Here is a 144,179-nt window from a genome sequence, read left to right as displayed (position 1 = left end):
ACATGTCGAAAAAACAGCTTATCGCGGTTAATTTTCAATCGATTGGAAAATCTCTTTCGAGTCGAGAAATCTAACCTGTGAGGACTGAATCACTTTCAGTAATATCTAAATTACAAAAGACATGCGACTTCAACGTTGAAACTCGCCAGCGTTGGAGCCGGCACCTTCTAGTAGCGAGCGGCAGGAATTAAGTTTACCATCTAATACTTGCAGCGGTAATGTTTTTAATAATATGAACTTCTGGCCATTTCGAGTATGCATCGACTAATACAAGAAACATTTTTCCCACAAGAAAGACCTGCAAAATCTAAATGCACACGCTGTATTGATTCTAAAGGTGTTTGCCAAACATGTACAGGAACTTTCGAAGAATTATTCATGTGTACTTTACAATCCACACATTCTTTTGCTAACTCCTCAATATCCGAATCAATACTGGGCCACCAACAATAATTTCGGGCCAAACTTTTCATTTTGACAATCCCGAAATGTCCAGTATGTAGTTCTTTAAGTATTATTCCACGTAACGCTTTCGGAATGATAACTTTATGACCGCGCATAATTGTACCTTGTTGTAAACTTAATTCTGTCTGATTTAATTTTCTGTCTGATAAAATTTTGACCTATGAATCTGTTTCCCTGATTGCAATGCATGTAATATGTCTGATAATTCCTTATCCTTTTGTTTTGTCTCTCGTGCAATTTCTTGCACTGTTACTGTTCCGTACAGTTTTCTTTGCATTGCCTCTCAGCGCGATTTCGTTTATGTTATTCGCGGCGTCGTACATCACTGAGCCAGTGTTGCTATTTGGGCCGCTTTTTCTCGCGCATGCACGGCGCGCAACTATGAAACCAGTAGCGACGGTAGTCGGTAGCGACTGTCGTTTAGGTAAACAAATGTTGGGTGTTGGCGCGAAAAGATGATGGACAGCGAATAAGAGTAGGTAAGTAGATGTTTATCACAAAACATACAAGTATTTAATAACAATACACATATAAGCATAACAAATTTATATTAATTATTTAATGGAAATGGATTCGAAAGGAGCTATTAAAAAAACGCGAATTTTTCATAAATCTTGGTTAGATGATAATTTATTTAAAGGATGGCTGGCTCCTCATCCTACAGAAAATGATAAAGTAATTTGTATTTTGTGCAATATCACTATCAGATGCTGCAAAACAGATTTAACACGCCATTCACAAACGGTCAAACATATAAAAAAATATAATTCTCAAAGTCAAAGCCAAAACCATCATAGTAGTAGTAGTTCACATATTGATAACATTAAACGAGCTGAAATTAAATTAGCAGCATTTGTTGCCGAGCATAATATTACTTTTTATACCGCAGATCATGTAATTCCTTTGTTAAAAAACGTATTTATAGATTCTTCAATCGTTCAAGATCTTTCACTGGCTCGATCTAAGTGCACCAATATTGTGAAAGATATAATCGCAAAACGGAAAATAGAAAAAATTGTTAATATTTTGCAAAAACAAAAATTTTCTATTTTAATTGACGAATCTACGGACATTTCAGAAACAAAAATTTTATGCGTCCTTGTACAATATTTGTCACCGATAAATAAAACAGTCGAAAAAAAATTATTAGAATTATTATCATTAAATACTAAATTGTTCCGCAAACAATCTTTTTGAATCGTTTCAGAAACTTTTGTAAAAACATCAAATTCCTATTCAAAATATAGTTGGAATGGCAAGTGATAATGCACACGTTATGATTGGATGTAATAATTCTTTTTTTTCTCGTTTACAGTCCGAAGTTCCGGGAATAATTTTGCTGAATTGTATATGCCATTCTTCCGCGATTATAGCTAGTAAAGCCTGCGAGAAATTGCCACAATCCTGCGAGAATTTTTTTAAATTTATTTAAGGTCACATCAACTACATGGTTTATAGTGACCACGGTACATTTTCTGGATGGGAGTTATATTTCGGGTTTTAGCTTTAGGCAATTGATTAAGTCTATTATTTTGTTGATTTCAGTGGGGATGTTCAGGCATCTATGAAGGTCTGTTGTTATCTTGAGACGTTCCCTATGCTGTTGTAGGGCTAGTCAGTCGCGGAGTATGTGAGGGACGGTGAGTGGTGTTCTGCAATGGTTGCATAATTCCTGAGGTATTTTTTTGATGATATAACTGTGTGTTACTCTTGTGTGACCGATTCTCAAACGGGTGAGGATAACTTGATCAATTCTGTGAGGTAGGAGGGGAGTTTTTTCATAGATATTGTTTCTTGCTGTATGGAGTTTCGTTGTAGGTAGATTTAGCCATTGTTGGTTCCAGGTGTTGGTGATGTTGTTTTTGAGGCTGCGTATCAAATCATTGTGGGAGATTAGATGGTCTTGTTGTTGTAGTGATAGAGCCTTTTTAGCTGCTTTATCTGCTTGTTCGTTTCCTTTGATGCCGATATGTGAGGGGATCCAGATGAATATTATAATTTCATTTTGATGTTCTAGAGACGCGGTGCGATTTAGAATTTCCTCGACGACTGGTTCGGCATTTGTAGGGTGAAGCATGCTGTTGAGAACACTTTTGGAGTCTGAGTAGATGGCTATTTTGGAAATTCTTTGATTTTGGATTATTTCAAGAGCTTGATAAATGGCATATGCTTCACAAAAGAAGATTGAGGATATATTGTTGAGTCGGAATGTTTTTTCTTCATTGGGCAAGACTACAGCGGCTCCTGCTCCTTCAGTAGTTTTGGATCCATCGGTATAAATTGGTAGATATTCTTGGTATTTGGCACTAATTTCATTAAAAAGAATTTGGTATGTTTCTGAATTGGTAGATTGTTTGTTGCATGTGGCGAGCAATAGGTCGATTTTTGGAGGTCTTGCGAGAATTTAGTTAGAGGAGTTGCTACTTATATTTCTGGCAGTGCAAAGAGATGCGCGATTTTACAAGAATTTCAAGAGTTTTTTGAAATAGAAAAAAATAAAATTAAAAAATTAGCAAATACAAGATGGCTTGTTTTGCACAAATGCGTGGTCAGATTTCTCGACAATTGGGAAGCTTTAAAAAATTATTTTATATTAGCTGTTCACGAAGATAAATTGAGATCTGCGGAAATTATTTTAACAGATTTAAATAATAATAACATAAAAGCATATTTATTATTTTTAAAATATTCGTTACTATATTTTAATATTTTTAACGCTACTTTCCAGTCACGCAAAATTTTGATTCATAAGTTATTTGAAGAGTCTCAACAAATAATTCGGCAAATTGCTCAAAATTGTATACATCCAGAGGTTTTGCAAAATATTATTTCTTTAGATATTGACGATGAGAATCAGATACAAGATCTTAATAATATATATGTGGGACCCGACTGTGAAGACTTTTTAGCAACACAATCTGTTGAATGCGTGCAAGAAGTTCGATTAAAATATTTAGACTTTTATAAAACAGCAGTCCGGGAAATGGTAAAACGTTTACCATACAAATCTATATTTTTTCAACAATTAACTTTTTTAAATCCGAAAATTGCTCTTTTTGACGAAGGCAGAATTGAAATTAGAGATTTAACAGATATTGCAGCGCGTATAAATAATACACACATTGATATTACAAAATTAGCGTTTGACTGGAGAATTCTGCCATCAATTTTCGATGAATCACAAAAAACAGAATTACTTTCTTTAGAAATTGATAAAATGTGGCAAAACATATTAGAATATAAAGATGATAATGAAGAGAAAGTTTTTCCAAATTTAAAATTATTAGTTGAAGCAGTCCTTTCTCTTCCCCATTCAAATGCCGAAGCCGAACGGATTTTTTCAATACTTACTGACGTAAAACATAAAAAACGAAATCGATTATTTGTTGATACTGTTTCCGCGATTAGCATTGTGCGATCTAATTTTCAGGCTGAAGGCATTAATTTTATTAATTTTGAAATTGATTCAAGACATTTAGAGTTGCATAACCCGCAAAATTTATATGCAAGACAATCTGATAGCAGTTAATCTGATAGTGTTTAAGGCGATCCTGGAGTTGCTAGTAAACTATTTTTTCACTAGCTCTCGTTACAGCAACCGTCCGCTAGCGACACCACCGACAGACTTGACAACTACCGACAGAATTGCTGGCGAAATGCGGCAACGTACAAACAAGCAAGCAACCGTGTACGTGAGCGCGCCGCGCTTCGGCCAACTTCGGGGCAGTAGACAAGCGCAATATAGCTATAGCGGGCTGACAGCAGACTTCGCCGTCGCTCGCAAAATCAGTCTAGGCTTCTTTAGCATATCTTGTCGCTCATGTCTCTCTCTCTCTCTCTCTCTCTCTCTCTCTTTCTCACTCTCTCTCTCATCGTATTTATTTTATTAATAATCGTTCAAATAAAATGTATAATAAATATGTTCTGTACAACAATATATATAATAAGTAAAGAGTGAAGAGAACAGAAAGATTAATGATAATTAATAAATAATAGAATAATAGAATAAAGAAAAAATAGAAATCCAATATTGGCTCTTGGTCAATATGTACGCCTTTTGCACAAAAAAGTTGCGTCATTAATTTAAAAGTATAAAACTATTAATTATAAGTATACTTATTATTGTTAATACAAGAAAAATATATTTATAAAGTAATTTACAAATTACTTTTAAATTAACTAAAATGTTATTTGTTTCGTAAAAAGTATTGTTAGTATATACTTTTACGTTGTTAATAGCAAATACATATGTATTAAAATTAAAGGAAGAAATTATTACTCAACGGAAACCGCGAGAAGGTGATCATGGTCTCTTCCATCAGGAGGAAATGCAAAACATTTCTTTTCCTAATATTGCAATAATAAAAATTGATGTAATATTAAAGAAAAGAATTTTTTGCATTTCCAAATAATGTGGATAGAATAGGATAGGTAGAGAGGATAGATAGAAAAAAGGATAAATAGAAAAGATAGATAGAAAGAAAAGATAGATAGAAAGAAAGGATGGAAGAAAAGATAAATAGAAAAAATAGATATAAAAAATAGAAAAAAGATAGAAAGCATAGGTAGATAGATAAATAGGGTCGAAAAGATGGCGGAGAGTGAGATAGTAGTGTGAAAGAGTGCTCAGTAAGAAAATGAGGAATGAGAGGAGATAAGGAGTCGGATGGAGAAGAAAAAGTGAGGAAGGGTAGAGAAAGAGTGGAGGAGATAGGGGACATGGAGGAGAAGAAAAGTGAGGAGGAGGAGAGGAGAAAGAGGGGAATGATGTTGGAGCAGTGAGCGGGGCTTCGTGAGGAAGAGGAGATCGGCTGGGAAAGTGACGTGGACGGAGAGAGATGAGAAAGTATAAAGAAAGAGTGGAGAAGAGAGGAGACCTGGAGGAGATGAGAGAGGAGAGGAAGAGAAGAGAGAGAAGAGGAAGAGAGGAGAGAGAGAAGAGGAGTGTGACGGAGAACAGAGGAAGAGAGGTGAGAGAGGGGAAATGACTGCACAAGAAAGGAGAATTACGAGGAAGGCATGAGATAATACAGAGAGAAGGAGGTAATATGAATAGTACTCGGAAGAGGGCGACAGGAGGAGTGGTCCGAAGATGGAAATCGAACGCGCGATCGAGCGATCGATCGAGGGTAGAAGAGCAGGAGGTAAGAAGGAAGAGTGCAGTAGGAAGGAGAATAGTAGGGGAAACATTCGGGAAAGGGCGACAGGTGGCAAGGATCGAGGACTAAATCGAATGCGTGATCGATGTTCGACACGTGCTAGAGGAAGTACCGGCAGAGAGGTTAGATAAGGTGAGAAGGAGATAAAGGCGAAAAGGTTAGAGGTGCAGTAAGAAGGGAGAACAGTGAGAAAAGAGAAGAGGAAGGTGAAAAAAAAATTGAAGGAGAAGGAAAGATCGGAAAGGAAATAAAGGAGATGAAGGAGATGATGGGTAGGATGATGGAAATGGTGAAAGGGATGAAGGAGAGAGAAGAAGAAAGGACGAGGCGGGAGAAAGAAAAGGAGGAGAGGTTAGAAGGAGCAGAGGGAAGCAGGAGGGAGGTGAGGAGAAAAGAAGAGGAGAGGAGAGAGGAAGCAGAAAGGAGAAAGAGATGAAAGGCAGGAGAGAGAGACGAGGAAGAAGAGTGAAGAGGTGAAAGGGGCAAAAGAAGAAGAAAGTGCGGGAAAGAGAGAAGAGAGTGGAGAGGAGAGCAGTGAGAAAGGAGAGGAGATGAAGAAGAGGGAAGAAGAGGAAGAAGCGGTGGAAGATGAGGAAGAGGAATGGTGGAGAGAGGTGAAAAGGAGTGAAGAAGAAAGAAGAAAGGAGAAGGAGATAGAGAGGAAGAGGGAAGTGAAAAGAAGAGAGAAAGAGGAGATAAGGAGGAGGTTAGAGGAAAGAGAGGGAAGAAGGAGAGAGGAGAGGGAATGGTTGGAGGAAAGAGAGAGAAGAAGGAAAGAAGAGAAGGAGCGGGAAGAGAGAGAGAGGAGAATAAGGGAGGAAATAGAAAGAAGAAAGGGGAGATTAAATAAGGTAGTATGCAGGGGGATAGAGGGTGAGAATAGAGGAGAGAGGAGGGGAACAGTAAAGGAGATGATGGAGGAATTATTAGGGAGAGAGGCGGAGATAGGTGAGGTAGAAGAAAGAAGAGGGGAAGGAGGAAAATGGGTTTTGATAGTGGAAATGAGGAGGAAGGGAGATAAGGAAGAGTTGTTGGAGGTTAGAAGGGAAGCATGAAGGAGATGGGGAATAGGGTTAGATGAGGACTTAACTATGGAAGAGAGGAAAATAAAGTGGAAGTTGTTAGAGAGAGCGAGAGAGGAGAGAGCAAGGGGAAGGAAGTGAGAGTAGAGAATAGGATGATAGAGATAGAAGGGGTAAAATGGATATGGGATGAGAGGGAGCAAGAGATGGTGAAGAAGAAGTGGGGAAGGAGTGAGAGAGGGGTGAGAAAGAAGGAAGTGAAAGAAGGGGAAGAGGGGGAGAGGACATGAGGAGAATGAAGAAAAGATATAATGTAGATTATGTTACAGGAAAGGAAAAGTGGAGGGTGAAAGAAGGGAGAGGAAGGAGAAATCGGGAGGAGGACAGAAAGGAGAAGAGAAGATGGAGACAAAGAAGGAAAGAAGGAGAAATGAAGATGAAGAGGAAGGTAATGAGATGAATGGAAAAGTTAAAGGGGAGGGAGATAGGTTAATAGAATTGTGAGGTCGCTAAATGGCCAGGATAGAGAAAGAAATGTTTTGTGAGGAGAAAAAGGGAGGGGTATGATGAGATGTGATTATGGAGGAAATGTAGCGGAACAGGTTCCGCGGTGTACTTGCAACCCTAAGGGGAGACAATAAAGACATACATACATAGGTAGATAGATAGATAGATATAAAAAATAGAAGAAATAGAAAAAGGCAATGCATAGAGAACATTATAATTATTATAAAGCCATTTTACACTCGATGTATAATTTAGGACATAATTCGGAAAGCTTAGAAAGCGTATTAAGAAGAGAACGTTTGAAATATATTAGAAGTACATCTATACATAAATAAATAAATAACTCATCTAATATACCGTACAAAAATATAAATAGCATTAATGAAATTATATCCTCCATTCGTCGTAAATTATAGATTGGGTAAAGTGACCTTTACACAGCAGGTACTAAATCATTTTTGACCGAGTTTCGAGTTTTTAAACTATAATATCGAATTCGTTATGTTGAAAACGATTACAGAGTTCTCATAACAATCTTAAAGAGAATATAATTACTGAAAAGTCTAAGAATTCCACAATTCTATTTTTAACATGAACGAAATATTAATTTAAAGATGACTCAGAACGGTCGAAAATAATTTAGTACTTCTCGTATTTAAAGGAAAAAAGCGCATATGCCTTTTATCTAATATAATACTTAAAATGATATGTATAATACATTCGCAATTACGCCTAAGCTATAATTACTGCGGCTGCTATGATTTATTATTAAAGTTATAGCAAGACATGTTAGATAAATAAGTTAATGGTAACAACAGCAATAAAACTTGATTTATTTATCACAGAGAGATCATTATTATGTACAAAATAACATATCTATTTTGCATATAATAATCTGTGAGAAATAAAATGTTTCTTAATATTATTTGTTGTTTTCAATCAATCAATTATATATTTCTCTTGCTATAATTTTTTAAACTGTTGAAAACACATTACAGATAGACATGCAAAAGTCTCAGCAAATTTATGTAATATTAATCAATATATCTCCCATGAAATGTCTCTTGTGAGAGTAATAAAGCTTTCGTACGTTTTAAATATCTGTGTGAATCGGTTTTCTCATATCAATATATTTTTGCAGTACGTACCTTAACAAATAAACAATTGTTTTACTTCTTAACAATTATCACTTTTAAGGCAATTAACTTTCTAATAATAAAGTACAGTTTGTTGCAAAACTGTATTGATATGAGATAACCGATTCACACAGATATTTAAAACGTACGAAAGCTTTATTACTCTCACAAGAGACATTTCATGGGAGATATATTGATTAATATTACATAAATTTGCTGAGACTTTTGCATGTCTATCTGTAATGTGTTTTCAACAGTTTAAAAAATTATAGCAAGAGAAATATATAATTGATTGATTGAAAACAACAAATAATATTAAGAAACATTTTATTTCTCACAGATTATTATATGCAAAATAGATATGTTATTTTGTACATAATAATGATCTCTCTGTGATAAATAAATCAAGTTTTATTGCTGTTGTTACCATTAACTTATTTATCTAACATGTCTTGCTATAACTTTAATAATAAATCATAGCAGCCGCAGTAATTATAGCTTAGGCGTAATTGCGAATGTATTATACATATCATTTTAAGTATTATATTAGATAAAAGGCATATGCGCTTTTTTCCTTTAAATACGAGAAGTACTAAATTATTTTCGACCGTTCTGAGTCATCTTTAAATTAATATTTCGTTCATGTTAAAAATAGAATTGTGGAATTCTTAGACTTTTCAGTAATTATATTCTCTTTAAGATTGTTATGAGAACTCTGTAATCGTTTTCAACATAACGAATTCGATATTATAGTTTAAAAACTCGAAACTCGGTCAAAAATGATTTAGTACCTGCTGTGTAAAGGTCACTTTACCCAATCTATAATTTACGACGAATGGAGGATATAATTTCATTAATGCTATTTATATTTTTGTACGGTATATTAGATGAGTTATTTATTTATTTATGTATAGATGTACTTCTAATATATTTCAAACGTTCTCTTCTTAATACGCTTTCTAAGCTTTCCGAATTATGTCCTAAATTATACATCGAGTGTAAAATGGCTTTATAATAATTATAATGTTATCTATGCATTGCCTTTTTCTATGCTCTATTCTTTATATCTACCTATCTATCTATGCTTTCTATCTTTTTTCTATTTTTTCTATCTCTTTTTTCTATCTTTTCTTCCATCCTTTCTTTCTATGTATCTTTTCTTTCTATATCTGGCTTTGTTGTATATGCCAGATCATAAATTGATCGCATCCGGCTTTGTTGTACATTTTTATGTTGGGAAAAGCGTCAGTTCCTTACTTTGTAAAATAGTAAGAAAATGACGTCTCATGCGTTCATGTCATTGGAATATTTTTCCTCGCATGGATCTTTTCCCAACGCTACAGCTGTAGCAAAGGCGGCATCATAAATACCACAACTCGTACTATGGTTCCCAGCAAACACAAAGTAACATGTATATACATGTTAGTTATAATTTCCCACTCATTAATATAAATACAGCATAACATACGTGTTATGTAACAATTACATCGTTGAGTCGGAAATTATAACTAACATGTATATTACTGTTACTTTGTGTTTGCTGGGTTGTGTTTGCACCTTTTCAAAAATTATATCGCTCACGTTTATTAGTGGGAAACGTTTGCGAATATAATCTTTATCCTTTGCTGCTAATTTGTTATATGTACAGCCGGGTATGCTGTCATACACATGCAGTTTGGAACCGTCAAAGAAAATGCACCGCCAATGATCGGTACAATTCCCTCTAATTATTTGAATGCTCATGTCGCTATTACTAGCGTCAATGAGCTGAGGAGATTCCAGGTACTGCACGCTTTGTGTCTCGAAAGGAGACGTCTCTCTGACGATGCGTAAAAATGCATTTAAAAAGATTCATCAGGCACTTTGCTGTGCAGAGGTAAAATATTCTGCTCCAGCAAAGAGAGAGGAACATTATTTGTCTCGTCGAGAGTTTTTTTTAATAATTCTTGCATCTTCTTGAGAATTGTATTGAGTAATAGTGAACGATATAAATTAAAATAAAGGTGATACTTGTAGTTGTGACGCATAGCGTGGCATATTAGGTGTAGCGTCTCGCGCAATCATGAGTTTCAGTTTGTCACCGGTTCGATTCCTGGTATATGTGTTTTTTTATTAAACAATGTACGTATTATGCTAATATACAAGAGATATTTGTCATATTATATGAATTTTTAAAATCATGTACTACATATACAGGGTGTCCCAGACCTACCGTATCACCGGTTAATGGTAGATTCCTGAGGTGATTCTGAGACGAATGTTTCTCTTGCAAAATGTCGAGGGTGGCGTAGTTTCGGCGCTACGAAGGGTTGTAGTTATCCTATCCTTGTGTAGAATTTTCCCGCGTTCAGTGACGGTGGGTCGAAGGGGTCCCGCGCATCGCGCACACTTCAATTTGAACAGCCGCGAAAAATTAAGATCAAATTGAAGTGTGCGCGATGCGCGGGACCCCTTTGACCCACCGTCACTGAACGCGGGAAAATTCTACATAAGGATAGGATAACTACAACCCTTCGTAGCGCCGAAACTACGCCACCCTCGACATTTTGCAAGAGGAACATTCGTCTCAGAATCACCTCAGGAATCTACCATTAACCGGTGATACGGTAGGTCTGGGACACCCTGTATACATGCAAATGTAAAGAATGACTGACGAATGCATACATCTATATTTTTAATTTTGATTTCCTCTTTATACATCTCGTATGTATCTCGTTACATTTATGTGAGAAAGTATTGCTTCATATATAAAGGAAAAGTTATGGTATGTAATACATATGATTAATAAAATTCATATAATATAATAAATACTTCTAGCATATTAGCATAATACAATATAATAAAAAAAAGATATAGATCAGATACATATTAAAAAATACATTTATACAAAAAAACATATAATAGTAATCGTGTATTACATACTACATACTTTCATTGAATATACAAAGCAACACTCTCTCACTTTCAAGGGGAGGTCGCGAGCTGGGGCACACGGAATTAAATAATTTTTTTATGTTGAATTAAATGTATGTCTGTACGTAAATATGTACGTACAGCATATGTACAGACATACGTTTTAACTCTTGGCCCTGATTTCACGCAAATTGTATGCATCAAAAGTTTTGCAGAAACGTATCTTTTTTACTACGCGCGAAAACTTTCTTTTAAAAGCGCCCTAATAATCCTTCATTCTATCCCGAGTCGGGGTCATTCATATGTTGTACGTACAAAGTGCATAAAGTATTGTATTGTAGAAAATATAAAGCATATGCTGGTGCGGGGGCCAGAGGCGCGTATCGCGGCACTGATGCCGGCACGGTCCCGTATTCCACGTCTATCATTGCAGTAGCCGTATCGTCCGTCGCGTTGTTGCCACAATTTGCTTTTTTCCTTCTGGATATGTGGCAACGCCGGTCCCAGCGCCCGAATACGCGCCCGTCGAGGGGACATATCGAGTAGCGCCATCTCTCGCAATATCGAGCAACTAATCTTGTAGTCTGCATAACTCTTGGCCATGATTTCTAACCCAGATGTATGTACCAAATTTTCAAAAACGCTTTTCTTTTCTCTTACGCTTCTAAATTCATTTCTAAAAGCCGTCTCATATTCGTTCATTCTGTCGTCGTTCAAAAGTGCCTCACTTTTGTGCGTACAAGCTGCCAAACTTTTATATTAAAGAAATCATTTTACGAGGTTAGGTCAAAGCCTGTAAGAAAACTGTAAGTTAAAAATTTTTCTTTATTTTTTATATAAAATCAAGCACTTTTGAATGTATTTCAGTATATACTTTTATCGTGGAGAAGGATTTTCCATTCTGTAAAACCAATGAAGAGTAAAGCGTTTACAAAAAAAGTCACTAGATTTCGGTATTACTAGCAACTCCAGGATCCCCTTAATATTTTTTTTTTTTCTGGTAAATCTACCGATTAGCGAACCCACCTCCTATCACCTTGTCTTTGACATATATTATAGAGGTCATCCTTCTGAGTGACCTTCAAAAAGTTTTAGCCGTCGGTCGTTGTTTACTAAAAAGTTATTAACAAAAGAAGTTTAATGATTTTGCAGGAATTTTCAGCTGTCTACGCGAACCAAAAACATAATATTGACATATATTACAAAGGTCACCTTCCTGAATAACCCGCACTAGGTTTTAGTCGTCGATCGTTGTTTATGAAAAAGTTATTAACAAAAGAAATTTTGCAAATATAGTAGTTATTTTGAATATTGAAAGATATAAAAGACGAATACGTATATGAACGAAGGAAGGAAAGTCATTTAAAGCAGTGAATCGTTAATATATAGAATAGTTTCTTTTAATATAAGTACAAAGTATTCTTCACTTTAACCAAAAGCATAAACAGTTAAATACAAAGTATTCTCTGCTTTAATTTAACCTAACCTAACCTAAACTGGTTAGGTTATATTTTCCGAAACTGGAGCCTCGGACAGCTCGTTTTCAGTCCGCTTCGCGGGAGGGTGGAGGGCAAGGGCTTCGCCCCCTCCCCCCGCCAGAATCCGTGCCGTGTATCAGGTGATCAAAATCTGTACGGTAAAATCTGTTACACTGATTCTGGCGGAGCACGGGGGGCGAAGCCCCTGCCCCCCGCCCTCCCGCAAAGCGGGCTGAAACCGAGCGTATGTGTCCGGGGCTCCAGTTTCGGAAAATATAACCTTTTGCTTGTCGTGGACGGCTGAAAATTCGTGCAAAATCATTAAACTTCTTTTGTTAATAACTTTTTAGTAAACAACGACCGACGGCTAAAATCTTTTAAAGGTCACTCAGGAGGGTGATCTCTATAATATATGTTAAGGACAAGGTGATAGGTGGGTTCGCTAATCGGTAGATTTACCTTTTTTCTTTATGTAAACTTTTCATATAATATTTTTAATTTTATTTCATTATTTTCACATTATATTTCATGTTAGTTGTATATTGTTATTTGACAAATTACATGTATTAACCATGTTTTTTTCCAGAACTTATGTACCTGCATAATGTGCAATTTTTATTTTGAAAAATTATTTTCTTATTTATAATTATAATTATTTATTCTGTTATAATTAAGAAAATTTATTTTTGTTAATATTCTTAAAGGCTTTATGTTTGGTTTTACATATTATTATAGAATTTAAATATTTAATAACTATTGTTTGTAAGTTTTGCGACGCCGAAAATGAGCGACGTACGCAACTGCGTGACTAGCCCACGTTCCGCCGTGAACGTGGGGCGTCACGGGTGATTAGAGGTCGAGTTGGATGGTCAGCGGGGACCAATCCACGGTAAAATGCGGGACTGAAGTATTGGGCGCCAGGTGCGCGAGCGCACCACTCAAAAGTACACAAAAACCAGATTCCGAACCGTAGCTTGATTATTTCGTGACCTCAGGGCGGAGATCGGATAATATGAGAGTCTGGAGAGGGGCGAGTCAGTAACGAGTCATATAAAATCAACAAGTAATATATTTGGTAAAGAACGTAACAAATATGTAGAGATCCACCTACGAGGATCAACGCAAGACAAGCACGATAATCGCAAAATCAACAAAATAATAATACGGGATGTGGCCACGCGGGAGGCCGTTTATATCGCGGTAATTATTACGTACACGATGCCGATTTTGGAGACCCGAACGCGTCTGCGTCGAGATCTCGCGGATCGGTCGCGACGTTAAATCCCGAACAATATCGACAGGATGAACAATACCCGGAAAGCACACCCGAACCACAACGATAGGTACGCGATAGTCTAGGCAAGAGCGTTACTCCGCGCTACGAGAGAAATAGACGAAAACGATAATCTTGCACGACACGCGAGCGTTACTCCACGCAACGATACAAGAGAGCTATTTCACGCCAGCGATACAAAACGATACTGGAGCGTCACTCCACGCAAACGATAATTACCGTAATCCAATTACCGTCAATGACGAGACGATCTCGCAATCAAATAAACGAAACGATACGATACGGAAAATACGCGATACGACGATACGCCATACAACATACGCGATACAATATGATACGATACGAATGACTGGAGCCGGCGAATCCCGAGAGGGAGGATATAATCACTCCGGTACTCAACACCTTGCAGTGGCTCGGTACATTCGGGAGTGTACGGGATTAGACTATTTTCGCGATACGCTTTCCGGAGCCGATGGGCCTCGATAACACGCCTCCGGCAGGTTATCTCGATTTTTTAATTACTACTGAGGCTCGAGGTGCCGTTTTAGCCGGGAACGGAATTTAATAAGTCGCCGAGTGAGGTTCTTACAGGTTGGCGCTCGTCCCACGTCGTCCTGATCTGCAGGTGCGATATTTGTCTAAGGGCCTCAGAGTCGCTCCTTACGATTTGCTAGCCGGACTCGCAGTGAGGATCGCGGAGCGCGCCGGGAGGGCCTCATTAGTCCGCGCATCGATTTGCGCAACCCATCGATTCGGCGGCGATAGATCCATGCTTCGGCCGCTACGTCGACTCATCCGCAGCCCCTCGGGTGACACTTCTTGTAATTCTTCTTGCGCTGCCTATTCCCGTCGCTACTACTAGTAGTTCCCTGCCAGAGTGGCCAGACTCCGACAGGGACGAGGCGGAAGGATCCTCCACCCGCTCTGGCCAGCGGGCCCGCTTCGGTATTCGGGAACAGCAGCTTACAAATGACGCTGGCGAGCAGATCCTCTGCTCGTTAAGCCGAGGGTGCGGGAAAGTGGAGCTGTGCTCCGGTCTTGCTGAGAGTTCGCTAGGACTCGGTTCCTCCCGGACTCCCGATACTCGCTTCCGGTCATCTCGCAGGACCCTACTCCGTGTGTCCGTCGCTTCTCCATTGCGGACATCCTCCTGGCTGCCTGTATCCTCACTCGGCTGTTACACGTAATCCCGCTCGTAATCTTCCTGTAAATTCAAAGTGTAACGCAAAGATCGCGGCGGATCGCTCCCCCTCGGGAGGATGAAGCGACTCCGATAAAGTCCCCCCTCGGTCGAGCAACACCCTTGTGACGGACGCCAAGATGTCACGTCACAGTTTGTATGTTGACAACATAGATTAAATATGTAAATATGTATTTTATGTTTATAATTATGTTTATATTAAGAAAAATGTGGATTTTGTATTTATAATTTTTAATTAATATCTGTCATGTATATTTTATTTTATGAATACTAGTAAGGTTTTATGGCAGTTTTCCTTACTCTCGCAACAAATGTTGGTATTCTTTGTGATTCTGCCAAATAAAGTATTTGAACGGTTAAAACGTAATTAAAAATTATTTAAACATCCTTTTCTTCTTTAATCTGTTTGTTATAATATTTATTATTATTAAAGTAAAATTATATGTACATGTTTCACTTTTTATTATTTCTTTACTTTTACTAATTAACTTTTTATTAATAATAAAATTTTAGATTATTATTAAAACAGCTTAAACAAAGGGTCTAAAAGTACTCCTTTTTTCTTATATTAGTACGTCTCTGAGACCGATTTCCAAGCGCATGCGCGAGAAAAAGCGGCCCGAATAGCAACACTGCACTGGGCTACCGCCGATGTTTTTCTGTTTTCGAGCCGCACAGCGCGGACACGGTGCGTATCACGACAGAAGTTCTGCCCTTAGGACAGACTTCGTTCCATCTCTTTTCTACCACGCCAGCCAAGCGAAATGAGCCACGACGCGCTTCTTGTTGCGTGTTGTAATATTAATATTACTATTAATATTATTAAAACACTGGTTCTTTAATCGACACACTGGCAGTATATTGTTGTTAATGTGACAACTTTTTGAGAGTGTGCTCTCACAGTGTTCGGTCTCTTTGTCTCTCATTCGTTTTCTGGTGTCTTTTTTAGCCAAAAAAGACACACAACACTTGAGAAGGACCAGATAGTGGTCGAAACGTTGTGTCACATTAACAACAATATACTGCCAGTGTGTCGATTAAAGAACCAGTGTTTTATTATTGATTGTCCTGGCTGACTTATACAACACTATTCTATTATTAATATTATTATTAATTTATTTTATAGTCTTTATGTTGCGGAATCGATTATCGATCCGCGAGATGCCGTTAAATATCGATCGCGATCGCGACGCGGCGACGTACGTCATGCCACGCCCCCGGTCGGGCTACCTCGCGATTACCGATCACTGTTCGTTACACCGGCCATGGCCCATGGGCTAGCATCGAAAGTGCGCGCTCGTATCTTTAGGCTAGTTTAGTGGATAGTTTCTCATGGTATACGGTTCACGGTTGTGCTCAGTGCGATACTCAGACTTTTTAGACTTTTCTCAGTGTTTGTGACTACTCATTCGCGACGCTTGACGTTTCAATAGTATCGGTAGAGCCCGTGTGCTTCTCAGGTGGCTACGTGCGGTGCACGTGTGCCGCGATCTCGGTACATCTCGAACCTTCGAGATCACTCTTAGACAAAGACTTCTCATACGACGTGACGTGCTGCGTGAACCGCTTCGGCGATCCGTGTGTTTATCTCGCGTCGATCTGTAAATACTGTACATACGGCGTTTTACGAATAAAGACAACTCATAAATTACACGCGCTGCGAGTCATTTCTTTTTGCCCGTTGTGACGTCCATCTCACAGCGAAACCTACCAGCCTAACTCGCGTGTTCTCAAACATTTAGTGGTCCTTCGACCCGGATCCAACGTGGCTAAAAAGTGACTCTCATTGACTCGTCAGTGCGGTAATTTGGTGACGCTCCACGTGCGTAGTGCATCTCATTTCGGTAGTGCCGGTTAGTGATATTCATCGCGATCGCGCAGACTAACGGCCATTTTCGTGAGTGAAATCGTGCCAGCTCATCATGGCGGATCCGGAAAAACATGTTGACGTGGACGACAAACCGTCATCCGGTCGTCAGTTTCCGCTCACGCTCATGGTGCCGTCTCAATCATCCACATCCAAGAGCGGCAGCTCGCACAGCTCAGGGAAAGAGGGAAAGAGCTCTCGTCACTCACCGCCTACTCGTCTGTCGGTCGAACTCACTCTCAAAGTGAAATCACAAATGAGCCTACTCAAGACAATCAAGACCATCGCAGAGAGCGTTATCGGCACACACCCTGATCGCACATTAGCTGAGCCGCTCGGCAAGACTCAGAGAAACAGCACTCACGGCTGCCTGATATCAAATTGCCGAAGTTCAACGCCGATTACTCCGCATGGCCATCATTCCGGGAGCTCTTCACGTGATCATGGAGTGTCCGCGTCTCAATAACATGGAACGGCTTCACTACCTCCGAAGCTGTGTACAAGGCCCGGCAGAGCAGCTCATCCGCAGTCTTCCGATGACAGGCGACTTACTACAAGCCTCATGGGATCTTTTCATTGCGAGGTATGAGAATAAGAGACTTATCATCCAGGCGCATCTCGATAATCTCTTCAACCTCTCGATGGCGACGCTAAAAAACGCAGTATCTCTCATCAAGCTCATCTCAACCGTTTCGGAATCAAACAAGGCGCTGCAATCACTAGAAATGACGCAAGACATGTGGGACTGTATTCTGGTGCATCATGTCTCTCGCTATCTCGACCGAGACACCCGAGAAGTATGGGAAACCTCTCTTGGCTCGTCTCAAACGTATCCGCGGTTCTCTCAGCTCGACGAGTTTCTCAACTCCAGGGCGCGTGCTTTGGAGAGAATCGAGGCGGCGTCATCTCAACCGGGCAGCTCAAAGGGATCAATCAGCTCACTTAAAAGCACAGCCAGCTCATCGAAGACGCCCACAAAGCGTGTCTCGGCTCATCAGGCGTCTGCACAGACGCACTCATCCAAGGTCGCATATCCATGCGATATGTGCTTGGAGCAGCACTTTATTGTTACTTGCACCAAATTCAGAGATCTCATGCCCGCTCAACGACGAGACGTTGCAGTCGACAAAAGGCTCTGCTACAACTGCCTCGGCCGATACAACATCCGCTCATGCAAGTCCTCGCTCAGCTGCAAGATGTGCTCAGTGAAGCATCACACGATGCTGCACGTGCCGCAGACGAGTGCGTCGCCGGCAGCACCTTTTACATCGGCGACCGCTCAACCAACGTCATCATCGGCTTCATCAGTGCACTGAAGCCTCGGTGCAATCGTCGGGGAGACAACTCACGTCCACTCATCATGCTTAACATTGTTAGCGACAGAACTTGCCCGTGTCCACTCATCCGTTGCCACTCATGAGACAAGGCTGCTCGTCGATCACGGTTCTGAGCTCACCTTTGTATCAGAACATCTCACCAAGCAACTCAATTTACAACGGCAACACTCGACCATCTCAATCATCGGGATTGGTGGCAAGAAGACAACTCAAACAAAAGGCATGGTCACACTCACGCTCCACTCAAACCACTCCAACTCAACGGCCACCATTCATGCAAACGTTCTCAAGACACTGACAACGATTCTACCATCATTCGCGGCATCTCAACAAACATGGCCACACATCGAAAAATTGAACTTGGCAGATCCAGAGTTTCTCATTCCACGGCCAATTGACATCATCATCGGTGCGAATTCATACGGGCTGATCATCAAGCACTCAGCGACAATGCCAATCGCTCAACTATCTATCTTTGGTTGGCTGATTCTTGGTCCGGTCCGCTCAAACTCTCACAGCTCATCATGCCAAGATTCAAGAAAGTGACCGCAATCTTCACGAGTTACTCATGAAGTTCTAGGTACAAGAAGAACCATCAGCCATCTCAACGACCCAGCTCACGCCTGAAAAACAAGAGTGTGAGGATCACTTCAGGCAACTCATTCTCGTAACTTAACGGGGCGATACATCGTGCGCATCCCACTCAAGATGCCCATCAGTGTCTTAGGTAACTCATACAACACGGCTCATAAAAGTCTTCAGCGAACTCTCAAGAAACTCAAGAAGGACGAAGAGTATCAGAGTTTGTACTTCAAGTTCATGAGTGAGTACGAGCAACTCAATCACATGGAGAAGGTCTCATCGCACCCATCAACAGGTGCCGTTCACTATTACCTGCCTCACCATGGGGTGCTCAAACCTGACAGCGTAACAACCAAGCTGCGGGTTGTATTTAATGGCTCAAGTTAGACTTCATCTGGATTCTCAATGAATGATATCATGCACACTGGTGCGAATCTGTTACTCAATGTTTCAGACGTTCTCATGTGGATTCGTGGTCATCAGTACATCTTCACCACTGATATCACGAAGATGTATCGTCAAATCAGAGTGCACCCAGAGGATTGGAATTTGCGACGCATTCTGTGGATTGACGAGAATCTCAATGAATCTCAGGTACTTTCTCACCACGGTCACATATGGAACGAAAGTTACTCCATTCATATCAGTACGAACTCTTCTACAACTGGTTGAAGATGAAGGGCATCGATTTCCACTCGCTGTGCCATCAATCACTCGGGGAAGATACGTCGACGAGATCTTTGGTGGCGCCGATTCAGTGGAGCAGCTCATCAAGATTGCTCATCAGCTAAAAGATCTCTGTCACGCGGGCGGATTTCCTCTTGCAAAGTGGCACTCTAATCGTCCAGGGCTGCTAAGCGTAATCTCATCGATCGACTCGGTCAGCTCTTCCATCTCACTTGACGATTGCGCAACCAAATTACTCGGATTACGGAGGTCACCTCTTCAGGATGTCTTCACCTTCTCAGTCATCTCAGCCTCTCATTACGATCGGCTCACAAAACGCCTCATCCTATCTGAAGTGGTTCAGATATTCGATCCACTTGGTTTTGTCTCGCCGGTTGTAATCAGAGCCAAGATGCTTCTCCAAGAACTGTGGCTCTGCAAACTCAACTGGTACGATTCACTGCCGTTTCAGGTCACCTCAAGATGGCTCAACATCAGAAAGGATCTCACAAGCCTGGCCAGGCTCTCAATTCCACGGTGGTACAACACAAACAGTGACTCAACGATCATGCTACCCGGCTTTTCTGATGCATCTCAACTTGCAATGGCTGCAGTCATCTACCTGGTAGTAGATACACCGTCCACGGGTGCCATGGCCTCACTCATTTGCTCAAAAACGAAGGTAGCACCACTCAAGAAACTCACAATCCCGAGGTTAGAGCTCACAGCAGCGCTGCTACTTGCAAAACAAATGAAACATGTCTAAGCCACACTCAAAATGGACACCAACGATACATACATGTGGACGGATTCTCAAGTAACTCTTACGTGGATCAAGACACTCATCCCGCTGGAAAGATTACGTACGCAACAGAGTTTCTCAAATACAAGAACTCACGGCAAGTGCTCATCGGAGGTTCGTTCCGGGAACCGAAAATCCAGCGGATTGTGTATCTCGAGGCGTAACGACAGCTCAACTAGAGGAATACCGACTATGGTGGATGGGACCACCTTGGATAACTCAACCTGATGACTCATGGCCGGCTCAACCAGACCAGCCTGACGAGTAATGCATGCTAGAGTCTCGCCCGGGCATCTCACTCTTCGCAGCGAACGCGAAGATTGACTATCATTGGGATCTCATCTACAGGTATTCCTCTCTCAACAAACTTCTCCGACTTACCGCTCTCTGTTTCCAGTTTGTCTCACGGCTACATGATCGCAACTCAGAGCCAGCAGCAGCCCTCACACCCGCGAGCATGGAATGGTCGAGACTCTTCTGGATAAAGGCCACTCAGTCAGCATTCTTCGCTCACGAACTCACGATTCTCAACTCTCAATCTCCGCTGCCAGCCTCTTATGCATTTAACCGTCTCACAGCCTTCATTGATCACCAAGGAGTGATTTGTGTCGGAGGACGCCTCAATAACTCATCACTCACCTTCGACGGCAAACATCCAGTGATATTATCTCGACACGCAAGGCTGTCCGAACTCATCATCGACGCTTCTCACAAGCAGACACTGCATAGAGGCACTCAGTTAACCTTGGCTCACCTCAGACAATCCTATTGGATCATCGGTGGAAGAGCTCCGGTAAAGTCTCACATTTTGCGGTGTGTGGTGTGTGCTCGGCAAAGGGAGATCCGTGCACATCAATTGATGGGCCAACTACCTCTTGCTCGAGTCACACCCTCATGCGCATTCATTCACACCGGCATTGACTATGCTGGTCCACTCACGTTCAAGACATGGAAGGGAAGAGGAGCGAAGACTCACAAAGGATGGATTTGTCTGTTTCACGACGTCCGCAGTTCATCTCGAGGTCGTCTCAGACTACTCAACGGACGGATTCATCTGAACTTACAAGAGGTTCACATCACGGAGGGGTATTCCACACACACTGTACTCTGACTGTGGCACAAACTTTCTTGGTGCTGAAGCTTCACTCCAGAAGTTGTTCACATAGAGCACTCAACAAAACCAGAATCTCTCATCATTATTCGCTCAAGATCATACTCATTGGAAGTTTAAGTCCGTGATGCAGGGAACAATTTAAAATCAAAATCATTCGAGCAACTAATTCTTTAAACAATCTACACCATCTTGAAGTTAAGTGTAACGCGTGACCGCTCGCGACCATATAGGCGGTTATTTTATTGCTTTGCCGTTAGCAACAACTTCAGATATTGACATATTTCGATAGCCCGTGATGCAAGGAACAATTTGAGACCAAAATCTTGCGAGCAACTAATTCTTTAAACAATTCGTCTTGACTTTAACTGTGGCGGATGGCCAGGCGCTATAGTTAAAGTCCGCGACCACTTAGGCGAGTATTTTTTCACTTTGGAGGTAGCAACAAATTCAGGTATTGATATATTTCGATAGCCTGTGATGCAAGGAACAATTTGAGACCAAAAGAGTGCGAGTAACTAATTCTGTAAACGTCGATTGAAGAAACTTGCAGCGTGGCTCGAGCGTCCGTGATAAATTACTGTTTTTCCACATGTTAGAGTTAGCAACAAATCCGGATATTGATACATTTCGATAGTACGTTGCCTTTAGATTATTTCGGTACCAAATACATGCGTGCAATTAACTACACTACGCACAAAAATTAAGGGAACACCTAAATTTTTCTTAAAAACGAAGCCCACTTTGAATTAACGTAACTTCCGTCCAAATGATCGCAGAAAAATGAAAAAAAAGCAAATTAAAGGTCAGAATGTCTACTTTTACGTCCTGTAGGTTAAAATGTCGAACGTATCCATTTTTTTATGTTATGTTACTCGGAAAAAAAATTACAAAATTTTCAAATTTCTTTTCCGTGTTTCCGCAATAATCTTGACGAGGAGAAATTTTTCTCGAAATCCCTCACATCGGAACTGGAAAGTACAACTCTTCCCCTTTAATTTGCTTTTTTAAACATCTGGATACGATTTTTTTTAACTGAGTTATTGAAGTTTAAAGAAAAAAACCCATTTTCAACTTTGACAGCTTATATCTCACGAACCAATCAACCTTCTGCAAGTAAAAAAAGCAAATTAAAGGGTAAAGATCCAACTTTAACATGAAATTATCAGATTTAATGAATAGTTACTTTTACGAGAATTTATTCCCGTTTTGCGAAGCCATAAAAATACCGAGAAACGACATGTTTAGACAAAGGAATGTGGAACACATGGATCACGTCGCCCAGGTGGCCCGACTTAAGATTTTAAAGTCGAAACCTTACTAAATAAAACCCTACTTGGACTTTTCAATTTTATCAATTTTTAATCGAGATATTGCATGCTAAACATTGTCTATGCTTCGGACATCACGTTTACCGCAATCGCAGTATTTTCACAAAGTGCAAAAAACATAAGAAATAAGATTTTTATTTAAAATATCGATATCTCAGCTTACAATATTATCTTTTTTTAATTTTAATTTTTTATTTCTTTTAATTTTAATTTTTTATTTCTTTTAATTTTAATTTTTTATTTCTTTTAATTTTAATTTTTTATTTCTTTTAATTTTAATTTTTTATTTCTTTTAATTTTAATTTTTTATTTCTTTAATTTTAATTTTTTATTTCCTTTAATTTTAATTTTTTATTTCTTTTAATTTTAATTTTTTATTTCTTTTAATTTTAATTTTTTTATTTCTTTTAATTTTTATCTTTTTTATCTTTTTAAAAATTTTTATCATTAATATTGCGTGTTCCCTCCACGACTTCGAATAACGGCGTTTAAGCGTTGACGCATATTGATGCAGCCTTGGATTTCCCGCTGCGGAATTGCTATCCATATCTCACGCAATGCAGCGCCAAGCTCTTCAAGATTTGCTGGCGGTACTGGGCGCTGTCTCAATGTACGACCAACAATGTCCCAAACGTGCTCTATTGGGTTAAGATCGGGGCTGTTAGGAGGGTGGTTCAGTAAGGTTGTCATTCTCCAGGAAAAACTGTCAGCTCATGTTAGCAGTATGAGGACGAGCGTTATCTTGCATGAAGACAAATTGCCTACCGAAACGGTGTCTTAAGGGCAGCACGTGCGGTCTCAATATCTCATCCACATAACGTTGGGCAGTCATTCCTGGAGGTGGTACAATGACCAAGTCGGATCGTTGGTTATACGAAATTGCAGCCCAAACCATTACTGAACCACCTGCATAGGCTCTTACTGATCGTACGCAGTTTGAGTTGAACCGTTCCCTTCTGCGACGCAGAACTTCCCTACCATCATTATGTACCAAATCGAGATCGTCAGAGCCATAATCGTGTCCATGTCTGAAGCGCCAAGTACGTATGTACGTACGTAATTCAAACGCGCATATCGGTGATTACGATTTAGAAACGGCACTCGAACAGGCCTTCGAGCACGCATACCGCATTGTGTAGCCGGTTCTAATCGTTTGTACTGCTATTCTTGTCCTGTCGTTACTTATAATCATCCTCAGCTGTCTCGCGTTATCATTCGTTGGGACGCGTTTCTGACGATTCGTCTGTCAACTCGGGCAGTGATAATCCGCCGGCGACTTGGCTCTCGTCTGCCAAGTTCATTGTCTTGGTAACGAGACCAGGCGCGGTTATTACTGATACGGATACCCCTAACTGATTAGCAACATGTCTGAGATGCCTTCTTGTAGAAGAGTAACGACTCTCATTACTCGGCTCTACAAGTAACGTCGAGGCATGATGTGACGAGTTCTAAAAAGTGATTGTCACCACAGTCTTTTACTTTAAACGTCTTTTATGTTGATACATCTGCTGGTGCAACTAGCGATTTTGCTTGTAAGTTAAACGTGCGTCACGCGACCGACCTCAGAATGTGGCATCTCTAGTATGTAGAACTGCCAGACGCGGCTCACGGCTCGCCGAGTTGGAGGAGGTAGAGTGGAGGTAACGCGCGAAGCTTCACTCTACACCAGAAGGGAACGGTTCAACTCAAACTGCGTACGATCAGTAAGAGCCTATGCAGGTGGTTCAGTAATGGTTTGGGCTGCAATTTCGTATAACCAACGATCCGACTTGGTCATTGTACCACCTCCAGGAATGACTGCCCAACGTTATGTGGATGAGATATTGAGACCGCACGTGCTGCCCTTAAGACACCGTTTCGGTAGGCAATTTGTCTTCATGCAAGATAACGCTCGTCCTCATACTGCTAACATGAGCTGACAGTTTTTCCTGGAGAATGACAACCTTACTGAACCACCCTCCTAACAGCCCCGATCTTAACCCAATAGAGCACGTTTGGGACATTGTTGGTCGTACATTGAGACAGCGCCCAGTACCGCCAGCAAATCTTGAAGAGCTTGGCGCTGCATTGCGTGAGATATGGATAGCAATTCCGCAGCGGGAAATCCAAGGCTGCATCAATATGCGTCAACGCTTAAACGCCGTTATTCGAAGTCGTGGAGGGAACACGCAATATTAATGATAAAAATTTTTAAAAAGATAAAAAAGATAAAAATTAAAAGAAATAAAAAAATTAAAATTAAAAGAAATAAAAAATTAAAATTAAAAGAAATAAAAAATTAAAATTAAAGGAAATAAAAAATTAAAATTAAAAGAAATAAAAAATTAAAATTAAAAGAAATAAAAAATTAAAATTAAAAGAAATAAAAAATTAAAATTAAAAGAAATAAAAAATTAAAATTAAAAGAAATAAAAAATTAAAATTAAAAGAAATAAAAAATTAAAATTAAAAAAAGATAATATTGTAAGCTGAGATATCGATATTTTAAATAAAAATCTTATTTCTTATGTTTTTTGCACTTTGTGAAAATACTGCGATTGCGGTAAACGTGATGTCCGAAGCATAGACAATGTTTAGCATGCAATATCTCGATTAAAAATTGATAAAATTGAAAAGTCCAAGTAGGGTTTTATTTAGTAAGGTTTCGACTTTAAAATCTTAAGTCGGGCCACCTGGGCGACGTGATCCATGTGTTCCACATTCCTTTGTCTAAACATGTCGTTTCTCGGTATTTTTATGGCTTCGCAAAACGGGAATAAATTCTCGTAAAAGTAACTATTCATTAAATCTGATAATTTCATGTTAAAGTTGGATCTTTACCCTTTAATTTGCTTTTTTTACTTGCAGAAGGTTGATTGGTTCGTGAGATATAAGCTGTCAAAGTTGAAAATGGGTTTTTTTCTTTAAACTTCAATAACTCAGTTAAAAAAAATCGTATCCAGATGTTTAAAAAAGCAAATTAAAGGGGAAGAGTTGTACTTTCCAGTTCCGATGTGAGGGATTTCGAGAAAAATTTCTCCTCGTCAAGATTATTGCGGAAACACGGAAAAGAAATTTGAAAATTTTGTAATTTTTTTTCCGAGTAACATAACATAAAAAAATGGATACGTTCGACATTTTAACCTACAGGACGTAAAAGTAGACATTCTGACCTTTAATTTGCTTTTTTTTCATTTTTCTGCGATCATTTGGACGGAAGTTACGTTAATTCAAAGTGGGCTTCGTTTTTAAGAAAAATTTAGGTGTTCCCTTAATTTTTGTGCGAAGTGTATTGTATTCTTCTGTGAATACTCTATAAAATAAGACATAGTTAGCAAATGGTATATTTTTCTCTTTACACTTGGCCACATAATCCTTGTGAATGTCTGCAATAGATTTGCTTCCATCAATGAAGAGTTTCGATGTATTCGCGCGTGTGTAGTGACTTTCTATCTTTGGGATAGAATCAATATGCTGTTTAATTCCTTCTCTTACACTCGGATCCACAGTCTTCTGTTTACCATGTCTTCCTCTTTGATCAGATTCCAGTAAAACATTCGCAACCTTATTTTTTTTGTCCAACACGGTACGAATCGGGCGGTCATTTATGTCTAAGGTATTCTTGAAAAACAATTTACATACTCGAACTTGCTGATTATTGTGATGGAAATAGAAGGCATTATTATTTTGTCGTTGGCTTCTGGTACCTCCAATACGAATGTAGCGATATTTCGGCTGAATAACCTGCATAGAATTCGCAATAAACAATCTCTGTTTTTCAATATCGCCTAAGTTCCAATATGCAAAAAATAGCTGCTTTCTTTCCTCTTCGGTAAATTTTGTGGAACACTGTAGTTTGCACTTTTCTCCACATGCAGATTTCATTTTCCTTTCATTTCGCATTTTTTTGTTTTCTGTGTGCGATTCGTAGGCCTTTCCACTATTCCTGTAGTTCTTCAATAAAGAGTGATGGCAAATTTCGCCCATTTTTGAGACCTCGAATTGCAAACTTTTTTTCATGGCAAATAGTACTATTAGATGAAATATTAATCCCAGTAAAATTTCAAGATGAGCATAGGCACGGTTCGGGAGATACAATGAGGTGAATGTGATGATTTCCGTCAGGGTGTCTTGCATAAGGAAGAATGCGTGGCTGAAGTTCACGTAATATTGAAGGTATTTTGTGTCGAATGGATCATCTACGATTCATTGTTCAGAGAATTAACGATCAACTATTCACCGTCATTTCATTTATGGGAGGAGGGGTGCTTTGTAAAGCATCCTGAAAATACGTTCCCTATCACTGACCAAGTCTTTGAAGCAATTCAATTACCGAGGTGTTACCGCAAATCGTTCTTATATCGTGGCCGTGATTAAGACAAGAGATACATCTCAAATCATCACCGCTGATCGGCTCGCATCAGCGTGTTTACATCTCGCCGAGAACATCGAACGTTCGAGATCTTTCGGTACCGCGTGAGCCGTGTTGTTTGGTCCGCGCTGCCGAGCACGGCTATCCTTGTCTGGTGTTATCGACTCGATTCCTTCTGTTTACGACTTCCGAATACCGTCGAATTATAACGATCGATGCTTGCTGATCGACTCGCAAAACCGCTCCTCAACAGTCGTGCGTCGCATTATGACGTTACTTGTTTCTTTGTTCTCCATATTCTTGTTTGTTGATTGCTGAAGTCAGTTTCTCGCTACTTTTCTTTTGTTTCATCCCAATCTTTCTTACATTCTCGTATCTCTTCAGGTATATTTTTTTCATACTTGACGATCGTTGATTCTTCAATAAAGCAATGCCTTTCACTAAATGTTTAGGCTGTAATGATCAAAAAAGATCGAAAAATGATAAGTTTTTTCCTATCGAAGACATATCGAATTCGTTGATGATGGTTAACAATTTACGGAAAAATAATCCGAAGAAATGGAAATTAGAAGAATTGAACCACATTCCATCACAGAGCAAAATATGCAGAAACTGTTACCAATTTAGTAATCGATCAAAAATCATCTCAAGATCCCAGGCGAATGATGATCCAAATACACCTGATCTCTCGATTTATCGTCAAGGTATTAATTCTCATTCACGATGCACTTTTGGTTGCAAAAACCCCCGGAAGTTGATCTCAATTCCCCGAATTATCCGTTGTAAGCTGCTCATGGATTATAAATTCTTGACCAAAAATGATGCTCGTATGTGTAGCAATCATGTCGATAATTCTACATTTTGGCCACTTGTAAAGAAAGTTAGAGAAGAAGTAAGTACTGAAGAACAAAAAACAGTCAGTGATCTTATGTTTATTTACTATCAAGAGCTGAAAGGGAAAAATGAAAAGATATTCGATGTGGATAATATCGATTCTATTGATGACACGACATTCAAAAATTGGTTTGCTCTTGATAAAGAACAATTTCAAACTGTATGCAGTTTTTCCGTAACATGTCAGCCTAAGCACGTTGCAGTTTTACTTTGTAAAATGCGAACTTCTCTTTCTGATGAACAACTTTCATTCTTATTTGGTGTTTGTCGGAGGACTATTGCAAATCATATGAATTCAGCAAGAGAAAATTTGCACAAGAACCTCGTTCCACAATTCATCAATCGGAATGATCGCTCAGTATTCCTTGCTCATATGACACCAATGTCAAAATTACTATTCGATATTCCAGACGATAAAGCCTGCATAGTATTCGATGCCACCTATCGCCTGGCCCAAAAATGTGCGAATTATGCAGGACAAAAACATCTGTGGAGTGAGCAGAAAAAAATGCCGCTGGTCAAACCTATGGTAGGTTGCTCCTCGGATGGTTTCGTTCTATACGTTTTTGGACCCTTTGACGCAACGCATAATGATGCAACCATATTGCAGGATTGTTTCCAGAGATACGCAAACGACATGAGTACTATTCATGAGGGTGATACAATATTAGTTGATAAAGGTTTTCGTGATGTACTGAATTTCCTAACTGAAGAGAAGAATTTGAAAGCTTATTGTCCAGGACTCGGTCAACTTAATACCGCAGAAGCAAATGCTTCAAGATGTGTAACCAAATGTCGCTGGGTGATAGAGCAAGTCTTCGGTCGCCTCAAGAAGAAATTCAAGATTTTTTCTTTGCCAGCACATAATACAACTCTCAAACACGATCTCGACTCTCTCTATATCGCTTTTGCTCTCTTGAATTTATTCCACAAACCAATTCGGAGTGATGTCATGCATGAAGGCATAGCACAGACTTTGAAATCTCGACTTAACGTCCCTAACCGTTTGCAAATCATCGTCCAAGAATTCAAGCTTCCTCAACTGAGAGTACCATTCCTTGCAGTCGAGTACACATCACTCGATAATGAAGAAAATAATCGACTCATTGGATTTCCTGAACTTTCGATGGATGATCTATACTACTTGAGTCTCGGACCTTATCAAATACGCAATGCGATTTCATACTATGCAGAACATCAGAAAGAAGGAATATTCTTGGTGCAGAAGTTCCATCCAAGGCCGAAGCACCCATCAGCAGCTTTGAACTATGAGAAGTATGGCATCTCAGTTGAAGAACCTACATTGATTAAGGCGCATATGAAATCTCGTTACCGTGGTGATAAGTATCACAACATTTTTGTTTTGATAGATAAAGCAAAAGTTGGACGGGATTCTATTCGTGAGTACTATTGTACTTGTGAAAGTGGTGCTCGGACTGCAGGTTGTTGCAGTCATGTAATGACAATTGTGTGGTTCCTTGGATGTGCTCAATACCATGGAATACAAATACCCAATCCTGAAATATGCAACGTATCTATCACGATTCACAAAACAACCCTGCATAGTGAGAGGCAAGGGGACTCACAGTAGAAAAGCATCCCGATCCGTGAGAGGGGGTGTCAAGTGTCACTTCAACTCGATCTGTCTCGGGGAACTTTTATGCTAGGCGAAAACTAAGGTCATGTTTGAACCCGCCGTACAAAATCCATAAGAAACTATATGTTTCACTTTGTTATATATATATTTTATTCCTTGGTATGGACACTTAAAGAGTTTCGTGTACTTTCATGGATTATGAGAAAGCATCACATTCACACCTTTATATCTCCGGAACCGTACCTATGCGCATCTTGAAATTTTACTAGGATTAATGTCCCATCATATAGTACTATTTGGCATAAAAAAAGTTTGAAATTCGAGGTCCAAAAAATGGGCGAAAAAACAGGCCTTTTTGCCGTCACTCTTTCTTTTCCATTTTTCTATATTCTTTTTCCGTTTGATACTTGTTTTGTGGGGACTTGTTAAAATGGAGATATTCTGCGGAACTAAGAGTAAACTGTTAGTATTCAGGGATTAATATAGTTAGGGAGTTAGGGAGGATAGTTAGGGAGTAAGTCCAAAGGTGGACAATTGCGGTAAATCGCGGTAATACCTGTAGTTGTTTCAGTATCATGAATTTGAACGTTTGAATTTTCTTTGTCACTGTCACTGTTATCTCGTGGTACGTATGTAATTATATCGTCACAATCTTCAGAGGATGACGAACGACTGCAAGTAGAACAAGTAGACGAACTAGAACTTGAATTCCTACTTGACTGACTACATCTTGCAATAATATTACGAGACTGGCTGGGATCTGCTGTATTCCCTGAAAAATGGAAAGAAGCATAATAATACTTTAAGTATTTTCAATCATCATTGTGCTATAAAATGGATACTATAAACTCTTCCTAGGATTTAAAATAGGGCCATTATTATGGCTACTTATAAAAAGTGTAATTTACATACAGCATTCTTCTAAAGCCTGATCAAAAGAAGTAGCGTTTGTAGAAGGTTCGTTATCGACAACAAGTTCATTGTCAAGAGGAAGTTCATCCGCAGATTTATCTTCAACACATTTGTTTTCAACAGGAACTTCATTCTTTTCTGATAGTAATTCTGTAGCCATTTTAACCATTATTTTCCCACGACAGGACATAATTATAGTACGCTAAAATAAAAGTAATATTGAAAATGAACTGTATTAATGACATGAGAAAACTTATATTGTCACATTTCAATATTTGGTTTTAGGTACAAGATAGGTTAGTAACAAAACTGACATAAGTGTAAATAACGAAAGCTAAATCATGAAAGTGGGAAAAATATGTTCAGCAAGACTGTCATAAGGACTCATAGTTTCAAATTGATGATTCAGAATAGACATAATGTTTTTTGTAATAACGACATAATAAGAAATACTACAGTTACAAGGAGGATTGTTTGCTGCAAGAACGTCATATTTGGAAATAATACTAATGTGAACCATGTAGATTATTTCATTAATACAGTCATAAGTTAAACTGATACATTTCTGATGACAAAAAAGAAGATAGCAAGTAGTCTTACCTTTACAGCAATAGCGTTATAACACCAAATAAGTCACTCTATTTGCAACTGTGATGATGTTGTCATTACAGCGACGAAATACCAACTGAGATAAGACAGTGTTGCAACTTACATTGTTCACTAAATGTTAAGGTATAATAGCGACATAACTGCTCTCTAGCGGTGAGGTTTTGGTACTAAAGCTTTGTTGTTTTAACTCTAAATAGTACATTGTACAACCCTTCTCCCTGTAGTAATAACTCAAAAAGGCCGATTTTTGAGATATGTCATTGTTGTAGCAAAGGAGCGATATAACAAAAAATACAATAGATATATATTTTATGTATTTATTTATTTTTTATCGGTATGGTGGATATTGTGGGTATGGTGGGTATGTATATGGGTACGGTGCAGGCGGTGCGTATCCATATGCTGTCGGCGGCAGCGGCGATGCGTATGCTGGATACGTTGTAGGTGGCGGCGGTGCGTAAAATGGATACGCTGTAGGCGGCGGCAGTGGGTACGATCCGTATGTTGGAGGCGGCGGTGGTGGTGGCGGACCATAGCCCATTCTCCTCCTCTCTTGTTGCAGCGCCCGACGTACTATATTTTTGACGTGCTGAATAACAGAAAAAAACATTTTTTTACTCTAAACAAATAATGTTAATCGACCAACTGGCTGTATGTAATTTTTATTTAAAAAAAACAACGTTTCGATCGTGATTGCGATCCTCTTCAAGGATCGTTAGTCAAATCAGAAATATGAAATTGTTGTACATTAGATTATTAAAACCATGGAGTTGTCACATTAAATGTAAAATGTATAAAAAGTAGTAAATTATAATTAAAATGTATGTTAACTATAAGACTTGTCAAAAGAATGAAAAGAAATGAAACGTGTAAGCAAAATAAGCACTTTTTCTTGCTTACATGTTTCTTTTCTTTTCATTCTTTTGACAAGTCTTACAGTTAACATACATTTTAATTATAACTGACTACTTTTTATGTTTTCATACATTTTATATTTAATGTGACAACTCCATGGTGTTTATAATCTGATATGCAACAATTTCATATTTTTGATTTGACTAGCGATCCTTGAAAAGGATCGCAATCACGATCGAAACGTTGTTTTTTTGAATAAAAATTACATACAGCAAGTTGGTCGATTAAGATAAACTGGCGAAAATTTCCTTTCTAATTATACATTTTATTAATACATCTAAAATAATGTAATATATATGTGCGTGCGTGCGTGCGAGTGTGTGCGTGTCGTGTGCGTGCGTGCGATGCGTAACGTAAGCGTGTGTGCGTGAAAAGGAAAGAAGTAAGGAATGAGTGAACGAAGGAATGAGCGAGCGAGCGAATATGTGAACGAGCAAAGAAGCAAAAGGGATAGCGAACAAGAGAGTCAGCGAAGAAGCAAGAGAGAGAGAGAGAGAGAGAGAGAGAGAGCGAATTAAGATACGTGTGCGCACGAAAGAACAAAAACTAACCTAACAAATTATAATTATAAAAAATTGTGCCGTATAGCTCTAAGTTGCATGCACTAACCACCAAAACAAAATTATTGAAAAAGTACTTACTTTATGCGATACGGGCGCCCCTCTTCCTCTTCCTCTTCCTCTTCCTCCATCCCGTGACGGTCGATCCGTTACGGTTGATGACGACGGCGATGGTGCTGTCGACATCAACACAGTTGCACGGGGCTGCCCCGTCGGCGGTGGTGGTGGCGACGGCGGTCGTGGCGACGGCGGTCGTGGCGACGGCGGTCGCAACGGTGGTGGCGATGGTGGTGGCGGTGGTGGTGGCGGTGGTGGTAGCGACGGTGGTGGTGATGGTACCATCGCCGTCGTCAACGTTGTTGACGGAGGCAACGTTTCCGACCGATCGGTTGCGCCTTCGCTTTTTGCTGTAATAAAAAAAATGTTAATTATGTACTTTACATTATTTATGTTAATTATATATGTGTGTGTATATATGAAACATATATTCTTACCTTTTCTATAAGTTCGTCGCGGCATGATCGTTCATCGTAGCACGTCTCAATTGCAAATGGCGCGAGCAGAACAGGGAGTCAGGAAGGTCGATCAATATCGGCGGAAAACAAATGAAGATCTTGTACATATGTCAAGATCTCGGATGGTGTGTGCAGTGCCGACGATAGTCCGCGTTTCGCGAACATTTTGCACCCCTTTTTCAAATATATATAATAAAAAAACTGAACTTTTAAACTAAAAAAGAAATGTTGAACTATCTTCAATACATATTTCATATAAGGTATCCTATAGTAATATCAGATTATAGATATATTTAAAATAAATAAATTTATGTATTACTAATTGTGTATTATGTATCCTTATAATATTACCATATACAACTTATAATTTATAAATGTATATATTATAAATATGTCTATAATCTGATATTACTGTGGGGTAAAAATTAATTTAATTATTATTTATTGATATATATATATGTATACATATGTGTGTGTATGTATATGTATAACTTTTTTATACCAATATAAATTATTATGCGGTACAATTATATAAAATTAATAATTCTTGGATTCTTTGAAGCCTTCGCAATTCATATCGAAGCCTTCAACGCAAATTAGTAGTCCTACTTGTAACTAACTGCGCAAGGATACGCGTAAATTGTACGTAATAAATGCATATTGCAGACAGCATGCTATCGTACATTATTGCGCTTTACAAACACTACACATACATAACTACTCACAACTACTAATCGAATGGCACTGAGCGACAGCAGAGTGAGAAGGATAGTGTCGCGCGGCGGAAACAGTTGAGAACTTCAATTGTTGAAGCACATCGAATAGTATCCATTGTAGCTAACGCGAAATCGTGTGTGCTACAATATTATTTATCTATTATATTACACACAGTATAATAATTAATAAATTATTACTGTTGTGATGGGTGTACATTGTGGAAAGAAGTTGCGTCCGTTTTTGACCAGGTTCTCCAGGAGAAAAGCATACGTACAAAGGTTAGTATCTTGTATATGAGATTTTCATAACAATGAAACAAATAGACAAACAGACAGACAGACAGGTAGACAGACATACAGACAGATACTTTATCACTTTATCATTCTCCGTGTATAACGAAAAAATTATTTTTACAGATTTAATAAACATTAATTATTTTGTTAAATATTTTAGGTTAACAAAGTAATAAAGTTCTAAATATTGTTTTTCGTAATGCAGAAAAATGCAACCGTTGAAAAATAAAAATGTTCTTTGTTTGTTCATCTTTATCTTGAATTAAAAATAAACTGTATGCAGTTATTCTATTTATAATTTATAGTAACAATTGTAATGTTATGCTAGAAGCGTCTACTCGACGATATAGATTAAAATAAATATCAGAAGCGTCTATTCCGGCGGTACTAATTCAAATAAATATCAAAAGCGTCTATCCCGACGGTACTGATTCCAATAAATATCGGAAGCATTTATTCCGACAGTACTAATTCAAATAAAAATCAGAAGCGTCTATCTTGACGGTACTGATTGCAATAAATATCAGAAGCGTCTATCTTGACGGTACTGATTGCAATAAATACAAGAAGCGTCTATCTTGACGGTACTGATTGCAATAAATATCAGAAGCGTCTATCCCGACGGTACTGATTACAATAAATATCGGAAGCATCTATTCCGACAGTACTAATTCAAATAAAAATCAGAAGCGTCTATCTTGACGGTACTGATTGCAATAAATATCAGAAGCGTCTATCCCGACGGTACTGATTACAATAAATATCGGAAGCATCTATTTCGACAGTACTAATTCAAATAAAAATCAGAAGCGTCTATCCCGAAGGTACTGATTGCAATAAACATCAGAAGCGTCTATCCCGACGGTACTGATTACAATAAAAATCAGAGACATCTGGTCTGACAGTACTACTTATTACAAATAGAATAATAGCATACAGTTAATTTTTAATTTAAGATGAAGTCCATAAAATAAGTGTTACATATACAGGGTGGTCCACTTAAATCGATCATCTTAGATATTTCACTTGTTTTTGATGATACGAAAAACTGTCTAAGGAAAAAGTTGCACCGTTCGAAGGGGCTATCATGATGACAGAACAACAATTTTTTCAAGGCTATTTTTTCCGGAGATTCAAAGGTCAAGATAATTTTTTTAAATGGAACTACATATTTTTATTTGCGCAATTTTATAGCCAACATCGAGAGGAGTTTAGCGACCTATGACAACATGACCTTTAAATGATCTTGAACGCGGGAAACAGAAAAATCAAACTTTATGCTCTTCAACACAAAAATATATTTAAGGACGTGTTCGAAATGATGTCCTCCGACTTCGATACATTTTCTAAGGCTCCATGGACGTTCTACTTATCGAAGCCACCTTAGATTTTCGACGGTCCAATAGTTCATATTTCTTCTATTTACTTGTCCATGGTTAGTGAACATTGATTCATCAGTAAACACTCTCATGTTCTGGAATTCAATGGAATGTAAGATTGAAAGAATTCCATACATGTATTGTGTGCGTGTGTGTATGTGTATGTAAATATTTATGATCGTGAAATGCTTTCGCAGTTCAGTTCATTTCCTGAGCTTCTCGATATCAGAGTTTAAATATGACTGATTATACGAAAGAGGAAAGAATAGAAATGCTTCTTATTTACGGTGAAAGCGGAAGAAGCTCTACAGAGGCGCAGAGAATGTACGGCCAAAGATACCCTGAAAAGCGTTTACCGTCTCGCGCTGCTTTTGACTGTCTTATTAAAACATTTCGTGAAACTGGAAGTGTTTGTTCACGTAAGAAAATGTGACCTCGTTTGCAAACTAATGAACCAGCAGAAGTTACTGTTTTGGCTGCAGTGGCAAATAATCCACATATCAGTTCTCGACAAATACAAAGAAATACTGGTATTTCCAAGACAAGTGTTTTACGCATTTTTAAACGCCACTCATTTCATCCATATCACATTGCATTGCATCAAGAACTTCATGGAAATGATTTTATTAATCGAATAGAATTTTGTCAATGGGCGCTACAACAGTTGGAGGTCAATGAATCCTTCTTCAACAGAATATTGTTTACCGATGAATCAACTTTCACTAACCATGGACAAGTAAATAGAAGAAATATGCACTATTGGTCCGTTGAAAATCCAAGGTGGCTTCGACAAGTAGAACGTCAACGTCCATGGTCTTAATATATGGTGTGGTGTTTTACACAATCGAATCATTGGCCCTTTCTTTATTGATGGTACATTAAATGGTCAAAAATATGCTGATTTTTTGTCCCAACAATTATCAAACTTATTGGAAGAGGTGCCGTTAGAAACTCGTTTACAAATGTGGTATCAGCATGATGGTTGTCCGGCTCATAACGACGTGTTGCACGTACAGTTTTACACGAAATGTTTCCGGAACGCTGGGTAGGAAGAGGAGGACATATCAGTTGGCCAGCACGTTCTCCTGATTTGAATCCTTTAGACTTTTTTGTGGGGAATGTTAAAGAACACTGTTTACAATGATGTACCAACTACACAAGAGAACATAAAGAGAGCGCATTTTGAATGCATGTACTAGTATAAATTCAGAAATGATAGAAAGGGTAAGAGTATCATTTGTGCATCGTATTACAAAATGTATTGAAGTCGAAGGACATCATTTCGAACACCTCCTTAAATAAATTTTTGTGTTGAAGAGCATAAAGTTTGATTTTTCTGTTTCCCGCGTTCAAGATCATTTAAAGGTCATATTGTCATAGGTCGCTGAACTCCTCTCGATGTTGGCTATAAAATTGCGCAAACAAAAATATGTAGTTCCATTTAAAAAATTATCTTGACCTTTGAATCTCCGAAAAAAATAGCCTTGAAAAAATTGTTGTTCTGTCATCATGATAGCCCCTTCGAACGGTGCAACTTTTTCCTTAGACATTTTTTCGTATCATCAAAAACAAGTGAAATATCTAAGATGATCGATTTAAGTGAACCGCCCTGTATATATATATATATATATATATATATATATATTGATTATTAATATTTTATGCTTTTTTCTTTATCGTTACGTATATTAATATATTTACTTTTTTTGTAGACGGAAGTTAAAAAGGGTGAGCAAAGAAATGAGTTGCAGGAACAATGAGAGTACGGACGAATCCATCAATGTCGGACAATCAATAAAATCATTGATTGCTCCCAATATGATGGAATCAGAATTCCGTATCCAAGAAACGTGCCAGGATAAAATAACAAAAGACGAAGGTACGTGCAAAAATTTTCAATGCGAAGATGACAATAGTATTGTCATCGAAAAAGGCTTGGATGTATATCGAATCCAAGAACACGAGCCCGCAGGCCGTCGCATTGTCAACGATAATTTAAGCATTGAAAGTGGCTGTCTGGATACAAATTGTATCCAGGAAAGCATGCCTGAAGGCCGTCGCATTGTCGACATTTCTTATATGTGGAATGAAATCCACAGAACGTTTGATAATCATGCGCGAGAAATCGAGTGCCAATTTAAAGATTGGAAACTGATACATTCTCTTCGGCATGGGTTAAAGACGCAGTTGTTCTTCAAATGCCAAATGTGCCATTACGAAAACGACATCTGGTCAGAACCCACGGAACCGCATGTTTTAGACATTGATACAGCTGCTGCAGCAGGCAGTATTACAACGGGAATTGGTTACGCCCAACTGGAAGAGTTGTGTGCAGCTGTAAACATTCCTTGTATGTCTGAAAAGACATACATAAATCGTCGAGATACTTCAGTCGACGATTTCCTGAATACTGCCATGCAAAGCATGAAAATGGCAGGCGAGGAGGAAAAACAACTCGCAATTGAAAGGAATGAAACTATAAATGGCATTCCATATATAACCGTCGTTGCAGATGGTAGTTGGGGGAAGAGATCGTACGGCTCTGCGTACGATTCACTTTCCGGCGTCGGTGCTATAATCGGTTACCGCACGAGAAAAGTTCTCTTCATTGGTATCCGTAACAAATATTGCGCGCCATGCGACATGGCGGAGCGACGAGGTCTCCATGTACGGAAGCATAAATGCTACAAAAATTTCGACCGCAACGCTAGCTCGACAAGCATGGAGAGCGACGCTATTGCGGAAGGCTTCAACAGTAGCCTTGAAATGCATGGACTGATTTACAAAACAGTTATTGCCGATGGCGATAGCAGCGTATATCAGTCCATCATGAATAATGCACCGTACCGCGAAATGCATGTGATGGTGCGAAAGATTGAATGCACCAATCATTTGCTTCGCAACTTATGCAAAAAGCTGAAAGCTGTAGCAGAAACGACTCAGCCAAGCATGCATAGGAAGCGTGAGTTTGTACAGCTGCGAAATGTTGTGAAAATCAACATTTTAAAAATACGCAAAGAAGTGTTGCGATTAGCCGCTGTACAAAGAAAACGATCGCAATCTGACCATGTGAAGGCTATGGATTTACAAAAAGCCATATTAAACATCCCTAGCCATATATTTGGTGAACATAAGCGATGCAAAGAGCATGGTATAGACAAAAGCAACTGCGATAACAGCAAGAATTATGTCCCACTTCTGCAGTTGTATGGTCTGTACCAAAAAGTTGATAGTGCTGTAAAGTGGCTGAGCGCTTATTCTGAGTTTGTTATTAAATTTAACAAACAATCCTTTAAAAGCGTTCAATTCCATCATCTGCAAACTAATTGGTGGAAAACGCATACATTTTGACCAACGAGGTTCATATAATGCCAGAATTGCAGGAAGTGTTGTGCAGTACAACACGCAACAAGTTCTTACACAAGTGCATGAAAACATGTGTAAGAATGTGCCTCTTGTTGCCAGTAATATAGAAAGACGACGCCAAATCAGAGTTGCGCAAAGCAAACAATACAGAGAGGTGGAAGGGAGGCAGAAAAAATTTAAGCGAGATGCAGGGCCAGATTCTTATTACGGCCCACAGTCGCAAAAACCAGATCTTGCACCTCATGTTTTCGAGCAATTACAGCAAAATCATGTTGAAAGGTTGCTCGAAAACGCAGCTAATCGTAACCAAATTGAATGTCAGACAAGAGGTCAAAGTGATTGTGAATTGTGGCACTCATTGAAACTCGAAATGTTGACGGCATCCAATTTTGGAATCGTATGTCGCATGAGACCAACAACGTCTTGCGCAGCGACAGTAAAAAGCATTTTGTTTCCTCCTTCCATCGAAACCGTTGCCATGAAATATGGACGCGACATGGAGGACGTCGCAAAGAAACAGATTGCTGCAAAGTTAAACAAGGACATTAGACCATGTGGATTGTTCATTGATGAAGAAAATCCATGCTTGGGCGCTTCTCCTGACGGTCTTATTGATGAAGACGGTCTCCTGGAGATTAAATGTCCTTTGTCAGCTGAGAATTTGACAGCTGATGAGGCTTCACAGAAATTGCCTCAATTCAAAACTGTGTTTGACCGAAAGAATCCTGATAAAATGAATCCGAAACACCGATACTTTTATCAGGTTCAAGGTCAATTAAATATCACACGGCGAGATTATTGCATCTTTGTTGTGTGGACGCCTAAAAGTTTCAAAATAGTGCGTGTTAGCAGAGATGAAGTTTTTTGGAAAAACCAAATGCTACCTTTCCTAACACGTTTCTATTATGAATGCATGCTGCCTGAGATATTGGACAGTCGCTTCAATAGGCACTTGCCAATAAGAGATCCGCGGTACATACATGAGGCTAAAGAAAGTAAAAATGCATGTAAAAGGACTAATAGTTCAGTAGGTCAGCGGAAAATTTTCCTGAAGGATGAAACTGCTGAACAGATCAGTCCACTAACAGAACCATCTACTGTTTCTCATTCTGAGAAACAAGATGATGATTGCATCATCATCAGTTATTCTAATGAAAAAAGAGAAATAACTGAAGAAGATGCAAAAAGAATGAAAAACACTCTCGACGATACAATTGTTCCTTTCTCTTTGCTGGAGCAGAATATTTTACCTCTGCACAGCAAAGTGAACGATGAATCTTTAGATGCATTTTTACGCATCGTCAGAGAGATGTCTCCTTTCGAAACACAAAGCGTGCAATACCTGGAATGTCCTCAGCTCATTGACGCTAGTACTAGCGTCATGAGCATTCAAATAATTGGAGGGAATTGTACCGATCATTGGCAAACATCATTATGCTTGTTGAATGTTATGTAGCAAGCTTTATTGCAACATGTATTATTTTCCAGACTATAATATTTAATTTTAATAAATACTAATTAGTGTCATTTTCAGATTTATTTAGTTTATATTTTTATATACTCCCATCACATTTATTCAAAATCGACGGAGATTCTGCGTTATTAAAAATAATTCAAAGTATTCTGACACATTCACAATAATTTCACATCATTTTAGTAATTATAAGTAATCTGGCTCTAGATTTTGATACAAATAGTAGCGATGTTTCGGTGAATTTGGTTTTTTGTTTTATAAAAATATCCTATAAAAGTTTCATATACGAGAAGCTACAAAATGTAATGATTGTATGAAAAAAATTTTATTGGAATGTTCATATGCACATTTGATATATATTGTAAAAAAGTAAGTTTGTTGTGATATATAATACATCATTATAGATAAATGCGCTCATATGCGCGACTCGGAACGCACCCTAAATGTTGAAAGACTTCCTACAGTCCAGTTGACGTTCCAAATGCTTCAGAATTTTGAAGCATTCACGTCTTCCCGACATGTCAGTAATGTCAATTCTGTCAGCCACTGATATTTTAGTTCTATCGAAGTGGCAGCACTTTCACGAAAAAGTTCACTAGCAGCTCCAGCATCCCCTTAATAACGCTACTTAGTATTTCGTTCACGAATCGCTGAAAACCAGTCGGAGTAATTTGTAATCCAAACAGCATTCGCTGATACTCGTATTGGCCGAACAGAGTAATAAAAGCCGTATATTTAATACTATCCTCCGCCATGTAAATATGATGGAATCCATCTTTAAGATCTAACAAAGTAAAATATTGCTTACCCTGTAAATCCTCGATCTGCTCTTCAATAACACAGGCCCACAAAAAAAGAAAAGTTGTCTGCGCCATGGACTAGACCATGGTATTCCCATGTATTTTCGCCTACTGAAACCGAATATGATCTCAGTTTTGCCCCTACACGTCAGGTTTTTTTCTATAGCCAAAAACACCTTGGAAAATCCATTAAATCGTAGATCCCACAACTTAACATCAAACTCCGTAGCTCACTCAACTCCAAACAGCCAAACTAAGAATCCCATAACCTTTTCATACTAATCTTGAAACTTTCGTTCCTTTCGAAAACAAATTCTTTTCTTTCAACCTTGAAGCTAGTAATTCGGCTCCGCTCATGGATCTTTGACTCCGCTCCTGGAAATCTACCATCGAATTTATATATATGTGGCTATCCCATAGTTACATTGTTCCTGGATCCTGCTGCCTCAGAGGATGCTGGAGATGGTGACAACTGCCTTAATCGAGGATGTGTAGAATGATCCATTTTCTGATGCTCTGAGGTAACGAAGCCAGCGAAGGCGCGCTGCCTTGCAGGAGGGCGTTAGGGTATGAGGATGAAGCCGTAGTGTGTCCGACGACGAGTTGACTTTGTCCTCGTCAAAGTCGGAAAGCCCTCATATTTAAACCTAGGCAGGTATGTAGGTTATCACCCCTAGGACGGCGGACTCACCTGCGATCGGAACAGGATCCCTAACGTGCGGGTTTTTCAATATATCCATGGCTCTTGAAAATCAAAATCCTGAATTCATTCAAAATACATTTAGATCCTCGGTGGCTCCTCATAGATGCGATAGTGAACCGAATTCATTCTGTTATGTTTGTGGAGAATGTAAATTGAAGAAAAATCGTAAAAAATTTTCACAGAAAAATTAAAATCAGCATATGAAGAATGTTTTGCCTCTGAAGTGCGTGATGGGAATCGTTACTGGTTACCTCAATTAGTATGCAGTGCTTGCAAAACTATGATGGATGGAAAAAAGATAAGAATAACAAAGGATTGAAAATCACTAAGCCTATGGTTTGGGGACAACCAGAAAATAAAGAAGATTGTTACTTCTGTATGACAAAAACAAAAGGATACAACAGTTTAAATTTGCATAAAATCACGTATGCAAATGTTTCTAGTGTTACAAAACCTATTATATCAACAGAGAATGTTGATGTAGAAGATAGGGAAGTTGATCTCTGTTCATCACTTGATGAAATGGAGATTGATGGAGCATCTGATGAAGAATACGAGAGTAATGGAGGAACAAGTGAAAGCGATAATGTCGGAAGTGAAAACGAATATGTTTCATCGAATAAGAAAAATACTGAACCTCAAACATTTAATCAAGAAGAATTGAATGATCTGATCAGGGAATTAGGGTTGCCTAAAGATGGAGCCGAATTATTAGCTTCAAGGTTGAAAGAAAAGAATCTGTTATCGAAAGAAACGAAAGTTTCAATTTATCGAACGAGGGATAAATCATTCAGGAAATACTTTACTCAAGACGAAGATCTGGTATACTGTCATGATGTTACAGGACTGATGAATGATTTGAAAAAGAATGTATACAAAGCTGAAAAATGGAGATTGTTTATAGGTTCCTCCAAGCGAAGCCTGAAGGCCGTGTTGTTACATAATTCTAATAAATATACGCCAATACCCATAGCACATTCAGTAACGCTCAAAGAAGAATACAAGAATATTGAGATACTTACATAAAATAAAATACTCGGAACACAACTAGCAAATTTGTGGTGATCTCAAAATTCTTTCTATGATTTTGGATCAGCAATCAGGTTTCACGAAGTTTCCATGCTTTTTATGCTTATGGGATAGCAGAGACCGCAAAAACCATTACGTCAAAATACATTGGCCTGCGAGGGAATCCATGGAATCCGGTTCAAAAAATGTCATCAACAAGTCTTTAGTAGAGCCATCCAAGATTCTCCTCCCTCCTCTTCACATTAAACTTGGTTTGATGAAACAATTTGTTAAAGCTTTAAATAAGGATGGTTCGTGTTATGCATACTTGGCAAATAAATTTTCAGCAATAACTGATACTAAATTGAAAGAGGGAATTTTCGATGGCCCACAAATCCGTACAATGTTGAGAGATGAAGCATTCGTTGCTACAATGAATGCCAAAGAAAAGGCTGCGTGGCTTAGCTTTAAGGAGGTGGTTAAACATTTTTTAGGTAATTACAAGAGTGAAAACTATGAAGAAATAGTTGCTGATATGCTTAGGAAATACCAATAATTGGATTTCCTGATGAATTACAAGCTACACTTCCTCTATTCACATCTTGATTACTTCCCAGAAAATTTTGGGGATTACAGCGAAAAGCAAGGAGAACGATTTCATCAAGATATCAAAGAAATGAAACGTCGTTACCAGGGTAGAAGGGATAAATATGATGGCTGACTTCTGTTGGATGTTGAAGAGAGAAAGTGTTGTGAAAGGGAGGAAGCGTAAACGGAATCCACTGCACAGATCATTTGAAGATAAGAGGGTACGAAAACACAGACGATCATGAGTTGTGCTGTCTAAAAGCTTTCCTAAATAGAATATATTTGGTATAACTCCATAACTCTGCATAACTCCCAGGGTCATGTGGTTATTGCGAGTCTGCTAGATTTCCAGGTTTATGGGGTTATGGAGTTATGGAGTTGTGGGTTATGGGGTTACGGGGTTATGGGTTATGGGGTTTGCTGTTCAAGGATAACGGGGTTATAGAAATATAAAGTTTGCTGATTCAAGGTTTGTAACTCATGATTTTCCAACGTGCTTTTGGCTGTAGAAAAAATTCCTGACGTGTAGGGGCAAAACTGAGGTCATATTCGGTTTCAGTAGGCGAAAATACATGGGAATACCATGGTCTAGTCCATGGCGCAGACAACTTTTCTTTTTATGTGGGCCTGTGTAATTGGTAACGGATAATTATCTCGACTAGTAACCTTATTTAGATTCCAATTAATCAACGCACATTCGTAAATTACCGTCTCGTTTCTTTACTGTTGTGCCCCGTAGTCACAGTGAATTCAACAAGTTTAATATTTGTATATAGAACACTTATATTTCTTGTATAATATACATCTAACAAAAGGATGCAGTAAAACTTGCACGTTATTTTATCAGTCGCGTGGTCTTACTTTTAACTTAACTCAACTGAACTTGTATATCTTAAGGCGCTTGCGCAAACTAAACACACTACATCCATCTATCAGCTCGCTGCAATTGTACTGCACGTATACTCCTCAACACTCCCACTCGTGAAGTACAGTTTTAAATAACCAAAACAATTTTTCGCTTATTACAATGCAGATAATAAAATAAAAAACTATACCAAATACACTTACTTCAATATCTTTCACTTATGAAACACGTTTAAATGAAATTAAATTAATCAAACTACAATTAAATCAATATATTTAGATTATGCCGCCAGAGTAAAATTAATAAAACTTCTTCTTCCAACGACCATAACTGACATATATGAAAATGACATATAATTTGTAATACACTTGATAAGGACCACGAATGGTGGTCGAAACGTTGTGTGCTTAATTTTTGAATAAAGATAGCCAGTTTTAGTTGTTCGAAGAAGAAGTTTTACAAACTACAATTATTCAAAAATTTCTGTTTAACCAAAGGCTTTGTCAATATGTCAGCTATTTGATCTGAACTAGCTACATGTATAATTTCAAGCTTCTTTTGATCTACTAAATCTCGAATATAATGAAATTTAATATCTACATGTTTTGTACGTTTATGAAAAATAGGGCTTTTAATTAAGCACTTAGCTGCTGCGTTGTCGAGATGTAGTCTTGTCGGTTCAGTTTGACCAACTCTTAAGTTGTCCAGTAGACCTCTGGCCCAGACTATTTCCTTTGCAGCTTCATGTGCAGCCATGTACTCGGTATGAGTCGTTGATGTGGCTACAATCCCTTGTTTGCGTGAAGCCCACACAACAGTCCATCGTTGAACATTATTACCAATCCACTGGTTGAACGTCGTGTGTCCACACACGACGCATAATCAGCATCAGAGTAAGTTATTAATTTATTTTTATCGTCTGCCGAAGTTTTAAAATTTAAACCAAGTGTTGCAGAACCTTTTAGATATTTTAAAACTCTCTTGGCTGCGTTCCAATGAATGTTGGAAGGGTATTCTAAAAACTGGCTTAATTTATTGACTATATATGAGATATCAGGCCTCGTAGCAATAGCCAGATACATGAGAGATCCAATTAGTTGTCTGTAAGGAACATTTTCCTTTTTACTTAATTGACCATCTTCATTGATGACTCTTGTTAGTACAACATTTGGATCAGCTGGTGTGCTTACTTCATTACAGTTATCCATTTTGAATTTCTTGATAACATTTTTAATATAGGCTGATTGATGAATAATTATTGTTCTTGCTGTACGATATAATTTCCAAACCGAGGTAACAATTGATCGGTGATGTGGTGATTTCAAATTCACGTTTCATTTCGTTTATTAACTCTTTTATTTTGATTATTGAACTTCCGGCTACCAGTCCATCATCAACATACAGGGTTACAATCAAATCACCACTGATTGTTGTATAAATGCATGGATCGTATGCAGTTAGTTGTAAACCAAAGTTTCGTAAAAAGTGATTTATTCTTTTATTCCATTGTTTAGGTGCCTGTTTCAGACCATATAAACTGCGAAGTAGTAAACAAACTCTATCAGTACCATCCTCGAAGCCACTTGGTTGCTCCATATATATGTCTCGTTTAAATTGCCATATAAAAAAATGGTTTTTACGTCAAATTGTATAATTTCAAAATCTTCTGCAGTTGCTATAGCCAGGACTATCCGTACTGATTCCATACCTGGCCAGGTGAGAAGACTTCATTGTAGTCTTCTCCAGCCTTCTGTGAACATCCCTTGACCACAAGTCGTGCTTTATATTTGTCAACTGATCCATCGGGTTTCATCTTAATTCGAAACACCCATTTATTTTTAATTGGTTTTCGATCAGTTGGACATTCAACTAAAATTCAAGTGTTGTTTTTGGCTAATGATGTTAACTCATCATTAATGGCAGCCTCCCACTGATCTGAGTCTGGAGCGTCTTTAGCCTCTCCAACAGTAGTCGGTATTGATTCAACCAACAAACATTGGGCGTCAGCTATCATAGTTTCAGTTTTATCATTTTTCCATAGCGAAGGCAATGGACAAGTTTTACTACGAGTACGCTTCGCTATGCTATCATTAGCGTTTTGTAGTGTTTCTTCATCATGATCAGATAGCTTTTTCACGTTTTCCTCTTGATTATTAATATTCTGTTGTGTTTCTTCATCGTTTTCGGTCAGCCTTTTTACGTTTTCCTCTTGATTCCTTTTAGATGATAATTTCGTATCCTTTTCATTTTCAGGTACAGCTACAATAACTTCTTTTGGTTGCGGTTCAACAATTTCAACGGCTGATGTGAACTTTGCGAGTTCCTGGTTCCCATACTCTGTAGGTCTATTGTCCTGGTCCAACTAAAGTTGTTACAAGTGATTTCCTGGAAAACGTAGGTCGGTTTGTGTCAATCAGTTTGTAAGCCTTACTTCCGAAAATGCGCATCATTGACACATCAGGTTTTCGACCCGTCCACACTTCATAAGGTGTTTGACCTCCAAGTCTAGTCAATGGTACTCGATTGCGAATAAATGCTGCAGTGCGTGAAGCTTCTGCCCACATATTTAGTGGCAAATTTGCACTGGCTAACATTGTTCTGGCCATTTCTCCAATCATTCTATTTACTCGTTCTGCTCGACCATTTTGCTGTGAATTTCTTGGTGTTGAAAATTCATGTACAATCAAATTCTTTTGTAGGATCTTCTTAAAAGATGCACTCTTAAATTCCTTTGCGTTGTCACTTCGAAATCGTTGTACCTTATATCCGGCTGCTGATGCTGTTGCCAATACATCTTGTACTGAGTCAATAATAGACGTACGATCCTTCATTGGATATGCGAATATAAAACCACTATCATCAATAAATACAGCCATTACCGTTGAGCCACCGAGACTAGTTGTAGACATCGGACCTACTATATCAAAATAAATTAGGTCAGCTGGAGCACTTGCTCGATTCTCCGATTCTTGGTATGGCTTCTTGTGTTGTTTTCCAAAAACACAAGCTTCACAAAATTTATCTTGATGTTGATCACTCGTTTTAAAATCGCTGCAGTTTAAACCAATGATTGCAGTACCTTTAGCAAGTTCCATAATTGACTTGTAATTAGCATGACCAAATCTTTCATGCCAAACTTGAAGTGGCACGGCCTTGGATTGTGCGATATTTGCTTCAGCAGTCTTTATAACACGAATATCCAGGTTGTACAAGGTGTATAAAAATGTTTGGTCGCCACTTCGCTAGATGATTCTCCAGCTCATGATCGGAAAAACTAACCTCCATATAAGATGCCGCAAACTTGTCCTTTATCGTCAAATTCAGGGTCAAATTTTTTTATTGGCTTATTCGATCCTCCTCATCGTCAGGATCAAAAGTATCAAAGAAACATATGGTCGCAAATGCATCCTTGACCTTCAAAATCAAGGTCAAAGTTTTTCCTTACTTCAAATGATTTCATACCATATAATAAACCATTACCGACAATTGAACTTTGACCGTAACCTTGAAGGAATCTGAAAAATAAAATTGTAATAGAGCCTTCCGTTTCTTAGCCGGTAGATGTCATTGTTGGAAATAATGGATTAGTGTCCCTATAATAAGAGTCTGGACACCGGCATGATTTTTGACTGAATATGGCGGCCATATACCAGAAACGCTTATTCGGGTAGCTTTATAAATAGCATGGATACTGCTCAGTTTCTTTGAGTTTGTCAATTTTTATATATTAAAATAGATTAATTATTTTTCAAGTATTACGGTGTCCAAATATTAATTTATTGCCAGCTACTGTATATAAATTGGCGGAACCGATCAGAAATCACTTAGGCGGTGTCCCGACTCTTATTATAGGGACACTATAATGGATCTTTCCGTTGCCCAACTCTCACCGCGAGGAGGTGAACGGATAGGCACATGGTAAATAACAACAGTTTCTGTAGCCATACCTTTGAGAGTCGTCTGTCTGTCTGTCTATCTGTCTGTCCTGGTCAATTTATTCTGTTTGTCTGCTCTTGTCCTTTTGTTTTTATCTTCATTTTTCTGTTTATCTTTTACTGTCTGTCTCTCTTCATTTGTCTTTGTCTGTCTATCTGAGTCATTTTTAGTCGCTCTTTATTTTTTTGTCTTTGTTCCCTACATCAGTCGAAAAGTGTTTAAACAAGATGAAGGACAAGTGTTGTTTAAACACTTTTTGACTGATGTAGGAAACAAAGACAAAAATCGGACACCCTATATATTTAAATCCAAAGTTGACACCATATATATTATAATAAGATAAAGTGAGATACCCTATATATTATAATTATAATTAAAATTGAATGAAAGAAATTTCGTCACGCGTCACGCGTCACGCGTCTCGCGTCTCGCGTCTCGCGTCTCGCGTCTCGCGTCTCGCGTCTCGCGTCTCGCGTCTCGCGTCTCGCGTCTCGCGTCTCGCGTCTCGCGTCTCGCGTCTCGCGTCTCGCGTCTCGCGTCTCGCGTCTCGCGTCTCGCGTCTCGCGTCTCGCGTCTCGCGTCTCGCGTCTCGCGTCTCGCGTCTCGCGTCTCGCGTCTCGCGTCTCGCGTCTCGCGTCTCGCGTCTCGCGTCTCGCGTCTCGCGTCTCGCGTCTCGCGTCTCGCGTCTCGCGTCTCGCGTCTCGCGTCTCGCGTCTCGCGTCTCGCGTCTCGCGTCTCGCGTCTCGCGTCTCGCGTCTCGCGTCTCGCGTCTCGCGTCTCGCGTCTCGCGTCTCGCGTCTCGCGTCTCGCGTCTCGCGTCTCGCGTTCTCGCGTCTCGCGTCTCGCGTCTCGCGTTCTCGCGTCTCGCGTCTCGCGTTCTCGCGTCTCGCGTCTCGCGTTCTCGCGGTCTCGCGTCTCGCGTCTCGCGTCTCGCGTCTCGCGTTCTCGCGTTCTCGCGTCTCACGTGTCGCGTTCTTGCGTCTCGCTCAACTTTTCAAATTGGCATCCATCGAGTTATAAGACGTATTCACGGTAAAAAAGAAAGAGCGACTAAAAATGACACAGATAGACAGACAAAGACATATGAAGAAAGACAGACAGTAAAAGATAAACAGAAAAATGAAGATAAAAACAGAAGAACAAGAGCAGACAAACAGAATAAATTGGCCAGGACAGACAGATAGACAGACAGACGACTCTCAAAGTATAGCTACAGAAACTGAAATTTGTTTCTATTTACCATATGTCTATCCGTTCACCTCCTCGCGGTGAGAGTTGGGCAACGGAAAGATCCATTATTTCCAACACTGACATCTATCGGCTAAGAAACGGAAGGCTCTATTACAATTTTATTTTTCAGATTCCTTCAAGGTTACGGTCACAGTTCAATTGTCGGTAATGGTTTATTATATGGTATGAAATCATTCATTTGAAGTAAGGAAAAACTTTAACCTTGATTTTGAAGGTCAAGGATGCATTTGTGGCTATATGTTTCTTTGACACTTTTGATCCTGACGATGAGGAGGATCGAATAAGCCAATAAAAAATTTGACCTTGAATTTGACGATGAAGGACAATTTTGCGGCATCTTATATGGAGGTTAGTTTTTCCGATCATGAGCTGGAGAATCATCTGGTGAAGTCGCGACCAAACATTTTTATACACCCGTACAATCCATGGTTAAATGTTCTGCCGAGTATCGCTAGCTGGCTATTCGAATAGATTTAAAAAATGTCTCCTTTACCGCTATACTCTGCACCTTTTTCAGTTGCTGTTGCAAGACTGAATAAATTTCGACTGATACCAGGTACATATAATACGTCAACCATCTTGTGTTTTATGATTTTGTTTCCAACACGTGCTTCAAACAAAATATCGCCTTTTCCTTTTGCAAACAAAATTTTGTTATTGCCAAGAGTCACTGGTCTCTCTTTGTCTCTAAGCACTTCTAGTTTCGTGAACCATTCTTTTCTGGACGTCATATGATCTGAAGCAACAGAGTCAGCTAACCAAACATCTTCATTGTTGATCGTTGGCCATTCACTATTTGCCATGAACACTGATGTTGAGTAATCGACTGTTGCTGAATTTGCGTTACTACTCTCCTTGTCAGCCTTGAATTTACAACAATCGCGCTTCATATGACCCGCCTTCTTGCAATAATGACAGGTGCTCTTAAATTTCTGTTTGTCAGTTTTTCCCTCAGCAAACTTCTTCTTATTGTAACTTTGAGCTTTCTTATTAGATTTTGAATATAATGCAATGAATATAATAATTGTATCTTCATCGTCATCACTTAACTTTGCATTTTTGTCGAGTTCTTCTTCCTTTAATAATCGTGGTAATAAATTAACCATAATTTGCTGTTCTAAGGGCAATAAGTCCCAAGCAGAAATAACGTGTCGATACTTAGCTGGTAAACTGGTGAGTACTTTCGTGATGATGGCAATTTCATCTTGTTTTTGTCCCAGATCCGTTAATTGTATAGCCATTTCTTCAATTTTTGCCACGTGCTCAGCCACTGACATTTTTTAGTCCATTTTATACTCAAAGAAACGTTGCAACATTAAATGGATTGACACTGGATTCTTCTTTTCGTATAATGACTCGAGCCGCTTCCACATTTCATTAGCTGTCGATAAAGCCATTACATGACGTACTTGTGAGGCTTCCAAAGATTGACTAATTATGAATCTGGCCTTTTTGTCACGTTTATCCCAAATTCTAGCGTTTTCCACGTCATTTGGTCTCGATATTTTCCCTTCTATTACTTCCAGTAACCCGTTGTAATCGAGAAACTCTCATCTGAAATTTCCAAACGTTAAAATCCTTTCCATTAAACTTGTCTACAGTTAGCTTATCCATGTTGATTGCGTTTGTATCCGATCGAAGACCCTTCCTAAAAATGCCGTCTGATCACACGCCCAGCAACACGCTCGATAAGAATTTCCTTAACCTCAAGGATTGCGAATCTTTATTCAGTACTCTGGGCCCATAACCTGTTGTGCCCCGTAGTCACAGTGGATTCAACAAGTTTAATATTTGTATATAGAACACTTATATTTTTTGTGTAATATACATTTAACAAAAGAATGCAGTAAAACTTGCATGTTATTTTATCAGTCGCGTTGTCTTACTTTTAACTTAACTCAACTGAACTTGTATATCTTAAGGCGCTTGTGCAAACTAAACACACTATAGCCATCTATCAGCTCGCTGCAATTGTACTGCACGTATACTCCTCAACATTTACCAAAACAATCCTAGAAGCATATTCAGAGTTCAACGAACGAAATTATAATATTGCGACCTAGCAAACCTTCAATAATCTCTCGCACTTTATTTTTTTCTTCATAAGATAATCTACTCAGCGCAAAATAAAATGGTTACTGTTTCTTAATTTCCGATTTCAATTCTGCTTTAATCTTTGGCAATTCTGGGTCTTCCAAGTATGCCATTCGAATTTTTTCTTTGATCCTTTCCTTTACGTCAAGTAGCAATTCCGGGTTTATATCTAACTTATTTATGTCACTACTACTACTAAATAAAGTCGGCTCAATATTCACAATTTCTTTCATAACCAATTGTTTCTCATTCGATAACTTAATTAAACCTAATCCTAACGCTCGCAAACTGTTCCTTCCTAACAACGCGCTATGCTTCATGATTTCGTCCGCGACAACTCTCAGAATTACATTCTCAGTCATAAACAAGTCGTACTCTTACAATTCCCGTAACTCCCATGGTGTAAGTATACAAGTGAAACATTGCGCATAATGGCGGCAAGAATACACTAAGAGTCAATGAAAAATTTGCCCCAAAAGTGGCACGGAATTCAAACATAATATTGATGAGAATGTATAATATTAGGTTGGTAGGAAAATAATGTCGGTTTTATATATTATTTGACTTTGCTACTTGTTTTTGAAATAAATATTTCTTTTAATATATTCATTTCATGTACCATTTTAAAGCGCAGATTTCGCTCTATATTACTCTGCTATTGGTTTTATTTTTATTATTATTTTGTATCCATTATTATTTATAGAATTTATGATGGAAAAGAAACAATTGCGAGCGATATTCTTGTACGAGTTCAAACTAGGCCATAAAGCAGCAGAGGCGACTCGTAACATCAACAGCGCATTCGGCCAGGGAACCGCAAACGAACGTACGATGCAACGTTGGTTTCAAAAATTTCGGAATAGAGATGAGAGCCTTGAAGATGAAGAAGGTCGTGGACGTCCATCGACAATTGACAACGACGAATTAAAGGTGTTGGTCGAGGCAGATCCGCGCATAACGATTCGAGAGCTTGCTGTAAAATTAGATGTAAGTCATCCAACAGTTCTGGACCACCTCAGACAACTTGGAAAATAAAAAAAGCTCGACAAATGGGTGCCGCATGAATTGAATGAAAATTTAAAAAATCGTCGTTATGAAGTGTGCTCTGCACTTCTTTTACGCAACAACAACGATCCATTCCTCGATCACATTGTGACATGCGATGAAAAATGGATTCTATACGACAATCGGCGGCGCTTAGCACAGTGGTTGAACCATGGCGAAGCTCCACAACACTTCCCAAAGCCGAAGCTGCACCAAAGGAAGACCATGGTGACGGTTTGGTGGTCGTCAGCCGGTCTGATACACTACAACTTCCTGAATCCAGGCGAAACCATCACGGCAGAGAAGTATTGTCAAGAAATCGACGAAATGCACCGCAAACTGCAACGCCTGCGCCCGGCATTGGTCAATAGAAAAGGTCCTATTCTTCTTCACGATAATGCCCGGCCACACGTCGCACAAACGACGCTGCAGAAACTGAATAAATTAGGCTATGAAACTCTGGCTCACCCACCATACTCGCCAGACCTCTCGCCAACCGACTACCACTTTTTTAAGCACCTCGACCACTTCCTGCAAGAGAAAGTCTTCAACAACCACGGTGCTGTTGAAAGTGCCTTCCGAGAGTTTATCGATTCCAAGACGTTGGAATTCTACGTTACCGGAATAAATAAACTTGTTTCTCGTTGGAAAAAAAGGGGTTGATTGTAATGGTTATAATTTCGATTAATACACTTTACTCTGAGCTGAGATATATGCGTTTAAAGTTACAAGTTAAAAACCGACATTATTTTCTTACCAACCTAATAATAATACAACTAAATTTAAAACTTTAAAATGTGTAATATTATAACAAAATCTTAAACCTAATTGATAAAAAGTTGTAATATAAGTATCAAATAATAATGCAAATAAATAACTGTTTGCCAATAATAATGAAATACAAATGAAAAAATTGTTTTTTTTGCGATCAAACTGGCAATATTTATTGTGTAACCGTCATAACGTTTCGTTCGAGAATTCGATCCTCTTCAGCTGAAAAAGACAATATTGGCTACAAATTCTAACCAAAGATTAAGAGAGATTAGGTTACATATTCAGATTTGACTTAAATAAATATGTTAAACATATGTAACATATGAAACTTACGTGGAAGTTTGATGCAATGTTAAACATATTTATCTAACTTAAATCTGAATATGTAACCTAACCTCTTTTAATCTTTGATTAGAATTTTTAACCAATATTGTATTTTTTACCTGAAGAAAAGTGGATTCTCGATCGAAACGTTGTGCCAATTACACTATAAAATTTGCTAGTTTGGTTGAAAAAACAATTTGTTTATTTGTATAAAAAATAATAATGAATAATTACGTACGTTACGTAACAGATACGTGTTTTGTGATGCACAAATAACTAATTGTCAGCATGGGGGACAAATATACTATACTATCTTTCATGATACAAAGATGTTTTTCACATGTAATCTAAACATCATAGTTAATTATAATTACTACCTAATTGTACGCTAATAAGAGAAAAAGAGTAAGGAGGGATGGTAATTATGCATTTTAGGGGAGTCAGCTCTGATGACCTTGACCTTAACATATATTGTCAACAGTACCCTCCTGAGTGACCTTCAAAAGGTTTTAGCCGTCGCTTGTTGTTCATTAAAAAGTTATTAACAAAAATTAAACCTAACATTAACTCGATTAAAGCAGAAAATAATTTGTATACACCTGTTTTGTGTTTTGGTTAAAATAAAGAATACTTTGTATTTATAAATAAACTATTCTATATATTAATAATTCACTGCTTTAAATAAATTTTGTTCGTTCATATTCAAAATAACTACTATATTTTCGAAACTTATGTCTCCTTATGTGTATAATTACCGGTTATATTTTCTGAAATTGGAGCCCCGGACATATACGCTCGGTTTTCAGCCTGCTTCGCGGGAGGGCGGGGAGGGAGGGGCTTCGCCCCTCCCCCCGCCGGGATCCGTGCCGTGTACCAAGTGATCAAAATCTGTGTGTTTGTTACACTGGCTCCGGCGGGGGGGGGGCGAAGCCCCTGCGTCCCGTCCTCCCGCGAAGCGGGCTGAAAACGATGCCAATACCATCCCACACGGCCCCCATGTCATTCGTTCCTAGTCCCCCTGCAGTTCGTTTCTATTTTTTTCGGCGAGAGTGTAGGTGGACGGGCTTTGCCCTGCATTACCCGCCCCACGCAAAGATTATCGAGTCATTGGTACAATTCTACAGTCGAAAACGCATGCGAATTCTATTCTATATATTAACGATTCACTGCTTTAAATGACACCTAACCCAACCCATCCCCTGTTTTTTATTTTGCAAAGTACATGCGTGGATACAGTGTGTTCCGCTCCGCTTCGGGGGGCGCCACTTCCAAAAAATCTAATCTAACCCAACCTATTCCCTGTTTTTATATTGTGCTACGTTTCGTGTAGTTGTCCGTGAGTACCGGAGTCGTTAACTTCTATGCACTATGTTATTCCACGAGTTTCTTCATTTAACATATGATTATAAAGAATTAATTGCATTTCTGGCACAGAAGAAAGTTATTCGTAATCAAATAACGTGTCCTCGGTGCAACAAACTTGTGCATTTAAATGTTGAGCAGTCGCAGTCGCTTATGATGCACTGCAGTAATATGTACTATAAAAAAGTTCGTGGCAGAAAACGAATTAGAAAAACGTGCAACTTTAAGATTAGTGCTTTAACTAATACATGGTTTGTACGAGCTGCACTGGATTTGCCAAGAATTTGTCGTTTAATTTGCTACTTCCTGCTATTAAATTCTCCACGACAATTAATTTTACAACAAGAATTATCTATTACGTCTCACACAGCAGTTGACTGGATAAATTTTTGTCGAGAAGTAGTTTTTATTTTCTACATTTATTGCTATTACACAGCTATTTATTGCATACATTATTTATATTGTATACATTGTCTTTGTTACTGTGTATTTTCATATAGCTTCTTGCACAATGGTTGTCGCATAATGAAGAGCAAATTGGTGGTTTAAATGTGATTGTTGAAATTGACGAAGCAAAATTTGGAAGACGCAAGTATCATCGTGAACGTCTTATTACGGGTCAATGGTTATTTGGAGGAATTGAACGGCATACTGGCAGATTCTTTGTTGTTCCTGTTGAACAACGTTCATCTCAAATTCTTACGCCGATTATACTTCGTCATATTGCACCGGGTACTATTATTCATAGCGACTGCTGGAAAGCATATAATGAATTAAAAGAACATTACACGCATCAAGTTGTGAATCATAGTGAACATTTCGTTGATCCTCATACAGGAGTTCATACACAAAATATAGAACGTGTATGGCGTGATATTCGACATGCAATACCCAAATTTGGAACTCGTAATTATCATTATGTACATTATTTGGCCGAGTTTGTATTCAAACGTAAATTTCAGTACTCTGAACGTATATGTACATTTTTTGAAATAATGGCACAGTTATATCCCCTCAATGAAAATAGTACACCTGCGAATGAGGAATCATAAATTAAAATATAAATTAAAATAAAATTTTCGCTTCATTACACATTATGTTGTATAAAACAGCTTTGTTCACTGTTTAATAAATTATATGTTTGTATAAATTAAATCATTTGTTTAATGAATAAAGCCTCGGACACATACGCTCGTTAATGTTAAGCGACAGTTGAGTGCTCGTTTTCATCCCGCTTCGCGGGAGCGATATCCACATAAAATAAATAACAAAACTTTGGAGTGAAAACTATTAAACTTCTTTTGTTAATAACTTTTTAATGAACAACGAGCGACGGCTAAAACCTTTTGAAGGTCACTCAGGAGGGTCACCTGTATAATATATGTCAAGGTCAAGGTCATCGGAGCTGACTCCCCTAAAATGCATAATTACCAATTATTATTTATTTCGTTTTTATTATATAATTTATATAAGTGTTTATGTTTTCTAATAGTATTGTTGTGTTTAATATCTCTGTTCATTGCTTTTAAACGTATATGTTCTGGTATGCACCAAACAGGCGATAACTTCTCGGGGAAACTTATTATATATTTTTTTATAAACTATATCCGTCAATTTATCAAATATATATGTTCCTTTATTTAACAAATTGCCATGAAATATGTTGAATTCTTTTTCCATTATCTTAGCAGCTTCTTAATATTAGTGTTATACAATTAACATAAATTAAATTTAGTTCTTTTGGTTAATGTACTATTACTAGAGATAGTTTATTTTTTAGTGACTTTTAGTTTTCTTTAGTTTTGATTCGATGATTTTAGTGCGTTTGCCTTTCTATGTTAATTGTTTGGTTTTAAGTTCTTCTTCTTTCGTTATTCGAAGTTTTGTTCAGTTTTGATATGCATACGGATCCGACGTTGTAAGCAGTCGATCAAATATAAAGTTTATCTTTATAAAGCAACGCCTTTATTTAATACCAGTAGAACCCATCTGCTAAGACTTAGAAATTTTCAGAAGGGTACATATAATTCCCTTTCGATACAAAATAAAGCCAAGAACTTTTTTCCAATGATTGTGAATTTGAAAGAGTTTTCGTTGAGCATCCTAAATTATAACGATTTCGAAATCGGTGTGCAACATAACCAGCAATATAAAATAGTGCATTTTCTTCAACACATTCTTCAGCATTCATTCGCTCCAAATCATGCAGTAAATTAATTTCTTCTTCATTAGGTTTATACGTACTTAGATTTAAAACTACAAATGTAAAAGATTTGTGCAAATTACCAAATGATTGTTATGTTGCATTTACAAGATTAATCAATGAATATCCACTTATTAATTTTTCTGGAATGCTAAATTTGCAACATGTATTGCTTGATTTAAATCTACTAATAATAAGTGCCTGTTTAAATGTACAATTGCAAAAAGTAGTAAATAAATGTAAAAAAATAATTAATAGTTTCTAAATAATGCAATACGGTATCGAGATGAAACTTGCAATTATATACATAAATTACGGAAAATGTGTCATATATTTTATACCTTCCTCATTTTCTACTTCCATGCTATTCTCTTCTCTGCTTTCTCTTCTTTCATTGATGTTAATGGGTGTGAATGTTGAATCAGATATGTCATCTTCTATCATATTTTCATTCTCAGTCATAAAATCAGAAGAATGTGTGTCTTCGATATCGAGCAGCATTGAAGAATTGGAATCCCCTTCGGTATTTGCTCGTGACGAAATAACATGTCCCGAGTGCTCTCCTAATATGTACCATTTTAAACGATTTCCCAGATAACACGCATGTCGAAATGACATCTTAAAGACGTCTTAAAACTGACGTCTTTGAGACTATATCAGAAAGATGTCCTTAAGACGTCGTGAAAGAGACGCCTTAAATTCATTATCAGAAAGATATCTTTAAGATATCTTTAAAAAAAATGTTTATGACTTTGTTAGAAAGACGTCCTTAAGACGTTTTAAGATAGACGTCTTTAAGACTTTGTCAGAAAGTCGTCCTTAAAACGTTTTAAGATAGACGTTTTTCAGACTTTGTCAGAAAGTCGTCCTTAAGACGTTTTAAGATAGACGCCTTTCAGACTTTGTCAGAAAGTCGTCCTTAAGACGTTTTAAGATAGACGTCTTTCAGACTTTGTCAGAAAGTCGTTCTTAAGACATTTTAAGATAGACGTCTTTCAGACTTTGTCAGAAAGACATCCTTAAGATGTCTTAGAAACGACTTTAAGGCTTTATTAGAAAGACGTCTTTATAACGTCTTAGAAAGTCTTAGAAGTTGCAGCAGTTTTTTTAACATTTCTGATACTGAGTGATTATCATTTTTGATATGTAAAATAAATTTTCGTTTCTTAAGATAAATAAAGAAATGTCTTTTATTTCAATAGCAAAAAAACACGTGTTTTTTTACATTTACAATGAATCGAGAGCACTCTCATCGATTCGGCTTCTTCCAATTTGTTCGTTAATATACTAATATTTAATATATTAATATATTAACGACACTACAGTGTCGGCGGCAGATCCACAGATCTATATTGCATTTGACGTCCGCGTTGGCGTTATCGACAGTGATGGTAGATTCGGGCCGCTGCCAGCACGGAATAGGAGTGGAGAGGGTATGTCACGTGAAGCTGCGTGACGCACACATCTATCGTCTCGTGTCCGTGAACGCTCGGGATCTCGGGCAACTTCGGGGCTCGGGCAGTAGAAAGAGACAGACTGATCTTCGTCTTCTGTCTCTTTCTCTCATTCAGGCTCGCTCGCGACGACGCGACCAACGCTTGTGGCTTGCGGCTCGCTGCTCGCTGATCAGCTGATATGCCGTACAATATTGAGACACACACACACCACACACACACACACACACACGCACGCACGCACGCGCGCACACACACACACACACACACACACACACACAGAGTTGAATTATATAAAGAAATAATAAAATAATAAATTATACTATATATTATTACAATACTTACACATACCCACCCATTTGACTTGTTGTTCAGTATATAACACGTAATGTAAAAGTATAAGGAAATTTTTTAAAGTATCCTCCGGAATACTTATAAATTATTAATATGTATGTCATATATGTCCGTTAGAAAGCTTACCTTTTTCGAAAAAGAGGTGCGGAAACGATGTCGAGCACATTTCTGAACAATGCATAATATAATTATATCTATAGATCGTGTAATATGAAATGTCGGATTTTTTTATCAATCGCAACTTGGTCACACTGATTGTGAAAGAATATCTGTCTAACAGCTACGTAAATCTTCCATTCTAACTTCATTTGTATATGTTTCTTGGCAGTTTGCTGTAGAAATAACAGTAATCCGAATATTTAGAAAACAATAGCGGTAAATTACCAAAAAGTACCTATGTGAAGTTGGCCCCCCAACATTAAAATTAAAAAAAATGAGTACTGAGTGCCCCCCGAAGAGTTCTAGAGTACTCAGTCGATTTTAGAAAGAGTTCTGCCATTTAAAGTGACGAAAACATCATTTGAACACCCTGGGGGGCTAACTTCATGTTTGGTAAATTCAAACTGCTATAACTTCTTTATTTTAAACTTTAGCGCATCGATTGTTAAGGATAATTTAGAGTACTCGTCGGGGGGCTACCAGTACTCTCAATAGAATATCGAATTTGTAAAAACAATTTTACTCAGAACAATCTGGAAATTTTTCAAAACATTTTCTCGGAAATTTGGTGTTTTCTCAACAGTACTGGTAGCCCCCCGACAAGTACTATAGATTATCCTTAAGGATCGATGCTCGGAAATCGAAAATTAAAAAGATACAGCATCTTGAAGTTGGAAATATTTCGAACGTGTAACTTCAAGACATTGTATCTTTTTAATTTTCAATTTCCGAGCATCGATCCTTAAGGATAATCTATAGTACTCATTGGGGGGCTACCAGTACTCTCAATAGACTATCGAATTTGTAAAAACAATTGTTCACCCAGAGGAACATAGAAATATTTCCAACGTGTAACTTCAAGGCGCTGTATCTTTTTAATTTTCGATTTCCGAGCATCGATCCTTAAGGATAATCTATAGTACTCGTCGGGGGGCTACCAGTACTGTTGAGAAAACACCAAATTTCCGAGAAAATGTTTTGAAAAATTTCCAGATTGTTCTGAGTAAAATTGTTTTTACAAATTCGATATTCTATTGAGAGTACTGGTAGCCCCCCGACGAGTACTCTAAATTATCCTTAACAATCGATGCGCTAAAGTTTAAAATAAAGAAGTTATAGCAGTTTGAATTTACCAAACGTGAAGTTAGCCCCCCAAGGTGTTCAAATGGTGTTTTCGTCACTTTAAATGGCAGAACTCTTTCTAAAATCGACTGAGTACTCTAGAACTCTTCGGGAGGCACTCAGTACTGTACTCATTTTTAAAAAATTTTAATGTTGGGGGGTCAACTTCACATAGGTTATAAACCTAAAGCTAGAATGGAAGAATTACACACCTGTTTCACAGATAATCTCTCTCAGTGTGACAAAGTTGCGATTGATAAAAAATCCGACATTTCATATTATAGACGTAATGCATATAAAACAATTTCCTACACAAATTATGCCGTGGTGTCTCGTCCGGATGGATAAAGAACTATGTAGTCATGCTGTGCTGACTACATATCCAACAGAGTTTTAAAAACCATAAATAAAATGGAAAAACGGGGCCCTTCAGTCCCGTCGCGCTGCGCACGGCCCGCGGCGCTGCGCGCGCATGTAACCTCATTGTGTTTTCTGTTCTTGCAGAGTCCACAGAGTTCGTTGTATTGTATGTTTTTTCTTTCGTTTTTCTTCGTTCATCGTCTTAGTATTGACCATGTCACGACATCAGAGGGAACGCTCGCTGATTTCATCGAGGAATCGCATGCATACACATCAGGAGAGATTCCGTGAGCGTCAGCGGATTGTGTCCGCGATCCTAACCTCTCTCGAGGTTCGCCCGATATTTCTCACATTCAGATTGCATTACCTATTATTAATTAATGTTTGTTCTTTTCTCATACGGTGTCCATTGTCGCAATATTATATCGAATGTCGATATTTATCTGCCGGTTTTGGGTGAGCATTTACGTCTTTTTTACTGACTATCTACCGCTTCCTGTTACCGGTATATATACACATGTATGATTAGTGTAGCAGTGATTAGTGCAGCATATGGCGCGTAAGGTTCGCACGAGGATCGTCAAGCAGACTTATAGTCTCCGCGTCGTTGATACGCGAGCGCTTTCTAACCTCGCAGAACTTCGAGGGATTCGCCACGTGGGATCTTCGCGGGATTTTCCTGTTCTACGCCTTGTGGCCGCTTGGTGCAAGCCGTGAGCGAAATTTTTCGCTTACGCAGTGTCGTAACTCCCCGACATCCAGCGAGGTGTCGGAGGATATTCAAAGACCGGCGAGTCTTGTCCCGCATGCGGACTTTACGACACTCTCGGACGGGCCTGGCGAGGTATCCGTACCGTTGACTCCCTGAACGGAACGTAGACGAGCAGCCGGCCCTTGCTGGCCGGGGCGACGACCTAGGTATGTCTCCTTGCCATAAGGAGATCATAACCGACTGCTCACTTCTACTGTGTTCCGCTTCTCTCTCCCTTTTTTCCTTCCCTTTTCAGTGACTGCCTCCCCGTTAGCGTTGGAGGACCTCACACTGTTACCGTTTTTGACCCTGTGGCCAGGGCGACGATCGGGCATGGCGGACCTGCGGAGTTCAGGTCCAGGCCGACTTCTCTCTATGAGAATAACCTGCATCACCGTTACAGCATCGGGATTGTCTATCTTCTGGGATGCTCTCGCAATCGTGGTATATTCCAGTCTTAGGGAAGGATTGAGGACTAACCTCTTCGGTGAGCGTGGCTTCTTTTAGCAGTGCACCGAAACCAGACCGGAAAAGATATGGTAGATTTAATCAGCTCTTCTATGGCGACTGCTGGCTCTCGTCCAATGACAACCGCGGTTCATTCCGTCCGTGTGACTTTGAACTGTTGGGGCAGTGACCTTACGGGGCTCTCGAAGGTCGGATCTCCGTCTCCAGATGTCAGTAGACGGAGAAAACACTATCAGCAAAATGGAAGTATCCGCTCGTTGACGGAATACCTTGTTTCGTCTTTCTCAGACGACGAGGGTTGTTTCAGCACACCCTGTCTGACAGCCTCTACCACCGGCTCCCTTTTTTGACAACGGTCTTGCTATTCGTGTCGACCCACCGCCAAGCGCGTTCAGCAGTAAAGCGAGTGACGGGCCATCGGCTGGCCAAGCCGAATCAGATTTTTTCTGTCCCGCCAAGCATCCCCTTTAGCTTCTTCGACTTCACGGGTGAAATGATCTTCAGGTGACCCCAGTGGATCCACTTTTTCAATCGCAAGCGGCTATCGCTAATGGCTTGCAGAAACGGTTCGAACGGCACCATCTATTGTGCAGTGTCTCCGAAGGTGGCGAGTAATAGCCTTACCTGCAGGTTCGTCCACCAGCTTGTATCGCCTGACACGACTTGACCTTTCTTTCCGTGCAGTGTCACGATGGCAGGGACACAACAAACAGCCCCTCCGCGTAATGTATCTTTGCATCCCCAATCGAGGAAGGATTTTTTCATGGTGGGCCGCACCAGAACGTCGGCTTCCTGCTCCTGAATTCGCACCCGACACTACACCCGGCAGAGTCAAAGGGTTGTTTGACCGTCTGCACGAATCGAGAGCGAGAGATAACATCTGCTCTCAGCTATTCGGCTTACCGTCTATACGAGTTCCTTCTTCCGCTGTTCGATTCTTATCTGTCGGAATGGTCTCTGTCCGCGCGGAGAACCGCTCACTGCATTGCGGATATTTAGCGGTTATGAGCCTTCGCTGATACTTATCACATTTGGCCTGTGAGCTATTGCCTTTTTGTGGAGGAATACATTTTTTTTTAAAATTACGCGAACTGATCGCATTCCGGTCTCCATTTTATATATGGAAGATTGACGTACTATAGCCTCAAGATGCTAAATTGTACGACATTGTGCATCTTGAACGCATCTCAGCTGGTATCGTTGCACTCCTCTCTTTCTCTGTTATTAGTAACGAACTTTATGGTTTTGTCTCGTGGCCTGTCCACGACACCTTCCACTTTTCCTGCGACCGTCTGCTCCCTGGTTAGGGCATTGCGACGGAGGAATTCTCAATCCATCGTATTTTTACACGATTTTCGATCTTTAGACGCTCTGGAAGAGGTCTATCGACGAAAGATGTCAGCCTTCTTGGATCTATTCTTCTTTTTGGGCGCCAAATGTAGCTTGGGTTGCAGCTACGATTCTATTTACCGATCTGCCAATGATACTGAATGTGTTATGAGATCCTCGGTGCTCTATCCGAGATTTCACACACATAATTGCTTGCTTCTAGCGGTTTACCCTATCCCGTTTATGCAGCTCTATATGACCTGCTTCATTTCAAGACAGCTGAGAGACAGAAGCTTTTGGTCCTGGAGACTCTTTCTCAAACCTATGGCGTGTGGATGTCACCCTCCGGATATCTGAGTTCAGATTACAATCGGATTGGCGTTTTCTCTAACGTTATTTAGTGCGCTGCAGCTCGCTCTGGCTCCGAGGGTCCTCTGTTCTTTGATGTACCTTTAACGAGCTGGCGAGCTCCATAGAAGGTAACCCCCCATGTGGATGGGTTTGGTGCTTCGGAACGGCTGTTTCTAGCACTTTTTACGTTCACGCTCTTATGCTAATAGTGTGCTATGCTGTAGCGTATTTTGCCGCAGATTTTCAAGTCTGCAATATCACCGGAGATAGACGGAGATGGCGCGCACAGCGCAATACTTACTTTTCTCGTTTTTTATATTGCCTTCCTCGGCACTGTCATTACAGTCGCCGCATCAAGAGTTCCAGTCATCGATGCTGAGTCACTACTGCCTACTCGGGCGTCCAATCGGGCTGAGACAGCATTTAGTCTTTTCGTCGCAGAGTTGGTTGCATTAATAGCAACCGTGAAACGTTGAGGCTTCCTGGTTCTTCGCCCCTGATTTAGGAGCGATTGCTGTGTTTATCATATCTCGATAGTATGATCTGCCTCAATTACTGGGAACTCCATAGGACGTTCACCTTCACAGTGTGAAAGCAGCTTCGTTTACCCGATATATTTGCCGATTCTTGCACTGTACTCTGCTATTGTATACTCCTTATACTATATCTCTACTTCGATACAGTCCTTCTCGGTTGCCACATGCCCAATAATCTCATTCTATCTGTATCTGCGCCCGTTGGCCAAGTTGGCGTCTATATTTTCTTCTGTCTGTACTGCTGTTACTATGACACTAGTCCTTCTTCTAGCGCCACGATCCGATCAATATGCTACTCTCTCACAGTCGTTATATCTCTGTTTATCGTTCACTATGGGTCAAGCCATCATTCGGATGCCGGACATTCGGATAACATCAACCGCCAGTTGCGCGCAACTGCTATCTATTTTTCCCGGTTTTTTCTGTCGTCTGGATCTGTGTATTGTTCCTTTTGCTTGCGCTCTATCTCGACCCCGCCAGGAATCTTCATGCGGTCGATTATATTTCTTTACTCTATCCTGCGTGATAACAACTTATTATTATAAGACTATCATCGCGAGCCTTTTGGATTTTGTTTTATCAAGAAATCTTTATGTTTCTTACTCCGAAATTTATGCCTCGTTATGAGGGCTAATTGTCTTGGTTCTTGTAGTTATTTCCGTCTCCCGTCTTTTCGTAAGACATACGGTTGGTTCCGACGGGTGGCACTTATCGGCCTTCCTGTATAACCCGTTCGCTCGTAAGCGGAATATCACTCAATTCGCAGTACTTCCTTGTCGTCCTGACCTGACGATGTCGCTCCGGCGGCACGAAAACGAGCGTGAGCAATGCTTTCGGTTTATTTCCTTTTTCGTTACCGCAGCTACTTTGCTTGCGGATTGATCGTTCTTCTTATAATATTATTATACTATTTTTACACCAGTCTCAGGAGTCTCCTATAGTAGACTGGTTATGACCCTTATTTGTCTGTTGCTGTTCTAATTCCTTTGGTTGGTTTTTTGCGCCCACAGGTGCGCCCAGTTCCTTTCTTTGGAGGATGTACAGGCTTTATAATGTACCCCTGCTTCCTTGGATTTTCTACCAAGCGTTATGATAATTTGGTACTTCTCGGCAAATCGCGCTTTGAATAACTACATAGTTCTTTATCCATCCGGACGAGACACCACGGCATAATTGTATAATTAAACGAACTTACCTGTAAGTGAAGTTCGATTGTAATTATGCCTGGTGTCTCGTCCGGATGGATTTTCCCCACCCAAAGTCTTTGGCTTCTTTCCTCCCTCTATGTTAGGCGATTTGCCTCGCAACTTTGAAATAATGAGGTTACGTGCGCGCGCAGCGCGACGGGACTGAAGGGCCCCGTTTTTCCATTTTATTTATGGTTTTTAAAACTCTGTTGGATATGCGGTCAGCACAGCATGACTACATAGTTCTTTATCCATCCGGACGAGACACCAGGCATAATTACAATCGAACTTCACTTACAGGTAAGTTCGTTTAATTATACAATTAATTATCATATCTTAAAGTAGTAGCAACTGTGACATACGTATAGAGATATATCCCATACAGCACAGAAGCTTGCAACAACATTGCAGTAATATTGGAAACATTGCAGCAACATTTGCAATATTACTGCAATGTTGTTGGAAGTTTCTGTGCTGTATGGGATCTGACATGCTGACATCGAAAATTTTAACTTTTTCGATTTTAATGTGTACATTGTGAACTTCCACACCACCTTTGAGGTGCCACTAATGGTGCGTTTTTGACGTGAATACGTCTTTTTTAAGTGGACCTTCGCCTGGAGCCCTATTCTACCACATTATACTATTTTGTCACATTACACGATTTTGTGTACAGACAAGACATCTTTCGATTTTTAGTGTGATGTCAATCTTTCGCAGACATGATACCTTAGCACACTTTTCGATTTTTAGTGTGATGTCAATCTTTCGCAGACATGATACTTTAGTACACTGTTCGATTTTTAGTGTGTGTGCCTGTTGTAGACAAGAATAATGTGTGCAAAATCGTTTGCACACATTTCGGTATTGTATATAAAAATAATATAATAAAATTACGTATATGAGAAATTATGTATACGAGCAACTAGCACTTTCATTGTCAGCATATAAAGTACAACTAGTTTTCTTTTTCGTCGGGCAGGTTGTATATAACTTGTCAGACTGCATACGAGATAAATGCTGTTCATTTATTGCCATATTCGCAGCTGTTTCGCCTCTGCTCTTCAACGCTGATTTTAATACACAAGTCGCATTAAGGAGGTTCGGGTGCTTCATCGGGGGGAGTAGTGGGACGCGGTAGGATTCTATGCTGACTTGGCAACAGCACATTAGCGTTCACCGCAAAATTCAAGCGTTAACCACAAAAATGACAGATAAATAAAATTATCAATATAACCGCACTGACAGCCACTATGACATTCTGACATTCGCAACACGAAGTTCGAGCCAAGCGAGAGAACCAATCAGTATACTATACTCGATTGCGCTGTTGCCACATTTGTTAGTTTCCAATTTCTCAGCAGACGAAAAATCAGGCAATTTCATTTTTAATAATTAATTTCTCTATGAAATATGCGATAATCTCCCTCCTTTTTTCTCTCATTTATTTGTAAATTATTAAGGTAAATGTGCACATTTTTTTTCTTTGTCATTTGCATTTTTTCTTGCATTATTTCATTCTGAAATTGTGTACTATGTCATTACCCATAAAAGCCTATGAAAAAAGGAAAATCTTTTGAATCGATATTTTTCAAAACGGGGCCATGAAAAATTCCAAAAAATTCACATAATTCTATTTTGCATTGCAGAACAATATATTAAAATTTCACGAGGTTGGCTGCATTTTTTGAAGCACCTGAACCTCCTTAACACACGTTGAAGAAAGTTTATTGCGTTTTTTGGATTTTAAATCCGTTAAAAGTGAGAATGTTCGCTCTGGATCTGCATTTGAATTTGGAAGTGATCGGACAGCACTCAAAAGATTTCTCAAATTGGGATATTTATAAACGCTATTGGGCAAATGGCGCAGCAATATTTTTTCCCACATTTCATCAAATTCTAATAGAAATAAAATTTGTTTCTCTTCTGTGGTGAAATCAACCGGTAATGAAAACCACTCGTTTTTTAAAGATTCTTCATCGAAACCACCAATAGTTTTTGCAATGAAAGAAACATGCTGGAACGACGTGTTTCTATTACTATCGAATACGGCTGTAGATGGAATGAAAACTTGCAATTTTTTTCAAAAAGTCGTTGTTAACTGGCAATCTTTTACGTATTTCCTCTGCAGCAGTTACGTAAAAGTGTAAGCAGTGTTGTCGAACTTGTGTAACTGCATCAATGTGACCTTCTAATATTAAATTATCAAGGTACTCTTCACATTCTGATCCAACAAGAATATCATTTATATCCTTTTGATTTTCTTTCTGTGCAAAATTTATATTTGTGGCTACATCTTCCAAGTAATCTTTCTTCAAAAAGTTTCGACACATTTGCAAGAGAAAGTTACTTGATTTTAATTGCAATAAGTGGACTCTTGTTTCTGTGGATTGGAAGAATGCATTGAACGCATTAAAGAAATGTAAAACATATTTGAGGAAAAGAAAATAAGCTTTTAATTCTACATTATCTATCATAGACAAAAGATGTATTGCAGATTTACATTTTTCACTTACAACCATTTCTTGCAAAAAATGTGTAATAGTACACCATGACTGAAGAAGTCTCTCAACGCATGTGTAGTGAGACAGCCAGCGTGTATCACTTAGTCTTAAAATTTTGCGATACTTTTCTTGAAAGCAATTGCAAAATTCGTGAAAAATTGCCGTACGTTTCGGACTACTGTTAATATAAGAAGCTATTTTTTTTTAACTCGTCACAATATGATGGTATCTTCGCACATGCAGCATGAGCAGCTAATGCAGAGGAATGACATGGGCATGGAAATATTAGTAACTGTTTTGTTAAATCTTGACTACGTTGGTTGTTTGACTCGTACACTATTTTATTGAGTCCTTGTATTCTGTGTTAAAATATATTTTGTATTAAAAGAAAAAATAGCATTATATGTTTGTTTCTACCTCAAACGTTAAAAGTAAATGAAATGTAGTTAAAAGTGGATCGATAGACGTTAAAAAAGTAGATGAAATGTTGTTAAAAGTGGATCGATAGACGTTAAAAGTAGATGAAATATTTTAATCCTAAATATAATAGGGTTAGGAAAATAAATAAAAAAATTTTTGTTAAAAAATATAATTTATTATAATTTGTTATGGCGCTTAGACCACCACTTATACATTTTAAATACATTTTGCATCGCGCAATGTTTTAAATGTTTATCGCATCGTAGTGTATCGACCATATTGAACAATGTGGGTATATCCTCGTAATCGTTTTCCATGTTTTCAATTGGTGCTGTTGTATCTTCGTCGAGCAGATCTCATAGCCATTGACATTTTTGAAGTCCCTTAACGTAGATGAGTGAAGGTGAGTCATCGGTATTATCCGTCATGACAGCGGTGGTAATCAGACGTCTCGCCATGCTGTATGGAATGCAACCATCCTGCCATCGTAATCCATGATGCTTCGCTGTTAGCCACGAAGCATGAGATAGCTCGCTCTTCGTGAGGAAATGCCATGGACTCGCAAATATGTAGTGCGATAGAACGTGTCCCTCTCTCAGCACCGCCACTTCTTTCATGATGAATCGGTTGCGGTCGACGATAAAACCTTGCAGGTCCACAAATGTCGGTACACCGGTCATTATGTCATTTGTGATGTTACACTGCGATCGGTTACAAAGCATCTCTTACACTAGTCTCTTCTCACACACATATACGTGTTTTATATTATTACCATCGTCTTCCTCTAAATGGTTTTGCGCACAACATTGGTCAAGGGGCTATACTCGACTACGCGATCGTGCAAGATTAGACAGTAGGCTGTAGTATTCGCCGGTATGTCTTCCATGCAGTCGAACTCTAATTGCACGTCAACGGTGGCAGTCTTCACAGATTCGCTCTGTCGCGAACAATCGATGACGACGAAGAGGCCGCAAGATCCAAATTTGTTGATGGGAAGAAGCGCCTCATCATGATTGCCTCCATAATACGATTTGTAAAATCGCGCGTACATATCATACAGGATGGCATATCTCTTCTTACCGAAATCGAGGTTCAAATCGTCGTATGGATAAAATTCCGAGTTTAGATAAAGTTTCACATTAGTTAATTTGCAATCGTCGAATCGAGTTATCGATCTCATTTTGTTATTCTTTCGACCAGTCTGCAACGCAAAAATGACGTATCGCTGCTTCTCGAGTTGCGTTGTTGCCTTGACGGTCCACGAATGCTTAGTCGTGCTCTGCAGCAAAGGAGATTCTTGCAGATCCCACGAGCGGAAACTCATGCTCAGAAATCTTCCACTCTCTAGAGTTCGTGGCATAGCCAGCTTATTGATCTCGTTCAATGCGACGTGGGGCATACGCCACTGTACTTTGAGTAATTTAATCTCAGGCTGGATCTCAACATCTCCTCTTAGACAATTGTTGTCGTTGCGCAAGCGTATGAGAATTAATTCATGACGTGCATTAATCACCACACGTCTGTAGTCTTCACAAAATCCCAGCAGCATGCTAAGCGGTACGCAAAAATTGAAGTGGCCCTCTTCGCCGTTTGAAAAATGCACGATATCCCATCCAGCATTCTTCAGCATCTCATTCCTTGATGTCGTCAGAGATACATAGTTTTTCAGAGTGGAGGTTATTCCGACGTTTCTGCTGCGATCAATGTCCACACCGTTGAGTTCGTAGCGAATCTCATTGAACATGAACGCTACGCAATTGTTCGCCAATACCACATGCTTATTCGCTGTGTGTTTCTTTATCGTTAATTTACCCTCGATTTAGAGAAAACTCTCGTATGGTAACGTATACAAATGTTGATGTTGTATAGGTATTCATATCTCATCGCTGTATCCAAACGTTGTGTTGGCATACGGATTGTACGTGTGAGTCTCGATTTTGACGATGCGATCGTCGAAGACGGGCTCACCACCAATATTTAGTATATCAGTTATGTTATATGTCGTACGATGAATCCCAAGGATCGTAAGAATGCAACTTTCGATGCGGTGAGCTTTCTTCTTTTATCAGGTTGTTGAGTTGTATTATCACTCGATACCGTAACAGCAGTTGATTTCCTCGGAAAAATATTACCTCTCGCAAAATTGTCGTTTAACACGAGCATTACCAACGCTCCCACGTTCTGTTACTCTTGCCGCCGCCGCACGTGTAATCTAATGGTAATCTCCTCGCCGCGAAAATCGAGTAGTCGTCCCTCTTAATCTACAACGCGTATCGTTAGCTCCGTAACGCTCCTGACGACGATCGGAAGGTAAATGATCTGCGTAGGTGTTTCTGATATTTTATATCCCGGTGCCACCCTCGGCAAGAATTCATGTATCGTGTGCACGCGTCTGCCATTGCTGTATGCACCGGCAGTCACGCTGCATTCCACACGAATAATGTTTACATTCATTATTTTTATCGACACATCCGATTCATGCCATTTTCCCGGTTGTAAGATACGATTCGCAGATACTCCTAGCAACGATCCTATGTTGTTAGGTTTGCTGAAATTCACTCTGTATGCGCACTTGATTTCACTCTTCATCGTGCTGTGATTAGCGCGCAGTACTATCGAATAATCCTCATCGTTGTCGTCCTCTCGCTTCGTTAGATGCGTGACGCTGCGCCGTGCACCGTCAACGGGACGTTTCACACGTTGCGAGTGTATGAGCGTGCGTTTTAGATATTGTTTTATTGTTCAATGCATATGATCCATCGGGAATCGTAATCTCCTTATCATCATCACCATAGTAGAATTTATTATTCGATAAGTTCACATTCGGTATCGTGTGATACGTTTCGAAGACAACCAGACCAAGTTCGTAATCACCATCACTCAAATCTACGGCTGGAAAGTAGTTTGTCGCGAGGATACTACTCTTGCCTGTCAATGTAAACGTCAACGACATGTCCCACATAACATTTTGATATATATAGTATATTCCATGTATAAACATTTATGTATATTGCATTTACGATGTATATACACTCATGATACAGTATACGTACATTGCATATAATATGTATGTACAAATGCAACTGGAATAATGTACAAGAAATATTCTGTGGATGTACATATGTACATGCAATGTACATTATATGTATAACTAATGTATATATGTTCTATATATTTTGTGGATATACATAACACATACATGCGTCTATACATATAGCAGATATGCAGTGACATATGTTATGTATATGTGTAAGTATGTAATCGTACCTTAGATATGTAATCGTATATAAGATGTATGTAGACATGTATGTGTTATTAATATCCACAAAATATACAGAATATACGGGTGAGTCTTAATGACTGTGTCAACGTTTTACCAGGAGAAATGGATTACCGACTGCAACTCTGGTAAACGGAACGGCACAGAGATGGCAGTTGCTATATATATATATAATATATATATATAGCAACTGCCATCTCTGTGCCGTTCCGTTTACCAGAGTTTACTAAAATTTTGCCAATTTATCGTGCGCACCCTGTATATATATATATATTGGGTCATTAAGTATGAAACTTTACAAATGTAAAAGCGCCATCTTTAACATTTGTTATCTCAAATTTGGCGCCAGACGTCAGTATCAGGTTAGGTTAGTGTGATAGATGTATGTTCGCTCTTCAAACGTCATATTTGTTTGTTCAAATATCTTCATTAGTTTTATTGGTGGATTCTTTTTTATAGAACTATGGAAAAGTCCAAAATTCGTGTGATTTATGAATATGAGTTCCGCCGTGGAACCACAGTGTCGAAGACAGCTCGTAATATCAACGCTGTATTTGGTGAAGGTTCAACTACTAAAGCAACGGTGGGCAATTGGTTCAAAAACTTCAGAGATGGAGATTTCAGCCTCGCTAATGAGCCACGTGGAAGACCAAAGACGAAGGTGGATAATGATCACTTGAGAGTCGTAGTAGAGTCCGATCCATCTCAAAGTACACGTGAATTGGCATCGATATTCAATGTTTCCATACCCACCATATTGGTTCATTTAGCTGCAATTGGTAAGATAAAGAAGTTGGACAAATGGGTCCCGCACGAATTGACCGATGCGCAGCAGGCGCAACGTCTAGAGGCTTCCCTTTCTTTGCTTTCCCGTCACAAAAATGGATCTTTTTTTAATCGAATTGTGACCTGCGATGAAAAGTGGATACTCTACGACAATCGTAAACGCTCACATCAGTGGTTGAACGCTGATAAACCACCGAGACATCACGCGAAACCCAACATTACACAGAAGAAGCTTATGGTGACTGTTTGGTGGTCCAGGTCAGGTGTTATCTACTACAACTTTATGAAACCTGGTACATCGATAACGGCTGAAGTATATTGCAAGCAACTGGACGAAATGATGCAACAACTTGCTATTAAACAACCGAAATTGGTCAATCGGTCAATGCCAATCCTGTTGCATGATAATGCTCGACTGCACACTGCACGACTGACCGTGGCAAAGCTACAGGAGTTGAAATTGGAAACTCTCCGTCATCCACCATATTCACCAGATCTATCACCTACCGACTATCACTTCTTCCGGAATTTGGACAACTTGTTGGTGGGAAAATTGTTCAATTCTCAACAGGCAGTCGAAACAGCCTTCCGCGACTTCATCGATTCCCGTACTCCTGGCTTCTATAGTAGAGGCATAGACCAACTACCACTAAAATGGCAGAAGTGTGTAGATAACATGGGCGCATACTTTGATTGAAAATAAATCATGTCCATGTGCCAAAAAATGCAAAAGTTTATGTTCTATTTGTAAAGTTTCATACTTAATGACCCAATATATATATATATATATATATATATATATATATATACACACACAGGGTGCGCACGATAAATTGGCAAAATTTTAGTAAAATAAACAACATACCACAAAAGTGTTATATTTTAAAATAAATTTATTCTTATATGTAAATGTATAAACATAGTCATTATTTTTTAAATTGTTCAAAAAAATCTCCATTTGCTGCAATAATAGACTCGATTCGACTTCGGAATCTTGAGCACACTTTAATTAACTTTTCTTTATCCATGGACATCATAATGTTTTCAATCTTAGCTTTAACAGCCTCTTTATTGGAATGAGGTTGTTTATTAACTTCTCTCTCACAAATGCTCCATACATAATAGTCTAAAGGATTTGCATCTGGTGAGCTAGGCGGCCAGATTTCCTTTGACCAGAATTCAGGAACAGTGACACTGAGAAATTCTTGCACCTTTTTGGCGTTATGTGCTGGTGCACCATCTTGTTGGAAGATAAAATGACGTCCATTTGCGACTTGCTTCATCCACGGTACAACTACTTCTTTCAAAACGTCAAGATAACATCAGCATTCACTTTCAAACCTTGTAGAAAAAAATGTGGGGTCATGATATCTCCTTCATTGCTGACAACACCTAACACCATCACTGTAGCAGGAAATTTCGTTTTCATGACAATTGGGACTTCATTAGGATTCTCACAGAGCCACCTGTTGTTTCTTCTGTTGACTATCTGGTCCTGCTGAAAATTCTTTTCATCGGAGAAGAAAATCAGAGGCTTTGCTTCTTTGGGATTTTTCAATTTTGTTAGCAGTTTCCTTGCTTTTTCAAAGCACTTTTCCTTTGTCTGCTGTGTCATAAACTGGCCTCTTCTAAGAACATACGATCTGTATCTGATATCTTCAGCAATAATCTTGCGAACCGTTGCATCCGACATCTGCTGTTCTCTTGCTATGGAGCGCATTGACTTTCCGGGATCTTCATTGATGATCTCCTGGATTCTGTGCACGATATCTGGATTTGTGCGATCCTTGCGTATCTTATGCGTTTTCCTTGCTGGTGTGGCGACATCAGGATCAGCATCGTACACCTTCTTCACGTTGTAAACTGTACGTAAAGGGATGTTATTGAAGTCCGCAATTTCCTTAGCAGTTCGCCCTGCACGTAGTCCAGCAATTACGGTTGCTCTAACGTCGTATTCCTTCGACATGATGATTGCTATCAACACTTAACCCTTATATCTGAAAACTATGATGTTACATCATAACCTTAGAAACATGGTTTTTCAAAATTATTAAGAAACACGTGAAATAAGGAGATGCAAAGTTATTGCTAATTTATCGCGCGCACCCTGTATATATGTTTTTGGTACATTTCAAGGACATTTTAAAAGACCTATATACATGCATATAGTTAAAAGCATTAATGATTATTTAATAAATATAGTTAGGTTTAGCAGTAAACTATATCGTTTTTTTAAAAACTATCAACGATTTAGTATCTAAGGTCTATTTCGAGGACATTGATACATTGACAGTCAAAGGGTTAATATGAGAACATATAGATGATTTACATATGAACAGTTATGAGGACTTGGATATATAAAATTCAATTTTTTATATAATTCAACACGGTTTGTCTTTAATAATGTCATCATGTATCTATATTTGATAACTGTATCGTATTTTCCAAAATATTAAGATGTTTCTGTGTATGGGTCTTTTCGAGGACATTCAAATTGTAGTAAGAGATACTGCCTCATCAGACTAGATCACATTTGCACTAATCAAATAATTACTGTCATGAAACCTTAGTGAATGCCAACACTTAAATTCCAAAATGTACTTAACATTTACGCGTCAAAATTAAGTTCAAAGGCCCCGAAAATGCCCATACATAGAAACCTGCTAATATTATAGAAAATAAAGTATACGTAGTAAATATATATGTATAGTGATATTGCTACCGACAAACGAGAATAATTAATGATTCGCAATCTTCATATCCTTTTCGCGTTACAAACTTATTAAAACACAACAAAGGTATTGAAACTGGATTTTATTGGGCCTGATTATCGTCAGGTCCAAAACGTTGCAGTTGCAATACTTTTGTTTTTCGAATTCGCAATTCAGTTCTTTACATGTTTACCCACCGTTTGTCCTTAGCAATACAAATAGATATATTTGTAACCATCTTGTATGTTCCATAATATATACAGATTTCTATGTATGGGCATTTTTGGAGACTTTGAAATTAAATTTGAAGCTTAAATAATTAATTCCTTATTTTTGACTTTAAGTATTGACGATCACTAAGATTTCAAGACATTAATCACTTCATCACTAAGATTTCAAGACATTATTCAATTCATTAATTGTTTGATTAATACAACTTTAATCTACTTAGTTATTGAGAATGAAGCTCGCAATTTCCGTTGAAAGTCCCCGAAATTGCCCATACATAAAAACCAGCCAATATTATGGAAAATACAATATAGTTAACAAATATATCTATATGGCGATATTGCTACGGACAAACGAGAATAAAGATTCGGTGCCTTGGTATTCTTTTCGGGTTACAAACTTGTTAAAACAAAAGTATTGCAATTGTAGCCGTTTGGAACTGCCTATGGAATGTCTAATTATGTATATGTTTCAACAGCGTTAGTCCTTAGCAACAAATAATAATAATAGACAAACATATTGAAACATATAAAGAATTGAGTAATGTAGAATCAGTTCCAAAAAGTTCCAGTTCCAATATCTTTGTTTTAATAAGATTTTAACGCGAAAAGAATACGAACACTGCGAATCGGACGAGAACCGGTACTTTCAACGTGGTATGGATGTTGGCTTACAAACACTGCGAATCATTATTCTCGTTTGTCTGTAGCAAAATCACCACATAGATATATTTGCTACCTATAATGAATTTTCCATTATATTGCCAGGTTTATATGTATGAGCTATTTCGGGGACATTCAACAGGAAATGCGAGCTTCAGTCTCAATATCTAATTAGATCACAGTTGTACTTATCATACATTTAATGTCTGGAAATCTTAGGGATTGTCACTGCTGAAATTACAAAATAACTAATTAATCATTTAAGTTTTAAAATTAATTTCAAAGGCCCCAAAAATGTCCATACATAGAAACGTGCTAATATTGTGGAAAATACAATATGGTTAGCAAATATTTTTACATGGTGATATTGCTACGGCCAAATGAGAATAATGATTCGCAGTTTTCGTATCCTTTGTGCGTTAAAAACTTATTAAAACAAAAGTACTGAAACTAGAACTTTTTGGAACTGACTCTACACTACCCAATTCATTATATGTTTCAATATATTTGTCCTTATTATTATTTATTGCTAAGGACTAACGCTATTGAAACAAATACAAAATTAGACATTATATAGTCAGTTTCAAGCGATTACAATTGCAATACTTTTGTTTTAACAAGTTTGTAACCGGAAAAGAATACGTAGGCACCGAACCTTTATTCTCGTTTGTCTGTAGCAATATCACCATATAGATATATTTGCTAACTATAATGAATTTTCAATAATATTGCCAGGTTTATATGTATGGGCTATTTCGGGGACTTTCAACGGGAAATGCGAGCTTCAGTCTCAATATCTAATTAGATCAAAGTTGTACTGATCATACATTTAATGTCTTGAAATCTTAGGGATTGTCACTACTGAAATTGCAAAATAACTAATTAATCATTTAAGCTTTAAAATTAATTTCAAAGGCGCCGAAAATGTCCATACATAGAAACTTGCCAATATTATGGAAAATTTATTATAATTACCAAATATTTTTACATGTTGATATTGCTACAGACAAACGAGAATAATGATGCGGTGCCTACTATTCTTTTCGGGTTAAAAACTTTAATTTTCTTTGATGTCTCCAAATTGTACCATGTATAAAGCAGTATTTACATATATTTGGTCTATTATGAGGACTTCACTTTGGTAGATTTTATGTTCTCGAATGTTACCATTTAAAAAATCTATAATTTTGAGGACAGTCCTTAGAATATACCATATAGAAAAAAAATAATGAGGACGGTCCTCGAAAGTGTAAAATGTCCTCAAAATGTACCATGCGTGTCAAAAAATGTCCTCGGAATATACCAAAAACATATATATATATATGTATATGAAAGGGCAGTTTTCGAGACATTTTGAAAGACCCATATTTCCCACCGTAGATATAGAGTACACCTTGAATAGAAATCATTGCCATTTGAATTTTTTAAAAATCTTGTGTACTTTCCAAGATAAATAGACCGACATATCGTAAGGCAGTTTTCAGGACTCATACAGTTTATACCGAATACAGTAATGTATGTCGTTCTCAATACTTTTTTCCTTTAGATATAACATGTATAAGTAGTTTCCTATCAAATTTAGTCTTTAGTGAATTAAAATTTAGAAGATAGAATCTACTTTTTGCACATGTCCTGAATACTACTCTTCAGTCGACTAATACACCCTCTGTCCAAAAAGAAACCGAACTTTTCGAAAGTAGAAGAAATTAGTGGCGCCATCTGTTGTACCTTTTTTGTTGTCGCAAGTGGTAACCTTCATTAGTGTTGTGTCAATTGTTTATATTATTTATGTCATTCGAAGCCGATTTATAGTGCCAAAAGTGACAGTGTGTTTTGACGAGCGGTCGGAAAATAAGTTTCAAACAAAGAGCTGCAATTGACTTTTGTGTTAAACTTGGTAAAAGTTTTACCGAAACGCATCAAATGCTTCAAAAAGCATACGGTGATGAATGCTTATCCTGTACTCAAGTTTACGACTGGTTCAAGCGATTTCAAAGTGGCCGGGAGATGCTTGAGGATGACGAAAAGTCGGGCCGTCCAAAAACTGGACTGAGCGAAGTTAACATCCAAAAAGTGCGTGATTTCATCAAAGAAAACCCGAAATCTTCCGTGAGATTGATTGAAGATGAATTGGGGATTCTAAAATCAACTGTGCATAATATTTTGACCGAGAGTTTAGGCCTTCGTAAATTGAATTCGCGATTTGTTCCCCACAAGTTGACCGACAACCAAAAAATGTATCGAATTGAGCACTGCAAGGACCTCATTAAAACCGCTCTTAAGGACTCAAACTTCCTTGAAACGATCGTTACTGGTGATGAAACGTGGTGTTTTGAGTATGAGCCCGAAACAAAGCGCCAGAGTGCTGAGTGGAGACCACCAGAAGAGGGGCATCCGAAAAAAGTCGCTTAGAGAAGTCAAAAGTGAAGACAATGATGATTTGTTTCTACGATTCCAAGGGCATTATCCACAAGGAATTCATTCCGTCCGGCCAAACAGTCAATGGAGAGTTTTATCTCGAAGTTTTGAAGCGACTGATAGCGAGAATTCGTCGCGTACGGCATGAATATCGTGATGCAGGCAGCTGGTCACTTTTGCACGATAATGCACCATCTCACCGTTCGGCCATTGTGAGACAGTTTTTGAGCAAATCTCAAGTTTGTGTGTTGGATCACTCACCATATTCACCTGATTTAGCACCCTGTGACTTTTTTCTCTTCCCTCGACTTCATTTGCCGATGAAAGGAAAGCGATACGATACCATTGAAAACGTTCAAGCGGCAGTAACCAAGACCCTCAACAGTATTCCAAAAACCAATATAAAAAACTCATTTAACGAGCTATTGACCGTGCCAAACGCTGTATCGAAGCTGAGGGAGAGTATATTGATTGAAATAAATGATTTGCACAATTATAATTGGCCTGCACTTTATTTTTTATCACAAGTTCGGTTTCTTTTTGGACAGAGGGTGTATATCGGCAGAAAGGCATATTTCAGGTCCTTTGTATTTTACGTCTAAAACACAAAATAATTTTATGATTTGAACGTTTCCGAGTCTGAATAGGAAGAAATGATCTTAATGAAGTTATTTTATGCTATGAGATATAACTAAACATCGTAACAATGAAAATATATACGAAAATCTCACGACCTGAAAACTACCTTTCGAACGAATATAATATATATATGTATGGGCAGCTTCCAGGTCCCTCATTTTTTCATTTTGTGGTTACTTCACCTTTTCGTTTTTCGTGTGACTATATATAACCAACAAGAGATTTTATTTTCGTTTCTCTTTGCTTAAATCGTTGAAATATATAATTATTGTAGACAACTTAAGACACTATTTTAAAGACAACAATTTAATAAATAAAGGCTGACTGTTCGCAAATGCATAAAAAGAACTAACACTAAAAATATTAATCGAAAATAACCATTCCGCATTAGACTTTTATGAAAACTTTATCTTCGATGCTTAAAGCGAGAGAGCGCGTCGAAGTCGTGACCCTATCGCTTTTTTATACTCGAAAGCATTTTTCGCAGAAATCTCGGCAACCAAGAGAGATATCGACTTCATTTAAAAAGCACAATATTCTGCATAGTCTGTACTAGTGAGATAGTCGGATTAGAATTTTACGAAACCTATATCTTCGATTATTAAAGCGAGAGAGCGCGTCGAGTCGTGACGCTATCACTTTCCGCCTTTTTTATACTCAAATGCATTTTTTCCTGAACTATCGACAACCATTACAGATATCGACATCACTAACTAACCACAACATTATGCACTCTGGAATTCATTATACTCTGTAATAATCGGATTGCAGTATTGTTGGAACTTTCCGAAACCTATATCTTCGATTATTAGAGTTCTCCGCGAGAGAATACACCGATATGGTGATAACGTATGGGATGGCGGGTGAAAACGGAAATGCCGCGGTACGTCTTTACGCGGAAAGATTTCCTGACCGTGTACATCCGTCGTACGTAACACTTACGCGCTGTATCCAGCGATTACGGGAAACCGGATCCGTCGTTCCAAATCGCGTACGACCCGGTGCAGTAATGCGTCACGACGTTCGTACAGAAGAACGGATTTTACGGGAATTCGAACGAAATCCCAGAAACAGCGTGCGTCGCGTTGCTGGTGCACTTGGAATTTCCAACAGTTTGGTGCATCGTACATTACGGCGTAGTGGTCTAAGACCTTACCACTATCAACGTGTGCAGCAACTTCTTCCCGGAGATGCACAACCGCGCATCTTCTTCTGTGAAGGTATTTTCATTACTCTTATTTAACATTTACAGTATTTGTTGTGCATTCGTGTTAATTCTCAATAAAATGCATGTAGGGTTCCTCGCGCAGTGTCGGCGGAATATTTCTTTCCCCGACCGCATCCTGTGGACGGACGAGGCCACCTTCACACCGAACGGGGTGTTTAACTCTCACAACTTCGTACGTTGGGAAGAAGAAAATCCGCACGCTGTTCGACAAGGCGCATTTCAGCGCCGTTGGGCCATAAATGTTTGGGCCGGCATGATTGGAGATCAAGTGGTGAGTGCACCTTGTATTTCAGCTAATTTTCTTCCGCACTTATCTACTAACGTTTCTTGATAATTCTCAGATCGGTCCGTACTTCCTTCCGCCCAGGCTAACCGGGCAATTATACGCAGAGTTCCTCGCAAATCAACTTCCAGCTCTTCTTGAAGATGTCCCTCTCGACGTACGGGCGGAGTTGATTTTTCAACACGATGGAGCTTCTGCACATTTTAGCAGGCAAGTACGGAATCTTTTAGACGCGCGTTTTCCGGACAGGTGGATGGGTCGAGGTGGCCCAATCATCTGGCCGGCACGGTCGCCTGATTTAAATGTACTCGATTATTTTGTATGGGGGTACATTAAAACTGCGATAGAGGACCGGCGTGATGGTACGGAACAAGAAGTTCGTGAAGCTATTGTTGCGGCCTTCGATACCATCACGCCGGACATGGCGCACCGTGCGACGCGCAATATTACTCGAAGAGCCGAAATCTGTGTACGAGAAGGAGGACGGCACTTCGAACAATTCTTACATTAATTAGTTAGAGTGGATTAGGCCTATTGGGGAAACCACTTAAAAAAAACGCACCATGCTATCTACTGCAAAGTGGTGTGGAAAAGATAGCACGAAAATATTAAATAATACTATGGTGAATAATATTAATCAATATGGTAAATAATTAGTAATCATACAATAATTTCTTATCATCTCATTCACGCGCGCGAGTTGCCGAGAAAGTGTTGTTACGTATTTCTTTTGTGATGTACACACAAGTTTTATTTATTAATATTAATAATATTAATAATATTAATTAATAACCATATTAATTAACATTATTAATATTAATAAATAAAACTTGCGTGTACATCACAAAAAGAAATATGTAACAATTATTTTCCACGCGTTGTCTCGCATGCTGCTGTAATCCGATACCCGCTGTCGCGTCGCGCCGCCACTCGCGCGAGCAGCTCATCCTATTATTCCCGCCTACCCCGCCCCGCTCTGGCTCGCTCGCACTGACTTGCCGGTAGGCCGGACTAATACCGCGATATTTAATACTTAATAACTCGTTAACTATTGCGCAGATCGCAAAATGGTATAGGACATTTTAATACGATCTGACGTTATCTACCTGTGGGCGAAAGGTTTTTACCCTTGTGTGAAACACCCTGTATACAAGGATACAAGGTCGCTTTGCGCCCATACAGGGTTGGTGAGAGTAAAAGAAGTGTTGCATAGTTGCAAAATTATACTGTAATAAAGTAAGTAACTAATAATTTAGTGCGAAATATCATTTTGCTGATAATAAATGTTATTAATGCCATTAATAAAACGAAGAAAAAAAGTACTCTACAAAAGTAATGTTATCACAACAAAATTACCTTTTTAAAAAAAGGTACAAAAAAGGCGCCAAGTATATGCGCGCGAAGAAAAAAAGAACTCTACAAAAGTAATGATATCACAACAAAATTACCTTTTTAAAAAAAGGTACAAGAAAGGCGCCAAGTATACGCGCGCGAAGAAAAAAAGAACTCTACAAAAGTAATGATATCAAACCATTGCGCCAACTATAAAAATGGGTATTTATGCAAATCAGAAAATCTATTATTTTATTATTATGTATACAACATCCTATTCCAATCCAAGCGTTGTTTTAATTCTCTTTAAATATTATTATAGTATTTTTTCACAAAAATGTATGAAATCTTCAAATTGAACCAAGTGCAGAGAGAATGTATCGAAAATTAATTATTGTACTATTTAAAAAACTCAAGTGGTAGTATTCTTATCAATTAGAAAGAGAATATATGTATATATTGTTTTGAAAAATTATTGTTGTACTACTTTTAAAAAATAAAAAGTGATACATATCTTTTTATTGTCACTCTTCCTCTTCCAATCCAAGTGGTAGTAGCTTTCATTTATCACTTGGATTTTAATTTGTTTGAATTCTAATGGAAGGAATAGAAAACGTAGTAGAAAAGAATAAAAGAGGTTACAGTACAAAATGTAAAAAAATAATATTTAGTTAGTGCAAAAAACTTGGCGCTGTTAGACCGAGTAGTACGAGAAATGCTTTTCTCTCTTTCATCGTTTAAGGCCCAATTTCTTCACCTCTCGATAACTTTATCCAAAAGATATCTCGTAGAATCAGTTTCCTTCACCTTTGTAACCTGACAGAATATGGTAATTTATAATAACATTCTAGACACTTTGTGTCAAAAGTGAGTAGTATGAAGAATAGCTATCCGTTAAATACGTAATCAGAGATTTCAATAAAGAAAACAAATTTTTAGTTATCTGGAAGATAGCTATTGAGAGGTATGAAGAAACTGGGCATAATAGTAGGTGTGTATGTTCTCTCTCTCTCTCTCTCTCTCTCTCCCTCTCCCTCCCTCCCTCTCCCTCTCTCTATCCCTCTCTCTCTCTCTTTCTCTCTCCATCTATCTATCTTACGTAATCTTCTATGGGATAGTAGGCTCTTTTCTTTCTTTACGTAACAATGCTTAACTACATGCTATGTATCTGCGATACTAGGTGTTCACTTGTACGTAGCTCACAGTAAGGTAGTTTAGTACTGTACGTATTACGTTACATACGTGTACTATTTGTACCGATACCATGCATCGTTACACTAACGCCGAGTTAGCGGATATCCATTACACATACGGACGAGCAAATGGAAACAGCAGTGCAGCCCAACGTCTCTACCAGGAAACCTATCCACAATGACAATGTCCATCCAAGAATACATTTCGTGCCATTCATCGTTGTCTTGCTGAAACAGGATCATTCTTGCCTGCTACCGCTGACTGGGGGCGAGAGAGGTATGTCCGAACACCTGCTATTGAAGAACGTGTGCTCGACATTATCGCACAGGATCCAACAACTTCAACAAGACAGGTCGCCTCAGCAGTGGGGATTTGTCATTGCAGTGTGTGGAGAGTTCTTCGTCACAACCTTCTCTACCCGTATCATGTGCAGCGAGTGCAGGCTCTCTCACCAACCGATTACCCTCCACGTGTAATGTTTTGTGAATGGTACTTGCAGCGCTGTGTTGAACCTACTTTTCAGCAGCGTGTATTCTTCACAGATGAGGCAAACTTCACACGGGATGCAATCGTGAACTTCCACAACAATCACCAGTGGGCAGATGTAAATCCACATGCTATCACTCAGTCGCGACATCAACAATAGTTCTCGCTGAACGTCTGGGCCAGTATCATAGGAGACACTACCTCATTGGACCGGTTTTCCTGCCACCCAGGCTCAATGCTCACGATTACAGGAATTTCCTGGAAAATGAGTTACCTCCATTGTTGGAGGACATTCCATTGGAGACGCGACAGCAGTTGTGGTTCATGCATGACGGTGCCCCAGCCCACTTTAGTCTTGTTGCTCAGGAATTTCTTAACCAACTTTATCCTGGCCGTTGGATTGGTAGGAGAGGACCAATTTCATGGCCTCCACGCAGCCCAGACCTAAATCCTCTGGATTTTTTCTTTTGGGGATACCTCAAAAGTTTTGTGTATGCTACACCAGTTCCTGATCGACAGGTTCTGCGTGATCGTATTGTGGATGGGTGTAACACAATTCGGGGTACCCCCGGAATTCTCGAACATGTTCGACAATCCATGATGCGACGCTGTGGAGCGTGCATTGCTGCTCATGGTGGCCACTTTGAGCACTTATCTGATGCAAATTACTCCCACCATGATGCATGCGGCGATGCAAGAAAACCAATGGGAGAGGCTAGTCCCTCCCACTGTGTCCGTGCGCTGCTAAGCCTCCGGAGCCGCGGTGGGTCCGAGTGGGGGCTCGGGCCCCGACAGTGATTGAGCCTAAGAAGCCTATGAAGGTACGTGATTTCATCTTGTCTTATCTCAGAAGGGGGGCATTTCCGGACCCACGTTTATATGGACATTTTGTTTTGTTTTGATACGTAGCATCTGTGGTAAAAGTTTGATAAGACCTTTTAGAAATACCCTGTATATATGATCAGAACTTATACAAGAGAAAAAAAGGACATATGTGGACATATTAAATACATAATTTTATGTTTCTGTATAATTATGTACAGTGTTATATGATGAAACAATTTTTTACCGGGTAATATTTTAGCATGCAGATTCTTAATCCCACGATTATTATTATTATTATTCGCTAATTATGTCGATTTTACGTTCGTATATAATTTTGATCATTTTCATACACAAAAACATTGAGCCACATAAAAGAGGAAATTTTGTTGTCAGTTTGAAACATGTCACAAGCGCAAGAAAAAAGCTGAAAAAATTGCGACTTTAATATGAAAGAGATTAAACTTTTTTTTTCACAATTATATCACAGATAAAATTTCGTGTTTCCGAGTTATCAATGATTAAACAAAATTGGCATTTTGAATATGATTGCTCATAATTCCTATCGAAAAAAGAATTGCAGCTCAGCTGTGATATTTTTGTACCTATTTTTCAGTCATTATAGTTGATTTTCCTGGTAGCAAATCTTTAAGATGTTCAAAAAAATTTTTCCGTTGATTTTATTTCAGGAAATTATAATTTGGAAAAATGGTCTACTACTTCAGTCCGTTGAGCTGGTCTGTGTGCAGATCATTTTAGTGAAGATTCCTTCATCACAAAAGGTAAGATACAATTAAAACGCGGCTCAGTGCCCCTTCCTTTCAGGAATATTGCGAATGTGATGAATGAAGATGCAAATTCGGAAAACCTTGCCTATGGATGTAAAGGTAATCGAGATAGGAAATACAAAAGAAAATGTAACGGAAACAACAAAGAAATATGAAAACGTTACGAGACCAACAACATTTGCAAATGTTGAAGAAATATATGAAAATATTACAAAGCAGTCTCAATATACATATATGGCTACCATTGCGAACCTACCGGGCACCACAACTAGTTTAATAAGGTATCACAAAATGAAGATGAAATGGAATGGATGCATATCGAACCGCCATTGAAAGAAATAATACCAATGCAAAAATGTCAAACGAAAACTATACGAAATAAAAAAGAACCCCAAAAAATGAAAAAAGTAAGACACAAATAATTGATAATTTAAAAAGAGAAAATTTGCGTTTGCGTCAAACAATAAAAAAGTTGAAATTACTTGTAAAAAAAATTTAATCGACGAATGCCTGTAAAGCGCACAAATAAGAAAAATAAGAAAAACTTCTACAAGAACTGATAGATGAGAATAAATTGCATCCTGTTGCGAAAGCAATGATAAATTTGCAATTACATACGCCACACGCGCCATATACAGAAGAAGAAAAAAATATATCGAAGCAACTTTATTATTATTCTGCTTCTGCACTGCGTAATTTACGAAAAGCAGGTTGTAATTTTCCTGGAGAACGTACTCTTCGAAGATGGCATGAAGAATATGATATGATGCCAGGATTTTGCGATTTTATATTTTGTAAATTGCAGGAAAAATTTTCTAAGATACCTGCACAGGAAAGAGTATGTGCTTTAAAGTGGGATGAAATGGCAATAAAATCATATGAAAAATATTCACTGAAATTGGATGAAATAGAAGGACTTGTTGATTTAGGGCCTTTAGGAAAAAAACATGAGACTGCAAAACACGTTTTCGTATTTTGCTTGGACAGTTTAAATGCACGTAATTCATGGCGTCAACCACTAGCATATTTTCTTGCTGGAACAGGTATGAAAGCCGACGAAATAATATCTTTATTAAAAGAATGTTTAAATGGATTGATTGAAACGGGTGCTGATGTGCAACTCGTAACATGTGATCAAGGCCCTAATAATCAGAGTGTTTATGTAAAACTTGGCGTACAACCGAATAATTCATTTTTTATTCATAATGGAAAAAAATATTACGCATCGTTTGATTTTCCACATTTAGTTAAAAGATTGGCGAGTTTACTAAGAAAACACAAATATCTTTATCGTGATGGAAAAATAATCGCATCATTTGACGATTTTGAATCAGCATGGTCTGTTGACGACGCTACTAAAGGAGGTTCCAATTTATTGTCTCATATTACGGAAGCACATATTCGCTCCAATGCTTTTGAAACAATGAATGTGAAAAGAGCTTTCCAATTATTTAGTCATACGTTTGCAGCCGCAATAAAAACTGCTGGTCATGGAAAGCTATTACAAACAAATACATGTGCTGCAACGGCTGATTTTACAGAAGATCTGAATAAAATAATAGATGCTTGTACTTCTTACAGTCTCAATGTAACACATGGCGGAAAACGACCATTATCTTCCAAAAATCCTGACATTGAAAAGTTATTGACAGATTTTGTCAAATGGTGCTCAAAATAGTCCATATCGCCAATCAAAATATCGAAAGTTCCTTGTTTAAAAGGCTTCATTTTAATTGTACAAGCCATTCTTGAAGTATTTAAGCAACTCGAAAGGCGATATGAAGATTTTGAACTTGCCACAGGATTATGCAATCAAGACTCGGTTGAACATTTGTTTTCTAAATTAAAAGGCCGCGGAGGATTTAATCCTAATCCCACAGCAAGAATGGTTCGACTCACTCTGAGACATATAATATCCACAGGATACATTCCAACAACCGATAAAGGCAATGTTCAATGCATAGAAGCCGAGTCTCTTATTAATTCACCGAGTCACCTCGTTAAAACGCTCGAGAAGTCATTGAACACGAATCATACTAACATACAATGTGATACTAATTCTGAAGACGATTCATTTTTAGAAGACGTAGAAATGCTTAAAGAGTACGATAATATCAGAGATGCAGAAAATGTTGATCCACTTAATATATATAATGAAAATGCTATTACATATTTTGCTGGATACATAGCGCGACGAAGCGTTGCAAAAACGAAGTGTGATAATTGTCGTAATTGCATGATGAAAACACCAATGGATAGCGCTGCGGAAAATGAGATGTATATTGAATTTCGAGAATATCCAAACGCAGATGAAGATGCTCCTACAGTAACAAAATTAGTACGACCAAAAGACATCTTTATCAAAGTGGTCCAAACGCAATTAGAGGTATTCAATCGTACATGGCAATATTATTGGGCATCAAAGCAAATTCTGGATAAAATAACGAATGAGTGTGTTAATGTAACAAATGAGAAACATTTAGGATAACTGGATAAAAATAATGTATGCCACGATCATCGGTTGCAAGCGTTGAAATATATGCTTAAAGTGAAATTGTATTCTCGCACGAGATATAACAATCGTGATATAAAAAGAAATAATGCCAAAAGGAAAATGAATAATTTGTTAAACAAATAAACATGAGAACATGATTATAGCAGAAAATCTAGAAACAAATTAACCATTTTGAGAATCATTGTTCAAGAAAATATAAGGAATACGAAAATGAAGAAATAAATATAATGGAAGAACAAAAAAAGAAGTAAGTAAGAATGTAAGTTGAAAACAAATTGAAGACACGTTCAAATAACTAGCAGCAAATATAAGTGAAAGGTAAGCCATTAAAAAAATAAAATGACGTAGAACGCAGACAATTTATAAAATAAAATTAAAATATTTTATTATGTATGCATTTTATACAAATTAAATATTATATACTTCCTTTAATCTATTATTGTTTCGTTGCATCTTACCGTTCCGTCATTATGGATAGAAATACTTGCTATATTGTACCATGACATTGCATCCATAATGTCTTAAGTCTAACAACTTTGAGTCGTAAATGTTTGCAAGTCATGTTATTTTCAGTGAGTATGACTTCCTAATAATGAGAAAAAGAAGCATGAATTTTTCAATTTCATGTAGAAGATCGCAATGACAGTTGAAATGATTGCATAAATCATAGACTAACAGGTCCTATCACGAAATAAATAAGAAATCCTAATGGTTATGCTACGAAATTGTAAAATCATGCATTTTCTTGTTATCAATGATGCGTAATAAGATGCAAACAATAAAGATTTATAAGGAAGTATATTAACTCTTATATGCTACTATTAATAAAAATATAAAATGTTGCCATGTTACAATTAAAAAGTAAGATACATATGTATCATATACAAAAACATATACACACACATTTAAATAAAACCAGTGATTTTCATAAATCACTCGCCATAACAGACGTCCTGAATAAGAAAAACATAAGAAAAAAAGACGTCTAAAACATTACTGATACTTTCAGTTAAGAAAATCTCATGTAGATTTCCTCGTGATAAGACCTGTTAGTCGAAGATTTATGCAATTATTTCAACTGTGGTTGCGGTCTTTATGTCATAGTTATAAACGGCAACATAAGTATCGAAATAAAATTTCTTGTTTGTAAAGCTTCATTTTTATTTTGCATTCTTTGAAAGATTTTTTAATATGCGTTCTACGTTCTAAATCAGATCTGCGTCCGGTTAGCACAATTTGGCCAATTTTTATACAATCTTCACTTTTACTGCGAGTAAATTAATCAAAATTTGACATTTCGTCTCTCGGAGCAAAGAAATGTTAATAATTTTCGCTATTTTAGTGGAATAGGCCTACTGGGGAGACCACTTAAAAAAAACGCATCTACAATAGTACCTCCAGGGCTGCGTTCAGATTCCCTACCCAGGTGCCCCGAGCCACCCAAACGCCGTTCAGATTTCTCTTGCTTTTACCTAGGTGGCGTTTAGTGTATCGTTCAGATTCCATTCAAACACACCCGGGTGAGGTGGGAAAGCACCCTGCTCTTGACACAGGGTGTCAGCGGGTAGAGTTTGAATGTTTTTTCGCGCCAAGTGCACACAAATTGTAATGATAAATAAAGAAAGGTTCTTAATTGTACTTAACACAAAATGAACCTTAACCTCATGATTACGGAGAATAGTTCTCCAGTCATTGAAAATAACAAGCTAGTCGTGTGGGACGTTGATGGTAAGTTGTTTATTTGTCATTGATGTAATTTTATTAATGCTAAATATGACAATTAGAGGTTATGATAGATGGGGCTTCATATGAAATTCTCTTTTATCAATCTTTACATGATTTACTTTTCTTTATTGCAACAGGTAATTATCCAACGTACCTCGAAATGACACCTGAAAATCTAGCATCTTTCAATTTGCAAGTTAAAATAAATTCCTCCTTTCCTGGCAAGTTCTTTTTGTTTTATTAATCTCTATTTTATTAAAAATTATGTATGAGACTACTTTATTCGCGATGAATTTTTACAAATTAAATACATATTGTTGAACAGGTGAAACTCAAGAAACAGAAACATTAGTATCTAATGAACAACTGGCTGTAAACTGTGAGAATCAAAGTTTACAAAGTCGACAGTTTACTGACATCTCTGGAAAGAGAAGTATGCTTATTTTTTTAAATTGTAATTCTATCTTATGTATCACTTCATTTATTATTAATTATTATTCCTTGCTTTTATTATTTACTTATATAATTATTATTCCTATATTTATTATTTATAATTATTATTCCTTGCTACAGGTGCAGCATCATGGAAGGATGATTATACTGTTAAAACCCTCATTGATGAATGGAGAGGACACGAGAACTATTTCAAAAGTACTACTATTACCAACAAAAAAGTCTGGGAAATGATAGCTACTAAATTGAAGAAAGAGAACCCACTTTAGGACTACACTGGTCAGCAATGTGAGGATAAATTCAAAAATCTTAGGAAACATTATGTGAAAGCTAGGGACCAGAATGAGAAGGGTAGTGGCCTTCCAGTTGCTACATGCAAATTTTATAAAGAGATGGATGATGCTCTTGGTGACAAGCCAGTTGTAAAGCCTATATCCATAGCGTCAACATTAAAAAAACGTTGTCCATCTGATATCCAAGGCTCTTCAAGTGAAGCTTCTGCACTTATAGGCAGCAACAGTGAAGATGATAGTAATCGTGGTTCTAACTCTACTCCTAAATCTAAAAGGAAAAAGAAAAGTGTTACTGAAAGAAACCTCGAAAGATTACTTTCTATAAGGACAGAGGAATCTGAAAAGAAGGAAGAAGCTCGGCAGAAAAGGCACACTGAGCGTATGCAACGGCAGGATCGTGCAATTGAGATTTATCAAAGTGCAATGAACCGACTGTTGGAGAAATTGTAGAGTTATAAGTAGTGTGCAGTTTTTCCTATTTTAACCAATGTATACCATTTTTAAAAATTTGCATTTTTTTAAATTTATATTATGTGATTGAAACACTCTTGACATTTTTGTTAGGATCAAAGATCCAGAAGACCTATAGTCAAAGATTAAATTCATGATATGTGATTTCGGTTATTTGCTGCAATTCTCAAGCTAGTCAATTGCGTACGTATTCTTTTGGTTTGTTTCTAATTGACGGTATTAATATAATAGTTTAAATGTTGAAATAATTTTTATGTTCTCTCCATTTGTCAATGAGGATTTTAAGTAGAGACTCTGCAGTTAACTGCATATAATTATATAAGAGTTTAAGTTTTTTTCAAGATTTCTGATCTTACCTTAAATATTTATATTTTTATGCCAAAGATATTTATATATTTTTAAACAAAGTTATTGCATGCATTCAAATTTATATTTAGTTTGAGTTTTGTCTATATAAGACTTAGTTTATGCCGATGTGCAGCGTTAGTGTCGCGGTTATTTTGTTTGTTATTCGTTTCCGATTTGTTCCTTGGTCCAATAGAGAGTTTTTTTTTAGTAAAGAGATTATTAAATAATAAAGTTATATAATTTCACTTAAATCTCATCAAGTTAGTTAACTTATTGTGCAGTTAACCTAATTACAATAGGTTATGGGCCCAGACCCGCTGAAAATTAAAAGAGTTTAAGTGAAAATAAAGTGAATAGTTTTAACCTCAAAAAAAAGAAGGACGTACACGATTAGATAAAGACAATGAGTTCCGAATCGAGGTACATAATAACAAAATTAAATAATGGAAATTATTTCAATTGGAGATATAAGATGAAAATGTTATTGATCGAAAAAGGCGTTTGGGAAGCAGTTTTGACGAATCCACCAAACCCGATTACAAGCAATTGGACACTAAAGGATGAAAAGGCACACACCACAATTGCATTAAACATAGAAGATGATCAAATACAACACATTCGACACTGTGAGACAGCAAAAAGCGCATGGAATAATTTGAAAGATTTTCATGAAAAGGACACGCCAAACAATAAAGTGAGCATTTTGCGGCAGCTCATGACAACAAAGTTAGATGAAGGAAGCAATGTCGAAGCTCACGTTGCACGAATGACGGAATTGTTTCAACGTTTCATTGCCTATGGTGATGATTTGAAGCCGGAATTGATATTATGTGTCACAATACTCAGTTCCCTTCCGGAAAGTTATGATGTTTTGGTCACAACATTGGAGAATCGCAGAGATGAATTGACATCAAGCATCGTTTGCTCAGCAGTCATCGCAGAACATCGTAAACGTCTTGAACGGAGTCGTAACAATAATGCTGAAGCTGTATTAAAGATTAGTTCGTCTAAAAAGGGTGAGTCGTCCAATACAAAAGGAACATTTGATATCAGCCAATCAAAATGTCTTTTTTGTAAGCGTAAAGGTCACTGGAAAAAGGATTGTCGTAAATTACTTGCGCATAAAGAGAAAAAGCAAAATCAAGACAAGACTCAGCAGCAGGTAAATTCGGCCGAAGCGGGTGAAGCTGTTCAACACTTATTCGCAGCAATGACGTTAAACAACGAGGGTTGGTTAGTCGACAGCGGAGCAACCAATCACATGGCGAGCAAGCACGAGATTTTCTCCGACATGAAGAAGCATCATGAGAATATTTACGTGGCAAATGGTCATAAAGTAACTGCGATTGGTAAAGGAACAGTCCGCGCAAAATTTGTCAACAAGTCAGGTGACGTTACAGCAGTTACGATTGCAAATGTTTTATATGTACCCTATATACAAGGAAATTTTATTTCTGTACGACGTTTAACAACAATGGGATACGTTGTGACGTTCAATAATGAAGTATGCAGTATTGTTCGTGATGGTGTCCAAGTTGCATTAGGAGAACCTTGTGGATGTTTGTACAAATTAAAAACACCAAATATGATATGTGCAATAAAAAATTCAGCGTTGGAGTCAATGAACAATTGCGTGCATAAATGGCATAGCATCCTTGGCCATAGAGATATCCAAGTAGTAAAGTCATTGCCATCAAATGATTTGGTTGACGGTGTTCATTTTGACGAATGCAGTAAGGATTGCAAGAACATTTTAAATTGTGAGATATGTCTTCAAGGTAAAATGAGCAGGATAAAGTTTCCGAGTTCGAAGAATCGAGTAAAGGATAAATTGGACTTGATTCATTCAGACGTCTGTGGTCCAATGCAGACAACTACACCTTCAGGTAAAAGATACGTTCTCACGTTTATTGATGATTTTTCTAAGTTCACTGCTGTTTACTTGATTAAAGAAAAGTCGGAAGTGTTTTGTAAATTTAGAGAATTCGTGGAACTGTGCAAGACGATGTTTAATCGTAAACCAAAAATCATTCGCACAGATAGAGGAGGAGAGTACATGAGTCTTGAATTCAGCAAGTTTTTAGATCAAGAAGGTATTCGATATCAACGGACAGCACCATATAGTCCTCAACAGAATGGAGTCGCCGAACGGAAAAATAGGACCCTCATGGAAATGGCGCGGTGCATGATCCTAGAAGCCAAGCTAGGAAACAAGTTTTGGGATGAAGTGGTGACGATGGCCAATTATATACAAAATCGCTTGCCAGCTAGTAATATTGTGCGCACACCATTTGAAAATTGGTATGGCACAAAACCGAATTTAAATTTTTCAAACGATTTGGATCAAAGTGTTACGTACATGTACCAGACGAAAAGCGGAAGAAATTGGACTCGAAGGCAACTGAAGCAATTTTTGTTGGCTATGACGCAGTTTCAAAAGCATATAGATGTTATATCCCATCGACCGATAAAGTAGTCATCAGTCGAGATGTCAAATTCGTCCATAAGAACAGCGACTGGAAGATTCGTCCCGATCAATTTAAGGAGGACAGCGAAATTACAATTACGCATTTACCAGAAGATGAATTCTACAGTACTGATGACGGAAGTGAAACGGATGAAGACGATACAGCATCAGGAAACGATCAACAGCCATTGTTAGTTCACCGTGACGTTCATGAAGAAATTACAGTTAACGTTGACGCAGATACTACTTCACAAGTACCACGCCGTTCGACAAGATCCAATTTTGGTGTACCACCAGTTCACTACACTAAAGAACTTAATGTCATCGAGGCAGAATTGATTGAACCTAAGACGTACGCTCAAGCCATCCACTCGGAATACAAAAATGAATGGATTGCAGCAATGATGGATGAAATTCAGTCACTTCGCGACAATCAGACATGGGAGCTCGTGGAGTTACCGAAAGATCGTCGTGCCATCAGTTGTAAATGGGTATATAAGGTAAAATCCCATGACGGAAATCCAATATTTAAAGCACGATTAGTCGCATTAGGTTTTTCCCAAAAGTACGGCATCGAATATGATGAAGTTTTTGCTCCAGTTGTACGACACACAACTTACAGAATTTTACTTACTATTGCATCGCGAGAACACATGCGTGTTATTCATCTCGACGCAAAAACAGCGTTTTTGAACGGCAAATTACAAGAAACGATATGTATGAAACAACCTCCTGGCTTCATGGAAGACGGTAAAGAACATCAAGTTTGTCTCTTGAGGAGGAGTATATACGGTTTAAAACAATCGGCCCGCGTTTGGAACAAGCGCATTCATCAAGTTCTTACGGATGCAGGTTACGCCCAAAGCAAAAACGATCCATGCTTATACGTATTGAATAAAAACGGAACATTATGTTATGTTTTACTTTATGTTGACGACGTGATTGTGGCTAGTAAAGATGACAACATGTTAAAGGAATGCGAGAAAGTATTGAGTGCGGAATTCAACATCAGGAATCTCGGAGATGTGCAGAATTACCTTGGTTTGCAAATTAAACGCGATCCCAACGGAGGTTTTGCACTTAACCAACAACAATACATTATGAAGATCATCAAGGATTTTGGTATGATGGAAGCGAAAACTTTGAACGTTCCAATCCACGTGTCATACAGGAGAGGTGAACAATCAGAGTTTATTAAAGGACTTCAAACAGCCAGAAAAGGACCCAACTACAATCTTCGAGGACAACCAGAGTTGTTTAAAATTAATCAAAGAAGAAAAGCTGTCAAGTCGGTCAAAACACATCGACGTGCATACTTATTTTGTTAAGGACCACGTAGATAAAGGAACAGTTAAATGTATTTATTGCCCAACAGAGGATATGATCGCGGATTTATTGACAAAGCCGTTATCAGCTAATCGTATTATAAAATTACGAGCGTGTTGTGGTTTATTATAATATTTGAATGAGAAGGAGTGTTAAACAAAGTTATTGCATGCGTTCAAATTTATATTTAGTTTGAGTTTTGTCTATATAAGACTTAGTTTATGCCGATGTGCAGCGTTAGTGTCGCGGTTATTTTGTTTGTTATTCGTTTCCGATTTGTTCCTTGGTCCAATAGAGAGTTTTTTTTAGTAAAGAGATTATTAAATAATAAAGTAATATAATTTCACTTAAATCTCATCAAGTTAGTTAACTTATTGTACAATTAACCTAATTACAAAATATATTATTATATATTATTGATTTAATATAAGAATGTAATAATAAGAATATGGAGAATATAGGATATTGCTCATGTTGTCAACTAAAGCACAAATTTGATTAATAATTTAGTCATGTGTTTAAAGATATATTTTTTAAATAAAATTACAGGATTTAATAAATATAAAATGTTTACAAATATAATTATAATATTTATATACAGGGTGGTCCACTTAAATCGATCATCTTAGATATTTCACTTGTTTTTGATGATACGAAAAAATGTCTAAGGAAAAAGTTGCACCGTTCGAAGGGGCTATCATGATGACAGAACAACAATTTTTTCAAGGCTATTTTTTCCGGAGATTCAAAGGTCAAGATAATTTTTTTAAATGGAACTACATATTTTTGTTTGCGCAATTTTATAGCCAACATCGAGAGGAGTTCAGCGACCTATGACAACATGACCTTTAAATGATCTTGAACGCGGGAAACAGAAAAATCAAACTTTATGCTCTTCAACACAAAAATTTATTTAAGGAGGTGTTCGAAATGATGTCCTCCGACTTCAATACATTTTCTAAGGCTCCATGGACGTTCTACTTATCGAAGCCACCTTAGATTTTCGACGGTCCAATAGTTCATATTTCTTCTATTTACTTGTCCATGGTTAGTGAACATTGATTCATCGGTAAACACTCTCATGTTCTGGAATTCAATGGAATGTAAGATTGAAATAATTCCATACATGTATTGTGTGCGTGTGTGTATGTGTATGTAAATATTTATGATCGTGAAATGCTTTTGCAGTTCAGTTCATTTCCTGAGCTTCTCGATATCAGAGTTTAAATATGACTGATTATACGAAAGAGGAAAGAATAGAAATGCTTTTTATTTACGGTGAAAGCGGAAGAAGCTCTACAGAGGCGCAGAGAATGTACGGCCAAAGATACCCTGAAAAGCGTTTACCGTCTCGCGCTGCTTTTGACCGTCTTATTACAACATTTCGTGAAACTGGAAGTGTTTGTTCACGTAAGAAAATGCGACCTCGTTTGCAAACTAATGAACCAGCAGAAGTTACTGTTTTGGCTGCAGTGGCAAATAATCCACGTATCAGTTCTCGACAAATACAAAGAAATACTGGTATTTCCAAGACAAGTGTTTTACGCATTGTTAAACGCCACTCATTTCATCCATATCACATTGCATTGCATCAAGAACTTCATGGAAATGATTTTATTAATCGAATAGAATTTTGTCAATGGGCGCTACAACAGTTGGAGATCAATGAATTCTTCTTCAACAGAATATTGTTTACCGATGAATCAACTTTCACTAACCATGGACGCTGGATAGGAAGAGGAGGACATATCAGTTGGCCAGCACATTCTCCTGATTTGAATCCTTTAGACTTTTTTTTGTGGGGAATGTTAAAGAACACTGTTTACCATGATGTACCAACTATACAAGAGAACATGAGAGAGCGCATTTTGAATGCATATGCTAGTATAAATTCAGAAATGATAAAAAGGGTAAGAGTATCATTTGTGCATCGTATTAGAAAATGTATTGAAGTCGGAGGACATAATTTCGAACACCTTTTTAAATAAATTTTTGTGTTGAAGAGCATAAAGTTTGATTTTTCTGTTTCCCGCGTTCAAGATCATTTAAAGGTCATGTTGTCATAGGTCGCTGAACTTCTCACGATGTTGGCTATAAAATTGCGCAAACAAAAATATGTAGTTCCATTTAAAAAAATTATCTTGACCTTTGAATCTCCGAAAAAAATAGCCTTGAAAAAATTGTTGTTCTGTCATCATGATAGCCCCTTCGAACGGTGCAACTTTTTCCTTAGACATTTTTTCGTATCATCAAAAACAAGTGAAATATCTAAGATGATCGATTTAAGTGGACCACCCTGTATACTTAATTTAATTACCTTACTCTTCTTTACATGATTATTTACTGATAAAAAATAAGTGGTCAGAAGTACATTATTATCAAACAAAGGTTACTAGATACTTCCTTTTTGCCACACCAGCATCATCTTCAACTGCTTCAACTACACGGACCCCGGGTGCGTTCAAATTTTCAGTCTACAGAGATCACCCGACAATAGCTCCGCCCACTCCCAGTCTACACTACCCTCACCCGCCGGGTGAGAAATCTGAACACACCCCAGGATGATGTGGAAATCTATTGGCATTATCTTAAAGATATTTTAATGTAAAATATACATAGTTATAATAAATAAGAATATTATCTCGCTCTCTCTCGCTTTTTCTCTCGCTCTATCGAATCGCTCTCTCTTGCTCTCTCTTTCTCTTTCTCGCGCGCGCGCGCGCACGCATGCACGCACGCATGCACACATTGCTCTCTCGCTCTCTCACTTTCTCGCTCTCTCGCTCTTTCGCTCTCTCGTTCTCTCGCTCTTTCGCTCTCTCACTCTCTCGTTCTTCCGCTCTCTTACTCTCTCGCTCTTTCGCTCTCTCATTCTCTCGCTCTTTCGCATATTTTGATTTGGTTACATAAATATATTTTCGAATAACAAATTGCATAGTTACTTTATTAACATCATATTGCTTATATGAAATAAACATTATTGTCTTACTGTTAATGTTTCAGACTGAACAGTTAAGCAAAATTATTGCCGAGGCAATATTTGCTTCTCGAGGAAGAGGACGAGGACGAGGACGAGGAAGAGAAAGAGGTGGAAGAGAAGGAAGAGGTGGAAGAGAAACGAGTGGAAGAGGAAGAGGCCGAGGACAAAATCAAGGAAATATTATTATTTATAACGTATAATACAATACATATGTACGCAATGTATATTACATATATATTATTTATTAAATAAATATAAACGTGTGTATAATATATATATATATATATATATATATATATTTCATTTTCTAAATATCTACATACAATATATGCATACATACAATATATACAGGGTGTCCCGGGTTTTAACCGACAAACTGCGGGAGCATATTCTACTAGTGGAAATAAGAAAAAATTCTTATATCGAGTTTGCTTAGAAATGCTTTATTACAAAGTTATAAACTAATATTGAAAAGAAATATGAGATAAGTAACAACGGAACATAGTGTAGAATTTGGAAGGTCGAAGATGTTTATGTTATGTGCATTCACATGTATTCATGTTCACTATGTTGAAACGATTCAGTATGATTGTTACTTTCACAACAGTAGCTGTTAGATTTCAATCGTCGTGTGAACTAGCAATTACTATCAGAATGCCAAAAGTGTTTTCAAATGAGGAATACACTGATATTCATTTCGTGTACGGATTCTGTGACGGAAATACACGAGCTGCCGTACGAGAGTATCAACGTAGATTTCCTAACAGGAGAGTACCAGATAGTTCTGTGTTTAGTAATACCCATTTGCAATTACGTAATTTGGGTTCATTTCGACCTATGAATGAATATGATGATGTTCGTTCAGCTCTAAGACACCGACGACGCTCGGAAAGAATCTTAAATCTTCGCCAAAACAGCTGGATACAGTTAGACGGTTGTCCATCGCACTATGCTAGACAAGTTAGAAACTGGTTAGATGAACATTATGCTCATAGGTGGATTGGTCGAGGAGGACCGGTTTTCTGGCCTCCAAGATCGCCCGATTTAACGCCTTTTGATTTTCTGCTAACAATACATAATCTAAAATAAAAAAATAAAAGTATTAAGTTGAAAATAATATTATCATAATATTAACTATAGGAAATAATTTGATGAATAAAGTGGATTTAAATATATACGTGTAGAAATGTAGATACACGATATATATAAGAGAAAAAAATTTAACGAACATTCGATATCAACAAAATCGTGGATATAAAATAAAAAGTTATAACGGATTGAGCTATATGTAGTAAAACAATATAGACAATAATTGTTATACGCTCACTGTCCACGTTCAAATCACTCGCAAGGGCTTGCAAGGAAACGTCATTTCTTAAAACTAATGATTCCCAAAAATTGCACAAAGTATGCCTTGTGTTCTCCGACATGTTCTCGTACATCTAGTAGCACTATTTCTGCCTTTTTGTCCTTTCCCTTCCTCACAAAAACTGTGATTATATTGGATTATAACATATGCCATAATGCACCAGAAGCTTTAAGCTTGGTAGTGTTATAATTGCTATTATTCCTTTTGTCTGAATATTTTATGAAAAATAATACCGTTTCCTGGATGTGGATCAGCATGCATAAATCCAGTGTGAAATATTTGTTCTCCCATTAGTGTGATTAATTTTTTGTCAACGTCTGCGAGATTTAAACCTTGAGCTTTGATGCTTTTTACGTCCGTTACTTTAACACCATCGATCCATTCTGTTACAAGAAATCACTAAAGAATATTAAAAAAACAAAATTAAAAACTAGGAGCACAATATCTAAATAAATAATCAATATGAGTTTAATTCATAGTCTAAGATAATATGGCACATTGCTTTTAACCACGTTTTTTTTCTCTTCTTTGTGATAAGTGTGTCAACAGTTATGATTATTAACACATTTTTATAAGCTTTAAGATTCTTAATGACTCAAATTTGTGATTCAAAAATAAGATAATGAATTATCTATTAAAAAAATAATCGGACTATGAATACCACCCTAAAATCTATATGTCGATTAGGCTAAATAAAGAAACAACCTTAGTACTAAGATTCCAATAAACTTTTGGCACATATGCATACTTGAATTTCTTTAGATCTTTAGCGCATTGTTCTGAATTTCTTCCTTCGTTTTCGAAATCCAACTCCAGGCGTAACCTATCAATAATTTCCTGCAAATGAATTTATCCCAGACAACATTATGTCGTCTTAAAGATGTCTTAAAGTCGTCTTGAAATTACTAAGACGTCTTACGAGATTGTCAGAAAGGCATCTTTTTTGCGTCCTTAAGGACGTCTTATGACCCGATTTTCGAAGTCTTTAGGACATGTCCCAAAGACGTCTTTAAAACACGTCACAAAGATATCTTTGGGAATGGCTACAAAGACGTCTTTGGGAATTATGTTTCAGACATACTAAACATTTACTATGTTTACACGAGCGCTACTTCTGTAGTAACTTACTCGAATTATAGTAACTTACGATTTTTTTGAATATAATTCGGAAATTTTTTTTCAAAAACTTTTGAAAAAAATTATTTAAAAAACTTTTATTAATGTGGTTAAATAGAGGCACTTTTACCATGAAACTTTTGCATAAACCATTTTTCCATATTTCGAATAATTTCCGAGATATATCGAGAAAAACAAAAAGGCGTCTTACGTTTGAAGGGTGGTTTCACCCCTTAAAACCGTTTTTGGGCCGCAACGGTTAATTTTTAAATTCATCTATTACCCGCCCTACATGTGTATAAAGTTTCATCAAAATCAGAATTTTCCACTTCGCGATGTTCCCTTGTAAGCCGCGATGACCAGACGTGATATTATTACTGTACTTGACAATATTACTTTCTCTATTGTCATTCATTCCCTCAATTTGGGCCGATAGTGTTTTAGTTCTGAATAGTTTTCTTATATGCATTGTGGGTCACATTTTGTATATTCAGATTATTACTTAGCTTCTCATTGTATATTCAGATTAATTATATTTAACTCGTAGCATTCGTCTAATAGTGAATGTGTCCGCAATATTTTGATTAACAACTGTTATCCTGTCGGATTTATTAATAAACATATAAAAGGACGTATTAAGGAAATTAAATACAGGGATAGTAGGTTAGGAAATACAGTAGAACCTCGATTATCCGGCCTCCAGTTATCCGATGCTCCGTATTATCCGAGGCGCGAGCTCGGATAACGCAGAAAAACTCGGATAAACCAGACTCTGCCAGTCAAAACTTGCTGCTTCGCGACGATCCATTGTTATCTGTCTCATTAGTCATTCTGCGTTTAGAAAGTATCGCGATGAGTCACAAACGAAAGAAAGTTGTCGTAACCGTACAACGGAAATTAGAAGCTGTCACTAGGTTAAATAAAGGTGAACTTATCGGTGAACTTATTCGGACCGTAGCAGCCGAATTGAAGATTTTATGTCACCGAAAATTTAAAAGTAATAAAATGTAATATTATTATAGTTTAAAATAAATATGTATAAATTATTTTGTGATCAATGACTCATATATTTTTCCGTATTATCCGAGATTTCGGTTATCCGATGTATGCTCGGTCCGCACCACCTCGGATAATCGAGGTTCTACTGTACATGTAGCACTGATAACAAGTGCAACAACAATCTCATTAAGATTCCTTTTGTAAGGAATGTTAGTGAGATGCTAAAGAAAAGTTTCAGTAAATACGGTTTTAGGACCATTTTCTCAATCCCTAGGAAATTGAATAATATTGTTAAGCTTGGCAAGGATCGACTTGATATTGAACTAATGAATGGTGTGGTCTATAAAATTGATTGTAATGATTGTAATGCGAACTATATTGGTCAGACAAAGCGACATTTAAAGATTCATTAATGAACACATAGCTGATATTAAGAAACAGCCCGATTAACATTCTGTGGTTAGCAGACACAAGCTTGACGACGGTCATGAGTTTGATTGGTCGAATGTGACTGTTTTACACTGTGAAAATCATACTAAAAAGAGAGAAACAGCTGAAATATGTTTTATTAAACACTATGAACATACTATCAATTCGCAAAGAGATACTGAGAATTTACCCAGCATCTACGATAATATTTTGACGAACACGTAGATCCTTATTTATGCTGTTTCAATGTCGCGGGGAACTAGTTACAGTTCGATCCACTTCTCATGACGATGGTCGCTTGTCCTGTCGTGCTTTATTGTTGGAGTTTATTGCTTTTGCAATTATTTTTTCACACTCAGGTTGTTGGATGAAATTCACTGGTTACACAATTATTTAATTTAAACACAGTTTACAGTTGAGTGCATCGTCAAGTTAATTCGCACAACGAGTCGATATATTATAGCTGAATTACAAATTCTGGTCACTCGCAATCAAAGATAATGAAATAAGAATTATACTGGTGGTTTCTTGAGTTGCTGTCGCTGACGAGGTTCGAACGACACTATTCGGTAGTGGATTCGTTAGGAGCGGGTAGATATGTATCAAAACAACCCAGTGGGGAAATTTAATTCTGGAGATATCATCAGATTAATCCGTGCAACGTCTCATTGAGACTGAGTGTTTAAAATATTTCTAGGATGTTCCTCCTTTGTTGCTACAGAATTGTTTCGGGGAATACTATTTGGAATACATTCTTAGTTGGTACGTGTTGACTTGTCTCTAACATGTCTTTTGAGAATGTCTAAACAATGTCTTATTTTCCTCCGCTTCGGAATATCCTGTGTTTTTGCGCCTAAGATATCCTAAGATAATCTAAAACGCATAAATGCAGGACATTTCGAAGTGGAGGAAAATAAGACATTTTTTAGACATCGTCAAAAGACATGTTAGAGACAAGTTAACACGCACCAACTAAGAATGTATTCCGAATAATCCTTAACAGACTAAGAGAGGATATAGTGAAAAGAGCAAATATGTAGATATCCTCGAATAATATTCCCCGAAACAATTCTGTAACAACGAAGCAAAAATATTCTAAATAGATAGTCTCAATCTCCTTATATTTGAACCCTATACAAATATCTTGAAACAATGGGTTTAGAATCGTAAAAACATTTCTACTATTATTGTGTTAAAATATCTAATTTATGAAACGTCATAATATCTAAGCATTCTTGGTTTATGAACGCTAAAATGTCTCGAACGTTGAACATCTTATGAACATTTTTACTCCCTTTGTTTAATTCTTGTTCAATTATACTGTAATTCTAACATATTCAGACAATCTTCTTTCAAGGTAAGTATGTGTTTTATTAAAGTGTTAAGATGTTCAATGAAATAATTTTATTCACAATGAGATTAACCGGAAATTCAAGAGTTTGTAAAGTTTTGTTCACGAAAACAATTCGCTCCTCCGCCACCAGGAGCTCTGTGACGCAGAGATGCCAGATTGCGGTCACTGGTCGTATTTGGAGGGGATAACGCACACAAGCTATGTATCGAATCCGTCTGTGCTCGAGCAGTTCCGAGTGGTCCCAAGTAGTGCCGCCAATTCGTTCCCGCGGTCCGCGACTCACCGAAGTGGTGGGGATGCGCAGACAAGCGTTGAGCGGGCGCTCAGCGCTTGTCTGCGCATCCCCACCACTTCGGTGAGTCGCGGACCGCGGGAAAGAATTGGCGGCACTGACACAACGGCTTGTGTGTCCCTTCCACATGCTATCAAATGCGACACTGATGCGGGATCTGGTATCTCTGTCTGTGAGTCTTTCCGTTAGCAACAGGTTTGCACCAGCATTGACGTTAAGTGTGAAGCCTTTACTACACTTAAAGTATAAGCATATTTATATATAAGTATAATTATATTGGAACAATCTCCTTTCAGGGTAAGTATACGTTTCTCTAAAGTATTGAGATTATAGGTTAGGTTATACAAGTGCGTCAGGTCTGTTAAAGTGAGAATTCATTTCTTTTCTCCTCATACGTCCACATAATTTTGTTTGTTTAATTCATTGTGTGTTTGATATATTGTAATGCGTTAGATATCAATTGTTAGATATCAGTAGTTTCAAAGATTTAAGAAGTATTGATATTCTGTCGACTAGAGGATTAGGACTTAATGTGTTTCCAGGAGCTCAAGTCCCAAATCCCAATTCAAATCGAGAAAGAAATTGGCAAATTTGATAGTTCGAGATATATTTCGGTTTTCACGTTTCATCGCATTCAGCATGTAAAAGTACGTAGCAAGGGATCTGCAGTATTCTTCGATCCAATTGCTTTGAATTGAACTTGGACGCCAGCGTTACCAGAAATAATTGCCGAGAACTGCGGATATCTCTTATAAACCTGAACTCCTAGCAACACATAAAATCCTAATATCTCTTGGAATCAATAAACCATTTGTCTGCAGTATTTGACTGTTTTCTGAAACTAATGACTGCTTCATTTATTAACTTCATTTATTTTGTTTTTACAGGCCATGAAAACAATTACAAAGAAACATTATACTACTAACGTGCAAACAGACAGGTTAGATATGCCACACAGTCTGTAAATATACAGGGACTAACATTTTCTTTCTTATGTTATATTTATCTGTCAAAATGAAAAGAAAGCGTAATACATCAAGGAAAACGTATCAAGTATTGAACGCTGAAGTTGACAGACACTGTAGGAAAATGAAAAAGCTGGCCGAATCTTTAACAGATAATACTGTTGTGCAAGATTGTGTATTATCTTCTTCTTCATCGGATGAATTATCAGAAATTGAGGTTTGCGGTCCCTTGAGTAGAAAGAAAAATTATGAAACTGTCACTCAAAGTAATATGTTAAGATATAGTTCTGATCAGTCCAGCAGTAGTGTAATGAGGTTTGATATAGAAGATATGACTTTAGGAAGTGAAAATAATGTATCGATTAGTAAAAACAAAATAGAGGAGGAAAATGTCCACATTTTGTGCGATTTTGATTGTTCTTCTGAGAAAGGGAGAAAAGATGCTATTTTGGATGTTGCTGATAAAGGAATGTTATGTTATGAAGATGAATATATAGACTGGTCATGTATTCTTCGCAAGTGGGCAGTTGAGAATCAGGTCACTTTGCGAACTTTGGGTAGTTTACTTAAAATTTTGAAGTCAATACCTATGTTTTGTAATCTTCCACTTGATCCCAAAACTATATTGAGGTGTGGCAAACGGGTAGAAATAGAGAATATGGGTGAAGGAACATATTATAATTTTGGATTGAAAGAATCAATACGGAAGAGAATATTGTCAGGCCATATAAAGCAAAACATGATTTCCCTAAACATTAATATAGATTCGGTTCCACTTTTCAAAAGTATTGGTACATCGTTTACACCAATTCTTTGTCTGGTAAATGATTCCGGACTCCCTCCATTTATTAGTGCCGTTTACTGTGGGCCTGGTAAGCCTGACATAAAAATGTTTCTAAAAGATTTTGCCCCCGAGTTGGAAGAGCTTTTACATGATGGAATTGATATTAATGAAATTAAATACAAAGTTGTTGTGAAATGTTTTGTTTGCGATGCTCCTGCAAGAGCATATGTCAAGTGTATCATAGGACACAGTGGTTGTCACGGATGTGAGAGATGCATTCAGAAAGGGAAAAGTGTAGGGCGCATTACTTTTCCTGAAATCAGTGCTCCCCTGAGAACGGATGAAAGTTTTGCATGCTATGTTGATCAAAAACATCATCATGATATAAGTCCCCTGACAGATATTGGCATTTTGATGGTCTCAGAGTTTTCTCTTGACTATATGCATCTAGTATGTCTTGGTGTTATGCGTAGACTTTTATTAAAATGGATTAAGCAAAAGAGAGAATATCAATTTTCTTCCAAATGTAAAAGAACTGTGACAAATTTGCTTCTCGCAGCTGTAAAGGTTTGGCGTTCTGATTTCAGTCGTAAGCCACGTTCATTAGACGAAGTAAAGCGTTGGAAAGCTACAGAGCTTCGACAGTTTTTATTATATTTTGCTCCTGTTGTTCTTAAAAACTATTTGCCAAGACTTGTGTATCAGCACTTTCTCCTGCTTCATGTTGCAATAACAATATTTATAAGAGAGGATTTGCACAAGTGCATGCATTCTGAAGCTGCAGAGACGTTAAGAGACTTCGTTAAGAAAGGTACATCTCCTGAACTCTATGGCGAGACTTTTCCAGTATACAATGTTCATGGACTTATTCATATTGTTGATGATGTAAAGAGATTTGGTGTTCTTGATAATGTTTCGGCATTTATTTTCAAAAATGAATTGCATCGAATCAAGCATCTAATTCGAGGAAGATCAAAGCCTTTGCAGCAATTAGTAAATCGAATGACTGAGATTGAAATTAATGGGTTTGCTACAGCCAAAGCACGCCAAGATGGAATAGTTGAATCGTCGCTCCAACGTGCAAGTCCTACGGCAGAATTACAAGGTGGTAGTAACTACTCAAAATACATTCATAATGGAAAAACTTTAACATTGAGAGATGGAGATAACTTTGCCATGTTACATGATAGCACAATAATTAAAGTAATTAATTTTTACAAGAATCCTGTCAGCGAATGGGTTATAGGAAAGAAATTTGTACAGTATACAGACTTGTATTCTGTTCCTCTAAAATCTTCGAAGCTGGGAATATTTGTAGTTGAAAAGCTAAGTGACCTCCCAAGAAAGTATCCAGTCAAAAAGATTAGATACAAATGTGTTGCTATTCCTTTGGAAAAACGTGGAGCTTATGCAATTTATCCATTAGTTAACTAAATTAGGTTTATCTATTAGCAAATTGTACAAACATGGACAAATGATTTTGGCCGAGTCAAGTCCATTAGTGAGAACGTTACTTGTTCTTTTTGTAAAAAAAGAAAGTTTACATTAATGTATATACTATGACATGATAAGACAAAGTGACAGACAGTAAAATGTGTGAGTTAGGATTTATGGCTATGAACAGTATAACCTGCCTCTCTATAAAGCACCTTGTCTCATGAGGGAGATGCGTTCTCAGTGTAGGATGTAAAAGATGTAAGAAGAATTTATCGTCTTGTAAGGTGCAAGTACGTATCGTACTGCGCAGTTTGCATGTTAAACTATAATTGTATTGATTGATCTTGAAATGCATGAGAATTTTTGCAAACAAATTTTAGAATCTTCGATTTCTTTTACAACATTTGTAAGCAGTTTCAGCCACTTTTCTTTTTTTTACTATAATCTACTAAACTTTGCTTTATTATCTTTCTATCTGCAATCATGTTTGATGGTATTCGTTTAAAGAAGCATCGCTTTGGTGATAAGTTCTCTCTTTTATTTAACTTACACTTTATTTTTTATTTGAATTTTATCTTTTATTTCAGTTAGTTAAATAATAACTAGTTTATTCAATTGCAAGATGTGGTTGAAGTTTTAAGAGACACGAATGATTTTTAAACTTTGAAAGTACTACTTCGAACAATTTATTTCATATTTCCCATATTATTAATTTTTTTTATAGTTTCTGCATTGCAGAATTTCCATTAGAAAAAAATGCCACATCAGTGATACCTTCTTCGTGGATTAAAACGAAGGAAGGCTCAACATTTTGTTTGTGGCCCACTAAATTATCCAATTCAGAGACTAGTATAGCTATTAAAAGGGGTGATTCTCCTGATGCGGACTGGGAAGAAAAGTTAATTATCAAGATCTATCCGAAAAAGAGATGTGGCGGTACGAATTAATTCTAGTTTACATGTTTCGCCCTTATTTTGTTGTTATTTAATTTTCATTTATCTGTTTTTTTATTTTTTAGTACCATTCAAGAAATGCCAAAACAAACATTCTGCACTTTATAATTCAGGCTCAACCGGTCTTGATACTGAAGATACAGAAAATGGTAAGTGATGTGTGTCTAAAAATGATATATGCAGCCTTTCTTATGCTTAATTTCTGTATATTGTTCTGTACAGATGAGAATTCAATAGAGAATGCCGTGCCAATATTTCCCTCTCCGATAGGGTATAGTTGCAAGAGGCCATCAAAGACGTCAAAGCCTCCCTGTGCCCCATCCCAATGTAAGAAGCAACGGCTGGAAGTAGGTTCAGATTTATCTGGTTTTAAGGATGTTGGCAGCCAAAGCTCTTCAAAGGAGCCAAATGAATCAAATTCAGCATCTGCCAGTGAAGAGCACCTTAATAATGTCTCCCAAAATATTACATCTTCAAAGTGTGCAGAGAAAATTCAAGACTGAGGAAGATTCAGATGTCAACTCATCATCTGGTACATCCGATGCGGAAAGCTCTAATTTTGAAGATAAAGATGCTGAAAGGAATAAGAATAATACATTAATTCAGGAGTTCAATGCTGAAAATAAGAGCACTAAAGTAATCGATTCCTTTCTGGATCAGCAATTTAAGAAAAGTGGCATTGATACCACGAATGAGTTGGGTATTATGAGTGGTAAGTTTTTATTTTCCATATTTCTGACTGCATTGTCCCGTGAAAACATATGTAGCTCTATTCTTATGTTTCTTTTTTCATAGAGTATACCATTCGACGTTTATTCCGTTGGATGTACAAATTGAACTTGCAAAATAAGCAACTCCAACAGTCGATTGAGGAGTTGAAATCCATGCTACAAAGGAAAAGCTTTAAAACATCTGCAACAGTAGTGCCAGATCTTATTTTACCATGTGCTAATCCGGATGAAGTAAAACGCTTGGACGAAAAACTTCAAGATAAAGTTGTTTTTGCAGATTTTGTAAGCGAAGTTATCATAGTTATTTAACTGAGTTTATTCTGGAGTCACCAATTTATCATGCTTTAGATGTCATGGTATATATTCGTTCACAGGTGGAATTCCTGTCTACCAAAGCTGCAGGAAACACAGCACTTCATATTGGGTATACTTTAATAGGGCTTATCATGACACCTTATTGTGGTGGATACTATACTTGGGATGGACTTCACAAATCAACAAAGAAACTTGCCGTGAAGTCTCACAGAAACCTGCACAAAACCTTAGAAGGTGAGGCTTTATGTCGTCCTATCACATTGAATCAGGCATTAAGTTGTATGGCAACAAAAGATGTATTTTTAAAATTGTCATCGTAATTTGCAGATGCCATGAATGCTTTAATTGTAAAAAATGAAGGAGGAACTGTCATAGTGACATCTGACGCCATTAAGAAAAAGGCTGGTCGTTGGCTAACGACGTTTGAAACAAGACTCAAACCAGAAGACTCACAACCTGTTCTGCCGTGGAACAGTCAATGAGTTTTTGATATTTATGTACATATGAGCTGTTTTTTAAGTAGTTATAAGTTCATTTTTTTAAATATAAAAAGAAGACATCCATCTGTACCTAAAACTAGGCTTTCACTCATTTTTTAAAAATTGGACTTATACCACTTAAAAAAACAGTTTATATGTTGTTCGTATTCTGTGTTTGTACCTATAAGACGTAAGTTTGTACCTATTTTATTTTAACAATTCTTTGTTTTATCCTCGAGCAATTTAATTAATACTTTTTTGAGACTCACTTGCTGTTTGTATTCTGTGTATTAGATGCAAGTTTGAACCTATGTTTTGTTTTTACATTTGTGTCCTGCAATAGTTGCTCATTTTTTTACATTTGTATGTGCAATCTTATTTGTATTGTGTGCGTCATACCTATCTAAATACATCTTTTAAATTTACAATTCTCTGTCCTGTCCTGGAGCAGTTAATAATTATTTCATTATTATTTATTTACCTATTTTATTGTGGCTCTTACCTTTTTCCCTCCCTACAGCTCCCTGAGGCCCATCGACATATAGAATGGACTGCTACTGGCTAGTGGAAGGAGGGCGTAGAGTGAGATGAAGAAAATAAGAGGATACGTTCCAACTCTTTCTAGTAAAGTTTGATTGGTTGCTGTAACGACGTCACCAATCAGGGTTTAGAATCAGAACGTGTCCTCATATTGTTTGCCTCTCACTCTACGCGTGCAACCTTCTTTCCACTAGCCATCAGCGGTCCATATTCTGCATGTCGATGTTGAGGCCACTATTGCGTTTCCCAAAAAAGATTCTGCGAAACAATCAACAAAACATTCTGTGCATATCTTATGCATATATGCACACGATATTTAAATGAAACATGAGGAGAATATAGCTGCCAAACATTCTAAGTATGCCCTGAACGTAATTTAGTTTCTTGCACTGGCAGAACATTCAGGGATAATATCTAGAGTGCGTGCTAAAGATATTCCCAACATAATTTTGACATCGCCTCTATCATCAATCCAACAGATATATGAACTACAGATATTCTACAAACATTCTGGAGACTATCTCACAGGACATCTTCCGGTCGGACTATGTGCGCATTGAGGCTAGTCTATAAGACATCTACCGACAATGTTCTGAGGACATCTAAATGTCACTTGAGATCATCTTCAGAATATCTTTCATACATTCATTTCCTCACTGGGAAGGTGATTCGTCGCTTACATTCTAAATAGAATCAACACAGGTCATGTTCTGCAAGTGAGTTTGTATTGTTATACATTTGCATATATCTAATAGTTTGGTTGTTAACGCTTCAAATATTGCGTATATCTAATAATTTTGTGTTAACGTGTTCGAATATTGTTTTTAGAATATGACTTATTGTTATTAAGAATCGCACTTGATAAGGACCGAAAACTTTGGCCGAAACGTAGTGCTTGATTATTCTGTACTTGCCAGCTTGGTCACTAATAAATATCAATTATTTAGCTCGTAGGTTTGATTCATTGCATTTTTTAATTAATTTTGTTAATTTAATAATAGGGTTCCAAGTTACATTTATTGTGTTCTATTTTTAGCTTAGTTTAAGTTTCATTCATTGCATTTCATACTTTCCTATATTACTTTGTTTTAGTTTTATCAGCTTGTATTTCACTTATCGTTTCTTAGTTTTAATAAAAATGTACTATTTTTTAAGAATTGAAAGTTTAGATTCAGTTTATTTATTTTAGTAATTTAAGTTTTATTATTCTTAATTTGTCGATAAAAGTTTTAAAATGACTTCCTTACCATACTTAGACTTGTTTAATATGTTACGGTCTGAAGATACAGCATTAAATGATCTGTTACGTCCAGAGCTCCGTGAGCTCGAGGGAAGGGCGTAACACACGCCTCTCAATAATTGAGACACTCGGTCTCAAACTTGAGTCGAGCTGACTGCGAGTTCCGTCTGTAGGGTCAACGACCAAGGTCGATTTTACCCTTAGATTTGGAACAAGTCTGCTCGTTGGTCCCTTTTTAGGTAAGAGAATTTAATCTCTTTTACCTGGGATAGGACCTGTACGACCTGTTGTGAGAAGGGGAGTGATTGAGGTTTATTCAAATAATTAGATTTTCCTTGTTGCTTAAAAAATTAACATATTATATTTGAAACGCAATAAAATACATAAGGAAAAAAAATGATTATCCTTTTTAAGGAATTAATAATTATGTTCGCAAATAAAATACATAAGAAAAAAATGAAATACGCAAAATAAATACATCGATAAAATTTTTACATTGATGAAAAACTATTTATAATTCTGACAATTATTTAAATTATGATATATTTTAAAAGAATTCTTGAATGAGGGACGCAGGGATTAAGACGGGATACTGGCGGTTTCTGGTGATGAGTGGAACAACGGTGTCAGGGCAGAGTTGGGCGTAATCGATTACTTTTGGTAATCAATTACTTAAACAATTCCTGTAATCTTAATTACAAAGTAAACGATTACTTTGGTAATCATAATTACTGGTAATCATACTGTCTAATTACTAAGTAATCCAAAGTACTTTATAATTGCATTACTTGTAATATTGATTCCATGAATTTGTACATAAATGTACTTGATTACATTTAGACAATTTATTTTAAAATTAATAAACTAGATACTAATCAAGCGCTTCAAATGTGTTAGTGGCATTCTCCGACGTTGAGCCAGCGCAGGGGAGGGGTGAACGGTTTTGACTTCCTTTCGGCCCCGTCACACGTCAATCGTCAACAAGTCAGCAAGTAGTTGCGTTGTTGGCGTTGTTCCCGAATTGAGTTCATTAATTTATTATTAAGTTAATTAAGACTAGATACTAGATTTAATTTTGTATTTTCAAAGTGGGAAATATTAGTTCACGTCCAAAACATTGTATTGTGTGTTCTGTAACCTGAATAAAATAACAATGGAATCTGAATCTTCTGTCGATAGCGATTTATTTGACGCTGCAATTTCGGATCAAGGAATTTTGTTTGACGGTACGTTTTTTGAAAAGTTATCTACGAAATCAACTTCAACTACAACTGTGGCTGTGTGCAAGAAATGTTCGTCGAGTAATGTAGAAATAAAAGGGTATAAACGTTGCACTTCAAACTTTTTAAAACATCTCAAAAGAAAACATGACTGTGTTGAAGAATACAAGTCATATTGTAAACAGAGAAAGATAGAGATGAGACAATCCGCTTCAGCAAATAAGTGTCCTTATAGGTCCAAATCGAACCCATATTCGCAAGAGTCTTCCGATGAAGATATTGTTAAATTTGTTTCACATTCAATGATACCATTGAACTGTATAGAAGATCCATATTTATCTATAATTTTTGAGAAATTAAATATCCAGAAGCTTGGATTGACAGTAATAAGTCGCAGGACTTTGGGACGACGTCTAAAGAAATATTATGATAAACAGGTTTTGGAAATCAAGGAACTTTTAAAGAAAGTGAATTACATCTGCACTACTGTAGACATTTGGTCTGACCGGAAAAGAAGTTTTTTAGGAGTAACTGCTCATTGGATCGATCCTATTACTCTGAAGAGAAAATCGAGAGCATTAGCGTGTCGTAGATTTTCAGGAGTGCATAATTTTCAACGCATCACAGAACTACTACAAGAAATTCATTAAGCTTTCGGCTTAGACCCAAATAAAATCGTTGCTACAATTACCGATAATGGTAGTAATTTTGTGAAAGCGTTCACAAAATTTGGAATTCACCCTAAAAGTATTGAAATAAATACGGAAGAGTCGAGTGAAAGTTCAGATGAAGATATGGAAGATCTGCTGGCAACTGAAAGTGAAGAAGATGTTACTGAATTCCAAATTGATCAAGCACGCTTACCTTCCCACTTACGATGTTGTTCACATACGCTGAACTTGATAGCAACTGTAGATCTTGAACATGTGCTTACCACTGACTCAGAATTGTCTAACATTCACAAAAGCGTTATAGAAAAATGTAATTTCCTGTGGAAAAAAGAAAACCTACCTAAGAGTGCTGAAATTATTCAGAATATTTTAGGGCATAGTCTTAGTCGACCCGGAGCAACCAGATGGAATAGTTTATATGATGCTATGAAACAAATTTTGACGATAAAAGAAAAAAGCTGTGCTCTTCATAAAGCACTCGGTCTTAAGAATCCACTTCGTGATTACGAATTTGACTATATGGAAGAATATTTGTCTTGCTTGAAGCCAATAGCCGAAGCATTGAATATGCTTCAAGGAAACAACAATACCTACTATGGTTTATTATTGCCAACAATTCTGATGTTGAAAAAGAAACTCCAAAAATTGCAACAGAATATTTTTCAGTATTGTAAACCCATTGCAGAGGAATTATTGACACATGTAGAAAGACGTTTTGAAAATTTTTTGATGCTTTCCAGTCCTGACGCAGAAAGGACAATTATCGCAGCATTGAGTTATCCCAGGTTCAAGAACAAATGGTTTACTTGCATCCAGTCCGAAGATCAATCTCGACTGAAAAATTTATTTATTACTGTTCTATCGAAAGAATTCAATATTCCTTTGAATATCGATGACGCGCTATTTATGGTAAAGAACGCAAAAGAAGATGAATTTTTCGATTATAATGACGCCTATGGTAATAATAATTCTTCTTCGTTTGGACATCCCCGGACAAAAGCCGAACTCTCCATATCAATTTTTTTTGCAGATGAGTCTCGATCTCTGGAAATGTTAAATAAATATCTAGAAATAAAAAACATTTTTTTGAAATTTAACACTCCTTTACCATCATCGGCACCTGTAGAAAGACTGTTTTCATTCGCCACAATGGCAAATAGTCCAAAAGCCAATAGGCTATCAGATCAAAACTTTGAACAAAGGGTGATAATTAAAGCAAATTTGAATTATGAAAAAAACTAATTACTTATTATAAAATTATAAGATCTGAAATAAATATTTTTTGAAACATTATGTTAAATCTCTTATTTATACCTTTTTCACACTTCTGATAATAGCTTTACTAATTATCAGTGTAATTATGTCAGATTACAATTACAATTACTGTAATTGGAAATCTCTTGTGATTACAGATTACTTGTAATAGTAATCACTATATGGACGATTACCAGTTACTACAAATGTAATCGAAATCTCTCAATCTTACGATTACATTACCTGTAATTGTATAATTGGTAATCGATTACAAAATGCCCAACTCTGTGTCAGGGCCGGAATTGCCAAGGGCGGCCCTTAAACTGGGCACGTCAATGAATCCAGGTCCGAAGATAAGGGCATTGGGTGGAAAGGGTATCGAATAGGTGGGAAAAAGATTAAGGATGTGTTCTCGAAGGACTTCGAGACCACGCTCATAAAAGGTTCTCAATACTTCTAAGGAAGGAAAGGATTGATTGGTTGTTATTGGTTGATCCTGATACTCTTCAGGATCTGGTGAACCAATGGGTGAATACCAAGGAGAGGAGAGAACAGGGGAAGGGCACGGGGTAAAAGATGGATTATCAGATATCTCCAAGGATGAAGATGAACAAGGAGAGGGTGGTGATAATCTCGAAAATGTACTGCTAGTAGAGGGAAAATCTAAACTAGGGGACCGCGAACTACTTCTTTTCCGAGGTGGCTCGCCCGTAGTCAGACGGTTTCCCTCTAAGTGTGGTTCCCGTGTATTATTTTGTTGAGAGGAACCCGAATCGTCGGATCCACGTTTAGTGGGACACACTTTAAAAGAAAGGAACAATCGCGTAAGTTCCAGTGAATTTCTATCGGTCGGAAGTCTCTCAAGGAGAAACAAATTCTCGTGGGTGAAAATATCTTATAATTATTTCAAATTCCTTCACCAACAAGTGCATTAAATATTAATATTTAATTAATAAATTTCGATGTAATATTATGATGAAGCAACAGTAACATAAGTAAAAACGTTACAATTAGATTGATTAATTAATTTCTCAATTAATGGTAAAATAATTACAAGTTTTATGTATCGTAAAAATTTCGCTTACTTTTAATGCTGCAAATTTGTGCAGAGTTACTACTGCTTCAGACCCAAAGGGAGGCGAGGGTGATGATTTGGCACACGTTCGCGTTTCTAGTTGACTTGTATTTAACAAAACTCCCGCACAGGCTTATTGTTACTAGGTGAGTCCAAGAGTGACTCTCTGGGCAGATCGTCGCCTTTTTATATGCGTTCAAAGGACCATGGGGAGTGCTATTTGTTTCCGGGAATTCACAAAAAGTTGTTACCGCGAATTATTGGTTATCGCTTATAATAATTTACTTGGTATCAGCGGATGGGTCTAATACTTGCTTTCGTAAATCAACGAAATCTCTTGGCGGTATTCTTTGATAATCGTTTTCGCGTATCATTTGCGATAATTAACCTTTTTAACCCCTAAATGAATAGTTTTCGAACGTCGCGGTAACGAGATGATTTGCTTCATTAGCCCGGTTTTAATCATGATTTAAAGACTTGTTTTGCCGGACATGTGCCAAATTTCATGGGTCTGATGAGAGCAATCGCTAAGAAATCAGTTAATTATTTTCTTTTCCGGGAACCGCAATGCCTCTTGTCGTGACCCCCGAGACCTCCGCTCACGCGAAATCTTTTTCGCGCGTGGCAACGACGTTCGCTGATTTAATCGTACATAGAATATTATATAAAATCTTTTAAAGAATATTTCGTTTTGGAAGCGAGGAACCGTGGAGTCTACTGGACGTAACAGATCACAATGCATTAAAGAGGCATATTTTATCAAGAAAAGAATTGAACTTTTCCAATGACGCTGACGAATGTTTAGATAGTCCTGTAAGGAAATTTGTACTTCGTTTACATCGTAAATGGATCGATTCATGTCGGAATTACAATAAATTTATTAAAAACAATTCTGCATGGTTAAACACATCTTTCAAAATTCCAAATATTGCTATCAAAGCAGTTCCAATGGAATGTCAAGCTTTTCCTTCAACATCGGCAGTACATTCATCACAATCTATGATCAGTACACCATTTTTAGATCTATCGGAAAGACAAAAAAGAAGACGCACTGAGGCAATACGTACCGAACACTGTGCTGATACGCTACTTTTTGCTACTAAAATGAAAATGTCAGCGTCTGGAAATCATGATATGTCAAAAATTATATCTTACTTGATCCAACATCCGGACGAAGCACCTAAAATTAGGGCGGTTTGCGAGAAGAAATTTGTTGAAAAACAGCCTCAATATTCAAAAGAAAAAGCATTGGCAATTACGTTAACATTAAACTTATCTCAACGTAGATATAAAGAACTGAAAAAAATATCAAGCCAAAGTGAGAGTAATGTATATCCTTCTTACAATGAAATACTAGTTGCAAGAAAAGAATGTTATCTGCAAACGCAAGATATTGAAGTATCAGAAACGTGCGCAGTTATTAAATTGCAGGCATTGCTGGATTTGACTAGAGAAAGAATTATGAAAGCTCATAATATAGACACAAATCTAATGCAAAATTGTACTTTAACATCAAAATGGGGGTTTGATGGAGCTAGCGGCCAAAGTTTGTATAAGCAACGATTTTCAGATGCATCGAAAAATACGGACAAGCAAGCAGATCATTCAATTTTACTCACGTGCCTTGTTCCTTTAAAATTAATTAACAGATCACAAATTCTTTGGGAAAATCCACATCCGTCTTCGACTAAATATTGTCGTTCAATTAAATTCGAATTTGTGTCAGAAAATCGCAATAATATCTTAAAAGAACACCAACGTGTCCAGGCAGAAATTGATATTTTAAGATCAACCCAAGTGAAAAATATTAAAGTATTCCATACATTGATACAGACCATGATCGACAGAAAGGTATGTTCTACGTTATCAATGTCAGAATCGTTATCATCTATGGTATGCTATCTTTGCGGAGCTAGACCTAAAGAAATGAATCAACTACAGCTTATTTCTAAAAAGACAGTAGACTCGAACAATTATCGATTCGGTATATTATCCCTCCATGCATGGATTAAAAGCATGGAATACTTACTGCACGTCTCTTGTAATTTAGAAATAGAGAAATGGTCTATTCGAGATGCGGAAGAAAAAAAACGAAAAGAAGTGCGAAAAAAAGATATACAAGAACAATTTCGCAAACGGCTCGGTACTACTGGTAGATATTGTAAAACAAGGCGTTGGAACAATGAATGATGGCAATACTGCCAGAAGGTTTTTCGAAAATCCTGCAATCACTGCAGAAATAACGGGATTGGACTAAACTGTTCTTACAAAATTTTATGTTATACTTCAAACAATTACATCCGGTCAGGATATTAATGTGGATAAATGTGCAAAATATGCACAAAATTTAGCCGAACTTTTGATTAAACATTAAGGGTGGTATTATATGCCTGTTATGATACATAAAATATTGTTTCACGGCCCAGAAATAATTAAATATGCCATTTTGCCTATAGGTAAGCTTTCGGAAGAGGCTGTGGAAGTGCGTCATAAATAGGAAGTACCGCTTAGAAAATACTCGTAAAATGAATAGAAAAACCGCAAATACGGACATTATTCACATGTTATTAATTTCATCGGACCCATTAATTTCAAATTTAATGCCTGCGTTAATGAAAGTAAAGTCTAAAGCAATGCATCCAGAGGCTTTAGAATTACTCGCAGTTGTGTCAGAGGCAGAAAATGATGAAGAAAGCGAAACTGATATCTCTGAATAATAAATAAATTTGAACATAATTTTTCAAAATAATATAATAACAACAATAACAATATAAATAAATGTATATCCATCTATACATTTGTATTCTGAGTCGACATAATAAGTAAAATAATTAGTCAGTGTAGGAATTCAGTGCACGCAAATATTTCGCGCGCCGACTCCGAATACTGAGACTTATTTAAGCTTAAAAATAATTTTTTCGAAAAGTAGCACCTGGTCACACCTGATTCAAATAGATTTTGGTTCTACAGGGAGTATACTTTGATTCCTAATTCGAAATTGTGTGGGACTTTTGAGAATTTTTTAAAAATCAAATTTTAAAATAATATTTTAAAATATTTTTTTAAACAAATACGACTTTCCAGAAGTTAAAACTACTTTTACAAAATGAATAATGCTAAGAACTTATAGTATTCGAAATAACGAAAAGATTTATGTATGGAACATATTAAAAAAAATTTATTTGGATTCGAAACGTAGAATTAAAACTTAACTTTAGACAATTATAATTTTTTATACACTTACTTTTATCCAAAATTAGTTTCATAAGTAAAAAATATAAATAGTTTGCTAAATATTTTGGTATATGCAATGTTTAAAACTGAAACTTCGAATTTTTACCCAATGTCCAGAAATTGCCGCGTTCTGGATCACTGTGCGTCGTGGCATCTGACGAGCTATGATAAAACGATTGCAAATACGTGGCGGAAAAATTGAGAGTACAGCATTGAAATTTGTTATAAGAAGGCTTGCGGCTCGCTCGGGAAACTCGCGCACATAATAAACCACAAATCCGTTAAACATTAAAAAGTGTATATTTGAATAAAATCTTCACAGCACAAATATAATTCACAATAACTCCGTAACCGAACGCGGACTGAACTTTTATATAATTATTCGGCGGAATGTGAAATTACGAAGACGTCGGTGACCGGGCGATACGTGTGAAATCTTCACGACGACTCGACTTGAACACACGAATCGGTCCTTTTATAATCTGTGTGGTTTCTAACGATCTCCGTTTAATCAATAAAACATTCTATTAGATACAAACGACCAGAAGATCTTTAAAAACAAATCAGCTGTCAACTCTATCGATCGGCGAGCTGACAGTTAAGGCAGCTGACGTTGTCAGCTGATGCTGACGTCATACCGCTCACTCGCTTCTGCTCACTCGCGGTTTTTCTGCGTATACCGCGCGTTCGCGACAAAATTCAAGCAGGATGTGCCTACGCGTTGGAATTCAACTTATTATATGATTACGTTTTCTACAACTAAAAGATTATGTATATCCTGTGCTCCTAACGTGTCTAATGGCTCCCAGAGTACTTTCTCGCGAGGAAATCGATATCTTAGAAGATACTATACGAGCTTTAGGTCCGATCGAATTTGTTACTACCGAGATAAGTGGTGACTCATATCCGACTAGTAGCTTGGTGATTCCTGTTATTTACTGCATGGAAGGTACTATAAAAAACTGCGTTGCTTTAACTATTGAAAGCAATTCATTCAAAGACAACATCTTATTTGAAGTCCAGCGACGCTTTAAAGATATTGAGTCGCACAAGATACTTGCAGTATCAACTATGTATACCCTATATACTGGACTCGTGATATAAACGCATGCACTTCCAGTCATCAAGAGCTGTTTCCACCACTGTGTCGTACATTAACAGTCAAGTAAAGATAGTCATTGCTAATAATAACGTGGAAACAAAAAAATAGATCCTCTGGAGCTGTAAACCAAAAGCAAAATTAATGAGTTCGACGTGTGGGCTTTTCATGATAGTTTAGTCGAATCATGCGCATCATCTCTCGATGAATCTGATGGCATGAGTCTTGAATTACAGCAATATTTAAACCAGCCACTCATTCCGCAAAATCAAAATCCATATGAACATTGGCAAACGCTTAAATCCGCTTATCCGACACTCTTCCCAATTGCAATGCGTTATTTATCTGTCGTTGCAACCTCGATACCTTCTGAGCGTGTGTTTTCGAAAACTGGAATCATCAAATCAGACTTACGAAACAGACTTAGTGGAAAACGACTAAATAGTCTACTCTTTTTGAGTTTCACTTAGTGAAAAGAATTGGGGTTTTGACTCAACATCGAACTATCGATTAATCGAAAATAAAACATCGACGAAAATAATCGATTATCTCTAAAATATCGAAGACCGATGCATTGAGACAACATCGCCCACTCTGCAGTGCTACGGCCATCGCTTGTCGTCCGTGCTTGTAGAGTTCAGTTAAGATATTACACTACCCGGCGCCTTGTTATTTCTGAGTGCTTTCACAGTTCGCTGGATTTCTTCTATCGTTAGTGGGTTCCCTTTCACATTCCCTTTCATCCTGGTCATCTCGAGATATTCTGTATTCTTGGTTGGTTTCCTGGGCTGAGCTATTGAGCAATTCTTTCCATCTGCCTTTGACTTCCTCCTTTCCTGAAATTATCCGTCTGCCTTTTTGCACATACTGCCAGAAGGTTTGAACCCTTTTCGGAAGAAATTTAGGTCTCTGAAAGCATTCCTTGTATCATTTTATGTGAACTTCTCTTGCATGCGTATTATGCGATCATTCATAAATTGTCTTTTTTTCTTTTGATAGACCTTTTTCGCTGTTCTTTTGACTGCCCTGTACTCTTCTTCCCTGTTTCTTGTTAGTCGGTCCAAGCATTTTTTTCCTGAGTTCGTTCTTCTTCTCTATCCTTTCTCTGCACTCGTCATCATCAATCGCTCTTCTTGGGCGGGCGTTCGTATCCCAACGTTTCCTCTGCCGCCGATATTATGCTTTCTCTTATACCCTTCTCTTACTCCCCTAGTCACTATGAGTCAAGTCTAAGTTGTCCACGTATGGATCTAGCTTTTCGCTTAACTTAGCTGCATACCTTCTTTGTACGTCTTCCATTCTCAATCTATCCACATCGAATTTTTTGCATTTAATAGTGGACCGTGGTGTGTTGGCAGCTATAGGGATCGTGCAAGACGTTTACAGTGCCATCTGGTGGCCAATTTCAACATTTATGTGGTGCATGAAATTGGCAGAATAAAAATATATTTCGCGATGTCAAGAAGAAGTTGTTGCATTCGAGACTGTTCGAATACACCAAGAAATACCAATATTAATTCATCAATTAAATTTTATTCTTTTCCTGCAAACAGTGTCCATACCCTATGGAAAAGTGATAAACGAAACAAATGGATTAATGCAGTTAAAAATTATGTGTAAGTATTTTATTAATAATAACAGTGATGAAATTTTTAATGTAGGTAATGCAATGTTTACAGATTGTGCATAAAATATTAGATTACTATAAAACCTTAAAACATATGTAACTTACTCGATTACTCATATATACATACAGGATGTCTCGCGTAAGTTGTCCAATTGCTCTGCTGCAGGTAGATCTCGTTAAGGTGAACCAAAAAGTCTTATATCATTTTGCAATTAACCTCATACATTTCGAGTAATTAAGTAAAGAAAGTTCACTAATTTAGCAGACGCGATTGGCTGCGAGGAAAGTAGTCGTGAATAACGTAACAAACAGCTAGCCGCGCGCGCGACGCGATAGCAGCGAGTATCGGATTACAGCGGCAGGCGAGACGACGCGTGGACAATAATTTCTCAGCGTCTCATTCACGCGCACGTGTTGAAAGTCTCATTCGCGCGCCGAGAAAGTGTTGTCACGCATTTCTTTTTGATGTACAGTTTTACAAGTTTTATTAATTCATTAATATTATTATTAATATTATTAATAATAATAATAAGCTTTATTAACGGGCATCGCCCTTTAGTATACATGGAAATACATAGCGCAGAATAACATTAAAAAAAAGAGGAAAAGAAATTACAAATAAACAAACACAGAAAAGTATAATAAATAAAGAATTATGATAAGTGTCGGACAATCGCAGACTTAAACGCATTCACATTACCGCTAAAAAAATCAACAAAAGACGAAACGGAATTTCCAGCAGTACATACTCTAGAATTAAATGAATTTTGCGCATATAAAGTTCGATGATGGTCTACATAAAATATAGTAGGGTGCCTCAGGTTTGCCAGCGGAACATTCAACCGTATAGATGTCAGAATGGCTGGGCAGTCAATATTACAGTTCAATAGCTTAAAAATAAAAAGTAAGTCATTAAGCACTCTTCTATTTTGCAAAGACAACATATTAAGCCTAGTTAGAATCGATTGATAGTCATGGCAATCGACAGGCATAGGCAAACCCACACGATAGCTCGCAAAACGCAAAAACTTGTTCTGTACACGCTCGATCAAATCAATTAAATACCCATGATACGGATTCCACACAAGAGAGCAGTATTTCAACTTTGAGCGAACCAAGGCACAAAACAATAATCTAATTGTATTGACATTATTAAACTGCTTACCCCAGCGGATAATAAAGCCAAGGTTCTTCAAAGAAAGAGATACAACGGTTTGAATGTGAGTCTTAAATGTTAAATCATGACTAAATGTTACAACCAGATCCCTAACAACAGAAACTACGCGTAGAGGTTCCGCACCGAGAGTGTAACCGCAATGGATCGGGTTAAGCCTACGACCGAAATGAACAACAAGGCATTTATTCACATTTAGATGCATATGGTTTTCCCTGCACCAGGCTTCAAGCCTCACCAAGTCATCCTGCAACAGAGTCGCATCCCCAGAATCCTCAACACGGCGAAAGATCTTCAAATCGTCAGCATATAATAAAAACTTACTATGTAAAACAGATCGCACAATGTCATTAAGGGGGGAACCTGGTTTACAGGGTCAAAAAAATCAATTTTTTCCCCCTTTAATCGATAGTAATACTCTTAGAGAATATACTTGTAAAGTTTTAGAGCGAAATTCGAAATATTTCTCTAGTTATAGTTTGCAGAGCAAGTGTCCGTCGAGCAGGTATACGAGCACGCGGCGCGCCGTGGCGGGAGCACGTATTGTGCTCTTCCCCTCAGTCCCTAAACCGGTATTGTTGTGCTAATATTGATAGATATTTTGTCGGAGCATATTTGAGTTAGTATTCGTGTATAGGTTATGTGTCTAAGTGTTTATATGTGTAGGTGTAACCGAAACCTGATTGGTCCTTTTCGAACGAAACTCACCACTCAAGTATCAACAGTCAGTCGAACTTCGCTTCTCGGCCTGTAAAGATGTTTAGAAATACGAAAATGTATCCGAAAGGAACGAAAGAAAGTTCGAAACGTACAGCAAAACCGGTGAAGAGAAAATTTTACGGGAATAGATTTACGCAAAACAGCGAGAACGATGACGACCAGAGTACTAATGCAAAGAAGCTTAGTAGTGCGAGCAGCGAAGACGTTATTATTAATTCGTTGCATTGTTACAGAATTATAGAATTTCTATCTGTTTTTACGGCGCTCGCAGATTTTCTTATCTGTAGAGTGTGTAAGCAAAAAATAAAATTTGCAGAATCCGGACACCGAGGCTTGGGTTTTAAACTCTTTATTACATGTACTTGTGGTCACAGAGAAATTAATTCAGGGCCATTAATTCATACTGGCTATGAAATTAATCGGAGAATCGTATTTGTTATGAGACTCTTAGGTATCGGACGAGAAGGGATAAACATATTTTGTGGACTGATGGATATTAGCCAAGGTATCTCAATCTGTACATACGATTCAATAGTGAAACATATACATACAGCGGCACGTTCAGTGTTTGATACTTTCTGCAAGAAAGCCATTGAAGAAGAAAAAGAAGAAAATGTAGAAAATGGAAGACTTCCAAATCATTTAAAAGTATCTGGAGATGGATCCTGGAAGAAACGCGAGTTTACTTCTCTGTACGGTGTAGCAACGCTTATCGGACATTATAGTGGCAAGATAATAGACCTTGTTATAAAAAGTAGATACTGCCAAAGCTGTACGTTTTGGAGCAAGAAACAAGATACCGAAGAATATATTGAGTGGTATGAACAACATCAAGAAGAATGCTCCATAAATCATGATGGTTCCGCCGGCAAAATGAAAGTCGACTCTATTTAAGAAATGTTTGTAAGGTCTGAGGAGAAATTCGGAGTGAGATATGTTAATTACATTGGAGACGGTGATACTAAAACATATAAGTCTATTTTGGATTTAAATTCGTATGGCGACGATTGCCCTGTAATGAAAAATGAGTGTGTGGGACATGTCGAGAAACGGATGGGTACGCGTCTCCGCAATGTGAAAAAAAAAGAGAAGCTTGGCGGAAAAAGAAGATTGACAGATGTCCTTATTAAAAAATTGACTACCTATTATGGCTTAGCAATAAGGCGAAATATTGATTCCGTGCAGAATATGAAAAAAGCTATAATGGTAACACTATATCATTATTGCTCTACAAATGAACTACAAATGAAATGGCGCAAGCTGAGGCCAGAGGTGAAGAGAAAAATTACGATCATCCTCCCCCAGTTATTACACCAGATGTCGAAAAACATCTTCTTCCTATTTATGAAGAACTGTCGAAGGAAGAACTTTTAACAAGATGTTTAGGCGGACATACCCAAAACTCAAACGAGAGTTTTAATTCTACGATCTGGCGCCTCGTTCCAAAACATTTAAATTCTGGTTTAAAAATTATTGAAACCGCCACTTTCATTACTGCAGGGGTCTTCAATGAAGGATATTCTGCTATTTTAAAAATAATGCAGTTGCTGGAAATAAATATTGGACAACAATGTAAAACAGGCCTGCGGCCGAGTTGCACTTTTCGGCCGATTTTTTTCTGTTACCATCTTCACTCCTTTTGCTTCATAGCTCGCGGAGACGTCAAAACGGTCAAGCTCAGGGACGAATTAGCTGTAAGTCACGTATGGGCCTTACTATAATACAAAGCAAATATACATATACATGATACATGGTACATATTTAAATTTTACTTAATAACGTAAGCAATAGATTTCCACATCACCCTTGAAGTACTATTGATGATGCGTTTTTTTTTTAGTGGTTTCCCCAGTAGGCCTATTCCACTAAACTTTCTATCTCTATTTATATTTTGTTGCTTTAAGTAATGAAATATCAACGTCAAGTTTTGATGCATTTACTCGCATTAGCGAGGATAATGATGTATCATTTAGGGATGACCATGCACCTGACTTTATATGTTTCATTTTAGAAAATGAGGATTCACATAGATATGTGGATCCAAACATTGAAAATATTTTAAGTCCGAAATTGCGCAGTTGTGGATATTTTTCTTTATTTAAAATTTTGTATAATTCTATGCCTGATTCTGGCCACGATTTTAATGATATGTCATTTTGTAAGTCGCATAGTTCTAATTGATAATTTTCAGTTTGTTCAATTATTGGAACAGTTCGAGGATTTCATAAAGTATGATATCTTTCTTTAGCACTTCAAAATCGCGAAATCGTTGATCAAATTATGCAATCAATGCATTAATAAGATGCACATAATTTCCAAAATTATATTTCGTGCCATGTTCTTCAATGAGAAGATTGCAAGAAGGAAAGGAAAGAAAACTATTTCTTTGCAAATGATTTAAAAATAGTTTTAATTTTTCGCGAAATGAATTTATATGACTGACTAACTCGGATATCGTTTGATCAGTCTGTTGGAGCTTCAAATTTAGTGTATTAAGATGACAGGTCAAGTCTGTAATAAAAGCTAATTCGCAAAGTGATTCTACGTCTTCGAAAAATGGTTTAAATGTGTCAAGCTTTGCGATACAGATTTCTTGTATGAAAAGATATATTTCTTTTCTTATAGCAAAAAATTGTTTCAAAGTTTTTCCGGCACTTAACCATCGGACTTCAGAATAAAGAGGCACGTCTTTATAGATCGCATCGTATTCTTCAAGGAAACTTTGAAACTTGCGATGAAGCAGGAATTTGTTGCCACCTCTAATCGCATTTACAATTGCTGTTACTGTTTGCATAGAGGTAGATAATTTCATACTTTTTCCACATAAAGCTTCCTGATGTATAATGCAATGAAGCAAAGGAAATTTTAAATTTCTTTGTTTTAATTGTCTTAAAGTCCACTTTTAGACCCTATCATAGACTTTGCATCATCTGTGACTATACACGAACATTTTGAAAAATCGCAATCAAATTTTTGAAGAGTACTTTCAAGTACTTTGTAAATATCAATGCCGGTTGTTGTACCGTGTAATGGCACGAAATCTAATATTTCCTCGGTACATGAAAAATCATCTTGCACAATTCGCACAAAAATGCATAATTGACTTACATGTCGAACATCCGTACTTTCATCGAGGCACAATGAAAAGTAAGTGCAGGTTGCTAGCAATGATTTTAGTTTTTCTTCGATAGAACAGGCTATCCTAATAATTCTGAATCTCACTGTGTCACGGGAAAGTGGAATGTTATTAATATCTTCAAGTGTTACGGTATTTCCAAATGCTGTCACTGCTGCGAGAATACAATCTTTTATAAAGATACTATCGGTAAACGGTCTTGAATGTTTCGCAATAAGATATGAAATAGCATAAAATGCCCGAATCGTTTTATCTTGAGTATCTTCGTTACCTGCACAGATATCCGAAATTACACCAAAACGTTGCTGGTACACTAATTTTAATGCTGCAATCAAACTAGATTTTTCGTGTCCCTCATACACTGAATAATCCTTCGAATGGTTACAATCATAATGTCTATGAATCACATATTTCTTCACACAAGCAGGTTCGAAACCACATAAAAGACAAACTGTTCGGTTTGCAACACATGCGAAGAAACTGTCTTCCCATGTTTGATCAAAATGCTGTTTATAATTCTTTTTAGTAGCCATTTCTCAAAATTGCCACAATGCACAGATTGCACACGACAGATTGACAAAACACGATAAATTTATCGTATGTTCTATTGCTATGCAAATAATAACAGTAATCGTAAATGCGATTTAAGGTAGCAACAAATTCCTGCTTCATCGCAAATTTCAAAATTTGCTCGAAGAACAATAATACAATAAACTTTGAAATATATTTTGTTATATAAAAAAAGAAATATACTTATGTGAATCCTCATTTTTAAAAATGAAACATATGAAGTCAGGTACACGATCATTAAATAATATACCATTATCTTCGCTAATGCGAGTGAGTTCATTAAAAATTGACGTTGATGTTTCGTTATTTAAAACGATAAAATGTAAATAAAGATTGAAAGTTTAGTGGAATAGGCCTACTGGGGAAACCACTCAAAAAAACCGCATCAACAATAGTACCTCAAGGGTGATGTGGAAATCTATTGACTTACGTTATTACGTAAAATTTAAATATGTACCATGTATCATGCATATGTATATTTGCTTTGTATTACAGTATAGGTATACTAAATAAAAATATTAATTTTATATAAATATATCTTAACATACGTATTCCATTTTACTTACCTTTAAGGGGGGATTCTCATGTAACGAGTCAAAAAATTCTATTTTTTTTGCTTAAATCAACTCTAAACATGTGGAAAATATGTTCCTAAAGTTACAAATCGATATTCGACCTCTACGTATAGTTATAGTTGAGTTTTCGACCGCGCGTTGAGTAGGTAGCTGGGAGCGCTCGGAGCGGAGACACGCGTCTCGTCTGCCCTCACTCATATACTCGTACGTAACAAACAGCTTCGCAGGTGTACGTCTAACGGTTTTCTTTTGTTGGGATATACCTTCGCGTACTTGTATAGCTGAGGCAGGAAATTTTTACGAGAGCTTCAATTCGTGTGTTTGGCGTTTGGCTCCGAAATATTTATATTGTGGCATCCGAACAGTAGAAATAGCCGCATATATTGCTGCAGGATTATTCAACGAAGGCTATTTCGCCGTTTTAAAAATTATGGACACATTAGAACTAAAGATCGGTACCCATTGTAAGGAGTATGCAGACTCGTATGACGCCGCGCGGATACGGCGACAGGAGCGACGAAGCCTCAGTAGCTCGAAAGATGCTCGAACTGCTCGCAAAGAACTGAATTTACAACAGCAGCAGTTATACGAGGATGCAGAAGGCCTACTATATGGCCCTGGAATCGCCGATTAGGACTGTAAGTATTGAAAAGCATTACTTTTTATAACCGAAAACTTTAAACGCGTTTTTCTCGAAATCACTTTTTTCAAACTGGTGTGCAGGATAACTAAAACAATATTAGACCGATTGGGTTCTTTCGGGGCTCTACATGTAGACAATTATATTGTTCATCGTATGAACCTCAAAAGCAACAAAAATTTTTAAAGTAAATAATGTTTATTTCACAATAACAATGAAAATTTTAATGAAAAAACAGCATTTTTTTTCAAATGTCGCCATTCTTTTCAATTTGGTTTTTTTTCTTGCTTCATGAGGTTCAAATGATGCGTAATGATCTATAATTAATAAATATTGTTGAATATTCTGTTTCAGACCATTACAGCGGATGCTAGACTGCACACCGTTTGACGCCTGCGACGCCGAAGCCGCTGAAGGCGGCGTCCATACCTATATCTATATATATGTTTTTTTAACCAAAAAAATATTTTTATATTCTCTTTACATGTATTGATGTACTATTAAAGTTTGAGATCCTTTGACTAAATACGTTCTTGAAAAACAATTCCGAAAAATCTGCTTCTTTTTGACTCTTTACATGAGAATCCCCCCTTAATTGTATAATATATTAATAATAATAATAATAATAATAATTCTATAAACAGCGCGCGAGATTAATATCAATATCAATGTCAAAGGCCCATACGTGACTTACAGCTAATTCGTCCCTGAACTTGACCGTCTTGACGCCTCCGCGAGCTATGAAGCAAAAGGAGTGAAGATGGTAACAGAAAAAAATCGGCCGAAAAGTGCAACTCGGCCGCAGGCCTAATGTAAAATATTCGCTGACTATTACGATGCAAAGCGAGTTATGAGACAGGAAAGGCGTCGACAAAGCAGCACAAAGGAGGCTCGTATAGCCCGTAGACTTGAACAAGTACAACACAACGAGTTTTATGAGGAAGCGGAAGGTTTGCTATATGGGCCTGGTATAACAGATTAGCTTTGGAATACTGTAAGTTACCAATAACTATTACTTTTTTGTACCACAAACTTTAAACGCGTTTTTCTCGAAACTACTTTTTTCAAACTGGCGGGAAAGATAGAAAGAAAACTATTTGACCGATTGACTTCATTCATGAATTTTTAGTTAGCTAATGATCAACCATTCTATATGAACTAAAAACATTTAAAAAAAATTAGTTTAAAACAATGTTTCTGCCATAAAACAGTCGAAATTTTTCTGAAAAAATCGTAACTTTTTTTCAAGTATCATAATTTTTACAATTTTATACACTTTTTTCAATTTTTTTAGTTCATCGACTACAATATAGTATGCAAATTAAAAATATATTTGATTTTTTTGATACAGGCAAAAACTATAGGCTCCACTTTTCCCGCCAATTGACAACTCCAGTTACGAGGCACGACAATGGATCTACGAATTTATAATGTTAATGTCATTATTTTTTTATAAAAAAATTACTTTGTACAGTTGAAATATATAATAATGTACCCTCAAAGTTTCAAAAAGATCGACTTTATTTTTCATTGATAAAAAAATTCTCAAATTTCACCTTATTTTCAGCGTTCTAAACCAGGTTCCCCCCTTAATAAATAAAATGAAGAGAATGGGACCTAGATGAGAGCCCTGCGGGACGCCAGACGTAACAGCAATAGGTCTTGATAAACTGTCACCAAACTTAACAGTCTGCGTTCTGTCCGATAAAAAACTTAGAAGCCAATACAGAAAAACCCCACCCATACCAAAGAGTTCCAACTTTCTCATCAGAATCAGGTGATCAATCTGATCAAAGGCTTTACTGAAATCAGTATAAACTGCATCCACCTGATACCCAAGTTCAATAGACGATGTTAAAAAATCACTGTAAATCAAAAGATTAGTCACAGTAGACTGCCCCGACATAAAGCCATGTTGCTCCTCAACTATCACATTTTTGCATAAGGAACTTAATTTGCGCGCTACTATGCAATCAAAAATTTTAAGGATAACACTCTGTTCACAGATAGGCCTATAATTAGTAACCCGCGATTGATCACCATCCTTAAATGTGGGCGTGACTAGACACTGCTTCCACACAGCAGGGAAAATTCCATCATTTAAAGATTTATTAAACAGTAAACACAGTATATGCGACATAATAAAAGCGCATGACTTAATAAATGATGGGGGAATCCCGTCTAAACCAGCACCACAATTCAAGGATAGCGAGTTAACAGTGTTAAAAACTTCAACTTCAGAAATGTTAAATCCGGAGATATCCAGACACCTCTGAATCGAAAAGTGATCATCATGATCAGTTATCCGTGAGTATACAGACTCAAAGTGATCGGCAAAACAATTTGCAATCGCTGCATCACTTTCCAAAAATACATCATCGTGGCAAATGCGCGCCGAGCGATGCTCAGATGTACGAGCATTCTTGACAAAGCTCCAGAAAATTTTAGCATCCGATGATAGAGCTGCTTCGGTTTTCCTCACATATGCTGACCAACACTGAGCAGACAAGGCTTTACAGTTTTCCCTTAGATGAGAAAAAACCAAATAATCCGCATAAGCATTAGTCCACTTGAAAGTACAATGAGCAAGTTTTTTGGCCTTTATGAGAGAGATCAGCTCCTTGGAAAACCAATTAGGATAAGAGGATTTAACAACACTCTGAACAGGGACAAAGGCAGAAATCACGTGGTCAAACTGAGAATAAAAGAAATCGACTGCATCATCAATAGAGTTATTAGCAAAGGCATCATCCCAATTAACGAGACCTAGAAAGTCATTTATCGATGCATAGTCAGCACGATCAAAACGAAGTCTATATGAGGATGAGGATGAAAACGAAAGACGAGACCTAGACGGAAACGGAAGACGAAAAACAACGGGAGGATGGTGTAAAGCACAAGGAACGATGGACTCATCAGCCCCAGCCACAGAGATATCACGAAACGAGGAGAAGAATAGGTCCAACATATAACCCGACACATTGGCAACTGTATTAAGCTGAAAGAAGCTCATCAAATTAAAGTAATCGCAAACCAGACTAGCCTGGCTAGCAAGGGAGCAGTTAACAGGAACCTGCAGCTGAAGACAGTCGCCATTCATCCAGGAAGAACCTGGAAGATTATAATCACCTGTAACAATAAAATCAGCAGCAGAGTAATTACACCACAATTCCATGACAGAACAACAATGAAACTCATAAATAAAAGAATCGGAGTTAGGAGGTATATAGACGGCACCGACAAACACTGAACGGCAGCCGAGCTTCATCTCGACAAACAACTGCTCAACACAAGACACACTCACAGCAACAGGACAACAAAACAAGGAATCACGAACAGCTATCAAAACATCGCCATCTCTGGAATAAACACTGATGCAAGAATCTCTATCACAACGGAAAATTTTTAATTTATTGAGGCCCAACTCAGCATCGGATATACTAGAATTAAGCCACGTCTCTATTAAAATTATAATATCAAGATTGTTCGCAACACACTGACTGAGCGCCACTGACTCGCAACGGAGCACCACGGCTACGCGCGATCCCGGGCCGCTCAGCTGATCGGCCCAATCAACTGGCTCGCGGGGGCGGGGCAGCGAATCTCGCGCGAACCGATCGCGCGAGCCGCGCCAAAGCCAAGGAGGGCCGAAAGGTCCTTTGTTTCGGCTACGGGAAGTTTCGCGCTCCTTCCAGAGTGTTCGATCCTCACGTCACTTCCGTCCGACGGAAGGGACATCCGCCAAACACTCTGGGGGAAGTCGCGTTAATAAAAGGCGGGGGCGATCGCGAAGCGGGTCTTTCTTGTTATGCAATCGCCACGCATATCACATCGCATTTACCAGTTTTCTTTTACACGAGTTTGGTTTTGTTCGTTCTGCGAATTGTCACGGAAGTGCTTGTTCTGTGAATCTTCGCGGAATTGCTCGTTCGCCGAATCATCATCCACATTCGCGCGATAATAGTCGCGTTCGCCGAAGCGACGCGGGTACTCGGCCAGCGAATCTGGTATTATGCCACGTGCTGGAGCTCGCAGCACTGGTGCGCTGTACATAGTGTATAAAGAAATTCAATTAAAACGTGATTGTTGCCTAAACGTTCTTTTTATTCTTTTGTGTTCGTGAGTGGTGTAACTGTCTTGTGAAGTGTGCTCCGCTTCCAGCCGGTCCCATCGGGTTTGCGAACATAAAAGTGGTCCTTCGAGCCGGATAACTAGCACCCAGGTACATCCACAGAGTGCTTTCTGGAGATCTGCACACCTTGGACAAGAAGGCGGAAGATCTGATTTCACGGCAGACTGAGATTCTCGGTCGGATCACACGCGCCATCGAGAATATCAAGAAACTCGGGCAGGCCAACATCACCGAGGGTGCTGTGCGGTCCAGAATGACGATCCTGGACCAATATTGGTGCAAAGCTGAAGAAATCCATGAAACTCTGCGCACCTCCTACAAAGACGCATTACGTGAGCATGACTACATAAAGTTCGACCACATCGGAACAATGGAGGAAGCCTACCTCCAAAACAAAGACATTCTCCTTGATCTCATCGCCAAGTTCGAAAGGAAAGTTCAGGCAGCGACCCAAGCAGGGTTGGCCGACTCAAAACAACACCGGCCGTCTCTGCCTCGGATTCAACTGCCGGTTTTTTCTGGACGCTACGAGAATTGGCCGTCCTTTCGAGATCTGTTTGAGTCCATTATCGGGAAGGAAAAAAGCCTCGGCAACGTCGAACAGCTTCATTACTTGAAGGTAAGCCTGAAAGGCGAAGCGCACTCTATTGTGAAGAACCTTCCGACAACAGAGCAAAATTATACGCGCGCCTGGAAGCTTCTCGTCGACCACTACGAGAACAAAAGATTGCTGGTGAGATCGGTTCTGAGTGGATTCACAGCACTTAAGACGCTTAAATGGGAATCATTAGCTGATTTGAGGAAAGTTTACCAGTGCGTAATGTCCACCGTTGGATCGTTGGAGAGCATCGAACGTCCGATCACGAGCGGCGAAGACCTCTTCGTGTTCCTGATCGGTGAGCTCTTCGATCCGCGTACAAGACGGGAGTGGGAGGACAGCCTTGGCGAAACTCTTGATCCTCCAACTTTCCAGCAAGTGAGGCAATTTTTAGAGCGACGGATTCACACGTTGGAAGCGCTGAAGCCAGTGTCGGAGCTCAGCAAGGCGAAGTCTTCCGAGGCTTCAAAGGGTCAAGCCCGGACTCACCACACCCAGAAGAAGGATGCTGAGAGATGTACTCTCTGCAAGGGCGCTCACTTCCTGATGTTCTGCGAGGACTACAGGGGGAAACCTCCGGCAGGACGTCGAGCTGTGATTGAGAGCAATCAATTGTGCGTGAACTGCCTGGGAAAGCATAGTGTGGAGAAGTGCTCGTCGAAAAGGGTGTGCTCTGCGTGCTCTGACCAACATCACACGTCATTGCACGACGCCTTCCGAGCACTCAAGCCAGCGGAGGCCAGCAGCACGTCTCACGTGGCACGCAAGCCCTCTTCTGATCGCACCTCCGTCTTGCTGGCTACCGCGCGGGTCCGTGTGGAAGATCGCACGGGTCGGCTGCATCAGGTAAGAGCCCTCATTGATCAAGGTTCCGAGACTTCCATAATTTCTGAGCGGTTAGCACAGCGATTAAGGCTCCAGCGGTCCAATGCCAACGTCACCATCTTTGGAGTCGGTGGCCAGCAGACCGGAGTCGCAAGGGGTAAGGTCTCGCTCTCCATCGTGCCAGAGAAAGAAGAGTCGAGGCTGCACGTCGCGGCTATTATTTTGCCACGTCTCACTGCCTATTCGGGGAAGCTCGATTCCTCCATGATCGATTGGCCTCACTTGCGGGGTTTGACACTCGCCGATCCTGCTTTCTCTGAGCGAGACACCATCGACGTGTTGCTCGGTGCAGACGTGTACGCGTCCATCGTCCGCGAGGGTTTGCGGAGCGGAGGACCTCACGATCCGGTGGCGCAGGATACAATCTTCGGGTGGATTCTCTCAGGGTGTACATCCAGGTCGGTTACTACCGCCCATCTCACAGCTCATCAGTGCGTCGTTGGTGAGCCATTAGACACTTTGGTGCGGCAGTTTTGGGAGCAAGAAGAGCTTCCCGTGACTCCCGGTCCACTGACTGAAAGCGAGCGGCAGTGTGAGGAGCATTTTGTTTGGACGCATGAGAGAGACCGCTCGGGTTGGTACGTCGTGCGGCTTCCGGTGGCCTCGGAACTACCGGACCTCTCCGGCACGCGTCGAGTAGCAGTGCGTGTTTTATCATCTCAGGAAGCTCGGTTCCTGAAAAACATGGCGTTCGCGGAACTGTACAAAGATTGTTTGCACCAATACGAACTCTTAAATCATATGTCGCTTGCAGAAATACCAACCGGCCTCGCACAGTCTCGTGTGTGCTACCTCCCGCATCACGGCGTGGTGCGGGAATCGAGTACGACCACGAAGCTCAGGGTGGTCTTCAACGGATCAGCAACCACGCCGGAAGGAGACGCCTTAAATAAGAACTTGCTGGTCGGACCAAATTTGCTGTTACCGTTGGCGGATATCCTTCTCCGATGGCGACAGTACCGCTACGTTATTTCTGCCGACATCGAGAAGATGTACCGGCAGATTACCGTGCATCCAGACGACCGAGATCTCCAAAGGATTGTGTGGAGAGCGAAGTCATTCTCTCCACTTCTGGACTACCGGCTAAACAATTTTGCAATACTTTTGCAATAACCCCATACATTTCGAGTAAGTAAGTAAAGAAAGTAATTATATTAATTTGTTACTATTATTAATTAATATGGTTAATAATATTAATTAATATAATTAATAATAATAGCAATAATATTGTATTAATAATAATATTAATGAATTAATAAAACTTGTAAAACTGTACATCAAAAAGTGTTACGAGTAAGAGGAAATTCGGGAGCACTTTCGCGAAATAAGAGATGTATGTCAAATAACGTATAACAATGTATTTAAAATCAATAAACTACGTACACTATTTACAGTGGTCTTTAAGCAAGACGTTAATTTCCGCGAGCGACGAAAATTGATGGAGTTTAGCCGGGCGTTCCGCTAGCGACGGAATGTCCCACAATACGTAAGGAGAATAAGTGATCTAACTGCGAGCACAAGACTGACAAGGAGTTGGCAAGAACTGCGAAATGAAAAATGAAATAAGACATAGTGCGTTAGAAAGAGGAGATTGAGTACATTAAAAGTGTAAAGCGGTTAGAGTGAATGGATCTTAGTTTACGAGAAATTTGCATGTAAAGTTTGTAATGCGACTACCTATACATTAAGTACTAAAGCTGTAAGTCCCAAAGCATGAAGCGCTGTGGCTGAGAAGCCTGAGGCGCTAGCGTTCGCATTTTTGCGTCCGCGGTTCGAATCCCAGTGGTCCTCAAAATGTTTCTTTTTTGTAATAAATGATATAATTGAATTGAATTGAATTGAATTTTATTTTATTTTATTTTATACTTTCATTAATTTTTCTTATTCTTTTAAACAAAAATATCATGCAATATGTAATATACCGTGTAGTATATAATAATATTATAAATAATTGTTGCGATAGGCGGATAGGGTATCGGAATAATACACGAACAATAGTCTTAGCTATTAACAAGTACCGATTTATTATAAGTGAATAGGCGGATCACACTTGTGAACGCACGGGACGACACACGAGAAGTGAAAAGCATGAACAGGGTACCAAGTGTACCGATCATTTTGAAGACGACGTGGACCAATAGAAATTAAGCACGTTCAATTACGTCATCAGAAAAACAAACAAAACCTATCCACGTCGTACCATCAGAATAGATATACGTACATACATAACGACGATGATGAGAAGCATCAAAATACGCGAAACTATATTCTAATAGTCCAACAATAATAATAATAAGATTTTCAAATTCTTTCAATGCTTAATTATTTATTTAATTAATTATTTATTATAAAATGCGGACATTTCTGCACAATATTGTGGATGAAAATCTGTGAAAACTGTGAGAATTGCAAAACTCATATAAATATAAATCATATAAAAGTAAAATATTGCAAATACTAATGTATATATGTCTCGAATGTATGAGGTACAGGTAAAAGAGACCCTGCTTTTGTCTCTTGTTCGAGCAATTCTAGAATGTGCATGTGGGGCAAACAGGTCATGAAAACACCATTACAAACTAGCCCCAACCGTTTTCTCATAGTCAGTTTTCTTACAAACACAGATCTGTATAGACGTCTCTGTATATTCTGTGCGTGTCAGAAATTAGTTTTACAAATGGAACAATCAAGTGTAATCCCATCATTAATGGAATATATCCAAGCATTGGCAAAATGTGATATATCAAAAGAGGATTTAACTGATAGTGTTGCATATTTTCGAGGTAAATATGTTGTTATTATTACAAACTAATGTATAATGTAGTAATGTTAAATTTTTTTGTCCAGAATTATTATTACAGTTTGACTTGATTTATGCCGATCCACCCCAAAAATTTACTATATTATCAAAAGAAGTTGGTGGAAAAGTATTTGAAAACTTTATTAAAATGCTGAGAAAATGTACAATCATGGAGGACGTTGAATATTTTTTGCCCGACTCGCAACCAAGTACAGAAGAAGAAGAATCGGAGAAACCTTCATTATCCACAAGTGATGAAGAATACATGCAACCTGCAAAAATCTCCACTTTTGATAGAGTATCGTTTGATACAAAATTAAAAATTGTTATGACTGCCAGGGAACATCCAAAGTGGAGTTTCAAAACATTACAACAACGCTTTAAACAGGATTTGCGACATAATAGTGATGTAGTGCGATTTAGGAACGAAATTTTATCAGGTGGTACATTTTTTGACAAAATTGAGACTGTTAAAAAGAATGTGTACGATCGATTTGTTGAAGCACGAGATTCGAAACAATTAATTACAAGACGGCAATTGCAACAGTGGGCTATGGCTGCTGCTACCCAATATCGAGTTGATCCGAGTACATCAAGCAGTACAGACGAAGAAAATCAATGCACTTTTCGATTTGTTGCATCTCCCAGATGGTTAACCGATTTTTTAACTAATTACAGAGAACGTGAAATATTTTATAACGTAAATCAATTATGTTTTCCTTCAAATTTACACAACATAAAATGTATTTGTCAAAAAACTAGTTCCTTTATAAAATGTTCATGGTGTGCGACCTGTTTGTGTTTTAAATGTTTTTATATTGATTTTCATCCACAACATTGTGCAGAAATGTCCGCATTTTATAATTGTGGCGATTATATGGCCACATACGTCATCGCCTAGACGGTCGGCAGTATCGCGCGGCTAGACTCAGGCGAGGCAAATAGACCGAAAAACACGTCGTCAAAATAAACAGATTAGCGGATAATAGACTAGACCGTTAGATAGGGAATCCCCAATGAGCCGTTGCAGATTTGCAAGTGTTCCGCGAAATGTCGGGGGATTCCGTACCGACGACCGTGACGAGACATACGCGCGGCGGCTGAAAGTGTGGTGATCGCGTCATGGAGGCGCGGGTCACCGAAAGAAGCAGGGCGCGATAAATAGGCGGAACGATTCCTCCCGTAGGAAATTCAAAAGGACCTTCGAGAGGTCCTACGAAACAAACAGGCTCGTGAGAGTAGGCTTTCGACGACCAAGAGGTCGACAAATAAGGGATTCGACTGGTAATCGTCTACGCGAGCGGACGTGTCTTTGTATATTCGGACTCAGAATACAATTCGGGCTGTGCTCATTATACACCGAGCAAATATTATAATCTTTTAATTACACCCGATCCGCTCCTTTTTTACTCGGCACACGAAGAGCCAAATAATAAATAATTTAAGCATTGAAAGAATTTGAAAATCTTATTATTATTATTTATAATATTATTATATACTACACGGTATATTACATATTGCATGATATTTTTGTTTAAGAGAATAAGAAAAATTAATGAAATTATAAAATTAAATTAAATTTAATTTAATTTAAGGTACGATTACGATTTCTGAGGCGCCCCGATTTGACCGTTGATTCTTCATCTATCGACCATTACAAAGCGAATTTGAAGAGTGCCTAAAGTTGATTTTCCGCTTAGTTTTCGAATAAACACGTTATTAAAATTGTAAAGATCGCAAAAGTTTTTACTGTATATCTGCGAAAATATTGATTTGAGGAAAAAAAGTTGTAAGCAAAAAATGAAACCACTAAAAAAACCCTATAAAAAAGGTTATATGCATTTTTTTCATAAACCTATTATTTTGCCTGTTATGTAAAAAATAACAATTTTTAATTCTGTGTCCGGGTCGATCACCCGGTGCAATACCGCCGGTCGTCGCAGCTGATGGTCAGCTGCGGAGCAGAAGACGCGAGTCTCTACGCGAGGCGGTCTCCAGGGAAGAGGGATAATAAATAAGAACAAACGAGGAGTTGAAGCTCGGCGGCCGAGACAGCTGGACGTGTTGTGAATAAGCGCTCGTACTGCTACGTAATTGTATCGTTATCGGAATAAAGTTTGCTTACTCTAATTTTCTAACGCGAGTGTTATTCCGCGAGTGTGCGAGTGAAAGTGAGCGTGTGGCGCGAGTGAGTATTGAGCTGGAGTCTACACGGACGTAACAATACATTTAAGTGCGTAAAACACGAATTCGAAAGTTAAAATCGTCGCTCTCAACTAGAAAAAAAAGTTACAAAGTGTTAAAAAGTGATAGTTTTGGGGTAAGAAAATCTGTCATACCGACAGTCTACTGGTTTACAGGCGTAGCACACACTGACCGAGCATGCGCGGTTTTCAGCCCGCTTCGCGGGAGGGCGGGGGGGGGGCGGGGCTCCGCCCTATTTTCTAACACAACAGCCAAAATAAAGCGTTTATGTAAAAAATGCATATAACTTTTTTTGTAGAGTTTTTCAGTGGTTTCATTTTTGCCTAAAACTTTTTTCCTCAAATCAATATTTTCGGAGATATACAGTAAAAACTTTTGCGATCTTTACTATTTAAATAACGTTTTTACTCGGGAACTAAGCGGAAAATCGACTTTTGTCACTCTTCAACTTCACTTTGTAATGGCCCATAGATGAAGAATCAACGGTCAAATCGGGGCGCCTCAGAATTCGTAATCTCCCCCAATGTAATTAAATTATCAAGCGACGCCAAGTACATAAAAAATAAATAGCCGCATGAGAAATTGCCGCTTGACACGGCACTGGCGCGGCATCGTCGAGGCGCTACCAAGTAGCCTTATCTCGAGTTTCGCCTTGTCAGATTTTCCGATGAAATATTCTCGGAAACAAAGATCGTAATAGAAAATCTAATGATACTTTTATTATATAATGTTGATACGCACTTTCGATTGCGAGTAACCCGAATAAAATTGGTGCAGTCAATCCCGAGATCTCGAGTCGAGTCCATGTAAAATGACACTTTTGATTTCCAGTGTTCATATTCAGTCTCACATACACACGACACATTCAAAGCGAGTTTGTCCGCCAAGGAGCGTTTTTATGTAACTGAGGTACAGTGACTCGCTTAGTAATAGTATGCGTATCGCCCTAATTTATTCGTTGGTAAAGATCAACGCGCGCGGTTCATCGAAATAATCAAATTTAATAACAACAATTTTAATTAACTAATTAGTTTTCTCTTAACTTAATATAACTTAATTAAGATATCGCGAATCCGCTTGCGCTGTCTTTTTCAGAATTTCTAATCGTTTCGTTTGTAGTTGAACTTTCAAAAATTATTAACATTAGTTTAAATAAAAAATAGCTAACTTTGCCATTTGTTAAGATATCGCGAATCCGCTTGCGCTGTCTTTTACAGAATCGTTTCTAGTTGTTTTGTTTCTAGTTGAACTTTCAAAAGTTATTAACATTTGTTTAAATAAAAAATAGTTAACTTTGCCATTTGTTAAGATATCGCGAATCCGCTTGCGCTGTCTTTTTCAGAATCGTTTCTAGTTGTTTCGTTTGCAGTTGAACTGTCAAAAGTTATTAACATTTGTTTAAATAAAAAATAGCTAACTTTGCCATTTGTTAAGATATCGCGAATCGGTTTGCGCTATCATTTTCAGAATCGTTTCTAGTTGTGTCGTTTGCAGTTGAACTGTCAAAAGTTATTAACATTTGTTTAAATAAAAACTAGCTAACTTTTGTTGAGATATCTCGGTCCAACTACAAACGAAACGAAACAACTGCAAACGATTCTAAAGAAGACTGCGCAAGCGGATTCGAGATATCTCAAAATTTAAAAAGTTACAAAAAGCAATGAGATCCCACTAAAAGAATCTCACAAAGGTAAAAATGTACGCCAAGTACATAAAAAATCCCACCTTGAACACAACAAAAAGTTTAAAAAACTATTTAGTAAAATCAAAACTAAATATGAAATCAATAATTAACTAGCCAAGTACCTAGAAGTACTTAGAAGTACCTAAATGTACCTAGAAGTACTTATTTTATCTAAATATTTTAAAGTTAACAGTGTTATTTTTTATCATGGTGAAAATGTTAATAACGGACATTACACGAACATGTTGCGAGCTAAGGATACAAAATGGATTTCCGTAAATGATTTAAAAGTTGAGACATTGACATTTGTCATTGGCCTCGAAATGCTAAGGGTGCATAGATATTTTTTTTAGAAAAATAATCTATTAATAACAGTCAATCTTTCACAAATGGATAGGAAATCAATGCACTTCATCTAGTATTTCTTTAAAAATGGATTTTGTCAATGCAATATCCAATAATTATATACAACAACAGATTTATGCAAAATTAATCCAACAATTATATGAAACAAATGTTCTATATCATAGTGAAGCAAAAAACTTGGCGTGCCCGGGTTGCATTAATTGAATTCTTGTAAATATGTTTATAATTTCAAAATTGCCTTGGAAATATAAAACATCTCTTTCTTCTTTAATTGTTGCTTTTATATATTTATATTTCTACAAATATTGTATGTAAATCGTTTCATTACTTCACGCAAATAATTTGTATACTGTAAAACATTGGTGAACATTGCATCGTAATACAACCCGGGCACGCCAAGTTTTTTGCTTCACTATGATATAGAACATTTGTTTCATATAATTGTTGGATTAATTTTGCATAAATCTGTTGTTGTATATAATTATTGGATATTGCATTGACAAAATCCATTTTTAAAGAAATACTAGATGAAGTGCATTGATTTCCTATCCATTTGTGAACAGTGCACTTTCGAATAATAACAACGATAACTTGGCTACTTGTATTGATTTCATATATATTTTTGAATGAATAAATAAATTTGTATAATACTCCTTTTTTAGAAAGATTTTTTGAATTACACTGTTTTTGCAAAGTCCGACACGTTTTATGTACTTGGCGTAAATACTTTTTCTTTTTTTAAAAAGGGTTTTGTAGTGATCTCACTCCTTTTTGTACATTTTTAAAATTTCGATAGCATAGAATTTCAATATTCGAAAAATAAATTATTATTTAGAGATTTTTAGTTTTATTATTAATTATTAACAGATTGACTGTTATTAATAGATTATTTTTCTAAAAGAAATATCTATGCACCCTTAGCATTTCGAGGCCAATGACAAATGTCAATGTCTCAACTTTTAAATCATTTACGGAAATCCATTTTGTATCCTTAGCTCGCAACATGTTCGTGTAATGTCCATTATTAACATTTTCACCATGATAAAAAATAACACTGTTAACTTTAAAATATTTAGATAAAATAAGTACTTCTAGGTACATTTAGGTACTTCTAAGTACTTCTAGGTACTTGGCTAGTTAATTATTGATTTCATATTTAGTTTTGATTTTACTAAATAGTTTTTTAAACTTTTTGTTGTGTACAAGGTGGGATTTTTTATGTACTTGGCGTACATTTTTACCTTTGTGAGATTCTTTTAGTGGGATCTCATTGCTTTTTGTAACTTTTTAAATTTTGAGATATCTCGAATCCGCTTGCGCAGTCTTCTTTAGAATCGTTTGCAGTTGTTTCGTTTCGTTTGTAGTTGGACAGAGATATCTCAACAAAAGTTAGCTAGTTTTTATTTAAACAAATGTTAATAACTTTTGACAGTTCAACTGCAAACGACACAACTAGAAACGATTCTGAAAATGATAGCGCAAACCGATTCGCGATATCTTAACAAATGGCAAAGTTAGCTATTTTTTATTTAAACAAATGTTAATAACTTTTGACAGTTCAACTGCAAACGAAACAACTAGAAACGATTCTGAAAAAGACAGCGCAAGCGGATTCGCGATATCTTAACAAATGGCAAAGTTAACTATTTTTTATTTAAACAAATGTTAATAACTTTTGAAAGTTCAACTAGAAACAAAACAACTAGAAACGATTCTGTAAAAGACAGCGCAAGCGGATTCGCGATATCTTAACAAATGGCAAAGTTAGCTATTTTTTATTTAAACTAATGTTAATAATTTTTGAAAGTTCAACTACAAACGAAACGATTAGAAATTCTGAAAAAGACAGCGCAAGCGGATTCGCGATATCTTAATTAAGTTATATTAAGTTAAGAGAAAACTAATTAGTTAATTAAAATTGTTGTTATTAAATTTGATTATTTCGATGAACCGCGCGCGTTGATCTTTACCAACGAATAAATTAGGGCGATACGCATACTATTACTAAGCGAGTCACTGTACCTCAGTTACATAAAAACGCTCCTTGGCGGACAAACTCGCTTTGAATGTGTCGTGTGTATGTGAGACTGAATATGAACACTGGAAATCAAAAGTGTCATTTTACATGGACTCGACTCGAGATCTCGGGATTGACTGCACCAATTTTATTCGGGTTACTCGCAATCGAAAGTGCGTATCAACATTATATAATAAAAGTATCATTAGATTTTCTATTACGATCTTTGTTTCCGAGAATATTTCATCGGAAAATCTGACAAGGCGAAACTCGAGATAAGGCTACTTGGTAGCGCCTCGACGATGCCGCGCCAGTGCCGTGTCAAGCGGCAATTTCTCATGCGGCTATTTATTTTTTATGTACTTAGCGTCGCGACTCTACCGTGTCGCTTGATATTAAAAAATCAATCTAATCTGTACAAAGATTTGATCGACAGAAACGTCGTTTAAACCGAATAAACTCAATGGAGCAAGAAACAGTGAATAATAATTACATTGAAATGGAACAACATGATAATGAAGAAATTAATACAAATGATGTTCCAAAAGTAAATTTTCGAAGTATAACTTGTCAGACCGACGAGAGGATGAATCAAACTCTGAATGAGGCTACATATTTTTTTTGTAATTTGAATTATCGTGATGATATAAGCACTGCAGAAGTACAGGTGAATATTACAGTGAAGAAGACGATAGACAAGATGTGCGATGCCAATTTACCACTATTAAAGAAGATTGTTCAGGATTTTGGCTGTAATCCCATTGATCAAGATCCCACAAAATTATACTCTTCAGGTTTCCATGGAATAACTTCGATAATAAATGACGAGAGTCTAAGTAGTTTAACCGGTGTTACTTTTTCAATATTCTCTTTTCTTTTAAATGTACTTCCAAATATGGAAAGCTCGAAAATGAATAAACAAACGAAGTTATTAATTACTTTAATGAAACTAAAAACAGGACTAAGTTATTCGGCATTGGCTATATTGTTTAATATTCATCGAACTTCTGTGCAACGAACGTTTGTAACAACTTTGCAGTGTTTAAACGTCTTGCTGAAAAACTTCATATTTTGGCCTTCGGAAACAACTATTAAAGCGACTTTGCCAGAAGCATTTAAAAAACACTATCCTGATACTCGTGTGATTATCGATTGTACTGAAGTCAATACTGAAATACCGCCACAAGTGAAAGAGAGAGTTTTGATGTACTCAGAATATAAACATCACCATACAGTAAAGTTTTTGGTGAGATGTACTCCAAACGGATTCGTGAGCTTTGTGTCGAAATGTTACGGAGGACGTGCTGGTGATTGCTTCATCACAAACGATTGTGGCATAATTGATTTGATTGAACCCGGAAATCTTGTTATGGCTGATAAAGGTTTCCCAACGATCCGGACTCAGGTTGAAAATAAAAATGCGGTTTTTGTTATGCCACCGTTCCTCCGCAATCCACAATTTTCAGCAGAAGAAGTGGAAGAAACATATAATATTACATCAGTGAGAATACATATAGAGCGTATCATGCAAAGGATTAAAGATTTTAATATTTTTTGTAAAGTGCCAGTATCATTATTACCTTATATCGATGAAATTGTTTTTGTTGTTTGTGCGTTAATAAATCTAGAGATCATTCAAGAATAATGTAGATGATACAC

General features: G+C 37.7%; 16 protein-coding genes and 2 pseudogenes across 17 annotated transcripts; 12 read left to right on the top strand and 6 right to left on the bottom strand.

Annotated features, from left to right (window-relative positions):
• Positions 1 to 1,957: 1,957 nt before the first annotated feature.
• On the bottom strand, positions 1,958 to 4,331 carry LOC113563074. Its single transcript, XM_026974135.1, has one exon. The coding sequence runs from the start codon at positions 2,540 to 2,542 to the stop codon at positions 2,081 to 2,083; it is 462 nt and encodes a 153-aa protein (XP_026829936.1). The 5' UTR covers positions 2,543 to 4,331; the 3' UTR covers positions 1,958 to 2,080.
• A 13,178-nt stretch (positions 4,332 to 17,509) lies between these two features.
• LOC105279393 lies at positions 17,510 to 18,925 on the top strand. The gene is made up of 2 exons (XM_020031663.2): positions 17,510 to 18,284; positions 18,420 to 18,925. The coding sequence occupies exons 1-2, from the start codon at positions 17,510 to 17,512 to the stop codon at positions 18,923 to 18,925; spliced, it is 1,281 nt and encodes a 426-aa protein (XP_019887222.2).
• Positions 18,926 to 19,087: 162 nt separating this feature from the next.
• On the top strand, positions 19,088 to 20,393 carry LOC105279383. Its single transcript, XM_011339121.1, has 2 exons — positions 19,088 to 19,327; positions 19,416 to 20,393. The coding sequence occupies exons 1-2, from the start codon at positions 19,088 to 19,090 to the stop codon at positions 20,391 to 20,393; spliced, it is 1,218 nt and encodes a 405-aa protein (XP_011337423.1).
• A 5,682-nt stretch (positions 20,394 to 26,075) lies between these two features.
• On the bottom strand, positions 26,076 to 26,937 carry LOC113563023. Its single transcript, XM_026974014.1, has one exon. It carries the CDS (start codon positions 26,868 to 26,870, stop codon positions 26,076 to 26,078), a length of 795 nt encoding a protein of 264 aa, XP_026829815.1. The 5' UTR covers positions 26,871 to 26,937.
• Positions 26,938 to 31,562: 4,625 nt separating this feature from the next.
• On the bottom strand, positions 31,563 to 32,953 carry LOC105279363 (leucine-rich repeat extensin-like protein 6). Its single transcript, XM_020031650.2, has 2 exons — positions 32,791 to 32,953; positions 31,563 to 31,823 (listed from the first exon to the last, which is right to left on the bottom strand). The coding sequence occupies exons 1-2, from the start codon at positions 32,893 to 32,895 to the stop codon at positions 31,563 to 31,565; spliced, it is 366 nt and encodes a 121-aa protein (XP_019887209.2). The 5' UTR covers positions 32,896 to 32,953.
• Positions 32,954 to 51,746: 18,793 nt separating this feature from the next.
• LOC105279357 (histone-lysine N-methyltransferase SETMAR-like) lies at positions 51,747 to 53,430 on the top strand. Its single transcript, XM_020031643.2, is given in 2 exon segments — positions 51,747 to 53,390; positions 53,392 to 53,430. Coding segments are annotated over 2 exon segments (1,023 nt in total). The 5' UTR covers positions 51,747 to 52,406.
• Positions 53,431 to 69,184: 15,754 nt separating this feature from the next.
• LOC105279349 lies at positions 69,185 to 70,144 on the bottom strand. Its single transcript, XM_011339035.2, has one exon. The coding sequence runs from the start codon at positions 70,142 to 70,144 to the stop codon at positions 69,185 to 69,187; it is 960 nt and encodes a 319-aa protein (XP_011337337.2).
• A 7,846-nt stretch (positions 70,145 to 77,990) lies between these two features.
• Positions 77,991 to 78,479, top strand: LOC105279342 (protein GVQW3-like). Its single transcript, XM_011339022.2, has one exon. The coding sequence runs from the start codon at positions 77,991 to 77,993 to the stop codon at positions 78,477 to 78,479; it is 489 nt and encodes a 162-aa protein (XP_011337324.2).
• Positions 78,480 to 80,288: 1,809 nt separating this feature from the next.
• Positions 80,289 to 81,291, top strand: LOC113563077. The gene is made up of 2 exons (XM_026974152.1): positions 80,289 to 80,623; positions 80,694 to 81,291. The coding sequence occupies exons 1-2, from the start codon at positions 80,315 to 80,317 to the stop codon at positions 81,144 to 81,146; spliced, it is 762 nt and encodes a 253-aa protein (XP_026829953.1). The 5' UTR covers positions 80,289 to 80,314; the 3' UTR covers positions 81,147 to 81,291.
• A 5,835-nt stretch (positions 81,292 to 87,126) lies between these two features.
• On the top strand, positions 87,127 to 87,757 carry LOC113563103. The gene has a single exon (XM_026974227.1). It carries the CDS (start codon positions 87,143 to 87,145, stop codon positions 87,743 to 87,745), a length of 603 nt encoding a protein of 200 aa, XP_026830028.1. The 5' UTR covers positions 87,127 to 87,142; the 3' UTR covers positions 87,746 to 87,757.
• Positions 87,758 to 89,421: 1,664 nt separating this feature from the next.
• Positions 89,422 to 90,688, top strand: LOC113563104 (annotated as a pseudogene).
• An 8,144-nt stretch (positions 90,689 to 98,832) lies between these two features.
• On the bottom strand, positions 98,833 to 100,367 carry LOC105279305 (uncharacterized aarF domain-containing protein kinase 5-like). Of its 2 annotated transcripts, XR_893911.2 has the most exons (3): positions 99,438 to 100,367; positions 99,163 to 99,325; positions 98,833 to 98,915 (listed from the first exon to the last, which is right to left on the bottom strand). XR_893911.2 is itself a non-coding variant. In XM_011338979.2 (2 exons), exons 1-2 carry the CDS (start codon positions 99,493 to 99,495, stop codon positions 99,204 to 99,206), a joined length of 180 nt encoding a protein of 59 aa, XP_011337281.1. In that variant the 5' UTR covers positions 99,496 to 100,367; the 3' UTR covers positions 98,842 to 99,203. The 2 variants fall into 2 exon arrangements, 1 of the variants encoding a protein (XP_011337281.1); XM_011338979.2 differs by having other exon boundaries at positions 98,842 to 99,325.
• A 3,141-nt stretch (positions 100,368 to 103,508) lies between these two features.
• Positions 103,509 to 106,971, top strand: LOC113563100. Its single transcript, XM_026974223.1, has 3 exons — positions 103,509 to 103,691; positions 104,282 to 104,334; positions 104,417 to 106,971. Exons 2-3 carry the CDS (start codon positions 104,285 to 104,287, stop codon positions 106,575 to 106,577), a joined length of 2,211 nt encoding a protein of 736 aa, XP_026830024.1. The 5' UTR covers positions 103,509 to 103,691; positions 104,282 to 104,284; the 3' UTR covers positions 106,578 to 106,971.
• A 149-nt stretch (positions 106,972 to 107,120) lies between these two features.
• LOC113563101 lies at positions 107,121 to 111,219 on the top strand. Its single transcript, XM_026974224.1, has 3 exons — positions 107,121 to 108,245; positions 108,329 to 108,546; positions 108,639 to 111,219. Exons 1-3 carry the CDS (start codon positions 107,909 to 107,911, stop codon positions 108,897 to 108,899), a joined length of 816 nt encoding a protein of 271 aa, XP_026830025.1. The 5' UTR covers positions 107,121 to 107,908; the 3' UTR covers positions 108,900 to 111,219.
• Positions 111,220 to 124,100: 12,881 nt separating this feature from the next.
• LOC113563102 lies at positions 124,101 to 129,031 on the top strand (annotated as a pseudogene).
• Positions 129,032 to 129,450: 419 nt separating this feature from the next.
• LOC113563022 lies at positions 129,451 to 131,886 on the bottom strand. The gene is made up of 5 exons (XM_026974013.1): positions 131,675 to 131,886; positions 131,134 to 131,273; positions 130,732 to 130,962; positions 129,580 to 130,599; positions 129,451 to 129,530 (listed from the first exon to the last, which is right to left on the bottom strand). Exons 1-5 carry the CDS (start codon positions 131,884 to 131,886, stop codon positions 129,451 to 129,453), a joined length of 1,683 nt encoding a protein of 560 aa, XP_026829814.1.
• Positions 131,887 to 132,218: 332 nt separating this feature from the next.
• LOC105286538 lies at positions 132,219 to 134,561 on the top strand. Its single transcript, XM_011351551.3, has one exon. The coding sequence runs from the start codon at positions 132,219 to 132,221 to the stop codon at positions 134,559 to 134,561; it is 2,343 nt and encodes a 780-aa protein (XP_011349853.3).
• A 796-nt stretch (positions 134,562 to 135,357) lies between these two features.
• Positions 135,358 to 137,649, top strand: LOC113563060. The gene has a single exon (XM_026974097.1). It carries the CDS (start codon positions 136,397 to 136,399, stop codon positions 137,147 to 137,149), a length of 753 nt encoding a protein of 250 aa, XP_026829898.1. The 5' UTR covers positions 135,358 to 136,396; the 3' UTR covers positions 137,150 to 137,649.
• The last annotated feature ends 6,530 nt before the right edge of the window (positions 137,650 to 144,179 follow it).

This window comes from Ooceraea biroi, chromosome 12 (genome assembly GCF_003672135.1).
Source record: "Ooceraea biroi isolate clonal line C1 chromosome 12, Obir_v5.4, whole genome shotgun sequence".
NCBI lineage: Eukaryota > Metazoa > Arthropoda > Insecta > Hymenoptera > Formicidae > Ooceraea > Ooceraea biroi.
The sequence above is the reverse complement of the archived record's forward strand: the minus strand, read 5'-3'. Positions and strand labels throughout refer to the sequence as shown.

Bases quoted from the DNA above. Each gene is read 5' to 3' on its own strand.
- LOC113563060 (XM_026974097.1), top strand. From the start codon at position 136,397: ATGCTGAGAAAATGTACAATCATGGAGGACGTTGAATATTTTTTGCCC.
- LOC105279349 (XM_011339035.2), bottom strand. From the start codon at position 70,144: ATGTTCAATGAGATTCGCTACGAACTCAACGGTGTGGACATTGATCGC.
- LOC113563022 (XM_026974013.1), bottom strand. From the start codon at position 131,886: ATGTACAGCGCACCAGTGCTGCGAGCTCCAGCACGTGGCATAATACCA. The intron at 130,600-130,731 runs GTGCTTTACACC...ATGACTTTCTAG, and splicing joins TGATGAGTCCATCGTTCCTT to GTCTCGTTAATTGGGATGAT. The intron at 129,531-129,579 runs GTATGGGTGGGG...TTTATCGGACAG, and splicing joins GAGAAAGTTGGAACTCTTTG to AACGCAGACTGTTAAGTTTG.
- LOC113563074 (XM_026974135.1), bottom strand. From the start codon at position 2,542: ATGCTTCACCCTACAAATGCCGAACCAGTCGTCGAGGAAATTCTAAAT.
- LOC113563023 (XM_026974014.1), bottom strand. From the start codon at position 26,870: ATGAAAAAAAGTTTGCAATTCGAGGTCTCAAAAATGGGCGAAATTTGC.
- LOC105279383 (XM_011339121.1), top strand. From the start codon at position 19,088: ATGCCCATCAGTGTCTTAGGTAACTCATACAACACGGCTCATAAAAGT. The intron at 19,328-19,415 runs GTATTTAATGGC...TCAATGTTTCAG, and splicing joins TAACAACCAAGCTGCGGGTT to ACGTTCTCATGTGGATTCGT.
- LOC105279393 (XM_020031663.2), top strand. From the start codon at position 17,510: ATGGAACGGCTTCACTACCTCCGAAGCTGTGTACAAGGCCCGGCAGAG. The intron at 18,285-18,419 runs GTGCGTCGCCGG...TAACATTGTTAG, and splicing joins GCTGCACGTGCCGCAGACGA to CGACAGAACTTGCCCGTGTC.
- LOC113563077 (XM_026974152.1), top strand. From the start codon at position 80,315: ATGCACAACCGCGCATCTTCTTCTGTGAAGGTATTTTCATTACTCTTA. The intron at 80,624-80,693 runs GTGAGTGCACCT...GATAATTCTCAG, and splicing joins GCATGATTGGAGATCAAGTG to ATCGGTCCGTACTTCCTTCC.
- LOC113563100 (XM_026974223.1), top strand. From the start codon at position 104,285: ATGAAAACAATTACAAAGAAACATTATACTACTAACGTGCAAACAGAC. The intron at 104,335-104,416 runs GTTAGATATGCC...CAAAATGAAAAG, and splicing joins ACTAACGTGCAAACAGACAG to AAAGCGTAATACATCAAGGA.
- LOC105279342 (XM_011339022.2), top strand. From the start codon at position 77,991: ATGCTTCAAAAAGCATACGGTGATGAATGCTTATCCTGTACTCAAGTT.
- LOC105286538 (XM_011351551.3), top strand. From the start codon at position 132,219: ATGACGATCCTGGACCAATATTGGTGCAAAGCTGAAGAAATCCATGAA.
- LOC105279363 (XM_020031650.2), bottom strand. From the start codon at position 32,895: ATGTCGACAGCACCATCGCCGTCGTCATCAACCGTAACGGATCGACCG. The intron at 31,824-32,790 runs GTAAGTACTTTT...TCTGTTATTCAG, and splicing joins GGGCGCCCGTATCGCATAAA to CACGTCAAAAATATAGTACG.
- LOC113563101 (XM_026974224.1), top strand. From the start codon at position 107,909: ATGTTGGCAGCCAAAGCTCTTCAAAGGAGCCAAATGAATCAAATTCAG. The intron at 108,246-108,328 runs GTAAGTTTTTAT...CTTTTTTCATAG, and splicing joins TGAGTTGGGTATTATGAGTG to AGTATACCATTCGACGTTTA. The intron at 108,547-108,638 runs GTAAGCGAAGTT...ATTCGTTCACAG, and splicing joins AAGTTGTTTTTGCAGATTTT to GTGGAATTCCTGTCTACCAA.
- LOC113563103 (XM_026974227.1), top strand. From the start codon at position 87,143: ATGGTTCGACTCACTCTGAGACATATAATATCCACAGGATACATTCCA.
- LOC105279305 (XM_011338979.2), bottom strand. From the start codon at position 99,495: ATGGGAGAACAAATATTTCACACTGGATTTATGCATGCTGATCCACAT. The intron at 99,326-99,437 runs GTATTATTTTTC...ATATAATCACAG, and splicing joins TGATCCACATCCAGGAAACG to TTTTTGTGAGGAAGGGAAAG.